Source organism: Halichoeres trimaculatus, unplaced genomic scaffold (genome assembly GCF_033239565.1).
Source record: "Halichoeres trimaculatus isolate MK-OKI-2021-1 unplaced genomic scaffold, fHalTri1.1 fHalTri1_scaffold_22, whole genome shotgun sequence".
NCBI classification, from domain to species: Eukaryota; Metazoa; Chordata; class Actinopteri; order Labriformes; family Labridae; genus Halichoeres; species Halichoeres trimaculatus.
In genome coordinates, this window is record NW_027437200.1 from 8,700,778 (window position 1) to 8,844,956 (window position 144,179).

Here is a 144,179-nt window from a genome sequence, read left to right on the forward strand (position 1 = left end):
TTCATTTGTTTGGACTTTTGACTCAGTAGATTTGTAGTATGTGTCTATCCAAATAGATTTTTTAGGCAGGGTCAAAGGTTTTGAACACCACTGCCATTTTCTGTTTGAGTATACCTATGAAAAAGTCTAAAAATGGTTTTAAGGCTTTATTTTTGTACTTCTGCTTCCAGTTCAGTGACACTGGGGGCTGTCTCTCCAAAATTAAACATTCAACCAGCAAGAGTGTCCAATGGAAATTTCTCAGTTACCTTTGACCCCACAGGAGACTGAGAGCAATGACCCTAAGGGAGAAAGGAAAGTGGACAAGTGGAAGAAGCAAGGACAGATTCAGGGACAGTTAGAGGCACGTCAAGAAAAGACATCCAGACTTTGAGGAAAAAGATGGTAAAATCTCTGTAAGGCACAGAACAGAAAGAGAAAGAGAGTGCGTGAGTGTGCATGTGTGTGATTGACAGTGACTGAAGAGGAGAAAACGAAGGGAATGAGTGAGCGGGGTTGAGGTCAGAAGAGAGAGTGAGTGCTGAAAGGAGAGCACGCCTGAGAATGAATGGTATGAGACTGAAACGTGACCAGCCCACCACCAGCTGTGTGTGTTGTCCCAACTACCCCCCCCCCCCCCCCCCCCCCCCCCCCCCCACACACACACACACACACACACACACACACACAGGCTGCCTTATCACCTTCTGACACACACACCCTGACTGGAGCCAGTTGCACATTAACACAGTGATAAAACAGGATGAAAAGGAGGCTGAAATCTCTGGTTTCACGACTCTATTCATGTCAAGAGCTGATGCCAGAAACATTGAAACCACACATATTATATTTTAAAATAACAAATGACCTTTTTGACCCCAAAACTCCAAGTTTAGACAGTGATGAGAGTCTGTCACTACTTTATAGAAAAAAGGAAAAATAGCCTTTATCATATCAGCTTTTGTTGTTTGTTTTCCCTTTTTATTGTGCTTGTAGGGATCTTCAGAGTGGACAGTAAAAGAGTTATTGCTGCTATAAAGAGTGACGCCGATTGCTGTCATTTGGGCAAACACTTACAATAATAATACAATCGTACTAGAACTCTACTACATTAAAAACTTGATCTCTGACCTCTTGGGCGTTATTTCAATACAGAGCACAAAACAACTGATATATTTACATGCATAAATCTCCAGAAGGCTCAGATTCCACAAATGCAACACAAAGGTTAAGTTCAGGGACTGAACTAGCCGAGAGGACACCTAATAAAAACACCAAGTTCTACCTAGATGTAATACTTAGTTAAATGGAAACAGTTGAGTTCAAGATATAAACACAGCCCTGACAGTTGTGATGAAAAGAGAAATATAGAGACCTAGCTAATGAGACCCAAACTATTTTTGTACATGGCTGTAAACATGGAATTTCCTCTGTAAAACCAATTCTTGGAGTAAATAAAATCACCAATTAGAGACCTGGATTTTATTTACAAGTGAAACACACTTCAATACCCGCATGACTTGATAATAAATAACTGCCTCCATCACAAGTAGCGGTAGTCTAGTCAAGCTGATGTTTGTTTTTTTTCTCTTGTCCCACAAATACAGCCAACACGGGAAATCACATGTATTTACTGCCTCCGTGTGGCCTTTTTGGACGCTACAACACAGCGCAACACTCAACTAGGGAATGAAATGTAAATAAAAAGAGACTACATTATTCTCATTAAATGGTTTCAAGTGGTAGAAGTCAAATAGTAAATTCATCTTATAATTTGAAAAAGTAAAAAAAAAAAAAAAAAAAAAAAAACCCTGCTAAATAAAACAGCTTGCCACATGCGGTAAATAAACTACCCTATGGAATCAACTATTTGCATACATTAAATTTTATTTTTTTAAAAAGAAAAAGAAAAGGAAAAAAGAAAGAAAGAAAAGAATGAAAAATCTGCGTGGGCAATTATTTTTCTGCTGGTGAGTCAGTTTGTTCCTTCTTTTCATATACCTCAAATACTCATTTATTAGATAGTTTCTTGCTGCCTTTAATTTTGAATGTTATGAGTGTTATTCATTTCAGTAATCATATTGTGTAAAAAATGACTTGAGTTGAATCTGCTGTCAATTTGATATAACTGTGAAAAAAGTTTATAGTGATGACAAAAAAAGTTATCCAAATTCCAAATCTTATGAGGTAATAGCTTCAATCTTTGGCTTTTTCATTTTCTCAAAAGGACTAGGGCTAGATCGATGAAATAATACAGTCTTGGGGTATTCTCAAACTTGTGCCTTCAAAATAAAAAGACAATGGGGAACGACTTTGCGATCTATGAACTCCATTACCCATAATTACTCTGAACGAGATTTTACCATTTTTCCCGCAAACTGAGGTTTTATTGCTTTTGATTGGCTGGGCGTCCTAGCAGGAAACACATAACAAACTATGATTGGCTGGCGTTTTCTCTGCAGCTACCCGGATGAAGGCTGATCGTATATAAAGGACAAAGCAGGCGGGGGTTGTAGTTCATACCAACAGTCGGAAGACGGCGAGAAGAAATTCTATTTTGCCCTGCAGCGTCAGAAATTAACTCATTTTAAACATGGTGGGTGCTCATTGAAGTCTCAGTTATATATGTACACGACTTTCAGACGTAGTATATGAAAATGGAGCCGGTGAATTACATTTTTACATCCAACAGTGGGAACTGCTTGACTAGCCTAGCATGTGGCTAACCTCTCGCCAGCGGATTCATTGAGCAATAGAATGATAACAGAATAAGAAAGTGGGCCTCAAAATTTACCCTTATAAGTAAGCAGTTATTCCGTTTGAATTAACTAACGTTATGTTTTTCTCACAGGCTGGCGGTAAGGCTGGAAAGGACTCCGGAAAGACCAAGACGAAAGCTATTTCGCGCTCACAGAGAGCCGGGCTTCAGGTTTGTCCATTCAGTTTCATTCATTCCCTATGCTAAGCTAATTGAAGCTAACGCCGCAGAGGTTGTCCAGCTGGCGGCCGTCGGTACCCCTACCGTCAGACCACTCAACCCTTTGTTCGCCTGCATTGATGTGTATCTCTCCCCTGTAGTTCCCCGTGGGTCGTATCCACAGACACCTTAAATCCAGAACCACGAGCCACGGCAGAGTGGGAGCCACTGCAGCGGTGTATAGCGCGGCTATTCTCGAATACCTCACCGCCGAGGTAATTATCGCCTTGTTTACCTTTTAGGTGTTCACCATAGAGGTGCTGGTGTGTGGCCTAACTATATGTCTACCGCCTGGCTCTGTTTCAGGTCCTGGAGTTGGCAGGAAACGCTTCAAAGGATCTGAAAGTGAAGCGTATCACCCCCCGCCACTTGCAGCTGGCCATCAGAGGAGATGAAGAGCTGGATTCACTCATCAAGGCTACCATTGCTGGAGGAGGTAAGACGAATGATCTTGGACTTAATGAAGGGCAAATTGGAAGCACTGAACAAAGTGTTAGTCAACCGGTATTCCCACTATGGAGTGCTTTTAACATGTTAAGGGAGTGTAGTCTGGTCTACCTTTTGCCACCAGGCTGATCCTGAGTCCACAATCGGTTGCACTAGTTGATGCTGTCCTATGGGCACTAAATGCTGTATACTTCTTGGATCTTTGTCTTATCATGTTGTATAGTAAAGTGCAGTGCACCCAAAATTTCCTTTATCATTTATATTTGAAAATGTGTGTATTGGTCTTTGCCCATCCCCTATGTCATAACTTATGGTGCCACATGGGGGTGCTACCATGCTCCTCTACCTTTGTACTTAATTTATTTGACGCAATCATACAGGGTCAAGTCAAATATCACATGCCTTATTCTGGTTTAATATTGTGCAGTGTTACTGTGAAATGTGCATACAAAAAATCGGACGGTGAATGTGTTTCGATGGTTGTTTGCAGTCTCAAAATATTGTACCTGGTTGGAAAATACCTGAGATGGAAAAAAAGCCTTATTTGTCTTCCAGAACAGTAAATTTTCAGTTAGAATAAGACTTCAGTCTATGCTGCCTGAATACCTTCACACTCTGGTCTCAGACATTGCAGTGTGTGTTATCTTTACTTCATACCTGTTCATTTCCCATGTGTTTTTCTGTTTCCCCTAGGTGTGATCCCTCACATCCACAAGTCTCTGATCGGAAAGAAGGGCCAGCAGAAGACCGTATAACCTGAAGTGCTCTGAAAGTCTGCATCAAGCGTTTCAATGTGTTAGAGTAGAACACCTTTTAGGAATTGTTTGTATGGTTGAGCTTGCATTTACTCACCTGGGGTATTTTTTAAAAGTGGCTTCAGAGAAGCTCATTTTTTGTGTTATGGGTTTTTTTTTCTGGTGCTGCAGTTTTGTGTTCAACTTGCTTATGTGGCGTTCCCATGTTTAAAGTGATGTTTTAATAAAGCTCTTATTGGGCATCTTCTGTTTGTTCAGATACTTTATTTTTCTGTTTGTTGCTCCACCTTAGTTATTTCACTGAATATTCCAGTGTTGCTGCTGGTGTCTACATTCACCTGTAATTGTCACAATCCTTCCAGTTAAAGAACTTCAGGAGCACAGTCTGCATGTGGACAGGGTGAGTGTCAGTCTCATTTAGCTGCATGAGCATGCTCTGAGCTTGACACTGGAATGAGATGAACTGAAATAAGACTGTCATTGTTGGAAGACCAAATAAAGACTGAGAATGGGCAGTCAGAATATTTTACATACTGTGATGAATGACAGCTTTACTGTTTTATATGAAAAAACATGGACGAGTGGTGAACATGTCATAGGTCTAAATTTATACTTTTAGTCTCCCCAACAACTTCCTGAAAATATTGACCAATCACAATATCTAGTTATTTTGCAGCTCCTGTTGAGAAGTCCTTTTTGGTAATATAGATGAGTGAAAAGCTATTTGGCTTTAAAAAATCACTATAATTATTCATGGTACATTACTGCTTTGATAAAACACTGTGATGGTGTGGATCATCACAGTTTTCAGGCACAAAGAGTCAAAACGGAAGGACAACGGGCCCCATTCACTAACAGTGTGTACGTACAACTAAGTGCTGAAACCATCTGACGAGTGTTAGAGCACTAATCTAGGATCATCAATATAGTTACATGCTTTAACCCTTATCTTACTAACAGTATTGTATCTTTAATTAAACCCTCAGTTTACAATTAAAACTATGATATGTATACATTTCTGATGATACACTTGCCAATTCAGAATTATTTTGATTCAACGTAAGGTGGTCAGAACATAATTTGGCTGGCATGCACCAGTCTTTTCTTCTTTTATTCTTCATTCATTAATATGCACATGACATGAATCCTCCGTTGTTTGGTGTAAGCACTTTTTTATGCACAGAGTAAGAAAATTTCTATGCATTTACTTGCAAATCAGGCCCAATAAGAGAAGAGCTTGAATTAAAACTAGAGCTTTCAAGTGTAACAATCTCCTATGAGAGAATATTTTAGTATTTGACAGCTCATTTGCAGAATCTGAAAATATTGAATTGATTTATAAATCTTGAGTATACAATCCAAATCTTGTATTAAAAGCAACTTTGAGTCTTCATAGGAATTTCAGTGTAGAACTCTGACATCATGTACTTGTCAATAAATGAGTGGCATCAAATCACCACTAGAGAGCAGCAGAACTCCACCACTGGCCCCCTTAATCTGTCTGAGATGGAAACGTTTCCCAACATCTTATTTATAAATCTACACTTTATCGAAGATTGAATTCATTAGAAAAGTCTTATTAAATGCAATCAGTGAATCTAAAATAATAAACAGATATGTATTTTTTGTGAAAAGTAATTTTGGCATTAGTTTACTGTCCACATTTCTCAAGTTCAGAGCTTCTTTATTACCTATTTAGAGAAAGTTCTTATCACAATATGTATGACATTTGCTTTTACAAATACAGGTCTGTGTGAAAACTAGGACGACACAACATCTCCCTAAACATGAAGCTTAAATGCTTTGAGCTCCCTCTACTGACTGGCTGCAGAAAAGTTTACAAAGTTGGCTCGCTCCTTGTAAACAGATGGGACATTAAAATGAGCTTCAAATACATTTTTGACATGCTTTTTTATCAATAGGTCTATAGTTTGTCTTCATAAAGCTGAGATTATCTATAAGGATGTCGAATTGTCGTTTTATTGAAACTTTCAATGACGATAAATTAACTAACTTAGCAGAATGTGGGACTGTCCCTTTAAGATTTCGGTCTGGAAGTGTTCCCTCTGTCCAGTTTTATGGGGCTGCTTGTTTTTATTAACTCACCATGGAGTGGCAGGGAAGACAGAAATCACAAATTCCTCTTTAATAAAGGACTGATGGTGCACTGGCTCAGAAACTCAGCAAAACAAACCTGTTTTCCTCTCCTCTTTGAGAACCTTAAATCAGACGTGACGTTTAAAAACCATTAAGAAAACCTCTCAGAGTGACACAGACACAACCTGCACGCAGCCCTGGAGCTGGACCTGCCGGCACGTCCAAACTAATCAAACCTGTAGTAGAGACCGAGGTCCTAAACCGGACAAATGAGTCCCAACAGAACCTGAGAGCACCGCTAACTGTGCCTCGTTTATGAGGAAATAATGAGAGCAGTAATTAGCAAACTGATCCCATATGCGTCAGCAGCGAGACTCGCAGTGGTCTGAGTCTGCTTCACTTAATCTCGAGGGGTCACATTGGTCTTCAGAGTTGATTTCTGGCCTTGATGCAGACTTTTTTTTACTTTATTTTGCATTTTAAAAGGAAGTTAGTTTTTTTTAAACATCATTCAGGGCCACAAGAGTTTATTTAGTCTGTTCAGACTCTGCAGTAAGCCGAACAGTGTGGATAGTTAAATATCAGTATTTGATTTCAGCTCTGTGGAGTAGTGACAGACGACCTGAAATTTAAGATTATCTGTAAAACAAAGGCGATGTTGGTGAGGTATCGTGATGTTAGCTATGTTAACTACTTAGTCAGCTTTCTACTAGTTGCTTGGAGACAGTGGTGGCACTCTGTGAAGCAGTAAGAGGGGGAGCAGTGTGCAAACAGAGATTTCTCCATACATTGTCTTGGTTCAGTTCAGCCTGAGAAGTCTGGACAAGACATGGCGCTAGAAGAACTGAACTGAGACTGGCTGATCAAGAGAATTCTGTCTGGAGCTCAGTACTGTAAAATCTTTAATGCAGGTCCCAGCGGTGTCTGAGGCTCTGTTTTTAAATTGTCCTCATGCTTAATGATCCTTTTTGTGCTCTGCAAAGTCCACAATGTGCATTTTATATGCAGCTGTGTAGCTCCTTGTGGTTCCATGTGGTGGCAGTACTGAGCACATTTTTCTGCATCACAGGCAGCAGCCTCCGTAGGCTGTAGCTTTCGGAGGACCCAGCCTTTGCAGCCTGCGTAGAACGCAAAGGCAGAACTGAATTGAGACAGTCTGGTCTACGAAGCATTTCCTGTTTGTCACCCTCAATGCCACACAGCGCCGCCTTCACCTGTCAGGTTTACATAACTTTTAAACACACGTAAACCAAAACCTCACATTTGAAACAGGATTATTTTTACAATTTTTTTCCTTTGTGTTATTATTATTTTTATTTTTATTATTATTATTATTATTATTATTATTATTATTATTATTATTATGAATTCATTTATTTTTCTTAATTGATAAAGTAAAGAACCACCATTTACATGAGAGTAAGGCAACAACGTACATTTTCAACATTTGATTGAGTGCTGGGGTGGGAGGTGGTGGTGGTGGTGGTGGTGGTGGTGGTGGTGGTGGTGGGGGGGGGGGGGGGGGGTGATAGATTAAAAAAGTATAATTCCCTGTAAAAAAAATATGATGAATAAAAAAACACCAAGTACGTTTTTTTTCCCCAGAGAATTTACATTTATATACTGATATATTTTTATGAAATAACGAGACGATTTATAAAGAACTGTTTTTCCTCAGTATGTTACTTGAAAAGAGCCCAAACAACACATTTTTACACAGTTAAACAAAATATTCTTCGATGTTTTAGAAACACAATCACGTAGTTGTTGCCAGATCTAGATAAAATAGGACTCTTTTCAGAGTTCGGCCGTGTCCATCATCTTCGGGGTTCATGCGCAATGAATCTTGGGATATGTGAGGCTATGAAGGATTCACCGAATCCGTCCTTTGTGGCCCCCGAAACGGAGGACAGATTCTTAGGCTGCATTTGCCTTTGTATTGGGACAGCCCCCGACACACCGCTGTGACGTAATTGGTCTTCAACTCAAGCCTCTGTAGGCTGCAGCCCCTGAATTTGGACACAGCTAATGTGTCCACGTCACTGCAATACTTCTCCAAAACACATGGGGGCAGTGTGATCTGTATGATCGTCTGTTTCCAGTAACGTTTTCTTCCTATTTTAAACGACTATGTTTTCTTGGAGCAGATACATGTTGTCATATGTCAAACAAAAAAGTGTAGCGATATCAGAGGAATTGAAATGCACGGTCAATGTGCAGCTGCTCTAAAAAGGTAGTTAGCACAGGAAGCATGACCCTGTTTGTGGCCTGTGTTGTTTTGATGTGTAGAAGAATTTGCACATCAGGCTACATGCATAGAAGTGAGGTACAAACCAGGCTTACCCAGGCTTCAGTCACCCGGAGTGCTCCAGCCACCTCCACCTCCACCTCCACCTCCACTGGTGTCTTAAGCTGAGGAGTCTTCTCAATCAAACCAGCTCTACACATGGTTTATGTTCATCACAGTGCACCTCTGTTTTCATTAAATGCATGATTATGCATAAACAGAGTTTTTGTGACATCACCTCCTTGTCTCTGAAGATGTGCTCTGTCTGAACGATAGAGACCTCCATACTGCGAATACTGACTCAACTAGACTTTCAGCCAATCCAGAAACAGGCAGAGTGGAGAAGTTTAGAAGACTTGTGGTGAGTGTTTTTAGTGTGTTCAAACTGACTTGTACTTTCTCCTTTGCTTCAAGTTACTTTCAGATGAATGAATGCTGGCAAAAGCTACAAATTTGCCCCAGATTTGTCACTTGAACTGTAGTGAACAGAGTATCAAATGCCTCACAGGGATCAAAAGCCTCTCCTAAATTCTCAATGGGTGTAATGAACTTCAAAATGTGCCGGGCTGATCCATAATTAACCTTCAGAGTCTTTAAAAGCACGTCAGCCGGCTCGTCTGCTGATGATTTGTTTCGTGGACCCGGTGAAAAGAGGAGTGCTAATGAGGCCTCGGCCCCCCTCCGCTGCAGGCTGGCAGGGCCGCACTCGACCATTAAGTCACTAAAAGCGGAGGGAGGGGGGCTCTTTTTAATTTGGTTCTAATTAAAGTGCAGGAAGTGAAACGGTGGCGCTCACCTGCAGGCTGCAGGCTGGACCGTCTCTCCGCTGGGCTCTGGAAACCATTAGCACATCTGGATTCTGGATGGATTCAGAAACATAACGGGTTTACAAAGCTTGGAGGAGGACATTCACAGGTTAGGTGAGGAATTAAGGCCTGTTTATTTTTAACGTCAAATACAGATCAGACAGATGGAGCCTTCTGGCTGCGTTCATTTCATCCATATTTCTGCATGTTTCCACAAAGCTTCTAGGGCAAAATGGAGCAGTACCACTGATAACCATGGGAGCAGTGTTGCTGTTACTACCCAATACGTAGCTTTAGTGAGGCACGAAGCAGAAACAACAATGGCGAAAATTTCACAATGTATTTAACTGCCTCATCACCCACCCCCTCCTACGACGCTGCCTCCGTTTTTTGTCTTTGATGCAAGCGGCACATTAGCAAAACTCCTCAGTCCCCATGCTTTTTTTTGAGTTTGTTGGTGTGGTAAACTTTTGACACTGGGTTGCCCCCGGTGGAAGGATTGGTTAACAGCAACGCCAACGTAAAGGATGCATGGTAGTATGTGAGCAGTGACGGTAATGTTGTTTACAAAGGATGGATGCATTCATTCATTCATTCATTTTCCAACCCGCGTATCCTGTTCAGGATCGCTGGTGGCTGGGGCCTACATGCAAACTTCACACAGAGCTGGGAATCAAACCGGTGACCTTCTCGCTGTGAAGCTGCAGCAGTAACCATTGCGCCACCATGCAGCCCAGGATGAATACATAATCATACGTACAGCGCCTAGCAAAAGTATTCACCCCCTTTTGCTTTTTATCTATTATGTTAGATTCCAACCTGTAATTTAAATGTTTTTCATCTGAATATGTCATGTGATGGATCTGCACAAAATATTAAGTTGGTGAAGTAAAATGATAAAAATGTATGTAAAAGCATAATTTTAAGAAATAAAAAAGTGAAAATTGGCATATGCATATGTATTCACCCCCTTTGCCATGAAGCCTCTTAAAAAGCGCTGGTGCAATCTATTACCTTCACAAGTCACACAATTGGTTAAATGAAGTCCACCTGTGTTCAATCTAAGAGTCACATTGTGTGTCAGTATAAACACATCTTTTCTGAGAGGCCCCAATGGGCTGCAACTCCACTTAGCAAGAAGCATCACATCATGAAGACCAAGGAGCTCTCCAAACAAGTCAGGGACAAAGTTATAGAGAGATGTAAGTCAGGACTGGATTATAAAAAAATATCTACATCTGTAATGATCCCTCAGAGCACAATCAAATCCATAATCACCAAATGGAAACAACATGGGACCACAACAAACCTGCCAAGACAGGGCTGACCACCAAAACTCACAGACTGGGCAAAGAGGGCATTGATCACAGAGGCAACAGAGAGACCAAAGGTAATCCTGAAGGAGCTGCAGAGCAGACACTGGTGTGTCTGTCCATAGAACAACAATAAGCCGTACACTCCGTAGAGCTGGGCTTTATTGAAGAGTGGCCAGAAAAAAAGCCTTTACTTAGTGTTAAAAATAAGAAAGCACGTTTTGAGTTTGCCAAAAAACATGTGGCCAACCCCCTAAATGTATGGCAGAAGGTGATCTGGTCAGACGAGACTAAAATTGAACTTTTTGGCCACAAAAGGAAATGCTATGTCTGGCGGCAACCCAACACATCCCATCACCCGAAGAGCACTGTCCCCACAGTGAAACATGGTTCACTTAACATTCACCAATGACGCCGCCCCTGACCATTTCTATTTTGTCATTTTTAGTATCGGAAACAGCTGGGGAGGGCAGTGAATAACTAAATGCTGCTGAAAAAGTGCTACTGATTATGTTCTATGTCACATATTTCAACAAGTTATACATTTGGCTGTGAAAAAAAGAGAAAATCCACTTTTGCATGAATGGGACAGTAGCTGTTTTCCAAACCACCAACCTTCTGCTACATGTAAAGGCAGTAACATGTAGATGTGAAGGAGAAGAGCTGCTGAAGTTCAAACTGAGAATCAGAATGAAGAAGAAAGGTGATTTAAGACACTTTGAATGTGGCATGGTTGATGGTCTGAGTGTTTGACAAACTGAGCTACAAGCTGATCTACCGGGATTTTCATCCACAACCATCTCGAGGGTTTAAGAACAGGAAACTGAGGCTTCAACCCACACAGGCTCACCAGAACTAGACAGTAAAAGACTGTAAAAGTTGCCTGGTCTGATGAGACAAGGTGACACAAAAAAAGCAAAAAACAAATAACAAAAACACACTTATGGTTTTCTCAAGCTGCAGCCATGTTGTGAGAAATGTCCACACACTGATCATCCAAAGCCTCCTTCATGACCTCCTGCAGCCTCCTGATGAGCAGCTGCTTTGTTTCAAACCTCAGCCAACACAAAGTTCCTTGCATGAACCGTTCTGGTGTGAAATCTCCTCCAGAGCAGAGAGAAACTCAGCGTTTGATATCACAGTTAGAGAGAAAATGAGGCGGCTGCAGGGAGGGCTGGGACTTGAAGTGTTTTTTTTCCCCTCCTCTCACTCTCTTCCTTGTTCAAGTTCAGCCCCGGGTCCATGTGGTGGCAGGTGGTTCAGAGCAGCTGAATAGGCGGCGGTCCAGACTCTCCTCCTCACCCATCACACATGGCTAACTTATCAGAACAGACACAAAGACGGCAGCGACGACACTCAGCGCGCCTGTAATCTCTGTCCGGGATGAGACTTTGATTCTCAGACGCTTTCAGAACATTTGTCCGCTTTTTTTCTCCTCTTTTCCTGTTGGGCTCTGTGGCAGCTTGGCATTGTCTCTTACACTGTGTGTGTGTGTGTGTGTGTGTGTGTGTGTGTGTGTGTGTGTGTGTGTGTGTGTGTGTGTGTGTGTGTGTGTGTGTGTGTCACAGACGGGGTGGGCTGGCAGGGGTCACGGTTCGCCGGCCCGCCTAGATCCATCAAGAGGAACAAAGCAGGGGGAGAAGGAGCAGTGCCAAGCCCCCTGAAATCAAAGACCAGGTTTGGGATTGGGATCTGCTCCAAAAGGCTGGACCCATTTTGCTGGTGCAGGGGGTCTCAGGGAGGAAGAGGAGGGGAGGAGGAGTAAAAACAATAATCAAATCCAGCCCAGCGTCTGAGGTCCAGGCCGGTTGGGACAGCATCCCTCCTCGTCCCTGCTCTTTGAAAACTGCTTGCTTTTGTCCTTTACATAACTTGATCTGATATTTGAAAGGCTAATTTGTATGCATTCTGTAAGGGGGGGTGGTCAGGGGGAGGTAGGACTCGCCACCCAGAATTCCTCACGGGGAGCTGACAGGAAGGTCAACACGATTGGCCACAGGGGGAAACGGGGGACACAGGAAAACCTAAAGCATATGATAAGTGTCTTTGAGTTATTGCAGCTCTGTGCAAATTTGACGACAAAGGCTGAGTGGTCAGGGGGCTGAAATCCATCTGCAAACACAGAGCGGGCTTTGGTGGTCTTCATTTTGCTGTCAGATTCCCCACGGACCAGACGACCATCAGCGGTGACTGTAAATTCATACTGAAGTGAGCCCTGATACTGGAGAGCTGCAGGAGCTGGACCCTCAGAATACAACACTTCAAAACTTTATCTGCATTTCCAACCCAATCCCTTGGATTAACACAGAAACTTAAACCAAAGAAACATCTATCACTCCATAAAAGTATATTTATAGCTGACTTCTTTGTCAATGAAATCTTCAGTTGTTAAAAACTACATTAACCCTCCCGAGGCAGACGTTGCAGATTTGCAACAGCTAATTTCTAGTTACCTAATAACTCTAAATAAATATTTTATGAGCTTTTTTTTCTCAGAAGTACCACTGCAGAACTTAGTTGTGCATTAGCAACAAACAGTTTCTCACTATCCCGCAAATTGGCAGAGCTGTGTCACTTCCAACATGGCTGCCTCATTGGTTTCACCGAAACAGATTTTCAAAGCATCAATTTCATGTTAGTTTCACAACCATCCTCTTTTATTTGAAACCAAAACGTGTAGCCAAACATGTATCAATGAATGCTGCATGCTTTATCTGCTAGTTTGCCTATGTTTTCAGCAACATTTCATGGTTTATAGGTTTTTTTTAACTATCACCAGTGTTGACTTATTACCTTGAGATATCATTGAGGGTATATCCTATGAAAAATGAAATAATTTGGAGTAAAGTTACAAACTATCAGAGGCAGATTTGTTCAAGAGCAAAGGCAGTCAAATAATGGTTGTTTGACTGTGCAATGAGGAAAACTGATGAAGCCCAAATTCCATGGCACATACATTAGTATAGATCAGTGGGTGGCCAACCAGTCAGAGACCAAGAGCCACGAAAATTACCGTGGTACTACAGAGAGCCACGTCACGCATGCGGTCTCACAAACACACTTCCTCTCTCACATAAATGAAATGACATAAAATGAAAATCAATACATTTCCAATTATCAAATCAAGATTTACTGTGTTTGTATGTGTGTTTAAATTCATACTAGAGAAGAGAAACTGAAACTTAAGTATCAATCCCAACTGATCCCAACGTTGGCATCCATATATATTGTTTAGATTGATCGGCACACCACTACTCATAACTATATATATATTTCTATGAATGGATCAAAGAGCCACACACTGAAAGGCAAAGAGCCACATGCGGCTCACAAGCCACAGGTTGGCCACCCCTGGTATAGATCTTTGACTGAAAGCATTTTTTGGTGAACTCTCTTACAGAGTACTCTCTTTCCAAGACTTTTGGTGCACTATGGCAGGCCGAAAAAGATTTTATTCTCCAAGGGGAAGCTGTTGAGATGGTTTGCCTTCCTGATGGGGTTTTATCTGACACAGAACCCATTCCAGACGATGAAATTCGTGATCTAGATTTTGAGGAAACTCCAGAAGCATACAAGTCTGACTCTAGCTTTGATGATGCTTTGACCATGATGATGACTTGAACATCAGGGAAAGAGGATGACCATCTTTGGAGGATACTCCAGAAGCCCATCAAGCTGCCTCACCTCCACCTCCACTTCAGAGGATCATTGCGCCATCAGTTGACACTAGACTAGACTGAGTCGGTCATTTTCCTGTCCATGCTGACAAACATGGGCGATGCAGACTGTGCAATGGCCTGCCTGAAGTGCAAAGTACTTTTGTGCTTTACAAAGGGCAAATATTGTTTCTTGGACTACCACACGAAACAGTGACATTCAGACATGGCCTTCTCAATGAGGATTTGAGACGTTGGTGTAATATTATTGGTATTATGTACCAAATAAACTGACCGACTGAGAATTTAAGGCTTTCTCCATATTGTTTCATGCAAAGGGATCAAAAGTTTTTTCTAATTTTGTTTTTACTATTGTAATTTTTTGTTTTCCATTTTTTACTCATATATACAAAGTTGTTTTTGTTATTCTGCCACTGTAAAGCGCTATATAAAATTGCTTTAAAAAGTTCTATATAAATAAAGTTAGCCTTTATATTATCTTTAGTCTTCAGTGTTAATTTACCATTCCAAGCCAATGTTGCAAATCTGCAACATCCCAGAATGCATTGCATGTGAAGGTCTCTCTCTCTCAAAAAAGTCAGAATTGTATATTGCTACCCCATGTGATAATTTTCCCCAAATATCAGATTTTTTTTCTGTCACTTAAACTTATTTTGACCCTGAGAGGATTTTCTACTTGGATTTAAAAAAATGATTCTCCATGGATGTTATTCAATTAAAGCCAAAGCCAGGCCCAAGGTCCATTTTCTGTCAAGGTCACAAACCAAGTCTGTCTGGTAATGTCTCTCTAAACTACATTTGGACTGTGCATAGGATGTACAAAGCTAAAGCTCTGTACATTCTGCAGAAACTCAACAACTCTTACAGCTGACGTCTTGAAATGAATGGACTCATCATGCTGTGAAAATGTGAGCGTTAAGAAAATACACACCTAACACTAGATTAAAGTTATGAGATGGAGCGGAAAAGACAAAAAGTGATGAAACAAAATTGTTCAGAATGCAGGATAAGAAACATTAAGGTCTAAGAATGTTGTTTGCAGGTCAAAAATAGTCTGAATATAGAAAACAATCCTGATTAAATCCCAGGCTGTGGATGTCCAGCCATTCAGGATGAAAACAGACCGTTGGTGCCAGCGGTGTGCACCAGCCTAATTGGGCTCAATTGTTATGTCTTTGCCCCTGCCCTTCAGAAAGCCTGTGCACGCCCCTTGCTTGTCCTAATGGGGGGAAACTGGAATGGTATGCATGAGCCAGGTTAACTACAGGAGACTCCACCATTACGGGCGCTAACAGCAGGATTACCACACCTGTCAGGCTGTTCGAAAGATGGAGGATGTCTTGCTTATGTGTTACCACTACAGACAAAATATGAAAAGAGAGCAGATATTTAGGTATCAGATAAATCCTTTCTAAGAATGATCATGTGGAGAAATTTAGATTTAGGAGACATGGGGTACACATGTGAAACTTGAACCTTGTTGGGTAAGGGATTTCATGGTGTATATAGTCAACTGGACATTTTTTTGCAGTTGTGCATGCAGCTGCGGCCAAATGTGTGGTTCTATACAGTAAATTATGACTAATGGTCCTGTTTGTGTGATGACTGGATGTGTATACTGGCTGTGATCCTAATCCTGCCATAAAAACATCCTGACATATTTTCCCCACATTGCCCCCTAATGGAGAACATTTTCCTTGGTCAGAAGAAGCAGAAATTGCTGATGTTTACACAAGCACGTAACTCAGCAGAAAACTTACCACTTGTCTAGTATCAAGAGTTGGGATAAGATATCAAATTGGGTACTTTTATTAGTATTGACTGAATTCCATCCAAAGTACTGTGTTCCAATGGACATAAAATCAAACGGTACCATGTTTTGGTACCTAAATGCATCCTTGTGACTGTGAGGGAGTGGAAGAGTAGGTGATTTTCAATGCTGGACATGAACACAGCATTTCAAGGTAATTTGTTCAGAAATAAATGTGTTAAACTGAAAAAAATGAGATTTTATTATCAAACAAATTAACATTTATCAGCACATAAACACACATAAGAACCAAAAATTGGTACCATTGAGTACCGGTACTGATTGCCAGGTACTCGGCATCAGCACCATATTGCTACAGATGTGAATGATACCCATCCCTAATCAAGAGCCAACTGAGAGACAAGTGATACCACAACCTGTTAGTTTCTTTGACCACACTTGGTGAGTGATTTTACAGAAATCACTCATTCTATAAGACAAGAAATCCTTTGGTGTCTCAAGAGTTCACCCTCAAAGATTAAACTTTCTCTGAGCGCTGGTACAGGTAACTGCAGACAGGACTTTATTTATGGCGGGGCTAAAAGTCAGCAGTTTATAACAGGAAGCATTGTATAAAAAGAAAAATCCTTTTCCACTGATCTCACCTCCATCACCTGGACGTTACACCTGCCTCAGTGTGAGCTGCTCTGAAGGTGTTGTTTTCAGAGAGGAAGAGAAAGGAGAGACTTTCACCAACCTTGAGCTTTAATGACTTCCTCGAGGTGCTTTTTGACTGCCATCCAGAGACTGCAAGGGGGTCGGGTGTGTGAGGGGGGGTCCAGCCTTCCTCCTCAGACTTGGCCTTGTGCCAGGGTGACAATCAATGTCTCTGTGTCTCTTCTGTGGGAGATTATTTCGAGGGTCCCCCCCACCCCCCTTTATGGTAGGAAATGGTATTTGGAGGCTCAAACAGGATGTCCTGCTGGCTGGTCCGGACTCTGCACCCCTCCTTCTTCTAACCCCCCGGGCTCTATTCTTCCTCTGCACTCCTCCTCCTCCTCCTCTCCCTCAGCTTTCATTCTCTCAGAGGAAAAAAGTTTAAATTAATCCAGGAACCTAAGCAGCCACTTTCTTTTTTTCTGTCTCCATTTGGAAATCACAAAGAAACGTCTCTGGCTTCTGTAGGTCTGCTGTCGGCAGGAGAGGAGGCCAGAGGAACAAATTAATACAGCATGCCCCCGTTTAAAGGTCCAGGGAGGGGTTTTTAAGTCTCACCAAACCATCTCCAAAACCTGTTTGTCCCCAGAGAAAAGCTGCATACATACTCTACATGTAAAATACAGATGAAGAGGTGAAGGAAAAGAGGAATGCGCTGATTCAACACCGAGGGAGCTGGGGTTTAACTTAACACAGGTGAGACAAATTAGGATGAGAACGGCTCTAGAAACAGGAGTGAAGAGCTTGTTAAAGGAAACAGACTCTTTCCTGAAAAACTATCAGGGATTCCCAAGTTGTAATTAGGCTAAAAAAAGTAAAATCCTGCCGTAGGGTGGCTGGTAGGTGTTGGACAGTTTTTAAAAAACACAACACAACGGAAGTTAAGAGGTCAGTTTCCCCAGTGGACACCCCAAATAACTGTGAAAGTAACTAAATTATTGTTTTTTCACGTTAGCTATGATGAATGAAGTTATCATGCTAACGTTATGACATGACTGGTTCATGGAACTAAATATAAGATGACACAGACACAAAAAAAAAGAAAACAATCATAAACTAAGCTACCATAAATGTTCTGTCTGTTGGGAAAAATAAACTTTTAGCTTCAGTTGAGTCTTTGCTTCTGCATTTGTTTTGTGTTTTTTGACACCTGCCTGCTACCATACACCTAATTGTCATAGACCTCTTCACCTGAAGTACAGTTCAAACACCATCGTCTCAAAAACCTCACTGGTGCTGGTTTGCAAGAACAGGAAATCATCATTGTCAGATGATTTGGGTTAAAGATGGACTGCCAGCCAATCACAGAGCTCGCACAGAGGGATTTCACCACCAGCATGGTTCTGGTTCTGGAACTGGTTCTGTACTGGATTCTCAGAACCTTGGTGCTATGTCACAAACCAGCTCACAGTCAAACCAGTTTAAGCAGAGTGGGAGAGTGTTATCTGTGTTACTCAGGCGGGAGTAAACAAAACACCGGCAAAACGTTCTGCTTTAACGTATCTGCTCAGGTCAGACTTGCTCCTGATTGGTCAAAAAAGGGAATCGCTGACGTCAGCAAATCCCAAAAAAATCCAAACAGCTTGTTTTAGGTTAGGATTTTACATTCACAAGCACTACTAAGTACAGGTTTTGTCATTAAATATCACATTTTGTGGGCTGTGAGGAAAGCCAAAGACCCACAAATTTCACTAAATGACTTATTAAAGTGATTTTTGCATAAAGAGGGACTTTTAATTTCTGGTCTGAACATGTTGTCCAGTTCAAATTAGGCTTGGGCACTGAAACTGGCAAAGAGCCGTGCTAGAGTGAAAGCCCTCACAGAGACAGAAACTATTTAAGCACAAACTCACACCTACAGGCAATTTAAAGAGATGGATCAACCTAAAGAGCTGTTTTTGAACTGTGGGAGGAAGCTGGAGAGAACCCACACAAGAAACAGGAGAAGTTGTAAATCCATGTTTTTGTCTGTATTATACAATCCACCTGTTGGAGAAGGAGAGTCATCTCAATAACTCTGCTGCAATGTTTTAAAAACACCTGTTTTTTTCAACTCTGTGCAATCACATACATCTGTGTGTGCAAACTGCAGCGGGTCTGTGCACAATTACAGCAACATTTTAAATGAACAGGCGCAGGGCAAGTGTGCAATTTACGGTTACAAGTATGTGCAACAAAACAGCACTTACACTAACTCTACAGCCTCATGGACTTTTTTGTTTTGCACGTTAATCCTGATTTTGTCTCAAGTCTCAGCTTCATCTGGTTTTATCTATTTAGCTGTGACATGGGGAATTTCTAGAAGTTTTCAGGGGTGCATGTCAGCAAAAGGGCAGAAATGTGATTCTTATGACTGCATGTCTCACTGTTTTTCCCTCAGGTTTTTTTCTCATTATTCTCATGAAGGTCTGACTTTGAATTCCTGCATTAACACCGTTATCCTGAAGACGAGGGAAAACTACTGGATGTAGGTTTGTGTGAGGCCTGCAGACACCCTATGTCAGAGGATAAAACGGAGGCTTGTCCTTGAGGTGATGATTCACAAAAAGGAAATGGATCTGCTAAGGAAATGTGCCTTTTCCATGCATTTATCTGAAATATTTGCCCATTGGTGGCGCTACTGCAGAACAACACGTGTGGATAAAATGAAAGGAAGCGGCACAGATTTGCAGGAGGTCTAAATTTAGGAGAACTCCTACAAACTCCTCCACAGAGTCTTTTTTAAGGTTCCTCCTGCAGCCAGCCGCTCGATCCTGTGCAGGCCTGCTCAGATGTGTGACACGGAGACTGATGAAAACATGCGAGTCTTTCTCGCCCACGAGAAAACCTGGAAGACTTCCAACTTTTCTTCTATCAGACCACCCACCAGGAGCGGCGGAGAGCGAGCACGCCGGGCTCAGATTCTGTCATCCACTACAGAAGAGAGATCATCCAGGAATGTGATCACACCGTCTCTGACCTCCATTTCCTTTTTTCTGTTATTATCCTGGATTAAAGTTTCAGCAGCTCTGCTGTGAGGTAGATTATCATTTATATCTTGATATAAAAACAATTCATTCAAGCTTTTCTTTATTTTTTTTTCTGTTCTGCATACCATCCGTTCCCCTCCTACAGACAGGGCTTAGCTTTCATTCAGTTCTGACAGCTGGAGCTCGGCGTTTCTGCTCAATGTGTCAGAGAAGCTACAAATTTAAAGTCTCTATTTGTCGATGACAGCGTGTTGACTGAAGTGAGTTGAAGAAGAGATGATGAGATCATGATAGATATTTCTCTTAAACACAACATCAGACACACTTTATCAAATTTTAAGATCAGTTGAAAAATTGCAAGAATTTACATTTTTCACGGATGGAGCTTCAGAAGTGGGAGTGAGGCAAAAAAAAACATGAGTAAGCAATTTCTGGCAAACAATTGAACTGAAGCATACTGTTCATCAGCAGATCAAAATGTTAAGAGCACAACCTTCAAAAGCCAAAATCTGTTAAAAAAATGCTTTACTGTCATTTTCTGCCAGGTTTATACACTATCATGACTTCCTGATGGTGAAGGCTAAAAAGCTTTTTCTCTTTGAACGTGGTCAGACTGTTGAGCTGCATAAGCAAGGCCTTTCACAACACGCCATCGCAATTGAGGTTGGATGCAGCCAGACAGACATTTTTAACTTTCTAAAAGTTCCTGAGGGTTATGGCACAAAAAAGTCAAGTAGTAGACCCCAAAAAAGTTTCACCAGGACTGAGCTGGAGGATCTGATTTCTTCAATGGAATAATGGAGCTTCAGGTTGTGCAGGGCGTCAAACCACAGCTGGTTATGTAGAGATGTTGCAGCGGGCCTCCTTCATGACTGAAGGCCCTGGTCTGTGTAGTAATGACTGGGTTTTTCAACAGGACAACACTGCAGTTCACGTTGCCAGCCTGACAGAGGACTTCTTTCAGAGGAATAAGCTCACTGTTTGGGGCCATCCTGCGTGTTCCCTGATCTAAATCACACTGAGAACATTTGGGGATGAATGGAGAGGGAAGTTTACAGAAATGGACATCAGGTCCATACAGTGTATGATCCTCCATGAAGACATCTTCACCACTTGGAGCAATGTTCCTGCTAGACTCCTGGAAACACTCACATCAAGCATGAAGAGAGTGTGGATCTCCTGGTTACTAAGTCCTTTTGAAACTTTTATTTCTATTTCAGGGTTCGTTTGTTTTTTTAAACTGTGGTCTTAAACTTTTGATCTGGTGTTGAACAGACTATTTCAGTTTATTTGTTTGCTATAAATTGTTGGCTTATTTTGGGTGGCTTTTTGCATTTTGAAACTCTACTTAAAAAATTTTTAAGATCCAACAGTGCAAAATGTAAATTCTTGCAATTTTACAACTGGTCTTTTTTTTCATATGAAACAGACATTTTTTCATCTAAAAAATGGGAGCAGAAGTATGTTAAAACAAAAGAAATCCACAAGACGTTTAATAAGCCATCTGTACATGATACAGAATATTTATTGAATGTCATCAAAATACACAAGAAACCAGAAGACAGAGCACAGGGTGAGAAACCCTTTAAGGTCATTTGGAGAGTGATAACAATCCTGCTGAAACAAATCAAACATCTCCTCTCATTGGAAAAATTAATGCTGAGCTTCAATTTAACAACTCAAACTCCCGCTGAATAAATAAAACACCCGTAACAGCACCTGTCAGCCAAAATGTACCCAATGACATGTCACACACGTGAGGAAAGCCAACGGGGCTGGGTCAGTCCTTCTTTGTAGTGATTCATCCAGACTTTGTTTGGCCTGTCTCGTTAGCCCTGTAGCAGGAAATCAGCCCAACCTAAGCGTTCTTTAAGTTGATAGCAGGACCCGCTGCGGCACATTGCTCCTGGGTTTGGTATAAAAGTATTTTTGAGAACTTTAACCAGTGTGATTTGTGCTCTGCTCAATGCAGCGGCCACTCATGTTGTCGTGTCTGTCAGAATACAGGAACAAAGAACTGCTACAGGACGCTCCACACTGTGAAGACTAAAAACTGATCAGTAGGATTCAGATTCACACATCAGTCCAATTGTTTTGACGTTTTAGAAGTTCTAGTTAAGACTTTGATTGCAGAAAAAAACAACATTTCTGGAAAATCAGTTCCCCCAGAGAAGCGCCTGTTTATTTGTTTCTGGTGAGTCTCAGTTTCACTGTAAAAGCTAAACTTCACTGAGGCGATGTCTGCAGGATTTGTATCCAGTTTTATGTCTCAAATATGCCAAAACATCACGATGCAGGAGAAGGAAACTACTGTCGTAATATTTGTTAAATGACGGACACTTCTGATGCATTCAGGAAAGCCAGGAAATCTGAATGCTTATTGTCTTTAGTGTCTAAGTATCAAGCAGATTTTTTGTCTTGGTGTATATGTTTTCAGAACTGGTTGTAAGCTGCTCTTCATGCAGGTATATGTTAGTAGAGAGAAATGAATCATCCTCAGATTGCTTCCTCCTGCTTTTGCTCTCCATACAGACATTTTCTTGATTCTTGGAATCCTTAACGTGAGCTCTACTGAACGGGAAAAACCTGAATTTATGATTATTTGTTGTTTTGATTTGTCCTCTTTAAAGCTACCAGATGATGGATTCAGTTGGTCCAACCCATGCTGTGGAGAGGAAATGAGTTGTTTGGATCAGAAACTGAATGTTTAACATCGATCGGTGAAGTCAAAAAGCATCGTTCAGGTTTGGTCTGATCTGTGGAGCTTCTCCTCGGCTGCAGAAAGATGCTCTGTTCTTACATTATGGGTTGTTAAAAGAAAGAGGGGAAATGTTGTGCACATGCATGAAGAGTTGAAACTCAGTGCTGTGGCAGTTTTTTGTTCCCATGTAGTCAGGATGACACACACACACACACATTCGGAGTATTGTAGTGATCACAACACAGGCCTGTTGTGAAGTGCTTCACCAAAGTCTCATTCTGCTGCTTTTCTTTTTTGCAAACACACACTCCCACACACACACACTCCTGCAAATTAAATTTAATAAATAAGACTTACAATGATGTAAGGCATTTTTGACCATGCATCTGTCACAAAGAACAAGAAATCCAGAACAAACTCGGTAACAATATGCACATTCATTAAGAGCAACAAGGCGGCCTCTCCTCGCTTTGTTTAAAGGCTTCCTGGGTGATCACCTGATCGACAGGGCTCATCCCCTCCTCATCTGGCTCTGATTCTGCAGCGGGACGGCCTATGGACATCCAGAGACCTCAGTCCAACCAGCAGGCCGGACACACAGCAGCCAGACCCGGCCACAGCGGGGCTTTAGCATTGCATCCAGAGTTTATTCAAGAAAAATCAAAAGTCTGCGTGCAGCCAGCTGCTCAGAGCCTCAGGACAGGCCGGATGTTTCCAGGTAGCTCTGCAGCTTTCGGACTGTACTTCTGTCCAAGGAGCAAAGGTCGAAGTCAAAAGTGGTGTTTGTGATGTGGAAGTGTCCCGTCTCTTCAATCAGGTTCACAATCTAGAGGACAGAGAGGATGTGAAGTGATGTTTAACCTGCATTTTACACTGAAGCAGCTTTAAAATCTTCAAATACAAAGCTGAGTGCAAACTGAAAACACAAACCAGAACACATCTCGTTCATAAATCAGCCTCCTGAGTTCAGATTCAGAGGGCTGCTCCTAAACTGTGTTCCTCTGTTTACAGATGACCCCTCTGTGCTGTGCTCAGCCGTGTGCAGCAGAGGCAGTGAGAGTTAATCATTTCCATCTCTTGTAACAGGATGTGGAGCCAGTCGCTGAACTCTTCTAGATTAGCCTGATTACGCTCGGCATAAAAGCTGTGATGCTGTTTTGGATGAGACTTCTTCTTTCCTCAGAGCCGATTGTCTCGTTAGGAGAGCGAGGCGGAAGTTGGCAGCCGCTGCCGGGAAGATCCACTAATACGGTCACATGAGACGCCTCGCCAATATAAGCAAGAAACACAGAATCTCTCAGGTGGACTGAGGTTAACCAAATAATTCATTGCTTCCAGATGAAGCTGCAGATTGTAGAGGATCTGTAACAGATCACAACTCCTCTTTTAGTCCCTCACAACAACACAGCTGACCGACTTCTCTGACACACAGTGATACTACACTGAGATCAGTGAGAGCTGTGGAAACTGGCCAAAACATACTTCTCTTTTATTTGGAGCTTGGACACTTCAGTGGAAAGTTTTCAGAGGAGGCAGCAGGAGATGACTTAAAGAGATAATCTCAAGGCCAAATGTCCAATCCTGCTCAATATTTTCTAATGGAATATCGAATATTTTATCTAACAGGCTCCATGTGTGACATTCACTGATGGAAAATCTTTGCTTTAACATTTTCAAATGTCAAGTTATTTCTGTACTGATCAAAAACTGGTGATCTTTCTAGATAATACAGCAGCAAACTGAGGTACATTAAAGTTTTAAAATCAAACCAGTATTTATTTTAAATGGAAAAGAATTCCCCGCAAATTGGGGCTTATTAGAGGAACTATGTGAACAATGGTCCCTCTGAGCCTGATAGTGTGACTGTGTCTCTGTAAACTCCCAGAGCCAGTTGTTTAAAGAATTTAATCTGGATTTGGAAATCCCATTTCTTGCTAACCTGGATCAGGTAATCCGTCTCAGTTTTATGCCGTTTTTAAGCAACCTTGGATTGGATCACCATGATCCGGAGAGATTTTTCAAGATTACCAAATCCGGATTACCATTGCTCTAAATGGGACAACATATTATAATGTGGGCTACCAGCTCTGTGAAAAACAACAGGTAGAAGAGCCAACATAGGGTTATTGTAGGTGTTTTTTTATTTTGTGGGAAAAAAAACACCCAAAAAATAACAAACATCCACTTCCATTTTTAATTTCTTTTATGACCCCTCATCTGAGCCACAACAAATGAATGAATATATAAAAAATAAACAAAAGTTGGTATTTTGAAAAGGCCTGAAATGTAAAAAAAAAAAAGGATAAATGTCCAATAGTTAGCAAAACTAAAAAAAAAATGTTCAGGGTTCTTCTTCATTTGTGAAGTAGAATCCAGCATTTTTAACTCTGCTTTTAAAGGTGGATCTGAAGTTTTTTTCTGGTTTGCTGCAGTTTTCTCAGCTTGATTTGTTTCTCTGTCAGGAGTATCTGAGCTTCTGCTCTTTCAGTTTCTCTTTGGTTTTAGTTTACTACACTGAAAGGCTTCATTAGTAGGCTAAGTTAACTTTATCTAGTTTATCACTGCAAAGGTTAAACAAGTCAAGTGCCAAATGCAAATAAAAGTATCAACACTAAATTCTACAAATGTTGAATTATTTGACCAATTTTAAAGTTTTACTACATTTCCTTCCTGAAATCCACCTTGAAATCCTACCCCCTGTTGGGATCAGGATAATCCTGTTTTTTGGATTAAAGTGATCCAAATCCTACTGAAGAGTTCTAAACAACACAATTTAATTCAATCTGATAAGTAAAATCCAATTGGATTACCTTTGAACAACTGGCCCCCAGTGTTTAAAGAGTGACCCTGTAAACTGGAGACCTTCGGCTGAACATGTCAGTCGGTATCCAGTTTACAACAGCTGTTAAAACACAGGAGAAGTGGTTTGGACTGCACCCTGTGCAAATCTCCACAACTGATAATGATTTAATGATCTGTTTGAAAAGAAAGCATCCTGCCAAAAGCCGGCAATCAACAGGGTTACTCTTTAAGCAACACCACAAATTGCTGCCATCTTCATGCTTTAGATAGCAGACTGGCTCATGTTTCTTTCTGCCCTCTATTGGTCAGGTGGTACAGTGCAGTTACTTTTATTTTTTCCATATGTCACTGGCCTGATTTGTATCATCTTTATGACACTGGGTGTTTCTTTGGGAATTCCACTTTAATGTCTTTTAAATGTTGGGCCTGCTGCAGTCGATCATGCAGGATCTGCACTCAGACGACAACAAAGAAGATCCAGAGGAAGATTCAGAGACGCATACGAATTGGCCACAGGAACAACATAACCCTTAATAGAAAACCATCTTAAGTGAGGTTGTATTAGAAGCTTATGACTTATATAATATGGTTTTGCCTCCCTGCCTAGTGTGGTCCCTTTCTTTCCTCCTCTATCCTGAGCTGCAGAGTTCGCCGCTGAGGGCATGCAATTTGAAGTACAGGACAAGAACCCTTGGCCTGCTTTCTTAGAGGGTTTTATACACACCTGTTGGAGTATGTGACCCTCTCTTAGTGTCATCAGTCTCTTGTGCAGCTCCACCAGTTCATCCAGGTACGCCTGGGACACAAACAATCACAGTGAAATCTTGCATGAATCAAATATTAAGTATTCTACAACTCAAAAGACAGTAAGCCAAGTATTTTCATGTTGTGTTTTAAGCCGAGCAAAGCCGACCTGGTGAGAAGGATGTACCAGAGATCAGATGTAAACACAGATTAACCTTTCTGCACGGCCTAAAACTTTCATCAGACTTCACTAAATGTGGGTGCTAAGTTAACAGCTCTTTTAACTTCATGCTGCTCCAGAGTGAAAAACAAATCATAGAAATCGTGGTTCACCTTGTCACAGTCCAGGTTTCTGTTCTTGTCCTGCTTGCTCTGCTTGGTGGGACTCTTCACCTCAAGGATCTAACCAGAGGACCCAGCAAACAGAGTCAAAGTGGATACGGATTCAGAGATTTGGATCTGTTATCACATTTGATTAGCTGCCTCAGAATTCAGTGTCATCTCACCTGGTTATTAGTAGTCTTTAAAAGAGGCGGGGCCTCGTTACGGGATGGTGGAGAAGGAGAGGAGCTGTCACTCTCACTGCCGTCACTCAAGCTGACCCTGAAGGTTAAATCAGAGCAGATTCTTAGATCATCAAAATGCAAGTCAGACTTTAAAATCCTCCATCTTCACTGCTTAAGTGTGTGACCATGCATTCACCTGCGTTGATGGTGTGTATGATGTGTGTGTGCTGGCCGCTCCCCGTCAGAGTCCATGTCGTCATCATCGTCCTCTGAATCTTCATCGTTGTCGTCTGAGTGCAGATCCTGCATTACCGACTGTAGCGGGCCCAGCACTTGAAAGACAACAGAGGGGATGAGTTTCATGTTTGGGTTGTGGTTCTGTGCTGATCTCAGTGAGTAGCTGTGAGGAGGGCGATGTATCATGCTGTAAGACGGAGAGATGCTGGCATGGTCTGATAAACTTTGAAAAAAACTCTCGCTCTCAGCCGACTCTCTTGAAGGCTCCACTCCTCCATCGACAGGAGAAAGTGACGTCAGGACATGAAGTAAAAATTTCTAAATAAAAGTTCCCTTCAAAGTTACGTTGGGTGGACACATCCAATTGTTCTGCATTTTTATTCCATTGGTTAACCTGATTCCTCGATAATGTTACATTAAGAATAGAAAATGTATAAAATGCATCTCTTCAACAACACAACATGAATTGGTGGGCACTTCTGTTTGGTGTAAGGATCTTATTTTTATTTCCTCACTAGTTTCACACCTCAGCTATCCTAGCTTAGCAGATGGATCTGTTTATTAAGGAAACTCTGATTTGATTCAGGATTTTACTGACAAAGAAATGTACATAACTCTTTCACACCAGATTCCTATTCATTACATTCAACATGTTCAACATCTCCTAATACACCAAAAGCAATTTGGAAAAAACAAAGCGCTAGCTTGATGCAAACGTGTATGGGAAATTGCATTCATATGCTAGCGGTTAGCATACATCAGTATAACTTTTTTAAATTTCAACTTTCATCACAGAAACATATCAAAGTTATTCTCTGTTACTTGAAACTCTAAATGTCAAAATACTAACAGATAAATGATTTCCAACAGGAAAACAAGACCAAACTTACATAGAGGCTATGGCTCAAATTATTGTTATTACAACTTCAAGACACTAGATGGCCTACTTAAGTCAGTAATGTTTAACGAAACAACAAATCAACGTCAGGTGATGTGCTATTTTTTAATTAACTTTAATTATGTACTTCTGTACTAAACTATTTGTTATCTCAATAAAATGCTGTTTTGGGTTTCTTTGTTTTGTTTTTTGTTCAACTTCAAATCCTTATGTCACTTCCTTCTGACAGTGAAGGGAGTCTCAGCTGGACCCCTCTCAAACCTGCAGGCTACAACACAGCTTGGCTAAAGGACAAAATACATCAGGCTGAGTAATTTGCCAAACAACACAGCTTCATGTCTCTTTACCGCTGTTACTATTACGCTATCTCTTTTTACCGTAATGCAATCCTCCATGTCGTGAATTCTGAGTTAGGCCAACTGAACCGTGAACATTTAGGAGCGTGTTATTCAAATGATGACTATTTTCATCTCCCAGATTTATCAACACCTGATCACACAGCGTACGCCTTGATTGGCCAAGGAATGCATTTTCATACTCGTGCACTACCATCAGCCAGTGTATGAGTGAGAACTTTAGAAAACTTCAGTATGCTAGCATTGTTGATCTGCATTTCATTTTTTTAGAGCATGTGTTCATTAGGATAAAGAACGTCTGTGCAGTTTGGATCATTTGTGTGTTAGTCCCCACATTCAGACGTCACCAGGTGAAGGAGGAAAACACTAACGCTCAGCATCACACCAGCGTTAACCAGTCAGGCTGCAGAGAGATGCATGAGGCTTCATGCATGTGGACAAGCTGAGGGAGAACTCCCCATGCAGGTGTGAGCAGGTGTGCACAGGTTTAGGGGCGAGGCTGACAGGTCCCAGAGGTGCTGTTACCTGTTTGGGTGGTGGCAGGAAGAGCCACCCTCTTCCTGATGATGAAGTCAACCACTGCACCCAGAGAGAATTACAGACACACAAGCAGACGTCACGCACCAGAACAACGACTAACACAGAAAGTCTCTCATTTAACACCCAGTTCTTCTACTCTCACCTGCTCTCTAAGAATATCTAAGATCCTTTTTTTTGGCGTTTCAAATATTCCAGCAGGTCTGAAACACATCTCATCACATCTGAGGCCAAGATAAGCTGTTTATTTGAGAACAAAGACCAGGCTCCAGCTGAGTTGACTTTGTTAGACCGTTGGAAAATTTGTACCAGTGCTCCCTTGTTTTCACTTTCAAATTTGTGGTTTTGATAAGAAGATGACAAACTGTTCCAGACAGTCTGACACAGAGCTTCACCAACAAATGTTGGCAACTGTCAGATTGATAAAGTAACATTTGCAGACTTTGGGAAGGTCAGGATGGAATCAGATTAAAACTAAACTCTCTTAATAAACCAACATAAGATATGTTAAATTAACACCTTGTTAAATGTCAGTTTTAGTTCACATCATTTTGATGATTCTGAAGCTTTCTTATTTTTCTCCAAGTTTTGGTTTCAGATTTGGCTGCAGAATATCAGAAATTACAAAACCCCAAACAGATCAAAAGGATTTAGTGGAGAAAGTGCAGAACAAAATGTCTCGAAATGTGAAAGCAACCCATCAATATTCTCTTGAAGTAGGCTCTGATACTGCTTTTTGTACCACTTAAACCTTGAGTTTAAAGCACACTAAACCAATACTGCAGGCATAAGTGTATTTTCTGTTAAAAATCATACACTACAAGTTTTAAAGCTGTTATTTTCTTTGGAGACTCAGATACTCTTGCAGAACAAAGGCCTGCCCTGAAGTGCCCTGAATCTGGATAAAAATAATCAAAACAGAAAGTGTAAGGTTGTGTATGCATGCTGTAGATGTTTACCTTGTCGTTTGTGGTGTGTCGGAGCAAATCCTGAACTGGAGCTAGAACTGGCCGGACTGGGCTGCTCGGACTAGAAAGGAGCAGAAAAAAAGACATTTAAAGAAAATTACACACGAAATATGCTTCAGTCATTTAAACATTTAGCCACTACTAATCCATCAGCCCGTGTCCTCTCTGCAGTGATCCCAGGTGTGCACAGGTGTGAGGATGGACAGAGCTCCCGGCGCTTTTCAGTTTCCTCAGCACACATTCCTGAGATCTGTAGTGCTCCAACTGTCAGGTAGTTAGTTAATGAGCATGAGCTGCATTTTTCTGCTTCTACAGGAAACTGTTCACTCCAGGAGGAGGGATGGGAGAGAGATGCAGAGACACAGATTCACTGTATTTACTTTGAACCCATCTTTTTAAAGCAGGCCCACACTAAAAGATTTGTTTTTCTTATGTATGAATACACATTGTTAAAAAAGGGTCAATAAACTGTACTTAGGTAAAAGCAGCAGGAGGTTAAAGGTAATAGTAGGGGTACCTGGATGTAAGACACACATGAAACTCTTATCTGTGGCATGCATACTGGCATGAATCTTACTCTTTCTGAAAATAAGATCCCGAAAGGTGGTAATCCTTCCTTCATAGTCAACAACTATCGGCCGATCTCTAAATTGTGTGTTCTTTCTAAAGTTTTAGAAAAATTGGTTGCTGAACAACTTAAGAGTTTTTTAGATGCACATGGATTCCTCTCACAATATCAGTCAGGTTTTCGTAAACAGCACAGTACAATAACCGCTGCTGTTAAAGTGGTGAATGACATCATAGAGGCACTAGATGGTCGAAAATATTGCGCAGCTCTCTTTATAGACTTGTCAAAGGCATTTGACACAGTCAACCATGTTATCCTGGCAGATAGACTTTACAAGATTGGCTTATCTAGCCAGACTGTTAATTGGTTCTCAGATTATTTATCAGATAGAACGCAGTGTGTCCATGCCGCTGGGTCATTTTCCTCTTTTCTCCCTGTTTTAAAGGGTGTTCCTCAAGGCTCTATATTAGGGCCACTGCTGTTTACAATTTATGTAAATAATCTTTGTGATGAACTCTTTAATACTGTGTCCCACTGCTATGCTGACGATACTGTAATATATTGTTCATCTCCCTCAGTTTTGAAATCCCTCGAATCCCTCCAGTCAGCCTTTGACACTGTTCGATCGCGCCTGACTCAGCTTAAATCAGTGCTGAATGCAGATAACTCAAAGACCATGCTATTTTCAAATGGAAAGCAGCTCCCTCCCCACCTTCCAGGCATTCTTCTTGATGACAATCTATCTTTTACATTGCACATTGATAAACTTGCCACTAAGCTGAAACTTAAATTGGGTTTCTTGTTTAGAAATGAGTTATGTTTTTCTCTAAAAGTCAGAAAACATTTGATCACCACAACATTTATACCCTTGTTGGACTATGGAGACCTGCTTTTTATGAATGCTTCTAATCAGTTTTTAAAGAAATTAGATACTGTATATCACTGTGCCCTGCGTTTTGTTACTGGTTGCAACTATCAAGTTCATCACTGTTCCCTATATGCTATTGCACATTGTCCCTCTCTGTACGCTCGCAGATGCTCACATTGGCTGATTTTTATTTATAAATCTATTCTTGGACTTCTTCCTACAAACCTGTATTCACACATGAGTAGAAACCTCAGCCAATATGGCCTGCGCTCTCAGGACACCATACTGCTGCATGTCCCGAGAGTAAGAACTGAACTGGGCAAAACAGCTTTTACATTTTCTGCCCCGTCTGCCTGGAATGATGTGCAGAAGGACTTAAAATTGACACATCTTGTAACTTTAGGGGAATTTAAAACAGTTATAAAAGACAGAGAAATAAGCTCAATTGGTTCTTGTGACTGCACTGTGTAATTATACATTCCTATTGTTGTTTGTATATAGTGTGTGTATCTGTGACTGCAATTTGTTTTCTTTTCTATTGTGCTGCCGTCTTGGCCAGGTCACTCTTAAAAAAAGAGGTTTTAAATCTCAATGAGTTTTTTACCTGGTTAAATAAAGGATATTATTATTATTATTTAAAACAAAAGGGTCATCTTCTTTAAGAGAGCTAAGTTTGGTAAACATTTACCAAAAGTCCTTTCTCCTGCAGCTCTAAAGGGACTTAACTTTAAATGTGTCGCTGTTCCAGACTAAAGGAAGTTCAAACACACTCAGATGTTGGTTTTCAAACTTTAACTTTAACCAGAGCTGACAGAGAAAACAGCGCTGAGAAGAAACATGAGAGAAACAGTGAGATGTGAGGACAAAAGGCAGAGCGACTTCAATGGTCGTCACCTCCTGCCAACAAACAGCACACAGCTGGTCTGTTGGTTTATGGGACAGCTTCTTCACACTGCCATAAATCTCACCACCGCTCCTTTCAGGCCTTTTGTCCCGCTTCACTCAAAGCCACCAAAGCTGCCCTCTTCAAAGACAATAAACAGCCTTTAGACGGAGTTTGTTGGCATCTATCTGGCTTCATCTCTTAACTCTTGGCACAGTTAGAGCAAGGAAAGAGAAAGAAATGCCAACAAACTGACCAAAGCCTGCTCAGTTTGCTTGTCTAATCCAGCGGGGGTTGTCCAAACAAAGTTATTTTAATGTGAAGAAGCTTTTTAGTGTGTGACACTGAAGACAAACAAAGCCAGCGCTTTTATTCTGACATGTTGTGGTTTATAACTCGAAGAAAACACTAACTTTTAAGCTCATTGTCACTTTTTCTCTTACTGACGTTAGGCCAGTGAACTTCTTCTGACAGCCTCACATTTCACTGAAATTACAGAAGACTTTTCATAAACTTGGAATTCTTAGTTTGCACTGTTTTTTTCTACACACGCAGTAAAATTTCCCCTGAAGTAGTATGGAAAGCCATGATGTCTTTTCTCAGTTTGCATCAAAAACAGATAATGGTAATGCCAATAACATCCACATTTTGTGTAGGATGTAAAACTCTATGACTGAATGTTGTTTATAGACCACAAAGGTTATGTTTTCAAACTGTTTCCAAAAGAAAACTATTTCTATATTTAGGGACTAAATGATTGTTGGGTTTCAGAATAGCTCTAAATATCTTGACCTGACAGCTGAAACAAGTTTGAACCACATACACTAGAAGCTAGCTCCTGTGTGCTGAGAGGTGGAGTCAACAAAGTCTGGTGTTAATGAAGAGTAAAAAGCAAAATCCTTCCTCTTTTGCTGTGAGACACTCCAAAAAAAATTCAAGACTCATTAACAAAATGAGACATTTTTATGGACATATTCAATTTGGTGTATTTACTTGAAATGTTCTGGACACTCAAACTGAAACTTAAATATCAAACTGATGAGCACAAAGAGGAGGAAAAAAAACTAAGATTGCAGTCAATTGAGCCTATTTTTCGAACACGACTAACACCACATCACAGACACTGCAGGTAAACGTCCTCATACCTGTGCTGGCTCATTGTGTCTGTGATGGAGTGTTTGTATGTCAGTTCAAGCAGACACAGCCCACAGACAACTATAGCTCCACTTATAGATCAATCAGGGATGGGTACCGAATTAGGTCCTTTTAAAGGTACTAACTAAATTCAGTCAAAAGTACCAAGTACTGATTCAAGTAAAATCAAACGGTACCATGTTTAGGTACCTAAAAGCATCCTTGTGACTGTGAGGGAGTGGAAGAGTAGGTGATTTTCCATGCTGGACATGAACACAGCATTAACAGGTTATATATTGAAGAATAAATATGTTCAATAAAAAAAAATTGTACTTGATTATTAAACGAATTGATATTTTTTACCACATAAACACAAAAAAGAACCGTTGAGTGACGGTACTGCCAGGTACCGAGCATCAGTACCGTATCATTTCAAATGTGAAAGGTACCCATCCCTAAGATCAACACATTGAAAAACCAGTCCGCGCTACAATATGTTGACAACTTAAATCCAGTTAGCAGAGCTTTATCATTCGATGCAACCCTCTAAAATCAAATAGTGAAAATATTTATTTTCATTTATCTTACTCCTTCTTAATGATCTTATTAGTCCTGTTCATACACCAGGTGTCATCAACTACATTTGTCCTAGGACTAATTTTTTTTGGAAGATATTGTGAGGGCCAGATTTATGTAATAAATAAAATAAATAATGTTTTCCAAGTAATTTATCATTATTTGATGTATTAATCTGCCTTCCAAATTTATGTGATCAAAGCAGAAAGCTGAATCAGAAAAGCTCAGCTTCAATGAAAAATGGACTGATAAGTATTTCATAGTGGCAGTTTTAGAAAATGCTGTAGCTGTGCAGCTCATTCAAAACCAAACTGTCGAAGCTGCTGCTACAGAAAATATTCTGAGGCGCCACCACAACACAAAGCACGCAAGCTACAAGGAGCCACGTCCTGAATAGTCGGAGGCCCTTCATCAGGAAAACATTTCTACTTTAAAACCTTAAATCTGTCATAAGAGAAATTAGGGGACAACAAGTGCGTCTCTGCAGGTGATATTCTAAATTTAAGACAGGTGACGGCACAAGCTACAATTTAGAAAATGAATAAAAGAACAGTTTGTTCTCATTGCTAAGATAGTTTTCAGTAAAATTCTGAGGTTCATCAACATACAGTATGTTTTACCTGTTTAGTTGCTGTTCTGAACATGTTTCTTTTGTTAAATTTATTATACTAATTTATATTATACACTTAGCAGCCACTTTGCTAGACACACCTGTCCAACTACTTGTTAAAGCAAATTTCTAATCAGCCAATCACATGGCAGCAACTCAAGGCATTTAGGCATGTAGAGGATCTGCTGCAGTTCAAACTGAGCATCAGAATGGGGAAGAAAGGTGATTTTAAGGGACTTTGAACGTGGCATGACTGTTGGTGCCAGACAGGCTGGTCTGAGAATTTCAGAAACTGCTGATCTACTGGGATTTTAACTCACAACCATCTCTAGGGTTTATGGAGAATGGTCCCAAAAAGAGAAAATATCCAGTGAGCAGCAGTTCTGTGGGCCAAAACGCCTTGTTGATGCCAGAGGTCAGAGGAGAATGGACAGACTGGTTGGAGCTGATAGAAAGGCAACAGTAACTCAAATAACCACTGGTTACAACCGAGGTCTGCAGAAGAGCATCTCTGAACACACAACACGTCCAACCTTGAGGCAGATGGGCAACAGCAGCAGAAGACCACACCGGGTGACCCTCCTGTCAGCTAAGAACAGGAAACTGAGGCTACAATTCACACAGCAACACCAAAACTGGACAATAGAAGATTGGAAAAACGTTGGCTGGTCTGATGAGTCTGGATTTCTGCTCCACATTCAGATGGTAGGGTCAGAATTTGGCATCAACAACATGAAAGCATGGATCCATCCTGCCTTGTATCAACAGTTCAGGCTGCTGGTGGTGGTGTGATGGTGTGGGGGATATTTTCTTGGCTCACTTTGGGCCCCTTAGTACCAACTGAGCATGGTGTAAAGTCCACAGCCTACCTGAGTATTGTTGCTGACCATGTCCAATCCCTTTATGAGCACAGTGTACCCATCTTCTGATGGCTACTTCCAGCAGGATAACACTCCATGTCATAAAGCTGGAATCATCTCAGACTGGTTTCTTCAACACGACAATGACTTCCCTGATCTCAAATGTCCTCTACAGTCCCCAGATCTCAATCCAATAGAGCACCTTTGGGTTGTGGTGGAACAGGAGATTCTCATTATGGATGTTCAGCCGACAAATCTGCAGCAACTGTGTGACGCTATCATGTCAATATGGACCAAACTCTCTGAGGAATGTTTCCAGTACTTTGTTGAAGCTATGCCACCAAGGATTAAGGCAGTTCTGAAAGCAAATGGGGGTCCAACCTGGTACTAGCAAGGTGTACCTAATAAAGTGGCCAGTGGGTGTATATTCTCACTGTAATGTTTGCACAATCCACTCTGTTGCTGTAACACTGTAAATCTTCCACTGTGGGATGGATGGATGATTATCTTATGATAGCACGGTGGCAGGAGATATCAACCTGGGCGTTCAATCATAAAAATATCAATGACAGATTTGATTGACCAGTAAAATGGTGTCAACTTGCAAGGGCAACAGCCACTAGCTGCTGCCAGCTACTGGAGCAATTTCTAAACTCCCAGTCAGAGAAAATATTCAAACACAAATTCATATGAAGAAAGAGTAAACAGATCATTAGGAGAAACAAATTTACTGATGTCTTAACTGCATACATCTTCTACTTTGATGTCTTTTTCACATTAGTCTATGAAAACAACCAAAGCAAAGAAACTGATAAATCCCTGCATTCACAGTTACTAAGACTATGAAAGCATGCTTGGCCACATGCCAGCTAGAGAAAAAACTGTCAAGTCAAACCAAGAGACGGGTTTTAAAGTCATCTCTGCTGCAGAGAGTTGTAACTCAATCACCTTCGTACAATAACACACCACCAGTCTTATAAAAACATGTCAGCAGAGCTTCGTCTCCCCCGACGTGTGCAGGTGACACATCACTCAGCCTGTGCCCACATCCAGCGTGCTAACCACCAGGTTCTCATGCTAACACGCCAGCCTGCTTTCCCTTCATGTCATCACCTACTCCACATTTCCTCCTCTGTGCTGTTTCTGGCCCGGCGCTCAGTGGAACAGACCGAGATCAAACACGCGGTCACATGAGAAAAAAAAAAAAAAAACGAGAGCTGGGCTGTGTGTCGGCCACCGGGGGAGAATCAAACACCTGGCATTTGTCACCCCACATCGCCTTTAACAACCAGCCCGACCCCCAGCCTCTGCATGGGAAAACTTAAAAGGCATTTACATAAAGCGCTGACAAAAACACAGGTCCTGCTAGTGAAGGTAATAACTCCCCCTGCTAAACAAGCTGCCCCGACAGAGACACGCACATAAAGAGCCACGCTTTATACACGACTCGGAGAAAAGAACGAAATCACATAAAAGAAAACAGCTCAGAGCTCTGGGACTCAGACCTTTCTTCACCCTTTTCTTCTTTGAAAAGCTAAAAGGATTAAAGGGGCACTCTCTGCTATTCACCACAGCAGCTCTTCTTTCTCCTCAGGTGTTGTAAAACCATAAATCTTTCTCGTCGACTATTTGGCTTCAAAACAGCTCTTCTTTATGGGGAGGTTCTGCACCAAGTGATCGTGGACCAGGCAACCCCAGCTATTCATGAAAGGAGCCACTGCAGGAATACAGTTTCTTATCAAACTCCTACTGACAAACACTTCTCACATCTGTTTTTAAATATAAAGATCGCTGCTTCATCATTTCTCTCTATTAAAGAAACAAACTTGTGTCCATCCACCTCCTGTTGGGCCACCCAAATGAACGCAGCTGAACTCCCACTCGGTTTATTGGCGCCCACCCCTTCATGCAGTTCCTCCACCCAGCCCCCCAGAGTCCAGCAGACCACCATTAAAGAGGACTCTCTCTCTGTTGGTTGTTTAATTTTATAGCCGTTTCCACGCTGAGGAAGGCCTGTCCACTAACAAACCCTCCCCCCTCCAAGCCTTGAGAGAATCGGATACCTTTCAGCAACCCCTTCCTCCTCAACCGTTGCCAGTAATGTGGTTTGAAAGCACTAGTCCACCATGCTGGACTGTGCTGGACCTAAGCAGCTGCTTCCCAAACCTTCATTGTGATGATCGTATCTGTTACATGCATCAGCCTCTCAGGGCCTGTTCCCACTGATTCAAAACAACGTAGCTCCGAGTTTTTCTGGCCTCAGCATGCAAGCAACAACTCTTTCTGAGGCTGCACTGAAAAACCTTAAATTCCCTTTTAAGACAGATTTAGGATAATTTATATCCTGGTTAAAATAACATTCATCACGTGTTTAACGTTATAAAGTTGAAATGTCGGCTCTACTTACATCTGATTTGTTGGACTGGTCCTCCATATCTGAGTCGTTGGGGTCCACAAGTTCCTGGAATGGCGGCAGGGCTGAACTCTTCCTCCGGTCAGTGTCCTCGCCCTCTGGTCTCGATTTACTGACTCGGATCTGCGATCTATCCTTTAAGAGTTTCTTATCCAAATGTTGAGCGTCTGACATCGGCTTCCCTGATGAATCCACAAATCCCTTTTTACGCTTTTTGGTCATGTGATCGTCAGCGCCTGTGGAGGACAGACGCTTGTTTAGCCCTGACCCGTGGGTCATCCCTTCAGTCCTGTGCTCCTTGGACATGGACTTGGGTTCCTTGAAGCCCATCTTAGGGTTGATATCTCTAAGCGGCTGGTTCTCTTTGGGTTTCCTGGAGGGTTCTTTGGGGGCTTTGCTGGATTCCCAGCCAGAGTCTCTGAAGGCACTTTTGGGCTCTTTCAAGTCTTTTGGAGGTTTTTCTTTGTGGTCCTTGGAGGGTTTGTGGAGTTTGGAGAAGCTGCTGCTGTTGGTGCTGGTGGTGGTTGTGGCGGTGGTGAGAAGGGCAGGGCCTCCTCCTTTGGAACCATCCTGTGGAGTCGAGACAACAGATGAGAACACAAGCCATGGAAACCTGAGACCGCAAAACAGGTTAAAGCTTTGGTAAATCTATATCATGATGAAAGAGCGCCACCAGGGCCAGATAAAGGTTATTACTCTACTTTTTAAACATGGGTTCAATGTTCTTCCCCGTTTTGACTGAAAAAATGTTTGGACCTGCATCAGCTGACTCCTGCAGTAAGCAATCCAATAACACCAGAAAAAATAGAAGCATCTGAAGACAGAAAAAGGCAATGAATTTCCCATCTTTAAACCTCAAGACTCCAGTGACAAAAAGAGCAAGTTAATCTTATTGTCCACCCCTTGATATCTCTAAATTTATTGTTACACAACAAAGAGATTATGTCAAAGTTTTATAGTCTATAGTTAAATTCAGGAAGAGCAAAGACAAAATCCAAAGTTTCCTTTAAAAACCAACAGGTTGAATTACATAACTTCTGCTCCGTAGTTGAAGAGAAATAATCATCTTCTCTGACACGCCATCAAAATCTGAAATGTAGGATGGAGGAATCAGCTGGTGGCTCCACTTACGACCAAAATCTTTGAAAAACAAAACATTTTTCTGACTGCGTGGAAGCAGGTGACCAGGCTGTGATCAGCGCTTGTGCTTCTGGTTCAGTACATAGGGAAATTTAACTGATTTGGCCTGAATAAAATCATGTAAACTTGCTTTGAACATTAGGTTTACACTGCAGTACACTTGCAGTGTGTGTTGTAGCGACTGGATGGGACACTGCTGGAAGAGTTCCCAAACTTTTTGCTCCTTTCTATCATCTAGACCCCAAAGACGGCAAAAAGACCAAGATTTTTTTTTTTTTAAAAGATTGCTATTTAAATGACTTTGCAAACTTTTAAGGCAAGGACTCCTCAGCTACAGGTAAATACTGTCGCCTGGATTTGCAAGGATGTAAAAAAAATTGGGAAACCTGATAAAACTTTTGGCGAAGAACAAGTGGCTAATTTTATATCCTATTATTTCCAAGTGTTTGTTAAAACATTTTTTTGCATCCTCCCCTGCTTGGTTTTCCAGGTTTGTTTTTCTACAACTTCTACAATGCATGGGGCCAAAAACAAAGTGAGCAAAAAGCCAGGCAGCCCGCTAAAACAGAGATTAATCCTCCACCTTCGGAGAAAACCTGTGTGCCACCCTGCAGTTTGGCATTACCACCTATAAGACAGAGGTCTCTTCTTGAAAGGGGGCCAAAAGGGTCCATGTACAGCTTAAAGAGCAAGCTCAGGACTTCTTTTGGGCAGTGCTGTTCAGTGCGGTGAAGGAGCCTTTTCCACAGACACACACCTTCAAAGTGGAGCGAAGTGCAACGTGGAGAAAAGAGGAAATGCATTCTTCCAAACAACAGGGGCCATTTGTCCCCCGGTCTCACCTTCAGCCCCCTCGTCAATATTTCATCACTGCAGTAAACCCATTAAAGCAGTCTAGACGACAGGGTGTGTTACTACTCTGCCCAAGCACCTTTAAAACCTTTCATTTCGTCTATCTGCAGGCGACCTCTGACCTCGGGATGTAAAGCTGCCAGCTCGTTCTGAACTGCAGCGCGCTCCTCCCAACATAAAACCAGCTTTAGTGCTCTGGAGGGGACAGACCGAGGCCTGCACCGCCGTCAGCGTAGAGGAGATCACTAAAGTGGCACTTTTAACAAACCTTTCAGCACCGTGACATTGGCATGGTTAGCAGGTGACCCAAGTTGGAGTAAATCACCGATGGGACAGAGAGCTAAGACTGAGCGTGTCATATCATCTGCATTCCTGGAGGAAGTACCTTGGTTGTGGTATCTGAAAGTTAAAATCCTGCATAAATACGGCAGGGCTAAGGTTTTCTTAGACAATTTAAAACAATTTTTTGACCAAGTCTATCAACATTACAAGTTTAACTCTTTAAGACCAGATGCAGCGTGTAGGTCATTTCAGACGGTTCAATTGTCTTTGTTGTCAAAAAGCTGGTCATAAAAAAAGAAAGAAAAACTTCCTCTCCCTCCATGTTTATTTCAGTGAATCATAGTGAATTTCATCAGTCATATGCAGGGCTTGACATTAACTTTTTTGCTCACCAGCCACTGTGGCTAGTGGTATCCCTGAGTTACTAGCCACTCAGTATTTTCACTGGCCACAATTTGTTGTTGGATAATCATGTTCAATATGATTAAAGCCGACGATAACATGCTAAAGTTTACTTTAAAAAGATTTACAACCTCTTTAAATGTAAATGACCCCTATTCACACTCAAAACAAGACTACATCAATGTTAAAATCCACAGGTCCTTAATCAGGTATTCAGCTCTGATAAAGTTGTGTGTAACATTGTGCTCCTTCCATATGAAAATATGCAGTCTATTAAGACATAGTAATTAAAATAGTAGTTTGTTATTGCTTGTAATAAAATGGTAAAGGGGATTAATTGAGCTGATAAAAACGTACCAAGAGACACTGCCTGCTTAAATATTTATTAATGCTTGTAATCAGAAAATCATTTCTCTTTTCATGAGAATGAAAATGAAGGAGAGGTAAATTAAATTTCCTCAGAGCTTTCATCATTAGAGTCATCTTTTAGCTTGTCTCTCTGCTCCATGTTTGAGATAAAATTCAACCCGCCAGTGGGAGCGGCGGTGTTACCAGCCACTGCCGAAATCCACCAGCATTTGGCCGGTTGGCCAGTGTTGATGTCAAGCAAGGTTATAATAGTTAAGTAAACCGAAACTAAAAAGGAAAACTAAAATTTAAAATACATTGCAGTTAACTCAAACTAGTAAAAACTATAAAAGAAAACAAAAATAAAAACTAAATAAAAACTAGAATGCCCGCTCTAAAACTAATTAAAACCAAACTGTAATGGGAAAAAAAATTCAAACTAATACTAAACTATAATGACAAATCCAAAACTATTATAACCTTGATGTCAAGCCCTCGTCATATGTCTTACAAAAAGATAACACTGCCTGAAATGACCTACATGTGGCATCTGGCCTAAATAAGTAATAGTTTTGGAAAGCCTCAGAAAAACCATTGAGAATGAGTTTAAGGATGCTCTCAAATTAATAAATATCACCATGGCATGCCAACACATTTCCATTTTACTGTTTATTTAAAAGATACTATTTAACATTAGAAGAGATTCAAAATGTCTCTCTCAAACAGCAATCTGTGTAATATATCTTTCTTTAGTCTTTGACCACTTAAAGTGCATTTTAATGTCACATTACTGCACTGAAAGCATAGCACCAGAGACGGAGGACTTTATAAATCATCTTGAAAAAGTCTTACTTCATAATCCATAACATAAAATGAGATTATCAGCACCGAAATACGTTATTGCTAAATGCTTTTCCTCAGTTTCCCTGTTCAGGTTGTTCAGGACAAATTCATTTACACCATCAGAGTTTAGCAGTTGGAGAGGAGATCTGTGTTTTTCTCTGCTGAAAATGATTTCTTGGTTTAATTTTGAAGTGATGGTGGACACTGGGGCCAAAAGGAAACGGACAGAAGAGCAGGAAAAAGCTAAACTGAGAGCAGCCCACGTGCAGCAGTTATTCTGCAGTGGTCTCTTTCAGTAAAGTGAAGAGTGAGGTTACGTTAGCTCTGCTGGGTGAGGTTAGAGTCGGTAGATGAGCACTGTTAGGTCTTTTCCCACACAGCAAGGGGAAATAAAAAATACACACCAGACAAAGGCTGGGGTCTCAGAAGGTTAAGGTTTACGTTACCTCAACACACCGCACTACCCAGGGGTCACCAGCTACGGCTCACCATTAAAACACAGTGTGCTGATTTAAATCTGCTCTGTTTGAAAACGCACAAAACCTCAGACTGTCAGTCAGAGGTTTCATAGTTTGCAGAATCAGATTATATATGTTTGCAAATTATATAAAAGAGGTTTTTTTTGCTATTATTCATACTAAAACATATCTGCAGGAGTAGACTGTAGAACCCTAACAGTTTTGGGAGTGTTCGAGTGGATTAATGTTTTTGTTTTTTAATATATGGGCTGCAAACAGTGAGGCACATCCTGAGTCGGGACCTTTACGATAGTAAAGATTTATCTCAGATACATCTGATTTGTTGTAATACAAGAGCCATAACTCAGAGCATATGAGGGAGAGAGAAAAAAGGAGGGAGGGAGAGAGGGAGGGAGGAGGAGGGACCTCCTGCTCCAGAAGTAATTCATCACACACTCTGTGTTTAGACTGGAAACTGTTTCCATGTGAAAGGGCCTCTCCTAACGCGGCTCTTAAATGACACTATTTAAAGGGACTAAAAATAACACTTAATGGAAACAACATGCCTGATTATTGACACACATGACGTACTGTGGCACTAGATAATGTTTTGAAGATTACATGTAGTACTGAGGACTTTAACTTTTTGCTTGTTTTTGAGAAAAACTTCAATCAAACAAAGTTTTAAATGAGGGTAAAATATAAACCTCTTCAAACCCACAGGTAGTCAAAGATTCACAGCACGTCGCAGAGTCTGAGGAGCACTTATGGCTGAGCTACAGCCAAGATATAGTTTGCTTAAGCCAGAGTTGGATGTCTTTGAAATCCCTGAGTTTAAATATATTGGACGTCTTTGAAGCTGCCAAATATGCGAGGGATTAAAGGCCTGGAAAGTCTGGAGGGTGAAAAGTTTCGGAGCAGGGTGGGGCTGTGAGGAGGAGTGTTTTTAGCTCCAGGCTGTACCTGGAAACATCACTAACCTTTGACCCGTGGAAGCTCTTGCTCTTCTTTGGGTCGGGGAAAGTGGATGTGAGCGAGCTGTTGGGGAGGCTGGGCAGCTTCATGTGCTGGCCGAACAGGGAGGTGGAGCCTTCCTGCATCACCATCACCTGCCAGAGAAATGACAACAAACCACAACCATCAGAGGACTCAGAGTGAGGGACTCATTCATTTCAGTGTACAACTTTTTAATCAAAGCTTCAAAAACCAGGCTGGGTAATTTACATCAGCCGGTGGAGGTGCATGCAGGAACAAGGAGCGTCACATCCAGAGCCAGAAATAACTGTTTAGATCAGCAGCCAAGGTGCTGTGAAGAGGGCCAAGTGTATTTTTACTGACAAAATGATGAAGAAGATAACATTTTACATGATGATTAAAAAAAGTCTACCTTAGGGTAAAATAAATAAATTTGCTACCAAGGTAGCTGAGAGTGGCTCCTGTGTGAGGATATGTGTGCATCATCATATGTTTGTGTGGCTGCAAAGCTTTGACAGAGCCCCAGGAGAAAGAGCTGCAGCATTGTCTTTATTATTTGCACAACAGTTTTGGACAAACATTCAACCAACATGAGGCAGATTGTCCTCTGATATTTACTATCAAACTGAGAATCTGCCGGCATTTGCTGGACGTTAACTCTGAAAATGTTTTATCATATCATGTAGTATTATAAGTTTCAGAATTTTGGTACGCAAATGAGAAAAATACAGACAGCTGGATGATATTAAACAGATATTTTGTTGTTGTTTGTTTTTGATTGGAAAGTTCTTGATTTACATTTTCCTTTAATGGAAAACTACCAAAAGTTTTTTTTTTTATTTCAAGACTCCAAACAGGGAATCTTAAAGGGACAGTTCAGTTTTTTTGAAGTGGGGTTGTATGAGCTCTATGTGACCACTAAAGACATTAGATACAGTAGAAAGTTGTCTCCTCTCCCTCTGTAAGACACAAACTTTAATCGATAGTGACGAGGAAATAGGCGCTAACAGGGAGAGACGGTACCAAATTCAAAGGCTATTTTCTCTGCCTACAAGAACTAAAATCAAAAAGGAATACCACAGTTTAAGAGTACGCTACATAAAATATTTTTTAAGTGCATTAAGTCTTCGGAAATATAAACATTTATCCGGACCTAACTAACTGGTCATGTATCCTTCCGCACAGTGCTAGTGCGCTCCGTCCCCCCTCCTCCTTTCAGTTGTAGGGAATGTAAACAAGCTATGCTTCGGGCGCCGGTTGTAGCCTCGTGAAATTTTGATCAAGTATCGTATTTCTTTTGTTTGTACTCTAAGGATTGTGAGGCAGCGTAGGAAATTCAAAATGAGTGACTATGACAGTGACGATGAAGTTTCATTCACTTTGGAACCAAAAGGATACCTGTATGAACCGGAGCACACAGAAGAAGAGCTGCAACAGATGGAGACTGAGAGGAATACAGAGGAAACATCCACGGATGTTAATAAATGTTTATATTTCCGAAGACTTAATGCACTTAAAAAATATTTTATGTATCGTACTCTTAAACTGTGGTATTACTTTTTGATTTTAGTTCTTGTAGACAGAGGAAATAGCCTTAGAATCTGGTAAGGTATTTCCCTGTTAGCGCCTATTTCCTCGTCACCATCGATTACAGTTTGTGTCTTACTGAGGGAGAGGAGACAACTTTCTACTGTATCTAGTGTCCTTAGTGGTCACATAGAGCTCATACAACCCCACTTCAAAAAAACTGAACTATCCCTTTAAGGCTCTTACTGGGAGTCTATGGTAGTGCTGGGACAAGGCTCTACACACCACACACCCTGAAGGTGTTATATTTGCCGTCTTAATGTGTGATCACACATTGCATTATGGGGCTGAAGAAGCGTGAGAGGCATGGCTTGATGATGGGAGTGCATGTATACGCAGCATTGATCTGCCCGGTCAGCTCAGACACCACACAACACAGATTTCTTCCACCTCTGTCACTGAATCTAGACGTGGATCAGAGGTGACACAACTTTGCTCCACCAGTACAGCTCCATGCATTCCAAGCTGCAGATGTGGAGAAACAGGAGAACATATATGTCTTGATATGGTGGTATGTAAGAGCTTTTTGCTCATAGTGAAGACTAAATCTGTATTGTATTGTTGTTTAATGAATAACAAAGAGTGCAGAGCAGAGGGCATGCTAACACAGTGATGTGGATTCAGGGAGCTGAATGTTCCAACTTGTGCAGAAATTTCTGAATGATCGGTCTTCCTGACTTTCAGATGTGAGGGGTAAATTGCATATCCAAGCTCCAATTTTGAAAATGTGGGCTAAAAAAATGAAAATGTGAAAAACTGCTTCTCATCTTGCTGACAGACCTGACAAAGCATCATCTCCGATAGTTGTTCCAACTCCTTTCAACACTTTTATTAAAAAAGAGCTCTTTATTTTGGATTCTTCAAGCTGAAGACCGCCAGACTTCAACTGAAATAAGGACGTCTTCCGTAAATTAGACGGTTTCTGATGGAGGTGACATTAATGAAGCAGTTAGAGCCTGCATAATGTCATGATGCCAGACAGAGTTTTTAGTCTTCAGCCTTTATGAAAGGATTAATAAATCCTGTGATCACACGAACAGCAGTAATGCAAAGTGAAGATCTTCTCCTCTTATAGTCTGAGGCAGCCAGTTTGAGACCAACACAGATTAAATATAGTTTTAAATCGCGTGCAAAAACTACATGAGAACAGACAGAAAGAGGCCTGTTATTAGACTCAAGAAAAACTGAAGATTAATGTGTTAGTGCAAACGTCCATCACACACTCCAACCCTCGGCCTCAGCCTGTTTTTGCTGGAAAACTCTGCAGTCATTGCGGGGCGAGAGTGACGGCCAGAATATACAAGAAAAGACAACACAGCTGCTTCAGAGAGTCCCCGCTGGAGTGCTAAGACACTCGACTCAGAGTCTTCAGCCAGGACAAAGTGCTGGTGACATTACAGGAAAAGTAGTTTACAGGGAGGTGTCTGAATGTTTGGTTATCTTTAGAAAAACTCATTTCATCCATGACCTTTAGAGCAGGAAGGAAATCTTACTTTTGAGTCTTCTGAGCTTCGTCTGTGAGGATCACGTTGCTGTAAAAGAGAAGGAAGAGAAGAGAGGGAGAAAGTTTTCATAAACAGATTCAGTCTGGAGGTTCAGAAGCTTGACAAATGAAAGCTAATTTATTTACAACAAAACAGGCAAAGCTCTGTGCATAGAAACACAAAAAGACACCAAAATAAGGACTAAAGCTGCTCCAGTATTCACTCGAAAGCGTTAAATACTTATTTAACTTATGTCCTTTTTTGTGAAAGGAGGCATGATAAAGTACCTTTGAACTGAGTAAAAAAAATACAGAATGATGTTTTATTAAAGCGACTCTCTGCAACAATAGAAAACACGAGTTTAGACGAGGTCTGTGTAAACAGTGAAGCCCGTCCCTCTGAGCTGGAGAAAGGGGTGCAGGGTAAAGTAAATAGAGAGCTCTTAGCCGGAGTCATAAAACCTGCAGACTGCAGGGGTCTGCTGGACGCCGGCCAACGTGCTGACTGCACTGATGACAAACAAGAAACTAAGGATGTCCTGAGCTGATGTGAAGAAGTGATATCAGGGTTAATATTTTAATCAGAGCATTAGATAAAATAATCCATGAGACAAACATCACCGTTCTGAACCATGAAGGTTAGTGATTCATGGAGTATTCAGTCAGGGATTGTTAGGATCATGCTGAACGACACATCTTTGCAATAACTCTTATTCAGGGGAAGGAACAAACAGAGGCTCCCTCTACCAAAGACACAGAGGTTGAAAAGTGGGGGATAGTTAATGCAGAGACTTTTTCTAGACTGGCATCCCAATATCTCTGCAGACCAGCCACTTAGTTCCCACTGAGCAGATATTTTCTGCAGCCCTGACCTGATAGCACTCCTGACTGACACCCCGCCACGTGGACATGCTGTTTTTTCTCAGTGAGAAGAAGTTTTCTGAAAACCGGGCACTGGGAGTCTCATATATATTTTTTCTGTCCAGTTCACTTGTTGCAGAAAATTCACATTTATCAGTCAGAGCCTCATTCTACATGTTTTTGTGTTTTCTGAGTGCACCCCCAGCTCCTCAACACAAAATCAAGCTTTTCCTTATTTTTTGTCAAATGAATAAAATAAATAGTTTAAGGCTAAAAAATAATCAAAAGTAAGGCTTGAACCAAGTTGCAGTTAGAGATGTGCATGTTTATTATTAGGGATGGAACCATTCACAAAATCCACAGTTTGGCTCCTATCATAGTTTTGTGTTAACATTTTTTGGTTTGATTTGGTGTACATTTTTGTTTTTAACACCTTTATTTATACCATATAATACAATAATTCACTATAAACAGATTATTTTTAATCAATTCTGTCATGTATAGTTATGAAAAACCTGAAAGAATGAGGCTGTTTCCCATTTCAAACATCATTAAAGCTGAATGAGACATTGCTAGTTTCAACTTCAAGTAACTATTATCTGTTCCAGAAGTCACTAAAAGTCACTAAATGACGCTGCTGTCTAATTTGCTTTTCAATAAAGTTGCATGTCATTGTCATGGACTCTCTAGGAGAGAGAAATAAGGTGGGAGAGACAGAAAGCAGGTAAAACACAACATCATAAATATGGCTGGGTACTGCTAAAAACCTCAAGATTCGATCTGATTTCGATTTTGATTCTCTAGGTTGCGATTTGATTTGATTCGATATTGATTTAACTGATTCGATTATCAATTTCCATGCCCTGTGTGAACATATGTAGTATGTCACCTCACGTTTTGGAGCAATAAAACAACCCAAACGTCAGACTTTAAAGCCACAGGATCTGGCTTTATGCTGTTGCTGCTGCTTTGGCTGCCATTTTTTTATTGTTTGGTCTCTGGTGGCCTTTGTCCATACAATGTGAATAACACGTACAGTCCCCCTCACTTGCCAGGAGATTAATCAATTCAGACGATTAGCAGAATTGATATTGAATTGGGCGAGGAAATATTTCAATGCATCAAGCATCAATATTTTTACCCATCATCATAAACATGTTTAAAACTACATATTAATTTTCTTCTGTCCATTCTTGTTTTTATGTCTAAATATCAACCTTCCTCCTTTATTTGGGCTGGGGACTGCAGAAGTGACCATAATGAGACAAACACTTGGTGATTTCATTTGCTGTGTGTGAGAAGGACTGTCTGTGTTTTGGATAGGGGAGGGGCTCACGATAGCACATGCAGCTTATTCAGGCGATCGATCAAAACACGCTTCAAGATCAGACTCCAAACTCCAGAAAAGTCGCAAAAATTGTCGTCTTTAAAAAAAACTCGCCAGAGGGGTCTGAAATCTAATCTGTGCTCGCAGACGACAGAATAACTCAACGCCACAGGTACACCCTCTGACTCTCTGCCTTCTCCGCTCGTCATGTAATCAGCACATATGCTTCCACACAACTGTTCCGTTGTATCCTTTGCCTCATGTTGCTCATCTTACTTTAAACTGAGCTGTAAAATGAAGAAATAAGAAAAACACAAACCAAGTTAGGGAAATTGAGCTCATCAGGTTTTTTCCGTAAACCGTTCCATCCCTAGTCAACTCACACTGGATCTACACCGTCCAGCTGAGTCCCTATTCCAGCAGGTTGCAGCAGATACGCAACTGGTATTTTTGCTGGATGCCAGCGCTGTGTCACGTCAGTTTACAAAAAGCAGATAGAGCAGGACAGGAAGTTGTGCATGAAAACCACCTCAAAAAGGGCCAGTGACTTCCAAAATAAAACAAACCGTGTCAAAACCAGATCATACAACAACAAACCAACATAATGAGCGGAGCCAGGCCAGGAGTCAGCGGTTTGAGGTTTTACAGTCCAACAGGAACGACCCCATCATTGTGGTGGGAATCATGGGACTTCCTCCATCCCTGACTCTGGCTGTCTGGATGCCCTGCCCTGTGCTGGACTGAACACACAGCAAGTGTGGGTTGATAGATGAGAGGGCACACGGTCAGAGACAATCCGGTAAATTCCTGGCATAAAATTAGTCCTTTTTTTTTTTACATCTTTAAATTTGTCTAAATTTGCACTAAATATTTCAGTTATGTTGTTATTTGTTGCTGTCCTTGAAATTTGAAACAGTACTTTTTTATCTGATCGAAAACGAAAATTGATCATTTACGTCAACTGTCCTACCTTAGACACATTTAGCTGCTCAAACGTCAGTAACGTAGCATTTACAACCCCAATGCTAGCTTTGGGATCTTCTGCGCTCTAGTGGTAGGCCCCAGATCCAAAGACAGACAAGTCCAGGAAATAACACACCTCTTGAATGCTATGATGAGTCTGTAATGACTGTTACACTTTGTCAATAATCAAATATATGAATCTATAATGCAAACAAACAATACAAATTATGTGCAGCCCTTTTTTAGCCAAATCTTGGATCAGGGGCCCCGTATTGGATATTTCTCAATATGAAATAATTGGAGCTGGATTGGAACCAGACAGCAGTTTGGGACCGCAAAAACAGTTAAGATCAGGTTTCAGTTTGAACAGATCTCTAAGTGAGTGTTTACTTGAGTGATTCTGCAGCACTTAACTCCGTCTGTGTGCAAAGAAAAGATTTTCAGCTGCGTCACATTGAGAAATGTCACTCACACAGCCCCTCCCCCCACAAACTCTCACCCCTCCGGCTTTCAGCAGCTTCCTACGAAACTCCTCTGTGGGGTTGTTAAAGGTGAGCTTCTCACAGCGCAGGTGATTGACAGGCGGGTGGCCCTCCAGGTGAAGGAACAGGTCGTAATCAAAGCGAACTTTCTTAGGTTCTTCCTGATGAGAAAGTGGAGATGCACCCAGAGGAGAAAAGGGAGAACAGTCAGTGTGTTACAACAACACTGGGTTGGGTTTGCTGTGGAGTGGCGGTGTTTAATGTACCTTGTTTTTGAAGTAAACTTCAATAGGCAGGATGAAGCCTGCGTATCCAGACTCCTCCACTTTGTACGGCGGGTCCTTGCACACTGCAGTGAAAGAGAAATGAGTGGTTAAAGAGAGGCTGTCAACCTTCAACACAAGGTGACTAACACAACACAAAGATGGTTTAAAACATTCAATTTCACAGAAAACCAAAGCAGCCGGTCTGATCCAGGCACAGCAGAGCAAACAGAGGAATCTTTGCTGTGAGGACATTTCTACAAACCATTAATAAATCCCTCACATTCTGCAAACTCTGAAATACATTTCTCATTTCTGCCTGAACCTCTAAAACCTGCAGCTCCATCTTCATCAGATCTCACAAAGATTTATTTCCGCCTTGGAAGCTTTATGGCTTCACAATGAGTGATGTAAAGGTTGTTTCTGTTTTTAAACTCTTTATCTTTAGAGGTGACGAGTCCTCCCTGACTCAATCATCCTCATGGGCCTTTAAAGACAAACAATCTCCATGAGAGCTCAGGTGTTCCACCCCTGGAGGTGTGTGTGTGTGTGTGTGTGTTTGTCAGACGCTCTCCCAGAGGAGGCTGCAGAAAGCACCAATTAAAGTCCTGAATGAGGAGATCTGAGAGGAGGATGGATGAAAGAGGGCCGAGACTCAAGATCATTTCAACTTGACGCTGGTCATGATGAATGTGAAACTGAAATGGTGAGCTCTTTGAACTAAAAGTTAAATTTGTAAATTAATCAAGAAAAAAGTTGATTCACTTTGATGGTTTTAGCTGCTTTATCGCACATATTTTCAGCATGTTGTTCTCATTTTTGTTATTAAAGCTAGCACAACTCGAACAGACTGTGAAAAAAACCACATCCTTACATCCGAGTTTTCAGGTACATGAGGCCCCAAAACTTTGCAGAATAATCAATTACACAGAGAATCGTCTCCTCCTTGATATGTTTCAGGATAAAATCCTTCTCCACCATGCTTCAGTCTAAATCTGAACATGTTTTGGTCATCCCCAAAGTTTTGCACTTTCATGACACCCTTTTTGGGACTTTCTCCAAGACATTTGGTAAATTTTCTGGAGCATTCTCCGTTTATTTCTTGGTGTGGCTCCAGCGAAACCGGCATGTTGGCCTTCTGTTCTCTAGGTTAGGATTCTGAGGATGGATTTATGAGCCTACAAAATACATAAAAATTCAGCTAGTTCATGCAATTATTTTTCTACTTTCAAAAACATTTGTTTTTCAATATTTTCCTCTAAGGCCTGAGTTAAATGCTGCTTACAAATGGTGACTGAAATCTGTTTGCTGAGTGCCAATTAAAAACAAAAGAAGAAGAAATCATAAATGCCAAGTAACAGAAAAACTGACGCAATACTGTGTGATTCAGAAACAGGGGAAATTAACTGACGCCCTTTTCAGAGATAATAATAATAATAAAACAATAATTAAAAAAAACAAAAAAAAAAAACAGGGAAAAACAATTTTTATATAACCACAGAGAACCTGCACAAAGAGCGTGGCCCCTAGCAGGAGGGGAAGTGACAATTTATTTAAATTGTTTTTAGAGGCTACTGCCCATCTTTACTAAATACATAGGTGGTGAGGTTTCACACCATTTGGCAGCTCTTCTTAGATTTAGCTCCTGATAGGATCTCTCAACCACCTCAAATTTATGTTCACCTTTTATGAATGTCAGACCGTATGACCCTATATTATACATTTAAGGTTAAAAAACAAACAAAACGGTCTTCAGCTCTAAAAACAGATATATCAGAAGATTAAGTGTAAGGTATAATATTCATTTCTTAGAGCTGCTTTTGAGTTGAAAATCTCTGATCTGCAGGTTTTGCTTTCTGTTTTTGTAGCCCTTTGATTTTAAAGAAGTTCCATGTTGAAGTTTTTTTAGTTTTTTTTTATAACTTTCTGGCCCATCACCGATCTTCAAAAAGCCTGACTTGCCAATACCAATTAGGGCCAATACTAATTTTTATTTTTTATAACTGACAGTATATATCTTTAATGTTCCAATCTTATTTTATTGAAAATCATTGAACAATAAAATCTTTATGTTTTTACTTAAACAACCAATAAAGTGTCCTGAGTTTTAGGTCTCAGAGCAAAAGCAACCAAGGCTGGCTGTCAGACCTTCTCGGAGATATATAAGATCAGTTTAATATGTAAGGATGGGCCAATCTCTGATCCCCCATATAAGGAAATGGGCACCCATCAATTGGTGCATGTCTATTTTCATTATATCATATCACAAGTTACATTAAAGAAATTAATTAAACAGTTTAAAAGCAGAAAAAATGACACAGCAGTCTGAAAACAATGAAGTGATTATTTAAAAAGCTCCTAAGTATAGTTGATTATGATATAATGACTAAAAAACAAGACTAAAAAATGAGTCAACCTCCAGTTCTTGACAGGTTTTCAGGACGTATCTGATGGTATAAGTGGACCCAGTGGACTCCTGGAGAACCACACTGGGAACACAGAGGAAACCTCAGAGGAAAGAAAAGCTTTCTGGCTTTCTAACCAGAGAACTGACAACCCAGCCTCCAGCGAGATCTTTGAAACCCTGTGAGACGCTGCTGCTCTGACCAGTTTTTGGCACAGATCTAACCATCCCCTCTCACTCTTATTTCCTGTTGGGGCCCCGCCCCCTCCAGGGAGCTGCGGTGATTGATGGCTCGGCTGACTACGCCGAGGTCGACCTCACCGCTGGGGCCAGGCCATCGAAAACCCAAGACCAGTGAGCAAATATTGTGGGTTAGAGTTAATTGTGCAGGAGGGTCAGGTTCAATTACAGCGGGCTAAAAGAGCCCATTCAGCAGCTCACCTTTAAATAAAGCTTTAAATAAACCGAGGAGGAGCGGGAGATAGGCCAAACAGCTGACACGGAAAGACAAATTCACACTCAAAACACATAAGCTCTGTACACGTGTTGGAGTATTTTCTTATTTTCATGGAGGAGTGAGCAGACGTGAAGTCATGATGAGACATTTTCACTGCAGACAAACATTTATCTGAAAACTCCAGACTCAGAAAACTGAGAGCAGAAATGAATGGGGGATACGCTGAGTCTCAAACCACTGGGGACTCATTGCAGATGAATGTTGGTGTATGATCTGATCACCCAGGAGAAATGTTGATGCCAGGTGTGAACGTCCCCTGAGACTCATCATCATCATCATCATCATCATCACAGCATGAGAGCTGGAATCATTAACAACTCAGAGGACGGTGCGTTTGCACAACACTTTTGAAGAGTTAATGTTCAATTAACTAAATAATTTTCGATACCAAGAATAAACCACTTGATGCCTGTGATGCACCGACCTTTAAGGAAAATCTACTACAAAATCCTTATAAACTATTGACTTTCTCCTTTTACAAGAAAATGAATATAACCAATCTACTGAAGCAAAAAGAAGCAGTGTTTCAGATTTCTGAAGAAAAACTTGGGGATGATCAAAATGTGATACTTCCCTCTCTATTAATTGAAAATAGCAGCTGTTGGGGTTAGAATGCAGGATAAAGACACGAGACAAACCCAGCTACCATGAAGGTTAAGTCTGAGGAGCATCTGGGCCAGGGGTTCACCAGTTCAGGTTGAAAAGGTTAATATTATCTGAAGGAGCGTCTGTGAGCCACAGACGCACAAAGCGACCACTGACCTGTGACGGAAAACTTGCCAGTGGTCTGTGAGGCGTTCAAAGAGGGCCAGAGCTGCGTGGTTTATTAACACGGCCATGGTTCAAACCCTCATGCCAATCACAGAACAATGCCAGTCACTCTGTATTTGCCCTTTCTACACAGACTGGTTTGTAATGAGGCCAACCGGGCCGCAGACCTGAGCGTAAAACAAAAGACAAGACTGGAAATAAGAATTTCCTCAGTCAGGCTTGTCGCGGTGTTTCCGCTGATTTACTGTTAATCTGTCGTCTTCCTAATGGAGCCATTCAGCTCAGCATCAGATGTTTGGTTCATGCCAGCCGTTAAGGCGGCGACTGTCTGTGCGAGCTGGGTAAAGGGAGGGAAAAGCGTGGGCGTTAACCAGCTGAGGATACAGGCAAGTTCATCCTTTGTTCTAAATATCTAACACTTTGGAGCTCCTTAAAAAATTCTTATCTTAAGTTATGAAATAATTCATCACTGATTCCTAATTGTTATATTTACTATGAAGAACAAGCATTTTATGATATTCATATAACACAGCAGTTACTATGAGTTTACACAGTTCTGTAGGCAGTATTCAGTAAAGTCGCTGGTCATTGTCAGGCTCTGGTGCTCTAAAGCTCTATGACCTGGATATAAACAGTCACAGACATCATATAGTAGAGTATCAAGGTTTGTCAGTATGTTGATAAATTAATGGAGATAAAGTTGTATGTCAACTGTGACAACCCACCAGAAAAATGAGGAACCAGTACAGATACAAGGATATTAACCTGTGAGGAGGACTGAATACTGCTGGAGCTAGCTCTGCTTACCTTAGGCACACTCAGCAAACCAGGCCAGAAGACTCTGGGTTTATGTCAGACTTGACTAAATATCAATCACTTCCTGGCACCAAACTCATGACATGCTCTTTAATATATATATATATTTTTTGCATTTTTTGCGCACTCATCATCCCTGTATTCACGTGCTACAAAACCATTGTCTTAAAGGTTAACCTAGGTACTAGGGGTGGGTGTATCGATCTAAATATCGGTAGTATCAATACTGAGATGAGTATTGGTATTGGATCGATACTAGCGCAATGAGATCAATACTGCAGTTTCTCTTGTGTCGTCCAGCAATTTACTTTACTTGCCGCTTTTCTGAGCAAATGGGAGGGAACTTTTTGTTATTTTGCACTTGTGATTTCCTTTTCCTGAACAATTGTGGTGGTAGAATAATTATTTTATTACTTTTATAGAGTTAAAATGTTGTTCCATTGTTGTGGTTAGTAAAAAAAGAAGCATCTGTATTGCCTAAAATCTTTGTACTGTGTTTTACACTAATCATAATCATGATCAACCAACTCAAGGCAAAATCACAAAATTATTTAATGATCATTACAGTTCAAGTAAAAAGTATCGGTATTGGTATCGGCGATACTAGCCCTGTATTTACTTGGTATTGGGTCGATAACAAAATTCCCAGTCAGTATTGCCCACCCCCACTAGGTACAAAAATAATGTCCTAAAATACAAAAAACTAACAAATTATGTACAGTTAGGGAGTAGTCTTCTGTTAACATCAAAACCAATATGCAGTAAACATAAAAACAGGCTTATAAGAAGTTTTGAACAAACACAACTTTTCCAGGGTGCAGTGAATTGTTTCAACTATCGATTGACAAACACTGTAGTCTTTTCCATACAGTAAATATTCAATGAAATGTCCATCCATCCATTTCTTAGATGGTCTTTTTCAGAAAAATATTTGTCTCTCTCTGACAAACTTTGACAAACATCTGAATCTCAGGAGGAATGACATGTTCAAAAAGGTCACACTGTGGGCAGGGCAGTCCCAAAAACCTCCTACATTTTAGGATATTTGCATCATAGTAAGCTCCCTGTGAGGTTGTTACAAAAATACCTTACCAAGCTTTTCCAACAACATTCCCTCCATATAAAATAGTACATTTCCAATTGTTTTCCCCATTTTTGTCAGTTCTTATAGATAAATTTATCCTCTCTTCCTTCTTGCATTTTCTGTCACTGTGTGTGGTAGAGTGTACTCAGATAGTCTCAAACAAACTCAAAAGTTAATGATCAGTCCCACCCTTGAATTGTTGAGGACTTTGGTTTTCAGACACTGTGATTTAAGTTGCAACTGATTTGGTTTGTTGAAATGCAGAGCACAGCATTTCATCATAGATATCCTGTGACTTCATTTTTTTTGTGTTTATTGATTGTTTTTTGTTTTGCCATTATCTCGCTAGAATTGAAAAGGAGGGAAACCTCAATGACCTTTTAAAAACAAAGGAAACCTGTGTAGATTATTTGGAAACCAACGAAAACCTTGTCAACCATAAACATCATGGGAATCCTGATTAAAAAAAAACAAAAAAAAACAAACTAAGCTACTTCGAAGTGTTGACTTACTGTGAAGTGAAGCCAGGTAGCTTTTTTTTAACTCTCTTATTCTTGAGTTTGAGCTTGTTTTACACAGCCTCAAGACTGACCACTGAAGCAACCACTCCAAACACCTTTTGAAGTACACTAAGTTCACTAAAGGAGTCCACAAAGTAATCCACGATCATATGACGATGCAGCAGTCTTCAAAAACACTGAGCGTTCTTGATCTGAGCTTCTCTAACAATGGCGGGTGGTGATTAGCAGCTCAGTAGGGATGGCGTCTCTGGATGACTGAGCACAGTCCCTTAAAAACAACCTCACACTACAGTTTTCCCCTGCGTCCAGCAGGAACTCTGCTGACCCAAACGACCTTGCGCTAATCAGCTAACAACAAGACCCCAGAACTCAAACGGGGTCAAGATTAAAGACCAGAATGAAGAAACATCCAAGTTTAAGCTCACTGCACCAGACAGCCAACAGGTGGTTACTGCGGGGTGGTGAAAGCTCTGAAACATGTTGACCACACATTTAAGACCTCTCTTTTAAACCACCTGTGGCAAATAAAACAAACAAAAAAAATCACCCATGCACAGTGTGTGCAGATAAACATTCTACTGTATTGGCCTGAATATAAGACAAGGGCCTTTTTGTTGAAAATAACCTGAAAAGCGGGACTAACCATTGACACATGCTAACAGCCCCTTCATGATTGCAGTGGCAGCTTTTTGTGACAAGAACTATGGACAGGAGATGGGAGAAGGAGCGGTGATTGTCCAGAGCAAAGTGGACCAAAAGTTGGGAAAGACAACTGAGGCAGAGCTATGATGCTGATGTTAAGATAATAATGGTCAATGCAGGAGTGACATTAAACAGCTGTCAGGAAGCCAAAAAAATTGGGGTTGCAGAGTGTAAGGTCCGAAGATGGTGCGTCCAAAGAGACTGTCGAAAAATGCAAACTGTAGAGAAAAGTTTATCGAGGTCCTCAAAGCCTCTGTTTTCGAAAGGTTGATATGAGGGGGTGTGAGTTTATTGAGAAATTTAATTAAGGCCTCTTCATTACCAGAGCTGTAAACAGAGTTAAATTTAAAAAACAGATCTGAATGACTATATTTAAAGCCAACAAACTATAGTTATTATTTTCTCAGAATTTTAGTAAAAAAAATATTCTTTAAGCAAAGTTAATTTTGGTTATTGGAGTCTTTTTCTGAAGATTGGTCTCTAAAAGAAAGGGGTCGTCTTTTAATGGAGGTTGTCCTATATTTGGCTCAATATGGTATGTTTATGAATTAAGCAGTAAACATGTTTATTTTTGCTGCAAAGATCGCCGTTTTTTAGAATAGGTGTGTCGGTTTCTGGTGCTTTTGTATCCAGCCCCAAGTGGACGCTTGAGGAACTGCAGTTCTTAACGGCTTCATTTCTCAGAGGCTGCCACTTGATGTAAAGTCAAGATCAAACAGGATCAGTCACTGTCAGTCATGCTTTGATTTTAACTGCGACACATGTAAACAGTTGTAGAGCAGTGGTTTCCAAAATAGGGGCTCACAAAACATTTGAAAAAGTTTTTTTGTTTATTTCATTGATTAATGTAAAAATGAACTAAACAGGGGTTGAATTAAATCAGCCAAATCAAGTATGTTAAGAATTATTTTGTTCCTTTTAGTCTGGTAATGGATTGGTCTTTCCTAAGGTGGGGGGTCACCAGACTCTAGCACCTTTCTTATGGGGTCACAGGCTGAAAAGTTTGTGAATCCCTGAGTTAGAATATCCCAGGCTCAGGAGTTGACCTGACCTTTACAGAAGCTCAATAATAAATCCCTTAAGTACAGCTGATCCAAACTTTGCACAGAGCACAAAGCAGAAGGAGGTCTGATTCTTAGCAGTCGCAACAAAAAGATTATTTTTACCAAGATGATCCAGACGTAATTCCCAAAGAACCAAGATGACACTGCTCATAATCACTGATGGATGCTGCAAAGATTTAATGGAAGTGATATAAAATAAAAGAGGAGGAAAAAATCCTCTCCTTCAGGAGCCAAAGACAGAGAACATTTGGTGCCTGATTAATCTCGTCAGCGATGATTTATTTGCTCCTGATGCATTAAAAGATTAAATTCAGCAGCTTTTACAGCATGCAACAGTAACAGCCAATATTAGCTGTGGTAAATAATTTCATTGATAAAAAGCGAGACTCTGGCTCCGTTAGTGAGTGAAATGTTGCAGCTCTGGTGAGTGGAGGTGCTGTAAATAAAAGACAAATGTTTTACAGCCGGGCTGAGTGAGAAAAGAGTGAAAGCGCTGCCAACAGACAGCCCGTATAAACCATGCTTCAATAAACCACTTCCTGCTACCTCCTTTCATTGACTGAAGCCAGGGAGAGCCGGCATTTACAGCTCAGTTCCTGTTATTTGGTGGCGGCTGCCCCGTCTATCTGCACCTCCTCCTCCTCCTCCTCCTCCTTCTTCTTTCATGCAGCAGCAGCAGTCTGCAGCTTTCAGAGCTCTTGCTTTCTTTGTGTTCAGCGATACAAGTAGGTATGATTTCTGAGGATCGTAAAACAATTACTGGTGAATTTCCTGCAGCTCTTTGATTCCTGCCAGACACAGACAGAGGGAGGGCGAGGGAGAGGAGGAGGAGGAGGAGGAGGAAAGAGTCCTTACACACAGAGCTGAAATTTTATCCATAAACTTGGCTACACACGTTTCCCATTTACAAGTCCCACTTAGTCCACTTCAGCTCCCAAACTCTCCTGAACTCCATCACAGGTCCCGTTAGTCAAATCCTCTTCGCCTCACTGTATAAATCTAGACCCCTTCAGTGGATGGTCATAATTTCCTGCTGAATCAGCACGCTGAGCGGCGAGGCAGGCACCTCTGCTAAAGGGGTTGCAATTCATGTTGCCTTTTAATTCTGACAAGCATAAGAAAACAATAAAACCACATCAGTCTTTCGTCAACATAACCGCCTCCCACTAGTTTCCAGTTTTCCTTACATGACTTCCTAATCTTTGTGGCTTCTATCAGCCCCCACAGCTATCAAAAAAACAAAACTTTGATTTGCAAAACACTAAATCTGTTACCAGGACTCTTCAGTGTGCCTGCACAGAATGAGAAACATGTGTAATGTGCAATTAAACTGTTCAAAACTGAGGTTGTAAGGTTATTCTGTTGATTCTTTAAGAGATTTTTTGGAGGATGTTCCAAACTGTAGTAGTTCCTGAAGCATTTCTGTAGATCCTAAATCAGCCTAGTCCTGATGGACTGAGCTGGACTGAGACAAACTCCTTTTTCCTTTTATGACCCTCATCCCCCTCCTTGAACTATGGTTGGTTGAACTGGAATGCTCTTTTAATCATGTCGGGCAGTGAATTCTGACGTTTGTGTGGTTTCATATTATTTTGTAACTCGATGCAATCATCCTGCTGCAAAACAAAAATCTACATTTGGGTTTGAATAAAGTAACCCAACTGACCTAAATCACACTTGGGCTTGTGTTGCATATCTTGACCTTTACATGTCATATATCAGCCTACATATACATAAAATGCTCTAAAGGAGACTCTAAATGACTAAAAGGAAAGACACAGTAGCTCAACGTTTTAGCGTTTTTGGATGAAACGTTGTGTAAACAGGGACCTAGATTTTTGACCTGATGACATGAGTCGAGAGTCAGTACTCTCTCTTTGAGCTCATTCAGTCATCCGGTTTTGGGAGATCAGGAGACATGTTGACATATAATTGTGTATCATCAACATAGCTATGAAAGTTGATACGGTGGCTCCTGACGACTTTTCCAAACATCCCTTCTTGTTCTGCACTGCCCCTACTGTTCATGTTCATACTGCAGCCTGTGACTGTGTCACATGCATAGCCAGCACCCAGGCAAGCAATACCAACAAGTGTATTTCCAAGATAATATTCAATGGAGGGTTTAGTAATTGACAGATGTTGGAAAACGTGCAACAGAAGCAACACTGGATGCATAAATGAAATCACAACCAGGGATGTCCCGATACAACCTTTTCACTTCTGATACGATAATGATGTTATAGCTTTAAGTATTGGCTGAAACTGATATCGACTGAATATGATGTCAGCATGAATCATACACACTTTCAGAGTTTCCCCACGGTGTACAGCCTTGGGGGGGGGTAGGGGGGAGCGCAAGTAGGGATGGGTACCTTTCACATATGAAATAATACGGTACCGATGCCTGGTACCGGTACTTAACAGTACCAATTTTTTGGTACTTTTCTGTGCTAATGTGGTAAAAAATATCAATTTGTTTAAAAATATTTTTTTGTTTTTCAATTTGACTTATTTATTCTTTTATATACTACCTTGTAATGTTTTCTTGTCCAGCATGGAAAATTGCCTTCTCTTCTACTTCCTTACAGTCACAAGGATGCATTTAGGTACCTAAACATGGTGCCTTTTGGTTTTTCGTAAATCGGTACCAGGTACTTTTGACACAGTTCCATCTGTACCTATAAAAGTACATAATTTGGTACCCATCCCGAAGTGCAGGAAAGAAAGTGTTGGATCTTCATAGAGAAGGCGCTCTCTGTTCGCTATACAGAGTGTGCTTGCACGGGTTAGTGTGTCAGTGTACGAGTTAGAGTGTAACTTTGCGGTGTGCGAGACAGCGCAAGGAGAAATGTAAATGTGACAATGTACAAATGACATCACGTCATGTAAATCAGATGAATATCATAAGGCTATTTCGTCTGTTAGATTAAAAAACACAAGGTAAAGACCTGATTTATGAGAGAGGGAACTCTAAATCACTTCTGCTGTGATCTGGCGCTATATGGAAAATAAAATTAACTCGACCTCAGGGGAAACACTGCACTTTTATTACTTATTCTGTAGTATGGGTTGTTAGAAAAGGTTTGATCAAGTGTTGTCACTCAAACTCAATGATGAGGTTGGTCGTATTTGAACTTCTCTTGTTCTGTGCCAACACAGGAAACTTGTGCATGACACGTTTTGCACTCAGTTGCAATATCTTTTTCCAACTTTAATGAAAAATACTACCACACAGTTGACATTACTCTTACTCCTGCTACTTCGTGAGCACCTTGGCATATGCTGTTGCTGTGATTACGTGGGCTCTGCATGCTGGATCTGGGCACTGCTGGATAGAAGTGCTGGAGCAGAGACTGTAAAAGACTGCTCGATCGAGATTTGAGATGCAGGCACCTGCAAACATTCCTGCAAACTCCAGTTCCAAGTGCAAAAAAAGTTAAACACACTTCTTTCTTTTTGCACATGCTTTTAAGTGACTTCCTTATTAATTGATAAATATTCTAGGATTGTCATAGCATGCAGGAATGAGGAGGAGGAGGTTGAAGTTTTTAACCCCTGGAAGATCTTGGCAATATTTCACCAAAGGGAGAACGATGAGATGATGTCAGCTCCTCCTGAGACAAAAGAAGCCCCACATGCAGAGAAGCCTCCTTCATCTCCTGCAGGATATCAATACATGTATCATCAGAGCTCACTTAGCAAAGCCACAGCAAAGAGAGGAGGAATGCAGCACAGATTTCAGCCCCGGGATCTGGATCTGATGTGTAGGTCACTGCGCTGACTTGACTTATGTGGTATGTGCACACAAGCCGCAAATTAAGCCTGAGCGGAGGACGAGGGGAGTTAAAAGGTTTCATGTGAGTGTTCCTCTGAGCGCAGGGGATGGCCAGAGGCTAACATGTTGGCCCAATCATTAAAGCATCAATCTTGGTGTGTGTGTATATGTGTGTATGCGTGTGAGTGTGTGTGTGCGCACTGTAAGGGGCTTATACTGTCGCCAATCTGGCTAACAGAACAGAACGCTCTTTCTTTAAGGAAAGGAGATACTCTCCCACCCTCAGCTATTGTTCCAGTTTGACTTCAGTGAGAGATTTTCTGTCCCACACTCAACACGAGGTGTAAACTTAGTGCTTTAAGTTGTTTCTGGAGTGGAAATGTGGTTTGAGCAGAAAGTCCCAGAAGCAAAAATGAATTTATCATAACTCTGTGAAACACACTTAAAGAGAAGACAGACGGACAGCATGAAGAAAAACTTTGAAGTACTGAAGATGCATGCTTCAGAGAATCAATCACTCTTTTTTAGAGATGGGACCTCCAGAATTACGTTCCTCCTGAAGATAAACCAACAAACACCCTGCAGGAAAAACAGAAGTCTGACTCCTTCAAATGTTGATGTTTGCATGAACGATGTGTGAAAATGTAACCACCGAGTTCTTTTATATCATCCATGAGTCACAGGTTGAGCTTCTGAACCAGAGCTTAAATCTAGCTGTGACCAAGGCTGAGAGCTGTCTTGCAGCTCGTGTATGCAACTTGCACCTGAGCACAGATACTTGTTGCTGTAACACAGGGATGTTAAACTGCCAGTGATTGGCAAACACAGACGATACTTTGCACAAGTACATTTTTAGCAGACAAAGTGTACTAGGGATGGGTACCGAATAAGATACTTTTACAGGTTCACACAAAATAAAACCGTACCATGTTGATACCTAAACACATTGTTGTGCCTGTGAGGGGATGGAAGAGTTGGCAATTTTCCATACTGGACATGAACAAAGCATTGCAGTTTTGTATCTCGGAATAAACATGTTAAATTGAAAAACTTTGAGATTTCATTATTAAACAAATTAATATTCATTATCACATAAACACACACAAAAGTACTGATAATTGGCACCGTTGAGTACTGATACCGACTACCAGGTACTAGGGATGGGAATTGAAATCCAGTTTCTGTTGAGAATCGATAAGAAAGGTTTCAATCCATCGATATCGTTAGCCTTTGTGCTTTACCAAAATAACAAAATAGTGCAAGCTTGATGCTAATGTATATGGGAAACTGCGTTGATATGCTAGCAGTTAGCATACATCAGTATAACTTCAGCTTCAGAATAGAATTTAAACTTTCATCACAGAAACATATCACATCAACTCTTGGTAAAAAATACTGAGAATTTCAAATGTCAAAAGCTAACAGGCTAATGAAAGGCTCATGGCTGACTTCATAACTACGGAAAACTTCCAAACAACTTAAACCATTGCTATAACCACTTTGAGACACAAGATGGCCTACTTGAATTATTAATACATTACAACACAGTACATCAACGTCGCATTGTGTACAATTTTTACCTGTTTCTGTGTAATTACGACCAGAAATATCCAGATTTAGGGACCAATTACATTTTATTCACTTACAGTATAAACTGTTGTTGTTGTTGACACAGAAAACCTGTAAAGCTACTTTTTGTACCAAGAAAATTCACAACAGGAATTGATAAGGAAATCGATAAAGAATCAGATCGATAAGCAGAATCGATAAGGGCATCGGTATTGACAAAATCTTATCAATTCCCATCCCTACCAGGTACCAGGCATCTGTACAGTCTTGTTTCAAATGTGCAAGGTACCCATCCCAAAAGTTTACTTACCAATTACTTTCAGGTTTCTTTTTTTCCTTATCTGTAGTTGATCATCATCCACAATAGTCCCCCCAAATAAAAAAAAGGTGTCAAGAATGTTTCAATAGTATGAAGCCTCACCGCTCTTACAGGACCACTTAAAAAGACAGTCTCTATTTTTGTTTCATGCTACTTTTTCTTCTTTTTTTTTTGCATTTTAAAGGTTTACTTACAACGTGCCAATAATCCACCAGTTTAAAATATAAATTCTTGTCATTTTTCCCCTGTGTAAAGATTTTGTTCAGGAGTATTCAAGAAATCAAAGATTACAGAATGAGATGATGGTTGAAGACCAATTGTATTGATCTCCAAAGAGAAAATGTGTAAAAAAATTCATTTTTTTGTCAGGCATGCCTAGAACTTGATCATTTATTTTTAATAAGTAATGTTACATTGAAAGTTATTCATAAAAACTGTTGTTATTTATTTGAAGTTCAGTAATATCTTGTCTTCACTAAATTAATAAAGACTTTTGGGTTGTCCCACTGTCAAACTGTAAAGTGTGTTGGGGCTCTTGTGCTGACTTTTTGAGCCCTCTCAGTTACTTAGTGTGAGGGACCCACAGTTAAGAGCAATGTGATGTGAACAAGGGGTTCCCAGGTGAAGCCAACAAACACAGCAGGGCACAGGAAAACGTAACGTGGTAAAAAAAAAAAAAAAAGACAGAAACAAAAAAACGTAGGATTTGAAACAAGCGGCAACCGCCAGTGTAAAAATGTGAGACAATGTGGAAGGGCTAAAATCTGCTATTTCTCGGGTGTCCACTTGAGGCTGGTTCCAAAAGTACTAAAGTCATACACACCAAGACAAAAAAAAAAAAAAAACTTTTTCAAAGCAGAAATTAACTTTTTTACAGCCTGGTTCAAAAAACAACTCCTTTCTGAATTGCTAATTGCTTCAAAAATCTGTTTCCAAACAGGCGGGTGACGTTTAGGAGACCAAGTCCAAACTTTACAGTCTTTGATTTGAAATCTATGTTTAAACTTTAAAAACATTGGTTTACCTGTTTAAGAACAAATGTATGAAATTGCCTCAATCTGTCTTAATCTATAGAACTCACTCTTATCATGAATGTACAGTTCAATTTATTTTTATTTTTATTTTTTCCATATTGTTAAAGCCTATTTCTTTCAGTTTTGTGGTTAAGCTGTTTTGGTTTTGCTGACTGAGTGCATTTTCAACTAACTTTTTTTTTAATAGTAATTCATAACGCTGCTCAGGTGAGCTACCTGCAGGTGAGGTGGCAAAGTGTAGTCCCTTTTTCTGAGGCCATGCAGACTCGTGCACTATGTGACTTTCCAGGTGATGTGAAGTAAGTCAGAAAGGGCTCAGGGACATCCCTACTATACTCGGACAGTATGTGTGGAGTTTGACATGTTCTAGCTAATGTAATGCAGCACACTGAACTGGGACATCACTTTGTTCTTTCTGTTCAGCGCCTTTTTGAGAGTAACATCCAAAACACTGTGTTGAGGAGTCTCCAGGAATAAATTAGTGTGACATTTTAAAACAGCGAAAAGTGAAACCGGTTCATCTCTACTTCCTCTCTGACTAGTGAGACGTAATTTATGATCTGGGTGTAACAGTGTGTGTGTTTGTCCTCATCTCTTCAGTGTGTTACAACCTTTAAACAAATATGTACAGTAAGAGCAGCTTCATGAAGTTTAAATGAGACACCTGAAGCTTCCGCAGGTTAGATCAGGACATGCCAAAAACTGAAACCATGTCTCTGCAGAAAGGTGGAGTTTGAACAGGGTGGAGGTGTGCAGTGACATGAAAGCAAACATCCTGATGATCTGAAACAGCTGACTTTAAGGAGTCTGTTGTGTCATCTGAGCCTGAGCTGGTGTTATTTCACATGTGCAGTCAGTCAGTGAGTCACATCGATCCTGGAGCTGTACAGGAATTATTTACCTCCCTGTAGAGATCAACAGGAGTAATATGTTTCCAGAAATCATCAGCTTTCCCATGTGACAAAGCAGAACGCCCAGTCATCAACAAAAGATATACAGACACATGGAGCATTCAACTCAGGATGTAGCCTAACAAATACATGGCAGGAGGAAGACATCACCAGCGCTTGAACACCTCTGAACTTAAAGCTACGGTCTACAATCTGAAACCCAGTTTGGCTGATGAGACACATTTGAAAAATGCAGCCTCACTCACCCCTCCCCTCTGTGTTCCAAGATCCCGCCCCCCAGCTCGTATGCCCCTTCTTCGCTGCCTAACAACACGCCCCCTCCGACAGAGCAAGAAGCCGGCCGGCAGAAAATGTAACAAACAAGACAGTCACCCTCCTTGTAACTCACGGTGGTAGCTTTTTCAATTGGACCAGCGAGCTCAAAACCATGAATTTGCCGGCGAAGCAGGTCTGGCCTTGCCACCGCCAGTAGCCAGAGCAGAGCCGACTGTGGGCGGGGCTTTACCTTTCTCTGTGTGTCTTCACCAGCTCAGTTTACAATGCTAAAGATGTGTGGCTAACTTATACTAAAATCTATTGACAGAGCCGACCTGTTCCGACCAGCAGCGTTCAGTCATTAGCCAGTTTAGGCACAGACTAACCAGAGTTATTCAGCTGACATCTCCCACTGTGGTAAACAAAGTCATTACCTGTTCAACAGAAACTCAGCTGTCTCGGCAGTTCCAAATCCCTCTGCAGCTTTTTCCACTGGTCGTACATTTCTCCAATATTCAGTCTCTGTTGGCACCTGTATCGCTCATAATTCTTCCTTGCTTCAGCCTTTTCCTTGAACTTTTTCGTTTTCTTCCCTTCCCTGTGGAGGGTAACAGTAACAGCTTCCTGGTTTCAGTCTTCTCTGGCTCCATGACGCTTCGGTAGCTGAGCAGCTAGCTGACGTGAGAGGGGTAGTGGGGAAGGACGAGGTGGGACCATGGCCATGACGGTGAGAAGCGAGGGAGACAGGGGATTGGATGGACTCACGGACCAATCAGAACCACGCATGCCATGCGCAGTTCGGATTGGTCAACTAGTATGCAGCTTTGCAACGGATATACTGAATGGATTTTTTTTCCGTTCTTTTTGGTCTTTATATTGTGTAGATTGGACCATGGGACCATAACAGCCCTATAAATGGTGTTATTAAGATGTACAAAGCTTTCAAATCGTACACCATAGCTTTAACTAAATTTATTTATGACTTATGGATTGAAAATAGGTAAAGTCATCCAGGAATAATAATGAGATTATAATTAAATGCAGATAACCAGGAATTATCCACAGCCTCTGCAAGTTGACACAATCTCCAGCTGTGCAGTTACTTTTTTAACATGAGCACAAGCTACAGCTCTGATATTTTCCTTTGTGCAGTAAATAAATGTAAACCACAGTTTCTCATGGCTCTGTAACAAGAGACTTTAATCACCCAGGAAGTACCCATTATCAAATAAAATGTGTTAAAGCTGCAGCTCCAGGAATCGAATAGTGTCAGGCATCAATAAAACAGAGCAACAGCTGTACAGAGTCTTATAAACTGATAGATGCAGCAGGTCTCTGGGAATTCTTTATGAATATGTTCAGTAAAAAGCCACACTGCAGCCCAGGAATTACCCACAGCCCAGTTTAAGCTTAGAGACTCTGTCATTTACCCTGTTTTTAATTGTGTGAAGTTGTATCACAAAGTCTCTATGTGCCTTTTTGTGACTCCTGTCGCAGTAGCACCAGATCTAAAAGCAGGAGAAGAAACCAAGACGAGAATTTCACGGAGCCTGTTTACTAACGACATCCAAAAACTCAGAGGTTTGGTTTTGGTCACTCTGTCCTTGATCAGAGAGCCAGACGAGCTGAAACACCACCACAGCCTCTCTCCTTCCAGGACAAATCTCAGTTTGAAATGTTTTTTTTTCCTCCTGTGACAAAAAGCACTTTGGTGTTAAAACCCACAAAAAGCCCCTCAGCTCTCTTGGTTTCTTTCCTCCGCTGCACAGCTCACAAATCTCCAACTCTTTCACCTAGCTCGCCTATTTCTTCCCCATTACATCGTCTTACATCTTTCCATAAAAGTGACAATCCTGTGAAATATCACAAACACCTCTGAAGAGATGCCATCTTCGGAGTAGATTAAATGGCAGCCGAGGCTCCAAATGAGGTGCTTAAGCAGCATGAGCCGCTGCCGCCTATTGCCAAAATGACACCCCCTTCACTGGTTCCAAAGAGCTTCTTTTACCTCCGTTTGTTCAGACGCGCTGCCATTAGGCCGTCTCCATGGCGACGCCTCAACGCTGGCCCGTTAACCGCGTGGCAATAATGAAGCACAGTGGCAGCTTTACTGACTGATTCGTCATTAATCTAAATGTGTGTCTGGCAGCTTCTCTGAGCGGCTCCACAAATCACAGAGTGTGTGGGAGGACGGCTTTCTGTGTTGTGACTGCAGCACTGTGTGTGTGTGTGAGTGTGCGTGTGTGTGTGTGTGTGTGTGTGAAATTCATAAAAATGATGACATGTTGATCAGAGAACAGTGTTTGGTACAATAAGCAAACAACCGATGTGGAGAGCAGTATCAGCGTGCCATACGAGCCTTCCTGTCGTCAGCGTCTTTACAGGAGATTTTTATCAGCTGTGTTTTATTTGATCAACAATAGACGCCTCTTAAATTTAACCTGCAAGCCAGCCAAGTGGCAGAGATTGATTTCACCATGCTTTGTTATCCTGGTATTTTTAACCCTGAGCTCTGCTCTAACTACGGTGTATGAAGAGGATCAAGAAATGTCTTAATATCCTTCCATAGCTCTGGAAAGGAGCTGCTTTTGTCAGCTGAGTTTAGCTGCTCAGAAAAGACACAGTTTGGGTTGAGAAACGAAAATCTTGTTCCTTATGATATTCTTGATTCCCACAGGGAGACTTCTTGATAGGGATGTTGCAAAGTGCCAAATATACTCCTCAATTCAAGCAAAGTTCAAATTCTTTTAGCTGAAAAATATGAGAAAAATTTATGTCACAGGTCTAGCTGCAGGTTAGTAACTTCAACAGGTTTGTTTAAAGAGGGGTTTCATGCTTCCCTGTATTTCAAACATGAATTCAAGGCAACAATGCTAAAGTAACAAGACTAAAGGTGTGCAGATTTTCAAACCCCTATATAATCATATAATACAGAAATCTGAAAGTCTGTAGTCCGAAAGTTGTCCGAAATCCAGAGCATGTGGGTGAAGCAGGTGTGCTGACCATCGCTTATCAAAGTCACTGGTTGTTGACCGGTTTAAACTCAAATCAACGCCTTCTTGCTTTTGCACGTTATTCTAATAATAAATCAAAACAAAGACGTTCAACACAGTCAAAGAACTTCATGCTCATCCAGTCACAAAAACACACACCCTCACCTGGTGTGCACACCTTTATCCCTTTCCCAGACTCCAGCCATGTGTTAAAATACAAACAAATATAATGTTTGCATAAAAAATGGCTGCAACAGCAGACAAACTTAAAAAAGTGCAGTGTTTTTTTTTTCAGGGATGGGAAGGTGAAGCGGGGCTCTGTTAGAATAAGCTGATTTTTTTTTGGAGTGTCTCATCTCTCCACTCTGCTCACATGCTCTGATGAGATCTGCACAAGATCTTTAAAACACTTGCTGAAATAATGAGGTCACTGCATAAGGATCTACTACCTGGCTCATGACATGAGAGAGGGGCGGGCCTCAAACACCAAGGTCTGCCCATAGCTTTGCCTCCACAGGCCGAGGGAACACAAAACCCCTTCCCCTGGCCAATGAGAGGAGAAGGGGATTTGTTGATCGAGGAGCCTTAAAGGGATAGTTCAGTTTTTTTGAAGTGGGGTTGTATGAGCTCTATGTGACCACTAAGGACATCAGATACAGTAGAGAGTTGTCTCCTCTCCCTCAGTAAGACACAAACTGTAATCGATGGTGACGAGGAAATAGGCGCTAACAGGGAGAGACGGTACCAAATTCAAAGGCTATTTTCTCTGCCTACAAGAACTAAAATCAAAAAGTAATACCACAGTTTAAGAGTACGCTACATAAAATATTTTTTAAGTGCATTAAGTCTTCGGAAATATAAACATTTATCTGGACCTAACTAACTGGTCATGTATCCTTCCGTGCAGCGCTAGTGCGCTCCGTCCCCCCTCCTCCTTTCAGCTGTAGGGAATGTAAACAAGCTATGCTTCGGGCGCCGGTTGTAGCCTCGTGTAAGTTTGATCAAGTATTGTAATTCTTTTGTTTGTACTCTAAGGATTGTGAGGCAGTGTAGGAAATTCAAAATGAGTGACTATGACAGCAACGATGAAGTTTCATTCACTTTGGAACCAAAAGGATACCTGTATGAACCGGAGCACACAGAAGAAGAGCTGCTACAGATGGCGACTGAAAGGAATACAGAGGAAACATCCACGGATGTTAATAAATGTTTATATTTCCGAAGACTTAATGCACTTAAAAAATATTTTATGTAGCGTACTCTTAAACTGTGGTATTACTTTTTGATTTTAGTTCTTGTAGGCGGAGAAAATAGCCTTTGAATCCGGTATGGTATTTCTCTGATAGCGTCTATTTCCTTGTCACCAGCGATTACAGTTTGTGTCTTACTGAGGGAGAGGAGACAACTTTCTACTGTATCTAATGTCCTTAGTGGTAACATAGAGCTCATACAACCCCACTTTAAAAAAACTGAACTGTCCCTTTAAGAGTTTCAGACAAAGGCTGAAATACTGCTTTTCTAAAACACCAGTGACAGAAAATGTAGTTTTATTTGAGCTGCAAATCATATGAAGATACTACACGGCACTAAACACCTGGTCAGGTTAACAAGCCTTCAAACAATTTTATCTCCAATTCTTGATCAAAATACTGCGAAACCATGCTGTGCTATGAGATGTTTGTATACGTTAACAAGCAGACAGCTGTCATCCACCAGAGATACAGATCTGGCTCAAGTTGGCTGGCTGGGCTGCAGCTCAGATACTACAAATGACCTGCATTTCAGGCACACAAGAATAAAAATATGACTGACTGGTAATTTTGGCATCAACTTGTCGTGGTGACGTCTCTTAACCCTGCAGAGTGAAGGAGTTGCTCATCATTTTGCTTCCTTGATCAGCTGATACAACACAACACTTGCATCACACCACAACATAAATAATGGAGCAGTTTGCGGCAGCTGTAGACCACCAACACCCTTTACTGACAGGGACCATTACAGTTTTTTGTCAATGGAGTCTCTGGTTTCAAAAAAAGCATCTTCCTCTTTGAACAGTCTCTCTCTGCAGGGATCCTCTCTGTGATGTTTTCAGACACTTGGAAAAACAATCTGAGCCTGTCAGGGACAAAAACAACTTGTAGAAGATGCAGTTGCTTCTCTGGATTATATTGTAGTTGTTTTACTTCAGATGGAAGAAGAAACCGAAGGAGGAATTCAAACTTTTGGTTCCAGTTATTCAAAATCCAAAATATGTAACAAACTTAAGCCAAAACTTAAGAGTTACAGGAGATAGACGAGGTGAGTTTCCAATTTTTCCGTTGAAAAGACAACTTGTTAGCGGTTCTAGTTAAATGTGACAAAACACTTTTTAACTCATGAAACTCTGGAGTCCTCCTCTCTGATGAATTACACGCGGCTGTGTTTGAACTAGAAACACTCTGGAGTCCCAACAGATCAGGAAGCACTTTGGCTCACAATTTGTCACCGTGCAAAAACACGCCGGCCCCAAAGACTTCACAGACTCTGCAAAGATCCCATGGCATGTGTCAAACCAGGAGACTTATTGAAGGTTAAGTATTCTCCTGCTGGGCTTCAGGCCGAACTCTTTGAGCCTTGTGTCACATTTATCAAGACACCGCTGCAGTACAGAAAGTACAGGGAGAGAGATGCAGTGTACAGGAGCCAGATCTTATTATATTCTGTGTAATCAAAAGCCTTTCAGGAGAAATTTAAGCTCTGAGGCTTCAGTATCAGCAGATAGGAATCTGATTTATGGACAGCTTGCAGGCAGCTGGGGAAATAAATATAGAGTAAGATTTCAAACCTGCTGTATGCTTTCTCAAAAGTTTGAGAGCTTGAAATGCTTAAATATCTTCACTTGTTATTCATCAACGTGATTCAAAGAGCTGGTGTGGACAAACTGGACTTTCAGGCCTTAAAGCTGCAGTGAAGAACTGTCACCCTCTCAAGCTAAAATAAAAGACTGATCAGCAAAAAAAGGACACAAAACAGCACAGATGCACACGGTAAAGGCTGTTTTCACCCAAAAGAGAGTTTAAATGATGTCCAGGAACTACCACTGGGGGCTGAACAGTTCCCTCAAGACCTCTCTCTCTACTAACCCGGAGCGGACCATGATGGAATATTGGTGAAAAACACGAGTCTTTGGACGATTAATGCAGTTTTAGGAGCGGCGCTGTCTATGCCCCGATGGATCCCATTATACGGACGTCTGCTGGATCTAAATATCTCCCGAAGCACTGCTTGGATCAGGAAAGCCTTCTGGGTTAGTATTTTGTTCTACTTCATTCTATAAACACTGTAAAAGCTGTATAAACCCAACTTATCCTTTAAAAGTCATAGTACCTCAGAAACCAGCTCCTTAAAAAGGTTCATAAAAAGCCCCTTGATGAAAAAGGACTTGTGAGTTCACTTTCAAAGTTCCTAGACTTGTTCCTTTATTTTTCAAAGTGTTTCAGGGGCTTCAAAACGTAAAGGAGCCTCTCACAAGTCCTGTTACTGATCACGGAGATCCTCGAAAATAAGTTTAAGAGCTTTTCAAAAGGTTCCCAGACCCCCTTCAGACCACTGGACTCCCAGAGGGGTTTCTAAACCTTGACCTCCTGAAACACCCTGTGGTATCCTCCAAATGGTTCCTGTATCCCTTAAAAAGTTCTTGTATTGTTCTCTCCCTCTGATTGCCAAGTTCTGAAAAAATACTATGGCTGAATGTCATCACGTGCTCCTTACCAATACATGTTTCACATGTTGCATTAACACTCAACTCGTCTAATACCAAAAGGTCCTGAGTCTAAAATCAAAGGAAATGGGCAAAACCAAAAATATACAAAGATACCAGAGCATTTCAGGAAGTTCAGAGTTGAGCAAACTTTGGAAAATCAAAGCAAAATTCTGCAGCAACGCAACCAACGTCCACCGAACAAGACAGGACACAGTCCAGATCAGTCGCTAGAGACAACCAGTATCAACTCAAACTTCCTTCAACTTTCTCAGCAGTCACACACCGTCTTCATTGTTTCTTTAATCTCTGAGCTTCTTTTGTTATTCCTGACAATAAAAAAAAAGATGTTGCAAACTTTCTGAAGGAAACAGTCATCATCCAAAACTAACATTGATCTCGACTAATATTTTATCTTAGCTTTTCTATCTTGATATAAATCTTGCTGTGGCAGCCTGAAGCTGGCAGCAGCAAACACTGAAAGTCAGTTTGAGTCATTTATGGTGAAGACTTGATCTGGCACCAGGTAACCAACAAGTCCTGAAGCACTGACCCACATGTTTACATCAACACATCAACAAAAACAATGAACAGGTGTGAGGGTAATAATGGCTGCACAGGAGAGTGGAGGCTGTATAGTTAAGTGTACATGAGCAACACACACACACACACACACACACACACACACACACACACACACACACACACACACACACTTGGACTGATGCCAAACGTTTGTCGCATAAAACAACCTCTGAACTCCCTGAGAGCTGAAGTGGGGTCAAAAACCTGAACCAGAAGGGATTTTAATTGATCTCTTCCTCTCCAGATGTTCCATTAGGACTCCAGATCCTCAAACACCGAACACACACACACACACACACACACACACACACACACACAAACAAAAAACCTACCAAGACTGAAGACCTCGGTGCACTCAACAGAAGGGGAGACGATGGTAATAAAACTCAGTCATCAATCATGAAAGTATGATCACACGGTGAGATACGACCGCTGCAACAAGAAGCTCTGCATGTTCACTGCTTCACCCTTAAACTGACAGAGCACTTCTCCAACAACAGGCAACATTTAACAGTGAATAAACCTGAAACTGTCTGTTTGGTGCTTTCTGAAGCTTAACTTTCTTTTTTTAAAATGTCTGGATGTTTATTTCTTGCTGAAAACAGCTTTGACAGCTTGGCTTTGACTGCTTCACTCACTGGAGGTGAGACCAGGCGTTGGTTTGGCTTAACACCACTGTCCCAATGATTTTGGAATATTTGAATAATCATTTTAGAAAAAAAAAATTAGTTCATATCACCACATCAACATTTTTACTAGTCTCTGATTGTAATGTGATGTAACTGCTAATGGTGGTGGAAGGGAAACTAAAACAGTTTCTTTTGAATTAAATAAAAACTTGCAACTAACAACATTCAAAATGACATGCAACAGCAGAGGTAAGAGTTGTCCAATTCAGAACTGGCAAATAAAGAGACTTCTGCAGCAAAAACAAGTTTTAGACAAGGTGAAAACTTTGCTAAACTAGAACAACTTTTCACAGTCATTAAATGGATCTCTCCCTCTTTGTGTCTACAGGGAGACTTTTCAAATAATCAGTGAATAGTTAGTAGTGACTGTTGAATAGCGTTTAGCTTAAAATGCCAAGCCTCTGTTTAAATTTCTATTTTACCTTAAAATCTGACTGACTGTGAAACCAATGACATTTATCCAACCAAACTTTTCAATCATATGAGTTTTCTGTAATTTATCAATCATCTGTGAAGGCTCTGTAAAGAGTCATACATCACATCTTTTTGTCTGCACTGTGCTGTTGTTTGCATTTATAACTATTTAATAACCTGGGTACTTAAACAGTTAGGGGTGGGAGAAAAAATTTAAGATAAATAAATCTAGATTTTTTTTGCCGATATCTGAATCGGGATTCTTTGTCAAAAAAATCCCCCTTTTTTTTTTTTTTTTTTTTTTTTTTACAAATTCTTCATTTCGATCTTTGTTTATAAACTAGATTGGAAAAAGATTACCACTTTTCTCCAGCAGAGGTGTATGTTTCTTTCTGACTCACGTGATGTGCATTTTATCTGAAAATATGGCTTCTTATATAGTCTGTAAAATTATCATCATCATTTAACTTTTTCACATGGCCTAGTGTTAAAAAAAGCAAACTAAAAATCACCAAAATCTTAAATATCAATGTATTGCAATTTAAATCAAATCGACACTCCAAAAATCATAACAGAATCGAATCACAAGAATAGCATATCGTGCCAGCCCTTAAAGTGATACTCCGGGATGGTACAAGTTGGGTTCTATCACAAGGTTTAGGGCAGAAATTACCCCTACAGCAGTGTTTTTGTGCAGCAGAAGCCCAGGGCGCACGCACCAAACACCCCCTCCCTGCTCCTCTGCCGGTTTCCTCTGCACTCAGACGGGGCCATTTTTTACTTGACCAAAAACACAAACGGACTCCCACCAAAAAAATCAGATATCGGTCTGCATTCACGCTTTATTCAGAGAATTTTCAGCGCGTTACTTTCACACAAAAACACCGTTAAATAAAGCTATTGTATTTATTTATCAACATCTAAGGATAGCTGATAGGTAGCATGTCTTTTGCTATAGTCTTTTGATTGCTCTGCACGTCGATCATCAAACTTAAGTCTTTGGGTGACGAAACTTACCACTGACCGTTGATCTGCAGACAGCGCCCTACTTTCTGATGCATGCTTTGTTCTCACATGGCTGTGCATAGTTACTGTCCATTTGTGCACAGCCATCTTAACCTTGCAGAGTTTGCTCTGCACATCATTTCATTCATTCTCTCAAAGGAGCTCCATGCAGAGCTTTTGGATGCCTGGAGAAGACGTCCTTGCATGCCTCTGCTGTTTGTATCATCAGCAGCATAATGGCACAACATAGAGTCATTGTGTTATTTCCAGGTACCAGTAAAACACAGGAAAACATTATTTTTTTTATCTAAGACAAACCTGTCGCATAAAGTGGTCATTTCAATGAGTGTAGGGCTGCAGCTATTGAATATTTTAGTATTTGAGTATTCTACTGAAAACCCCATCGATTAATCGAGTAATCACTAAAATACATTTTTGTTTAGTGAAAGAGCAGTTATTTTTCAAATGAAAAATTTTTCTCTTTAAGAAATAGAATTTTCTGATACAGCATGTCAATAAGAGCACTTGCTTTGGTAGCTCCAAAATTTGTAAACACACTTTGACACATTTTTTTGTGCCTTTCACATCTCATCAAATGCTGTGGACCCAAATGGCACCCGTTTTGTAGAATGACCCATTAGTCTCCAAACTCCAGAAAAGAAGCTAGATTTGTTGCTAGTTGCTATTTTGTATAAGAGTTAGCTTGAGGGGTCTGAAAACTCTCTTAATATGGCCTCAGCTCTATTTGAAATACCACTCTTTGATCTTTTTAAAATTAAACGATTCCTCGAGGCAGAGAAAATTACTCGAGTTTTTTTTTGTAATGGAGAACCTCGAATCATTCGAGGAATCGTTTCAGCTCCAAATGAGTGTTCAAATATTTGAAAATCATTGACCATCCCTAACAACAAGTCTCTTTATTTTGGCCCAGTAGGTGGCAGTATACAAGCTACCATTACACACCCAATAAACAAACAGATTATAAGCAAATAAAAGTTGTGTCCCTGTGTGCATTGCGAAATGAGTGCTGCAAGTTTTAAGACGAGGTGATGAATCCTTAGGTTACATGTTTAAAAAATCTTCATCACAGCCGATGCATTGTAAAAGAAATGAAGGAGTAATAGCTGCAGCTAGCATCAGCAACAAGTACGGTCGTGTGATTAGACACACATTTAAGAGTTGCAGAAAGTTTGCATTAAATAATCAAACTGAAGCACTGAATCAGGTAGCAGACTGAGCAGCAGCTGATGGTGTATTTGAAGAGTATCATGAGTCTTTTCCATTCTGCACACATTCACAGTCTGCTCCACACATATTATATGCGAGTGTTCATAAACTGGACTCTACAGACTCCCTTTTTTAGCACACATTCAATTCACAGGTTTGAATGAGCCGAGCGTCTCCAAGTAACCACAACAATCATGCTTCCTACCACTCACACCTTGAGAATTAAAAGCACCATCAGGTGTGATTGTGTTCAGCAGGGTGTCAGAGCAAAGCATCTGCAGAGAGCGACATTTAAAAGGAGCCGTTAAATACACTGTGCTCCATTAAACATTATTTCCAATTTTTCCCTTCTGTCCAAGGGGAATCTCAGAGAAACGACATGCATGACTTGTTTTATTTGCCTCCATATAGTGCTTACTGTGCAGCAAGACACAAAAACTACTGATTTTTCTCAGCAGTTTGCTTCAAGGTGAGCTGTTTTAACTGCACATGGGTGACACAATACACATTTTTCAGCCAACATGGTCAGATTCAGCTGCAGGATGCATGCTGTTAACACAACAGGACCAAAGATGCAGACAAAGAAAGCAGCTTTAAAAAAATAGTTAGTGGCTCTTACCTCTTTTTGGTTTAGGGAAGCTTTCGTGCAGGTGAAAAACTACTTTTTCCACAAAGTGCTGGATGTTGCTGTGCTCTGGTCCTCTCACAAACACCATCCAGTCGTGGGTGAAGCCTTCCACAGTGGGTTTCTTTCTGAACTGGGCTCGATGACCAAGTTCTAGTTTCACCTGAACAGCACCCTTTGAGAGAAAAATAAGATGGGTAAAGATGGTTAGAGATGCTGCTTTCACTCATTTTTTTAAAAAGGACACGAAACTTCATTTAAAAATCCTCTCAATAACCCCTCATTGCTCAATTTACACACATTCGAGGTCCACATTAGCTACTTTTAATGTTAGTAAAGCCTTAAAATATATATCAAAGTACTCGGCATGCATGGAGCTGCATCCATGAATTAAAAATTAACATCTTTCTTTTAACATTCCCAAAGAGTAACACAATGTGGCTGCAGAAAAAACGCACTGAACAACAAGAATCCCCTCATGTGAGTTGACATTTTTTCGATTTCGCAGCTACTTTTGCCTGAACATTGTGTAAAAATAACGCCGAAATTACTACTGGACTCCCGTCATTGTGAAATAATTTAAAATACAGCGTTCAAAAAGCGAGTTTTCAGGTGTTGAGACAGAGACAATAAAAACGCCACGTTTCCAGGTTTAATTCTGAATTGTTCACTCAGGGGATAGCGGCACACATCGGCTCGTGCTAGCTCGGTTCGAAAATCCTCATTACAGAGTAAAACCCTCAGAGTCCTCCGGTGGAAATGTCCAAACAGATACTCCATCAGCCCGGACAGGCAGGAAAACCCTCCCCGTGGATACTCACCGAGTTGGCCATCCTTTGGGCCCAGCGTTACTGTTATTTCATGGAGAATTAGTTTTAAATGAGAGCAGAGGTGAGTACAGTTTCCTTATGACGGCGGACATGGTCTCTACTGGTCTGCAGTCACACTCAAGACTTTCAAAGGCTCGCCGGCGGTCAATTACAGGTGTTCACATGCAGCGTTTCCGCTACAGATTTACAAAATAAAACAACGGTTTAACGCTATGATGTTGTAAATTTAAGCAAGAGGGATAAAAACAGTTGTGTGTCAAGATTTGCACATTTTTATCTTTTACAAAAAAAAAAAAAAAAACACATACAGTGCTTAACAAATTCATTTGACCACGTGTCACACAAATGAGAAAATCATCCAGCATCATGCACTAGGTTGGAAAAGTACAGGCTAAGGCACACTGCTAAAGGCAAACTAAGAGAGTTTGTTAAACTCTGGAAACCATACACGAACATTACAGAAGCCAGGAAAAGAGGCTTCACCTGGGCAGAAATTTTAAACTGTATTTTATTTTACTGAATATTTTTATTAAATCTAAAAATGTGTGTAAGTTAAGTGGGTGTGTGAATTTGTGTAATTTGTCAATCAAAACAAATCACATTCTTTACTTTTAACAACAAATGTTATATTGTAGCATTACATAAATTGTTTTGATTGAAAAACTTGCACATCCTGGTGGATTAACCATTACAGAAACATAAATTGTGTATTTTGATAGTCAGCTATATACTGTTAAATATGAGCAGTGTTGGCTAACACTATAAACTAGGTGGGGTCTAATACATATTTAAGCGCGGTATTTTTTTCTCACAAGTTAAGGAGACCTTTGAGGATTATGTTTTTCTTTGAATAAGGCTCTGTCTTACGTAAAGAATGTGTTTTTATGGTTGTATTACATATACATTATTAAGCTCCTACACGGCATTTAGGTTAGTGCTTATTTATATGGTCCCCAGGGAAAAGTGGTGCCTCCAATTATATCTTAAAGTATAACCTGTACATACAATATTCTATACTAATATTTTGTTCTTTAACAATAGTCAGTCAAATAAGTAAATCAAACTTTATTTGCAAAGCATTTTTCATACATTAAAAATGGAAAAATTCAACAGATTTTAAAGTGTAATGTCTTTTCTCAAGGTATCATTGTTTGCCTGTAGTTCAACTAACCAGTAACTGTCACTTTGCTTTTAGTATAAACCATCAAGCATGAATACATAAACCTACATTTTATGTGTTCATGACATTAAGAACATAAGACAGACCGAATACACTGGAATAATGCTTATGAATTTTACTATTCTGGGATGGAATATTCCCCGTTCTCAAAGTGTTTTATTTTATTTTGTAAGACCTTTTGTTCAGTTTCCTCTACTCTTGTTCCCGAATATTGCTGTCTTCACGAAGCTGAGGGATAGAGCGCACGCGCAGCTTGGTGTACCCACTGGGGCCGCAGACGAAGCACGAGACGCTAAGAGCCAATTAGAGAGCAGCAAATCCAGGATCTTCCAATCGGATCTTTGCAGCGCTCCTGTTATTATGTTGCCTTCAAATCCCAGGGGAAAACCGGCGAATGAAGCATGTTTCAACAGTTATGAGATGTTCAGGTCGGGTCAGGGCGTTCAGACACCAGCAAACAATGCACATCTTAGTTCTTCAGCGAATTAAACGAAACAGATGAAGCAATATGTTCTGAGAAAAAGTTTTAATGATCTTGTGGTTTTATTTATCCTCCAGTATTTTGACAGGATTTTCCCTGTTCGAACTAAGCTGAAAAATCACGTTGATTTATTTATTGAACATCTTAAGAAGAGGTCTTTGTGTTTACCAAAGCAGTGATCTTTTCAAGTCTTTGAGCGTTTATGTCTCAAAAAAAATCTGAAATATATTTATTTGTGGCTTCTTGTATTTATTTTGCAGGCAATCTAATTGTATTGCTGTTTTCTGTTTGACAGTTTTAGTTTTTACTAGACTGTAATTTGTCAAATAAAACAAAACTATTTAATTTGTATTTCTAATACTTGAAACTACCATATACAAATCTGAAATGAATAAATCACACTTAGAAATAACTTGATTTAAAATTAATGGGAAAATTCATGATATTTCCAGAGAAAACTCATCTACCTTGGCATGATGTTTACAACCTTACAGCTTTGGATTTTTTTCAGCTGTATACAAAAATCACATTTGTTTCTGTTAATTGGTGCAACACTAAATTAATTCTCAGTTTGAAACATATTTTTTTAACTGTCTTTTGTGTTTGATTAGATTTTTGTTGAAATGCTGAATCTTAAAAGTAATGGCTTCAAAGCTTCTGTAATTTTTTTTTTGTCAATGTAGCACCCCCTGTGGATGAGGGATATGTTTTATCCCTAAGCTGATTTTTTTTAACCTATGTACAGGCGATGTTTAAAAGTTAAAAAAAAATGCATCCAGATTCCTTTACCAGTCAAATGTGCATGCTAATGTCAACACTTGACTTAAAAGTTAATCTTGCAATGGATAATTCTATCTGACTCCTTCCCCCATCACAGCATTAGACATAAAAACAACCATGTACAGTATAAATAGTAAATCTTGTTAGTGATGGTCTTTGTTGCTATTGTAAATCATGCAAAGGCATTAGGGTTAATTCTGGTCTGTTTCATAGCCAGCTAAAAACTCCCCACAGGAGCTTTAACTTTAACGTGAGAGCCTCCACAGCCCATCCATGTATCACACTTTTCAGTGTGGGACATAGGAGGGAAAATAATCATTAACCAACCATAAGCAGTCAGTTGAAAAGGTCTGGTGTAAACATTTTGAAGGCGACACAGTTAAACTGACTCTTGACTGTGATACACAAACTGTAACGCTACAACCGTAAGGTTGTTCGCAGTGACAGGGCGGTTTCTATAGTTTTGGTCCTCTGTACTCGCCGTAGGTCCATGCTGGTTTGCAGGAGGCTGATGAATGAGGTAAAGTTTAGCAGACAACACCTTAAACTTGCAATTTATTTAACTTTTACCCAACAGAACAGTGCCTTTGTCAGTCTACGGTGGGAAATTACAAATAAAACGCGGTTTATTTCGACTCGTGCACGTTTTGTCGATCAGTTTTAGCTTTTGGTGCAGATAACACCTGTGTTTCTCTGCTAGTGTTAGCCGGTGCTCAGCTAACTTAGTTTCCCAGCTTGTTTAAACTCACAGTATTTAAAATATTGACTTGAATGATCAAGTATGGGATATAAAATCGTCCAGCTACGTGACTGAACTGTGGTTAGGACACGTAGGCATCATCAGGACCGCGACTGTTCTCAGAAACGATACAGAGTAAAGGAACCTCATATGAAAACAGGGTACTTTTATCTTGATTCAATTATTATAGAAACATTTCAACTTAAAAAAAACGTCATAGAGTGAATAATTTCAATAAAGATAAAGTCAACTTAAATTCGGCATTCAGGTAAGCCAAAAAAAGATATCATTTTAGTAACAAAAACATGTCAACGTCACCATCAACAGCTTAACAAGCTTGTTGATGTTACACCCCTATCAGTAAATGCTAAGTGCATTTCAGTGTTTGTATTCATACCTAGATATTTTAAAGCATGATTGGTATCGTTGTCACAGCTTTGAGATGTTTTAAGCGTTTGTTTGGAAAAGATATCATTTAATTTAGGTTTTGTGATGAGTTTTAGTAGATAAGCACCGTGTATCTCCAAAAGATGTCTTCCTTAAACTTTTTTATTTTTATTTGTTGTGCACAATCACTGTGTATGAATGACTTGATATGGTATCTGGCCTTAAAGCAAATATGAGGCACTAATTTTGTGTTTATGTGTTGCTTCTTTTTATCCTTTTTTTTCTTATGCAGAAATTAATATTTGTTCCAGGTTGTATGGGATGAAGAAATTAATCCCTTGATGACTATGTCGGATTAATTACTGTACCATGAAGATAGTAAAACTTTGTAAACATTGTATTTGTGGTGTTCAACCATCGTATTGAACCCATGGCTCACAAAATCTGTTGCCCTGTGAAGGTTCAGTTAGATCCTTCATTTATTAATTGCTATTACCAATAGATTTTTCTATGTTTTTATCTATTTATTTGTTTTAATGAAATCAGTTTCTGTCTGAGCAGATAAGAATATTGAACTTGATGCAGGCGCACAACTTGGTCTTGGACCGTGCACAGATTTTTAGTAGCACTCAGTGTGGAAAGGACCTTTTTGGAAAGGCTCCTACTTTGTGACTGCAGTCGTTATATTGTGTATCACAGGGAACAACCACCCTCCTCCGACTCTGCCCTGCCATGCCCCTTCTCCGTCTAAGCTCCGGCAGTCTGAAGCCCTCTGCAGCAGATAAGCTGGTCTTCTACTTGTACTGAATGCCAAAGCACAGAACATCACTTAGTACAAGGCAGTGTGAGTGTGACAGGAAGTCATTGCAGACGTTGTTAAAACATCTGACGAGTATGAAGATGTAGTGAACAAACTGTACAAAAAAACATGTCTCCTGAAGGCTTCTGTGGTGCAAATTTATATAAAAGAAGCAGGTTTAAAATAAATAAGTAGATAAATAAAAATCAGCATTCAGTCCAACGGATCACAAGGAAAGAGTCCTTGTGATCCGCTATGCTTTTATCTCATAAATCTTTGCAGTAAGTCTGAATATAGAGGTGTTTTAGAAGATCTTTTTAATGATGTTTGACCTTTTCCAGGATGTTCCTTTAAGAATTCCAAATTTATGAATGAAACTGGCATCAGAGCACCATTTTTTATTCTAGCCTGTGAACGAGAAATGAGAAGACGTGAACAAGCCACAGTCAGTCAGTCAGACATTCAGGTCCTTCAACACAGCCATGAAGTGGTGTGTGCTGTGCTGCTGGAAAGGCCCTCAAAAATTCCCACGTATGTGTGTTTGGCGTGTGCAGCCTGCAGCAGCAGTGAGTGTCACACAGTAAAGCCTCAGCAGAGTCATTTCTAAAGCACTGTGAGCCCAACACTGTTCATGCATTGTCCTCTCTTCTATTGCTAATGCAGAGCTAGCAGTACAGGCAGGCGCATATTGTGTTGCTGTAAGGTAAATATGCTGCAGAAAAAACTGGAACAGTTTGTTCTACTCACTGATTTTAAAGTTAAAATCAGAGAAGAAGCTGGATGATTCCAAATGAAAGATATCAGCTCAGATATGAAGAGTTATTTTGAAACTTTGGTTCAAACACAAACTTCAGCCGCTGTCCTGTTTGTCAAACCTCTGGAATGAACTTCACAGACCTTTAAAGGGAGTGTGTTTAGAAATGAGTTATGCTGTTAAATGGTAATAAGAGGACTGGAGTAAGTTTGTAGTGTGGTGGTGTAGCAGGTGCTGCTGTCTTACCTGTCCATGTGGAGCTGAAGGTGCTGGGAGCCGGTGCAGAGCGAGCAGCAGCAGAGGGTGGAGAACAGTACAGAAAAACAGGCAGCTTATCAGAGAGATAACAGCAGGGAGGGGGAGGGTGTTTGGGGACGGGGTGACAGGAGGATCCTGTTCCCTGTTTAAAATAATGAAAGAACAACAGATCAGATCGCAGACAGGAGAGCTGATGTGAAACGACGAGAAACTCTCTGAAAGTTGTTCTAACCACAGATCCTGACTTTGTTTTATGATAATGAGGCTTTTATTCTTTACCCTCTCCTTTTTCCTTTCTTCTGCAACTTATTTTGACCATTTCCTCTTCTCCTCTGTTTCCTCCCTACATTTTTTTAACCTTTGCCTTTTTTTAATATCTTTCACCACATCCGTTTTTACCCTATTCCTCTCATATACTTCTTTCTTGTTCACCCTCGATTCTCTTCTTCTCCCTGATCTTTTTCTAAACTTCCCCTCCTTTGTATTTCCATTCTCTGACACACTCCTGTTCTCTACTCTATCTTTACTCCTTTCTACATCAGCCTCTTCTTCCTGCCCACATGTTTAACCTTAGCCATTTCTCCTCAGTTTTTTTCCTCTTCTTTTCTTCTTATCAGTCTTGTCCTCTTCCTCCCTTCTTTTTCTTGTTTGTGTTCTTGTTTTTCTTCTGTTTTAATGTGTGACTGTTCTTTCTTCAGCATCTTCTTCCCTTTCTTCCCCCTTTCACCTTTTCACCTCTTCTTCTCCTCTTCTTTTTTAAAAGAAATTATTTTACTTCTTGTGTCTCTCCTCTTCTTTTCCTCCCCCTCCTCTTTCACTTTCTGCTCTCCCTTTTCCTTCTTTTCCTCCCTCTTCCTCTTCTACTTTTTTATTCCTTCACTTTTTTTCTCCCTCATCATTTTCTTTATTTTCTCTACTTTTAAAGGTCACCTGCTGTGGATCTCATCATTTTTCTCAAGGTTTTTCTATCTGATCGATTTTTGATTTTGTGGAGTAACTCATTTGTGGGATCGATCCCTCCTCCTGCATATTTTTTCTTTCTTTGTGTTTCTGGTGTAACGTTTTGACTCCAGCTCTCAGAGCCTGCAGCAGTGAAATCCTCTCTGAGGAAGCAGCAGCTGTCGAGCTCAGACCTCTGACAGCTGGCACCTGTACGACATGCTCTCAGGTGTGGAGCCTACCTGAGCCGGTCCACTCATCTGCTCAGCGGTGTGCGACGCTGATGTTTCATGAATGATTAAAACCAAAATAATGTCATGGCTGCGAGCCAATAATCTGATAACATGGATCGGTTTTCAAAGGATTGAAGTCAGAAAACCTCAAAGCAGAGCTGCTGCTGCAGGAATGTTTGCTCTAGTAAAGGTGAGGAGCAACAGGTGGCTGCAGCGCTCTGCGTTGTTCAGAGAAAAGGCTGATATGTGATATTTAAAAAAGAATTTCACTAAGTTTCTTCATGAAAAAAGTAAGTTTTGTTATACCACAGAAAATATTAAAGTCTTATTCCTCCTCTCAGGTGTGACCTGCAGACATGGCGGAGACTTTGAAGATTCGATTTGACTTCCACAGCCCCGTCATACAAGCCCAGGTAAGCTCCTCATTTGCTGCTATCACTGAGCTCTAGCTTTTTATCAACAAGCCACAATAGGTAGTCATCTTGGGAAATGGGACAGCACTACTTCACAGGGATGGGTACCGAATCAGGTACTTTTTTAGGTACCTACCAAGTTATGTCAAGTACTGGGTATCGATTCACGTAAAATCAAAAGGTACCATGTTTAGGTACCTAAATGCATTCTTGTGACTGTGAGGGACTGGAAGGGTAGGTGATTTTCCATGCTGGGTATGAACACAGCATTTCAAGGTTATATATTGAAGAATAAATTTGTTGAATTGTAAAAAAAAACCCCAAAACTTATTTTTTATTATTAAACAAATTGATATTTTTTACTACATAAACACAAAAAGTACCGAAAATTAGTACCGTTGAGTACTGGTACCAATTGCCAGGTACCGTGCATTGGTACTGTATCGTTTCAAATGTGAAACCCATCCCTACTACTGCATGAAAATAGGTGAGCAGCTACCTTGAAGAAATGAGGATTCAGAGATGCATCACTCTGACTGAAAAGTGCTGTCTCATCCTGAACTAATGTTGTCTGAAAAGAAGGTAGTTAAATGCACATCATGTCGGAGCAGGGTGATTAAGAATCAGCAGCAAGTAAAGGAGAAAAAGGGAAAAAGAAACTCTGACCTGACACAGACCTTTGTGTGAAGATGTTTGGATTATCTCCCCGTGTTGTGGCATTGATTGAGTGTTTAAATAAATTCTTTGTGGATCTAAATTTGTCCTGCGCTGAATCATAAACAGCTGAAGCCCATGCCTCCTCCAAAATCCACAACCTCTCACTCTACCCTTTTTGTCTGTAAACTGCGGAAGAAATGAGGCTCAGGAGATCGCTCAGGGACATTCTGTGGTTTCTGAATGGTTAAAGAAACTAAGGAAACCAAAAGACAGACACATCTAAAAGTGATTTTTCCTGGTTTTCTTTCCCAGACGGTGAGAAGCCTTGTTGCTGCTGTGCTCAAAGAGAAAGGACCAAATGGGCAGATCGCACAGTCCTCCACACAGGTGGGTTATGCATGAAAATACTCTTATTTAGTGTCATCACTGCTCCTGGTAAAGGGCAAACTGCCCCCTGAACTGCTGAAGTTTGTTTGTGTGTTTCAGAGTCCGGCGTTGGAGGCTCTGTGGCAGCAGTGCTGCTCAGACTCGGCTCTGGTGCGTTCATCCTGCTGCGATGCTGTGGTGCTGCTGGTGGATCAGGGACACGCTGACCTGCAGTACATCCTCAACAGTGTCCTCAACCTGCTGCCTTCAGCCAGGTACACACACTCTCACACATCTGGGAGGTTAGAGAGGTTATTTCAGGGTAAACTACAGAATCTTCATCATTACATCAGGGCAGAACTGGAGCCTTTTCCTTATCCTTCAAACTTTTTTTTGATGCAGACACGTGACAAACCAAATGTTTTTAAATTCCTCCAGGTGATGGAGGTAGATTAAAAATCATGCTGAGCTTGATCTGTTAAGAATGACCTGTGAGATGCTGTAGTCCTCAGACACAACATTAGCCATGGTTACATGAGGAGTTTTTTGTCTTTCCGAATGGAATCTTTCTAAATGACTTTTCCGAAAACAAAAGTATACATGGAATGGAATATTCCAATCTCTGGTCTACATGTGCCACTATAATCAAACAGTATAGTCAATGGGGCATGCGCAGAAAAGTGAAAACATCACGTGATTTTTCAAAGATGGAGGATGACAGTTTTTTTTTGCGAGCTTTTCGTCCACCCAGTCTTGAAATTGTTCAGTTCTTTCAAAGTGGATCAAAAGCAAACTTTCCTCCAGTGCTGACTGCTCGCCGCCATTTTTAAAATTGAGGAACGTCTCTAGTTGCGTCTTACGTCATATATGAGTATGTGCTGAAAGAACGCACCCTGACAACTTTCCATTTGAGTGGATACATGATACATGATACATGATACTATTAGGGAAAGGAATATTCCACCCCTGTGAGATCAATTAAATTTCCATTCAGATTGGCACTTTTCTTTCAGAATGAGGTGTATAGAAAGGTTAAATTCTGTCTGTTTGAGCAAATAAACCGAATGCAAGCAGAATATTTGGGTCCATGTATACGTGGCTGGTGAGAAACTTTTATTCACAGATAGAAAAATGGATCAAAACCTCAAATGTTCTTTCCGACTGCTTAGAAGTAAGAGCTCAAGCCCCACAGTTTGATCATCGAACTCAAAAAAACTTCATTAGAACTGAGTACAGCTCACTTGAGATGTGTCCAACAACAGACTGACTGCACCTGACACAGAATACATGATGCGATGGAGTTGGAGCGTGCTCTGTAGGTCACCGTAATGCACAGACATAATTCAGCTTTCAGTAATAGGACACTGCCACCCTGTCCTTGTCCTCTCTGCTGACTTGGATCCATTAATTCTCCTCAGAGCTAAAGCAGAGCTGGTCTAACAAGATAGTGACCTTTTCTGCTCTCCATCCTGTGACTCATGTGGAAAATGGAAAATGCTGAGTCAGCTTTTTCAACGACCTTTCTGCCAGCGATCGGTGGGACGAAAATAACTGGCCGATAATTTGACATGAACAGTAGATTAGATGACAAAGATGTGAAAGGAGTCGGCAGAGATTAATCAGACTCTGAAAACAACTTCAGCTCTGGGGAAGTTTTTGAGCCTCTCTGTGCTTGTTTTTTTTTTGGATTTACAGAATGAAATCAAAAGTTTTTGGGTTGATTTTATATTGAACCTTGTGTATCGCTCATAAAATCAGCCTTTTTACTCCAGCCTATGTCACACAGTTTGACCTGGTCTGTAGGTAAATTGTGTTGAGGTAGTGTCAGAGTGAAGCTAACATTAGCTGAGCTAGCACCAACCTAAACCATATCAGGTAATCCAGTTGATAATTTAGTCACCTGATCATGTTGATGCAGATGAACAGTGAAAGATTACCAAACTGAGATGAGCAGTGAAGTTAGTTAAATATTTACTTCACATCATGTCCACAGGGGGCGCCAAATCCAACACACTGAAAGATGTTTGATGAACTATTATATTGAACAAAATCCTGATTTTTCTTGACAATTAAGCTGATGACTGATTGTCAGGATATCTCTGACCATTAACTGGATGTTTGATCTGCGTAAAACAAGTGTTTGGGTCTCCAGCCCTTATTTGATTTTCCAATTTTTTTATTTTCTTCTGACAAGCCTGAGTTTAAGATTCAATCCAGTAGACCAGATTAAATCCACTCAGGTTGCTTTTGATTAACCAGGACTGCAAGAGATTTCAAGTAAACCAAATGCGAAACATCTTTACAGATTTCAATTTTAAACCTCACAGCTATAAATTAACCCACTTTGGTTATTTTTACCTTGTGACCCTCAGTTAAAGTAGAAAATTTTCCAAAAGCTGAGAGTTGGTTAACCTCAAGTAGAGCCAGGCTCGCAGCCTTCCCCTCCTCCCTTTCGTGTGCTAAGCTAGGCTAACTGAATGCTAACTTGATCTCTGTACTGAACAGATTCTTTGATCACAGTTCTCTCGTCTACCTGACACACACCTCTCATTCAGGTCCCAACAAGTCCAGTTTACCACTTCAGTGAATTTCAGCAGCTTTGTTTGTTTTGTCTTTACAGAAACTTCCAGGGGCTGGTCAAAGTGATTGGACGGCTGCTCCAGATGCAGGCGGAGCAGAGAGACAAAGGGACACAGTTCACCTGTCCGTACTCTATCAGGTCAGACACAGATCTTTCTGTTGATATTCTTCTGTTGATAGAAACTCTACTATTCTCTCATTGGGGTAAGATCAACAAGCTGTTGACTAAAGGTGAAGGCATGGAAGCTAATCTCAAATTATTTCTGCCCAAACCTGATGATGTAGAGCGCCTGAGCAGGCAGAAGAAAACCACTGCTTTTATCCCCAAATTTTATGTCTTTTAGTGATTAAGACCATACAATATGTAAACATGGGGGTTGGGTGTACAGTAGAATACTGTAAAAGTGAAGAGGAGAGATACTTTTGACTTTGTAGATTCCCTCTTAGTGAGCAGAAACAGAATGACAGAAAGTTTAAATACAGATTTAACTGCAACACTGTCCCAATAAGGAACAATGCTGGGCAAATTACTTTATACAAGTGATTAGTTATAGTAACTCAGTACTTTCCCAAAAAAGTAACTGAATTAGTAACAGAGTTACTCCCCCATAAATGTAAATAGTCACCAGGGAAATTAAAAAAAAAAGTAAATTTGCGTTTCTTTTTTGAAAAACCTTCAAATATGTAAAAGAATCTAGATTTTTGTGTTTTGCTGGGGGGCATAATTTAGTTAACCTTCAGCTTCCAGCCTGTGGTTGGGAAGTACAGAGGAGACCTAGTGGAGTGCTCCAGGGCTGAAGTTAATGCAAACTTTAGAGCTAACCCCGTACCCTTAACCACTCTTCACCTGGCAATAAGTAGCACACGAGAATCCGGCTTGGCTCTTGAAGAGTTGTGGTTTTATTTACATTATGCACTCAATCACACACCTCCCGCTCTCACTTGCATACTCTACACACCACTCTTAAGCACACAGCTGTTCATAACCACTTATACTACAGTTCATTTCACATATATGTGTTTGTATGTAACGATGGCGCTGAAGTAGAGCCTGTACTTCCATCCTAAAAAGGCCAGTTTTGACTCACCGCTTAGGACTTGCCATTGTTGCATCTTTGTAACGACACCACCCACTCTACCTTCAGGCAATCATCAGTACTAAAGCGTCCGTCACCCCTCCTCACCAAAAAAGGACAAAAAGAAAAAAACACATTTTATTTGCAACTCCTGTCCTGTATCTGGCCGAGTGGGCCAGGCAGGACAGCAGCTGTTAGATATCAGTCCAATCCAATCCAACTTTATTTGTTAAGCACTTTAAAAACAGACCCTGTTGACCAAAGTGCTGTACAGAAAAAAATAAAAATAAAAAATCTTATCAAACACATAGCAGCTAATACAAAAAACGCTGCATTTAAAATACCAAAATAATAGTAATAAAAAGAAATTAAAACATTATTAAAACATTTTTAAAAAGCATGACAAAGAACAATAAAATAAATAAATAAAATTGACGATTACTTTGTGTTAAAAGCAGGAGCAAAAAAGTAGGTTTTAAGAAGGGATTTGAAAACAGACAGAGAAGAGGCTGGTTTGACATGCTGTGGTAACTCATTCCAGAGTTTTGAAGTCGAAAATGCTCCATCCCCCCTGAGCTCCCGCTTGGTTTTTGGCAACCTCAGGAACAGCTGATCAGCTGACCCCAGCAGGTGGGTGTGTTTAGGTGCTGAAGCTCAGAGAGATAGGGCGGTGCAAGAAAATAGAGAGATTTAAAAGCGAACAAAAGAATTTTAAAATTAACCGTACATTGTATGGGCCACCAGTGGAGGGAGACTAAAATCAGTGCATATTAATGCTTGAAATAGTTACCTGTTGCTTTTATTCCCAACGCTAACACTAAAAGTATAAAAGCACAGACACAATGACCCCTGGGAATGACCACAGTCACGTGAGAGGGGAGCTGGTGTTGCAGTCTGAACCTGGTCCTGCTGGGGCCTGAAGTGGCTCTGAGTCTCGGCAGCAGATTGCACCGGTCCGCCGTGAGCAGACGGTCAACAATGGGCACCAGTGTGCATCCTCCATTAATCCCGCAGCATTTACAGTTACCCAGCAGTGCCAGGGCTCGACGACCAATGACAGGCCGGTCCTGCCAGGCCAATGGCGCCACCCTGCTGCCCTCAACACATTCATCTTCACACCGGGGAGGTTTAGACTGCCAGACAGACGCAGACAGCAGAGACAGGGATGAAGATGGAGAAGGAGAAAAGGACAATAGAAGAAAAGAAGAGAGGGTTAAGGGAGACAGAGGAAGGGATGGAAAGAGTGAGCAATGAAACGACAAAAAGAAAGGGTATCAGGAGCAGAGAATCAAAAGAATGTAGGGAGAAAGAAAAGGGGAAAGACAAAGCAGCTCAGTGTTTTTATCACCTGCTGTAAGTGATTAAGGAGGCTGCGGGATGTTGGCAGAGGTGCAGGAGGACGATGAGGAGGACAAACAGGAGGACAGTGGTACATTATATCTGCCCGAGGACATTCAAACACTAACTGTGTCAACTGCAACGTTTAATCCAGACAGAAAGTGTCTACTGAGCCTTTTTTAGTTTGTAAGATAAGAGGTATTTGATGATACCAAATGACATCCTCAGACTCTTGTCTTGCTTGTTTTATTGTTAGAGCTCTTATCATATCAAAGTGATGGCATCTCGTTGTGTTGTGCTGTATCATATAGTATAATTTCATACCAATCATACTGTGTACAATAGGTCCCAGGTTTTTTCAACACAGAAGCTTTCCTTCAAAGATTAAAGAGGACCAGCAGAGATTTGTGGGTTTTCTCCTGGTGTTTGCTCGCCGGCCTGTTCTCAGATAGTAAATCAGGTATGATCCTCCTCACCATACTTCCTCTCAGGTCTTGGTGTTACCTTCAGACCTCTCAGGAAGCTGCTGGTACCTGAGCCCATCTGTCTGCCAGCACTCTGATTCAGCTGTGAACTTGCAGTTGAACTGAGAAGAGGACGATCCCGCTCTTCTTCCTGCCTCTTTCTTTGTGTGAGCGCTGAAGAGTCGGGCAGGGTGTGAGAGGCTGATGGATGGGGCCTGAATTGAAGTGGGGACGGCTGTGTGCAATCCGAGGAGGGGGGCAGAGATGGTCAGACAGATTAGAGTCTGAGGAAGAATGAGGAGGAGGAGGAGGGAGGGATCGTCCAGGTCTGGGTCTCATTGTGGGCTGTCACAGGATCAGACTTGCTCAGTCAGTTCTTCCTCCCCACACTTTAAGACCTGTTGATTGATTGAGGCTTTGGTCAAGTGGGCCTAATGGTAGACCTGTTGTGCTAACCTCTGACCTGTCTGTGTGCTGAGTCCTAACAATACCCAGGACTTCACCTTGGATTTGACCTCAGTGTTTTGTCTGGACTCAAGTGGTTTCAGATTCAGGAGTAATGAAGTCTGTCTGGTGTTGACGCTCTGAGGAGAGGACAGGTAGAGGACAGGAAGCCTCAGACGTGGTGCGATTAGAAACACCTGGGTCCTCACTGACTGACAGGAAGGAAGTGTGTGTTTAAAAATATGTGTCAGCTTTGTTTGAGTCTGATCTTGTCACTTATAGGGGTAGTTTAAAGTTTTTAAAGAGTGGTACTTGTTGATAGTACAAACTACGGTGGATCCGTCTCAGTTCAGCCCCTTTGTTTCGAAACCTGAAAACTGGAACAGAAACTGTCAACCTCAGATAGGGTCAGTGCTGTTAAGTCATTTAGCTGTTATTAGCTTTATGACCAGAAGTTTCATGTAGCGAAGTCTGAGCCGCTGCAGCGTCCAATCAGAGAGTGATATTCCGTATGGGGGCGTGTCTGTGAGTGAAAAGACTTCCACAAAGCCAGCTCCCGTGTTTCCTCGATCATAGCTCGTCCGATCAGTCTCTTCCATCCTCTCTCCTCTTTCCTCTGAGCACAATTATCGCTTCGGGACAGTCTTCAAAATGGCGACTAATAAAGTACTTCCGGTGCCGCGGAGGAGAGAGGAAAGAGGAGGCACGAAATTAATGCATTGAGATGCACCCATAGTCAGTTAACACATTCTTTAGATGATTGTATAACATCATCCACTAGTTCCAGGCGATGGAGGGAATTTGGGTGGAAAAATGTAAAACGCTTTTTATGACGCCTCAACTTAAACATGAACAATTCAGTATTCAGCAGCAATGTTGGAGACAATGTGGGCAGATTAATGTCAATCAATCACATGTTTTTTGTATGTGTAAAACTGAAAACATTCTAGGATAGTGTTATTCAATCTTTGGAATATGTCCTAGGTCATAAGAGCCCCAGGAATTGTGTATCGAGGTATGATCCCTAATAGTGCTGCATGATTTGGGGAAAAGGTGCGATTTGCGATTAGGTGGACAATATTGCGATTGCGATTGCGATTGTGCTTGCGATTTAATAAAAAAAGTTGTGTCATGATGAGTCTACAGACTTGCTTGGTTATCATGGAGAAAAATCTGAATTGCATGTGCTGACATTGCGATTGCGATTGCGATAATCGATAAGGACTTGATTCATAAAGAGGAAATTTACCTTTTTAAAATTGTGATTCTTGCCTGTACAGGGTTCCTGTGGGTCCTTAAAAGGTCTTAAAATTTCTTAAATTCAAATCGGGGTAATTAAGCTCCTAAATTGTCAATTTACGGTAAATTTGCTGTAGGCATTAAATTTAGGGACAGTGCGTTCAATGCCAATGACAAAGCACTATGACCTGCTGTAAAACTCCTAATGGTGTATTTGTTGCGATTTGATTCACAATCCAAAAAAAAATGGTGGAAAAAAGAGAAAACGCCAACTTTGAGTTCTGATTGTGTTTACAGCAAATAAATTGACTTTTTTCATCGGCAGAATGAAATTTAGGGGTCTTAAATTATATTTGTTTTGGTATTAAATTTTTTTAAAAAAAGCTTTAAATTTGACTTTTTAAATGGTGCAAGAACCCTGCTGTAACAAGGCTTTCACAAGAAACTGGTTAAAAAAAGGATCTTCCAAGCCCAACACAGTGGTTGGGCTTTAAGATATAAGATATCTCTATACATGCATGTTGATATGTATAGAGATACATAGATATAAAATCACTGAGTAGCCCTTCTTTAATTCTGTTTGTATATGTTTTGTTGTGCTTTTGTTTGATAAAATTACACAAAAGCAAATAAAAAGTGTGCAAAAAAGATAATTTTGTCTCCTTGGAAAATGTTCATTGAGATGATTCTTTGTGGAGGTGGAGCAGAAATTCATGTCCCGTGCAGGTTGATTACTTTGATGCAGCCTGGGTCACAGCTGCGTCACCTGTATGAGATTAAAATTTGAACAGGTAGTCAGATCCGTGATTTAAACATGGTCTATGTTTTAAACAGGAACAGCCCTCACCCGTTCATCACAGCTCTGGAGAACCGAGCAGACTGCTGGCCGGCTCTGCTGCTGGAGATTGATGATTTCATTCAGCAGGCTGCTGACAGGTTAGCAGAGGCCCTGAACCCTCCATCCAATCAGCTCCTCCCACCTTCCCTGCATGCATTTCATAGCCATCTGTGAAGAGCACCACATGCCAAATAACTCATCACTTCACTGTCAGATGTTATTATGCAGCACTGATAAATCCCAGCATGTACAGTATGGATCAGGGCCTTTACAAGGCTCTGGTCTGCGGAGCTTGTTTACCGTCTGTTTATTTATCCAGCAGAAATGAACCTGCCTACATCACCATGTTGGGCCCTTTTCTGCGATACCTGTACTGTGAGCCTCAGAGACAATCTCAGCACGCTCTGCTCAGACAAAGTCTCCTCAGGGTGCTGCTGCCAAAACACCCTGGAGCTGGGTCAACCCTCCAGGATCTGGACCAGAGACAGGACTCCTCAGTGTCTGACAACCTGCTGCTGTGCCTCTGTGAGCTGGTGCCTTATATGCAGGTGAAAAAACTGCTGAAGTGTATTTAATCCACTGAAACTACAAATGACCTTCATTGAGGCCCTTATTATAAAAAAAGCATGGAGGAGAAATTGTTGTCTCAGCATCTTCACATCAAATCGTGTGGTCCGACTTAAAAGTTGAGTAATATCCACAAAAGCAAAAATGTATGAATATTCAGCAGTAGTTCCTAAAAGGAATAAAAACTTGGATTTTCTGTAAGGATAGCTCGTATATTAAAGTCTAGTAAGTGGTAAGACAAACTGTATCCGAAGGATTATTTCAAGACAAATTAACTCCATCGAGGATTGTTGACATTTTTAAGTGGAAGTTAATTCTAGAGCATCTGCTTTGCTTTATGTGCTGCAGGCAGTGCTGAGAGTAGAGGTGCAGCGATCACAATTTTCTGGCCGATAACTGATCACCAATCATTAAATAGCCTGAGCTGCCGATACCGCTTCGGGCTGATACAAATATTTACTTTTTATTTTTTATAACTGGCAGCATATACCTTCAATGTTCCAATCTTATTTTATTGAAAATCATTGAAAAATACCTTTGAAACAATAAAATCTTTATGTTTTAACTCAAACAACCAATAAAGTGTCCTGAGTTTTAGGTCTCAGAGCAAAAAGCAACAAAGGCTGGCTGTCAGACCCTCCTGGGAGTGTATAAGATCAGTTTCATATGTAAGAATAGACCGGTCACCAATCACCTAAAATTCTGGTAGGGGTCAGGGGTCAGGGGTCAGCCAGCCGTGAGGATCATTAACTATGAAGTTAGACAAAACATGCAATGATACTTTTGATAAATCAAACCTTGAATCTAAGGTTTAAGATTTGTTTATTTTTTATTTTTTTGCTTTTTACTGGAACAGGCTTAAAATTCATGCTTTTAACTGATGTTACCATAACATCCTCTTAAGTCGTCTTTGTCCATCGTCTTTGTGCCGACAGGTGGACGGCGTTGAGGCTGTGTTGGAGCTGAGTGGATTTGTTGATGCTCTGCTTCAGGGTCTCCTCTCCTCCTCTGAGGAGCGCTGCAGGTCTGAGAGGGCCAGACTTCTTTTGCAGCTGCTCTGCGCCAGCCAGCTGTGCCTCAAGCTGAACGGAGACTGTCGGCCTCTCCTCAGCTCATTACACCGACTCCTGCTCGTCTGTAAAGAGGTAACACACCAACAGTTATCATGAAGACCTGGTTTTCAGTTTCATTAACTCAAGATCAGTAGAGTCTGTGCACCAGCTTCATTCATTCCCAGCCTGTTGTTCCAGGAGCTGCCATTGGACGAGCTGCTGATGGGCGTGGCCCTGCTCCTGTTGGAGGCTCCTCCGGCTCAGCAGAGCAGCCTGCTCAGTCTTGGTAAGAACTACCAGAAACAAATGTTTTAAGATGGACCTGTTATACTCATAATCAACTCTTAGATCATTAAATGAAGACTGTTACTTTTATTTCTATTGGCTCTACTTTACTCCTTCTGTTAGAGGTTTATAAATGCTATGTAAACTGAAGTAGTTTACCTTGAAATCTGGCATCAATTACAGATTTATAGTCCATGCAAAACACATTTTCTGGGTTTGCAGAAGGAAATGTGTGTATGCATGCAGGCAGGTGTGCTGAAATAAATAAAAAAATGTATTTAAGTCAAACTGTGTGACTTAAAAACTGTTTGCAACAGAAAAATGTGAATGAATAGTGACTGAACCCAAAGGTATTTTAACTTTTAACTTGTTTTTACGGTTAGGATTTCATAAAGCCTAAAAATCTCTCTCACACAGCTCTGAGTTTAGTCCCTGAGGACTCCGAGCTGTCCCCCTGGTTGAGTCCAGTCCTGGTCCTTCCTGTCCTGCAGCTCCTTTCCTGCTCTGGACTCACTGAGGCGCTGTCTGACCGGCGGACTCACACGCTGAACCAGGACCTGGCCCACAAGCTGCTCCAGAGAATCAGCAGAGAGACGGATACGAGGAGACAGGTAAACTGGTTCGATAGTGGCAGACTGAAATAAACAGATTAAAAACCTTTAACCTTCCTTTTCTCCTCAGTCTGCTCCACAGTTACCGTTCCCTCTCAGCTCCTGGTACAGTGAGCTCAGTGTGGCCGTCTCCGTGCTGCGGAAGCTTGCAGACGATCCTGCGGCTGCATCTGATTGGCTGCTGTCCGTAAGCTCCGCCCTCTCTTTGTCGTCCGGCCAGCTGCGGCTCTGCCTGCTCAGCCTCATTGTGACTCATGTCATCATCACGGGTCAGGAGGACATCTGCCAGCTGGCCCTGAAAGCCGGCCAGGCCATTGCTGCAGCCGACCCCTGCCAGGTAGATAATCCACACAGATCAGTTCAGCACATCCAGACCTTCAGATGAAGCTTTGTCTCTGAAGGTCCAAAAGAAAAAGATGTAATACACTAATTAGGTATGTAGTTTAATTCTAAATATGCCTCATTTCCTCAAGGTAATACACTTAACGGCAGGTTGGAATTGTTGAAACTTCTGAAGGGAACCCTCATCACAGAAGAGTTCATGTATAGATTTTTATAACTTGTTATTTCCATCTCTTTGTCTTCTCCTAACTCAAAAACAAAGCTAGGCTAAGTTCAGTATTTTCAACGTGGTCCCGACTCTGATGGGCTTCAAAACTCTATCAGTAACAAATGAGCAACGACAAAAAGCCTACATCCATTTACAGTTCAGTCTATGGATGTTTCATACTTCACAGAAAGCATTTTTGTGCGAAACGCAAAATCAGTAATCACTTGCAAAACAATTTTAACATGATGCAAAAATATTCAATGCAACACAAATCCATTTCTCCAAATGCAAAAACGGTTTGTGAAACTGTCAATCTTGAAAACTTCTAATAACACCAAAAAAATCATTACAGGCCATCTTTTAGATATAGATAACAGTTCATAAAATGCAAAACATTTTCACAATTTTTTTGTTTAAGGATAAATAATATCTCAAAATGCTAAAACAGTTTGTAAAACTCGAAAGTTTCATCTATCGTACAAAATTTAAGGTTGACTTTTAAAGATAATTAATTAGAGAAAATCTTACAGAAATAGAAAACCGTTCACAAAATACAAAAAAATGTTTTACAAAATCTATGAATATCTCATGGTGCACAGAAATGTTTCTGCAACGCTTTTTGAAATAACTACAAAAACATTTGAGTTTGTGAAACTGAAACCATTTCATCAATCATAAAAACCTTTACCAAAAAGAAAGTGTGAAGCATGCAAAGCAAAAATATTAATGAAGAATTTTGATTGAACAAACACGTCTCAAAATATTCAATAAATTGAAAAAACATTTTCAAACCATAGTTTTTATTAAATATAAAACTCTTTTACAAAACAAATGTCTGATAAAATATAACTACTGGTTTTGTTTCTTGATCTGAGGAAATACTTTACAGCATGTGAAATATTTTGGGTTTTATTTCATGGTTGTTATTTTTTAGCCTTTGAGTAAATATTTTTGAATTCACACAAACATTTCTGTCATGAAATCTTTAAAGGAGTTGACCCTCAAGGCCACCATAGAAGAGATTCATACAATCATCATGCTCGTATTTAAAGAGCGTATTGTATCAGAAATGATGGATCCCTTCAATGAACAAACATTGTATAAGTTTTTTCTTCTCTTCTTGAGGACAGACCTGACAAAACCTGACCTTTGACTTTTTCAGTGAACTGAGGAGATGTTAATCACAAGAAAATCAGTTTCTGTTTCAGCTTTATACTGCTGAAGTAAGACAGACTTTAGCTTTTGTGAAATGATGAAAAGCAAAAGTAGGATTTAAGGTTGTATTTTAAGTTCTTGTTCTTTGTAAAGATCTCTTTCCGTGTTTTACATCTACTATAGAGAATCTCCATTTCCTTCAGCTGCATAAAAAAGAGCGGTTTAACCTCACAGATTTCCCTCTGACCCTCTGGGACTGTAAATGGAGTCACTGGCTGCTGCAGATGATGTGAAATATCACACAGTGTTATAAGCTGCTCATTACTGGGCCTCGTTAGACGTCTCTGAGTATTCCCCTGCTGCTCTAATTGCTCCCACAGTGCCACTTGTGCTTCTGGTTTGATGCGTCTGTAGGAGGTTATTGGCATATTTGAGCTCGATGGATTTCCCTCCTCACTGTGCCACATCTGCCTGCTTATAGAACAAACACTGTGTAGGTTTGCGTCTTAGTTTTGGAGATTAGGAGTAAGTTATTAATAATTATTCACGATCACTCATTAGGAATGTTGTAATGACGTTTTCTTGATTAAAGTTGACAGTTTGAGGTCACAATCAGACATTTTTGGGATTCATTTTCAGGAAAAACCTCCAAGTCTTTCTCCCTTCCTCTCAAGCAGGTGAAGTTGTTGCTAGGCAACGGCCAAGGTGCCGGGCAGCAGTAAGTGCTTTATGTTAATGAGAGGCTTCAGAGCTGTTGACTGCATGCATCCAGAGATCCTGACTGGCTCCTGTTTCTGACCCGAGTGCTGAAGGAAACCATTGAGTATGAAACCTGCTGTGTCCTTCAGTGCAATCACGAGGCTTTAAGTGAGCAGAGAGCATCATGGGAGGTATAGGACAGGTCAAACACTAAGGAGATGAAGTTGATACTTTTTAGATGTTTTTCAGTGATTTGGTTCTTTTATCAGATTTCACCAAAAAGCAAAATATCAAGCTTAAATGTTTCATGTAAAGCAGCTCTCAGGATCTTTTTAGTTTTATGTGGAGTTTGGCACCCCCTGTGGTCAGAGTTTGTATTTTAAAGTCCCACCCAGAGCTTTGGTTATCTTTTAAAGTTTGTTTCAGCTTACATTTGATTCAGTGTTTTTCCCCTCTAAGATGTGAAGTTAACTAACATGTTGAGCTACCACAAATGTAGAAAGCACACTGCACTTCAAAAACTAAAACCGAATTATAAGTGTTCACCTTGTTTTTGGTGAAATTGCCATATCCGACTTCATATGAGCCACACTCACCTGCCAAATTCAGAAAAATGTTTTACTTCATGATCTAAAAAGACAAAAATGACGCCTACATTTTTTAAAAGACTCAAAGATTCTGCCATTGGTGTAAGAAAAATGGAAATGTTACTTTTTTTTCTTAAGACTTTATTCCTATTTCATGAAACTTGACAGGTATATTTTTCTTTCCTTTGTGGCAGATTTTTCACTTTTTACAAGCAATTTAGGCGTCATTTTTGTCCTTTAATATCTCGAAACAAGACTCCCAATGTTTTAGGATTGTCTGTTAAGTTTCATATTTCAAAGACTTCAGAGATTTGCGTGATCTTTCTGGATGCTTGGCTTGGATTGGGCCAGCTAGAAAGACAAGACGAACTAACATTTGAGGTTTAGACCTTCACAGACTGTGATACCTAAAAAGCAGCAGAATGTGTAAATGAGAATGTGTGTGTTTTGAAATTGTTGTGTTTAATGAAAGAGGCTCACCTGTGTGTCTGCAGGTCCCCTCACTTCTTCCTGTTCTGTTGTTCAAACTGGGCAAAGAGAAGAATCCAAACGTTGCTCACGCTGTACTGAACTGTCTGCCAAACCTCGGGACTCATAAGGTACAGCTCGCTAACTTCATGTAAGGATTTACAAAATGACTGAAACACCTGTGTTGTGTTTTCCTCCGTTTTTTTTAAATCAGAGTCTTAACGTATTCAGTGCTAACATTCTGAAATGAAGAAATGCTGTGGAGATGAAGCCCAAACTCATGTTTCCTGGTCTTATTTTTAATGCTGGTGTTTTATTGTTTCAGCTCTGTGTCCCCATGGTGCTGCAAACCCTCCACATGCTGGCCAGCACCCCCAAGCTGCGAGCTGTGGCAATGCGCCTCATGGCTGCTCTTTGGAAGAAGCAGGTCAGTAGAAGTGATCGCTCATTAGAATCATAAAGTTTATGTATTTATTTCCACATTTTAGATGTTCTTTCCTGCAGCGTGCCGGCTTTTATTCACCTCTGTGTTTTCAGGATCGAGTTTACTCAGAGCTGCAGCGTCTGCTGGGCCAGCAGGACAGCAGGGTGGTGGTGGGGAGGGACGCTCAGTGGGAGCAGATCCTGGCCAGAGCCGCCTGCGTCAGAGACATCTGCACGGAGAGGTCAGACAGACACACACACACACACACACACACACACACACAAACTGTTGAAAACCTCCAGAGTCACGCAGAACTCGTGATGATGAAACACAGACCATTTTATGTTCTCTGATCAGGAAAATTAGACTTTACAGCCTGATCTGGGGGGCTTCAGTCATTTTTTGTGGCAGGGAGTCAGACCAGTGACTAATGCTAACAAAAGCTTTCTTTATCAAGCTTTAGTTACCAGACAAACTGGCGCCAACTACTGGAGCATTTCTAAAACCTTGTAGAAATTCAGGAAGTTAATTCACAAAACTGCTAACACAAAATACAGTGTTTCCATCACTATCTTTGAATCATTGAGTTCACTATCATAGTGTGTATGTTTGTGTTTGTGTGTTTCAGGCCTTATCAGCACGGAGGAGACATGCTGGCAGCCATTAAACTCACTCTGACCCAGTGCACCAGACCAGACATGGCGACCCCGGCTGCTCTCGCCCTGCAGGGACTACAGGAGCTGTGCAGGGCTGAGGTCACTCTCTGTTTCACACATCCTACCAACATTCCCTCTGCACGGTGAACACAGACAGCGCTTAATGAGGCTTATTCTTCAGGTAGTGGACATCATCTCTACATGGAGGAGTCTCAGTCCTGAGCTGAGCTGTGACTCTCGTCCTCTGATGGTCAAAGCCACAGCGGAGCTTCTGGCTCTGGTTCCACAGCTGGCTGTCAGATCAGAGCAATACGAGGTAACCGGAAGCTTCTGTTTGACATCTGTAAATATTAGTGTATACTGACAGTTGGGCAAAGATTTTAAGGGGCCTGAAACTTTAAGAAAACATAAACAACCACGAGTTTGCTAATGCTTATTTTACCTAATTGTGCAAATTCATTTTGTTCATTTCATGTGGAGCACAAATTTTTTGGAATGCTGTGTGTGAAAACTAGCAAGCCTAAAGATTTTCTGACAACCAAAGATTTCATTTCTAGGTTTTACTAGTTTGATAGAAGAAAGTAGTTCCTGCACAGGAAGAAGAATTTTAATGCTGGGACGTTTCGGTCATAGAGTTTTTCAAATTTAGCTCGAAAAAGGTCTACAACCCAAACGTTGCAGCATTAAAGTTGGAAGTTGGCCAGTGTGTGGGAACTATTTTCTTCTATTAATTTGGAACATAGACTGTATATAGAGTGGACAGCATGGCTCCGCCATTTATCATTGTACGGTTTTGAAGCCAAAATACCTCCGTCACAGGCGCAGCCATTGGTAGCAGTTTGCAGCCAGAGTCTGCGCAGTAGAGACGATGAGGGATTCTGGGAGAATCTGAGTGGAGCTGGGTGACAAAAATAATAATATTTTTTCTTTCAAGAGTCTAATCACTTCCTGACTCTACCTCCTGACATATTTTACAATCCCCGAAAAAAATACACAAGAACAGCAGCTGTCAATCATCGTTATACGTTACATAAACCCTAGTTTTTAACCTCGTATAACTAATAAAAATGAAACTTTTCAGAAAAAGAGGACTTGAATACAAGACAGCCAAATGATATCTTCAAATCACCACAACAATCGGATGTGAGAAACATTTCTACGAGGTGTAATAATTTTTTAAAGTTTGACCACAGCCCATCTGGAATGGCTGGAAACCTATACTGCAGCCAGCCACCAGGGGGAGACCTCACTTGGAGCCAAGCAAGCGGACGTCCATTTTTTTTACAGTCTATGATTTGGGCTTGAGTGTCTCTGTCTGTCTGACACACCTGCCTAAGAAGTTAGGCAAAGATTTTTGCTCCCAAGTTTTGATAGTTTGTCATGTCATTATTTTGTAGACACACCTGATTAAGCTCATATTCAAACTGTAAACACAGTTTCTGAATGAAACTATTCCTGCAGTTATATAGATATGCAGTTGTTAACCAAAAAAGTATTTTTTTATCCATTTTACTCTTAAAGAGGAACAAGAGTCAATTCCCAACTTCTGTTGGACTGATGGAATAATGTTTACCCAGTATAATATCACCAGAGAGAGATGGTTTCACTGTTTGCTGTTGGACTTATTCTGCTGTTTTACCAAGTGTGAGTCCAGGACAGCTGAAAGGAAATAAAACATTTGTAAAAATTGGATAAATACTCCCTCACTCCTAATCCTGAAGATTAACAGGATGTGAAAACAATGTTAACCTTCGCTTCAGGTATCACAGGCTCAAAGGTAAACCAGCTCATCCATGAAGATCCTTGGTTTTAATCTTTAATCAGCGTGATATTGATCATTTTTCCCTGTAGCTGATTTTTACTTGTAATTTTTAAACATTTACTGTGGCTTAAAAATTCTTTTTATTTTATTTTTACCCAGAAACTGAAAGAGGAGGTGGTGAGCTTTCTGTGGAACTACGCTTTGAGCAAGGTCTGTGTCCTCTTTGTGTGTGTGTGTGTGTGTGTGTGTGTGTGTGTGTGTGTGTGTGTGTGTGTGTGTGTGTGTGTGTGTGTGTGTGTGTGTGTGTGTGTGTGTGTGTGTGTGTGTGTGTGTGTGTGTGTGTGTGTGTGTGTGTGTGTGTGTGTGTGTTGAAGCACACAGCCCCTCTTGGTCCAGAGTAGCCTTGCATTTGAATTACAGATACAGATAAATAATTGAAAGAATTTCTTTTTATGATGATGGATAAAACATTGCTGTTGCTGTAAAATCACATGTAGATTTACAAACAGAGGCAGAGAGAAACCAGGCGGCTGCTAATTGGATGATCAAATACACTGTACAGGCTCAGGGACGACAGCTTATGGATTATAGTTTTAACATTTCTTTTATGAAATTTAAAAAGCAGAACTTGTTCTACTGGACAAAAAACAGAAATAGCATGGGAAAGCTGTGACGCATCTTTATTTTACTAAGTGTGCCAGTGAGCTGGATCAGGCCCCTTAACAAACCAGGTATCTCTGAACTCACGCCATCCTCAGCTCTCCTATCAACCAAAGTAAAAAGCCTGTGATGTCTCGCTGCAATCCACACAGAATGCACAAGTCTGTTCATCTATTTTCATCTGAGACCAGGTCCAAGCACCCACTTCTGGTTTAAAATATAAAGCATACGCAGAAGTGCTTAAAACTGCAGTTCCTGTAGTGTCCACTCCTGCTGAAGCACCAGACATCACATACACACCAAGCAACTAAGGAGACTTTTACAGCAAAAACGAACGTGTTCAGAAACAGTTATGTCCAACTGGCTCATTGTTCTAATATTAATATTTTTCATAACTTTCAAACGTAATACATGTACGAGGAAGAAAAAAGAAAAGTTTACAACAGTTTGATGAGTTTTATTGTTAGATTTGACCTGGACCTCCCTTTGGTTCGAGCTGACTGTCAGATTAATTTTCTGTATTTTGCCTTTTACTTTGACAAATCTGTGTGTTCGCCTTTGCACAGCATACATTGTTTCTAACCCCAAACCAGGAGTGTAAAGCTTTGACTTTCACAAATCTAACTTTGTTATGACATAGCAGAAGGAAACTGAAAGGGAAAAACAGGCAACGTCCCCCATCTATGACGGTTTTCAAAACTCTGTCTCAGAAACAAAATTTCTAGACTATGCCCATTTTATACAATCAATGATTAGGTCGTGAGCGACAGATAGTGACCAAAGAATAAAATCCTAGAGACAATCTAAAGGATGATCATGCTCAATGTCAGGGAGAGGGTCAGGAAGTTACTGGAGCTACATGTAAAATAACTTTCTAAATCTGCTGGGGCTGTCCTGAACATTCAGCACAGCCTGCCAGACTCAAATACCTCTAATAGTCAAAAGTTGTTATTGAGGTCACGTTTGTTTCTGAAAAAGAAGAGCTACACAAATATGCTTTAAGCCCTGTTAGTGAAAAGTGAAAATAGAGAAAGTAGCAGGTGGTTTCATCTAGAAGTGCGTACATCAGAGGATTAATCAAATGTTAATCTTTAAAGAAAAAATACAACCAAGCCAGCAAAAGTGGTCTTCTCTTGACAGGAAAAATGTAAACTTAAGCACCTAAGCTCTAATCTGTATGTATATGTAAGGCCTTAAATAATTGGCAGCATGTGTATAGAAAATATTGCTTCAAAAGTAAACAGCTAAGGTGGAAATACACTTTGGGATGTTTGATGTTTGAATGTGGACACAGGGAATGGCCGGTTTGACTGTAACAGGCTGTGTAAGAAGGTGAGGTAGGACATTGATGGTCGTTATTTTTTGTGACTGCTCTTTTAATTAAGAAAATATTTTCTGTTGGTTTGCTGTACCAGGATCCAGAGGTGGCCGGCTGTGGTTTCAGAGCTTTGGCTGAGTTTCCTGAAGAGGTCCACACGATAAACCTCCTCCCTGAGGCGGTGAGAGTCCTGCCCCTCCCACAGTTTTACATTTCCTCAGTCCTTTACCTCTGTCTGATATCGCCCCATCGTTTCTGTCTGATCTAAAGGCCAGACCGGTTGATAAAGCACCTGAAGATGAAGAGGAAGAACAGGACAAAGATGAAGAAGAAGAGAAGGATCTCTCTGTTCCAGGTTCATCGTATGTAAAGCTGATGGCTCTAACTCCTGTGTCTGTTCTCTCAGGTAAGTTTAACACTCACATCTCTCGTTGCAACACTGATCTGATGCTTCCAGCTGAGCCAACTCTTCACCTTTATCCTCTTCATCTTCTCAGCATTTGAGCGCTTCCTGACATCTCTGGTGAAGCAGGAGATGACTAAGATGCCTCGGGGGGTCTACTTCTCTGCTCTGAGGGGGGGAAACCTGCGCTCAGATCAGGGGAAGACAGTGGCGGGAATCCCGGCGTTCATGTTGAAAACCTATGAGAAGAACAAGCAGCCGGGGCTGAAGCCTGGACTCGCAGGTGATTAAAGAAAGTCAGATTCTGTTGTTGGGACATTGTTATACAGATCTTTATTGTGTTCTACCTCTCTGCAGTTACTTTGATCTGAATCATGAGAGACGTTTTTACTTTTATCCATTTTTTTGGGCTAAGCTCGACAGCGGTGACTCATTTTTTAAGAGCCTCTAGTGGACATTTGAAGAACTGCAGCTCACTGAACCCAAATGTTGAATTGTCCGGTTTCCTGTGCAGCTTCAGACCCTGTGTTTCCCTCCCCAAAGCCTCAGAATAAGTCCTGTTTGTGTGTTTTGTAGCTGGTCTGCTGATCTGTTACGAGCTCCCTGTGCAGACGGATCGCGAAGGTCGTCCAATCCAACGGTTTCTCGTCAGCCGCAGTCGCAGCTACCAGCAGACGTTATCAGCGCTGATTCACGAGGCACGTCTCATCCTCATCTTCCTCACCTGTTTTCATCCTAACTCAGATAAAATCAGAAACTAAAAATTCTTATTGTCTCTGTTGTGTAGGTGAACATTCAGCCGTCTGAGTGGCACCGAGCGCTCCTCCTGCCTCAGGCATGGAGAGGCTTCATGAGCCGAACTTTCCACGCAGTTCTACAGGTCTGTTCCTCTGGAAACTCATAGATTGATGACCAATGGTTCAGAAATGATGAAATTCAGTTTTTTGGTTCCTGAAAGTTAGGGTATTTAAAGCAAAGTGATGCAGCACCATAAGAAAAAGTGTTAACAAAAATCACAACAGACTATTTAAAAAGTATTTTCTGAAGAGCAGAGGTAGTGATTACAAAACAGCAGGAATTACAGATATTCATGAAAATCTGAGGCTACAAATAATATCAGATCCTTGACAGTCTCATAGCTGTCCTGCATGATGGAGTGAGCTTTGATCATCTGAACTCTTTGTGTTGTCTTCAGGGTCGACGAGCAGATTTGGAGATGCAGCAGAAACAAGGCAAAGAGGACCCACAGGAGCTGCAGTATAAGCAGCACTGTGCCTGGCTGTGGTGAGAACTAATGACAGAAATTTACTGAAACAGCTTCATTCTGTCCCTAAAAGTTGATATTCATAACTTATCTTTTCAGTGAGCAGTGGGTTATCAAACCAGAGGAGTTATTATATATATCTTTTTACTTTTTATTTAATTATTATTTTTTTTATTTTTTAAAACACACTTGTGTACATAGATACATTCACATATCTAGGTATGGGCAGCGAATTAGGTACTTTTATAGGTACCAACAAAATTCTGTCTAAAGTACTGGGTACCAATTTACATACAATCAAAAGGTATCATGTGTTAGGTATCTAAATGCATCCTTGTGACTGAGGTAATGGAAGAGTAGGCAATTTTCCGCGTTGGACATAAGTACAGCATTGCAAGGTTATATATTGAAAGTTTAACATGTTAAATTTAAATTTATTATACGTTATTATTTAACAAATTTGTATTTTTTACCACATAAAAACAAAAAAAGTACTGAAAATTAGTACCATTAAGTACCGATACCGATTACCAGGTACCAGGCATCAGTACCATATCATTTTAAATGTGAAAGGTACCCATCCCTACACACATGCACCCAAAAGAAAGAAAAAAAAAAGAAAAAGAGGTCATGGGTTAATCTGTACAAGGTCCTGTCTGAGTTTTGTTTTATGTGGAGGAACTCTACAACCAGAGCTTTGTTAGTTTAAAGAGTCAAATGTCTTTGAATAGGATTTAATCTTTATTTCAGCATGTGAACGCTTTTCAACTCTATAAAGACTTAAAAGTTTAACCTTGTGCACATTTACGTTATTCAGACATTAATTTGGACACTGGGGCTCAAGTGTGACGAGCGTGTTTGATCTCATGGTTTACACAGTTAAGCTGTTGTTACGTTACAGTGAACAACTTAATGTGAAAATGAGTCAATGAATCATCTTATTATTACCGTGCATCTTGCTAAAAGACGTACCAACAAGCTAACATGATTTCATGAGAAAGTCTGACTCCATATACTTCATTAACATTAGATGTGTTGTTACATCATGGACGATGCAGTCATTATCCCACCAGAATCAATAGGAAAACTCCTTACACTGACTTTGACACGGGTTAAACAAGATGATAAATAAGTTTGTGACTCCAAGTAACCGAATGTTTTTAAGACATTGCAGATCATTGCAGAATGTTCTGGTCCCATCATGATGTAAATGCTGCATCATCTATGAAAGTATCACAAAACAGAAAGTTGCATGTTTACTGTTTATCCTTTCAAAGCTTTGTGTTGCTCCCAGATCAAGTTTTATCAAAAGAAGATTCTTCCTTTCATACAGCAAGGACATCAAATCATTTTTTCCCTTTTTTTTTCATTCTTTCTTCTTTGTTTTATTCTCTGTCCACCACGTTTCCTCTCGTCCTGCAGGGCCAGAGATCAGCTCACAGACGTCATCAAAGCTGCTACAAAGTGAGTCTCCTGCGTCTGATCTCCACACAAACAAAACATTCAGACACAGCTGAAAAGGTTGAGATCATTGTGTCGGTACTAACAGCAGTGTGTTGTTTGTGTGGAACAGAGACAGTCCGGTGGTTCAGGGAAACTCCATCCTGGCTCTGAGCGGCCTGGCTGCTGTCCTTGCTAAATATGAGAGTAACATGCCTGCTGATGGTGACGGCGGCCTCGGGGTGAGATAATCAACTTTTAGAGGACGGTGTTGGTCAAAGAAGTTATATGTAATGTTGAATCACGAGTTCAGAAATGTAATTTGGAGTTTTGTCCCTGTAGGCTGGTCCAGAGTTTGTGCCTACGTCCAGCTGGTTGTCCATCGTCCTGAACACGCTGCTCAGCATCAGCAGCAGCAGCTACAGGGCCACAGGACAGGTGTTCCCATGGTTCCCACATGTAAGCTCCTTCAAGTGTTTCTCAGTGTTTGCCTTGACAGATAATTAAGCCAGCTATAACTGGGTAATAGATGTTAGGTACATTTCAGCAAGTGATCAGTGTGTCTTTTCATCTGTCTTTTCTTTAGTTTCAGCCAAAGAGGGTCAGTTTTTTACTTTTTGATGGATGTTCATCAAATAAAGAAAGTAATAATGTTATCAATAAATGTTGTGATCAGTTATATTTGCATGAAAATGGGGCAAAAGTTTCTTAAAAAGTGTTTAGGGGTGTTCACAGCTGAATTTTTTTTTCCGCAGCTTATCAACCTGGAAAATGTTCCTTACATAATTTAAACAAAATAAGTCCACAAAAGAAAAATAAATAACACTCAAGGCTAGCTGTGTAAACTCACCTGTTGTCACCTGCTATTGTGTTACAAAAATATTGTGAAGGATCTTAAACTACCGTTTAAAATAATGAGGTCTTCTAATAATGCAAACAAACCCCATCATCAACCAATCAGGGTCTAAGAGGGGCGGGACTTATCGGCCTTACCGGCAACAGTGGCACAGGCCTGTTTGGAGGGGAAAGCAGCAAAACCCAGTCTTCAGAGATGTAATTCCCCAGGTGTAAAGGATCTACCTTTTTTCTCTTTTTGAAACTAAAGCAAAAAAAAGCAAAAAAAGAAAAAGAAGGCTGGAAATGCCAGTAAACAAAACAAAACAAAACTGCAGTTACTGGACACAGGCCCCAACTCTACAGCTTTTCAGCCTGTGACCCAAAACACAAGTCCAACACAAATTTTTAATGATTTGGATCTTTAGATATGTTATAATTGGACTCAGATTTAGAGAAACTTGGGTTCATCTTCTCTCACAGGCCTTTTGAAATAAATACATGTAATAAGCCCTGAATTCCTGCAGGTGTCACTGTTTCCCTGCTGGTGAAATGTCATCACCATCTGTAAACACCACGGAGATATATTCTCCTACCATTTTCTGGCGCTCTCAGTAACTCCCTCCGTCCCCCTCAGCGCTCGTACTCAGGTGAAAACACAGCCAGCGCCATCGCTCGCTCCTGTGCCAGCCTGTCGCTGTCCCTGCTGGTCCCGGTCCTGGTGGTGTGGCAGAGAGATGGTGTGGCCCAGGTTCTGTCAGCGCTGAGGGCCGGTCTGCCTGACTCACCCAACGCTGATGACTCCCAGGCCGTCCAGTTCCACTCTGGCCTGGCGCTCGGCATGGTGCTGTCCAGTCTGCACCACCAGCGGCTCAGGTAGAGCGTGTACCTGTTTAATGACTCATCCTGAAAGCTGTGTGCTGTTTTCTCAACCTTTTTCTTCTTCCCTCTGTTATTCAGTGATGTCTCCATTCAGAAGGATGCTGATCTCCTCCTCAGCTCTCTGGAGGCTTTGGAAAGCTGCTCCTTCAACCCAAACCTTGAGTACAAGTGCGTCCTTACGTGTAATATGTGGGATTTATGTGTACTAATGTAACACATTTATCATTGAACTGGTATTTTGTGAACCAAGGTGAAGAATAATCTCCTCTTCTTCTGTACTGTCCCTCAGTACGGGCTGTGTATTGGGTCTGGCTCTGGTGCTCTCAGCTCTCTGCAGCAGTGGACAAAAAGATCAACATGTCCACGTCACAAAAACACTGGACAAACTCCTGACCAGCCTGCAGGACAGCAGCGGACAGGGACGCATGCTGCAGGAGGTATAGATCCTGTACTTCTTATTTTGATGGATAATTTTTTTTCTTATCTTCTTCCAAAACTAAAATGAGCAACTTGATGATAGAGCTTGAAAAGACCTAAACCTAAAGCAGCCGCTGATCATCTGCACCCCCAGAGAAAGTCATCATTAATACAAGAGGGAGATGAACCTTTAGAGGATAATTTCTCTTCCTGTACAGGTCTTGGCGTACTCTGTGGCCTGTGTTGGGGTCTCAGCCTTCACTGGAGGTCTGATAGATGCAGTGAAGGCCGAGGAGGTCATGAACACCCTGCGCAGTCTGACCGAGGAGAGCCAGCAGGTCAGCGAGTAACAGCTTTCTGTTAATGATGATGAGAAAATGATTGCAAAAAGAAAACTTTAGGTCTTTCTGTGGTTCAGTTTGAGAAATCCTCTGCTGTCTAACCTCTGTCTGTCCACTTGCTTCTGCTCAGACTCCAGGTTTCTCTCTAGCTCTGGGTTTAGTCGTCCATGGCCTCTCTGTGTCTGGTCACGGTAAAGCTGATGACATCCACCCTCGCCTGCTGGCTGCATGGACAAAGATCTTACTAGCTGAAGTACCCCAGTTACATATTTTATCTTTAAGTAATGAGTTTGAAGCAGTTGTAACTCAGAGTTCAGCTTCCTGCCAGTGAAAGGGTCGTGTCTGTGTTTCAGGGCTGTCCCACCATGCAGCGTCTGGCTGCTGTCAACGGTCTGGTGGCTTTAGTGGGGTCAGAGAGTTACCTCATTCAGGTGAGGGGTTTGCTTATCTGCCGAGTTTCGGTTTTCACAACCTCATGTTTCTTTTCTTGTTTGTTTTTTTGCTAAATGAAGCCACACTTTAAAGTATTAACAGAAGTTGTCTCCTGGTTTTAAGTCCTAATCAGCCTCAAAAAGTTTCCATTCATTCAAGTTGTGATTTTTATGATATTCAGTAGTTTTGCGCTGACCTAAAATGATGCTGTGATGAATGAAGCCAAAGGTGGTTTTCTCCTCAGTAATTAAAAGTTAAATAAGACAATTAATAAACATAGATGGATCTTTCTAGTATTTTGTTGTTTTTTTTCTGGAGAGCTGTTGCCTAGAGTTTGGACTTTTTTTCTAATTGGTTAGCTATTAAAAGTCTGTTTGGACACTTAACATCCAGAAATAAAATTGTGGATGATCTGTGCATTATTTTCTACATTCATTGAAATCAGTTTAGTTGTTATCTACTCAAACTGTCACTTTTTTTGGTTTGTTTTATTGTTTCTGTTTTGTGTCACAGCTGTCGAGGGAGTTGGAGCTTTCCTCTCAGCAGCAGAGCAGACTCAACGAGGTGATTCGAGCCATCACGCAGGTACAAACGGTCACAGAGTTCTGTCTGTTTCTTACACTGGTGGAATGTCAAACATTAGTTTTTTAAGCTGTATTAACAGCTTTTTTTGCCTTCATTCAGAGAGGACAGGGCAGAAGCTTATACAGACCTGATCAAAATCTTAAGACCAGTTGACAAATTGCTAGAATATGAGCTACAATATGCAAAAGCAAGAAGGGGTAGTGAGACAAATACATTCAGAACTTGTAATTTAAAAGAAAACAGAAATAGGTTGTTTATCAGCTGATCAAAAGTTTAAGACAACAGGCTATTAAAACCAAAATCTGCTCAAAATGTTCATTTTCTGCCAGGCATTCACACGGTCATGCCCTCCTGATGGCTAAAGAAGCTGTCTCTTCTTGAACGAGGTTGGATCGTCGAGCTGCATAAGCAAGACCTCTCGCAGCGTGCCATTGCGTGCCAAACAGTCATTATACATTTTTTTGAGAGGTCCTGAGCATCATGAAACAAAAAAGTCAAGTGGTAGACCCAAAAACTTACACCTGGCTGAGCCGGAGGATCCGATTGGCCGTCCATCAAGACACATGGTGGTCCTCGACCCAAATTAAGGCCCTTACTGGTGCCGACTGCAGCACAAAAACCATCAGACAGCATCTGTGGGGAAAGGGTTTCAAAAACAAAAAAAAACAAATTCAAAGACCACGTCTCCTTCAACGCTACAAAACTGCCTGTTTGGGCTTTTCCAGGGAGCATCAAACATGAGACATTGACAGTTGGAAAAAAGTTTTATTCTCTGATGAGAAAAAATGAACCTTGAAGGTCCAGATGGCTTTAACGCTACTGGCATGACAAGGAGATCCCACCATGTTTTCTACCCGGCACAGTGGAGGGGGGTCCATCATGATCTGGGGCTTTTTCATGCAGTGAACACTGGAGCTTCAGGTGGAGCAGGGTGGTCAAACGGCGGCTGGTTACGTGCAGATGTTGCAGCGGGCATGGTTCATGACTGAGGGCCCTGGTCTGTGTGGGAACAGCTGGGTTTTTCAACAGGACAACGCTGCAGGTCACAATGCTGGCTTGATGAAGGACTTCAGTGAGAATATCATCACTCTTTGGGACCATCCCTCATGTTCCCCTGTTTTAAATCCAATAGAGACATTTGGGGATGGATGGCAAGGGAAGTTTATAAAAATGACCATCAGTTCCAGACAGTTGATGCCCTTCATGAAGCCATCTTCACCACTTGGAGCAATGTTCCTAAAAGCTTCCTGGAAACACTCACATCACGCATGCCCAAACCAAATTTTAAATTGATTGACAAAAACAGAGCTACTCATTACTGAGTCCTACTGAGAAAAAACTTTTGTTCTGGTTTGGAGTTTTTTGTAATTTTTTGAGCAATGATCTTAAACTTCTGATCAGCTGATAAACACCTATTACTTTTTCAAAGGGCTTTTTGTCACACTCCCCCTTTTTGCTTTTGCATATTGTAGCTCCACTTAAAACCTCATTAAGATCTGTTTTAGTGGTCTGTTGTTTGTTCATCATGTTTTCTGTGTGGTGCTCTCCTCTGCAGATCATCACGTTCTCAGGAGCCATCGGTCTGCAGTCCAACAGCGCCTGTTTGGTGGCTCATTTGCATTTGGCTCACATGTCGACCAGCCACACTCACACAGCAGGTTGGTGCCAACATCACAGAAATCTGTCACACGGTGCAGAGGAAAGTCTGCAGACTTACAGACTTTGAAAATGTAACATATCAGTGTTGATGTTGTCTCTACCTTCATGTTCCCTGAGTTTGCAAAATCCTCATCTGTTTTTAATTTCTGTGAAATAAAACAGTGTTTCCTGTCCTCTTTCAGTCCCTCAGGATTTCAGTTACCTCTCAGAGAAAAGTGCCATCAGGCCCATTGTTGACTTCCTCTCAGAGGCTGGAAAGAAAGGTTTGTAGACTCAACAGTCTCTGAAACAATCCCTCTAATCCACCAACTCATTAACAAGAACATGTCATGAGATTATGCAGATTAATATGTCAGAAGTGTCTCATTTCCTCCCTCTGTGTGAATCCAGGTCCAGATTTTTCTCACCCAGCTCTGGTCAAAGCTGCTCTGACTCCTCTGGCGTCAGTCGGATCCAGTTTCCAGTACCCTCCCATCAACTGGAGTGCCATCCTCTCCCCTCTGATGAGGCTCAGCTTTGGTTAGATAAAGATAAAGTTTTTGATAGCTCAGGTGTAATAAAGTCACAGAGTTGAACTTGGTGTGTTTTATTTCAGGGGAGGATGTTCAGCATCAGTGTTTGGTTCTGGCAGCGAGTCAGGCTCAGTCGTCTCAGAGTGCGTCTCTGTTTCTGGGCTCCTGGCTGTCCCCACCTCTGGTACACAGTCTCAGCGTGAGTTTTTACTCATCTCCACAGACTTTCACTGACTTTTATGAAGCCCAAGTAAAAGTGAATATGTAAGCTCCACAGGTCCTGTTATACAGTCAGAAAACAACTTTTCTTCTTCCTCCTTCAGCTCCAGACTCGAGCTCACCTGTACGAGTCTCTGGGTCTGTGGATGAAACACGTCCCTGAGGACAAGCTGCAGGTCTACCTGGAGAGTCTGGGTCTTCAGCAGTTCCAGGATGACCTTCGACCCCAGCGTGTGTCCCTGTGTCGCTCAGTGCTGCAGGGCCTCACTCAGGCCTTGGCCCTCCCAAACCCTCCCAACAGCTGCTGGAGCATCCTGACCTCCACCACCGAGAAGATCTTCAGCCTCCTGCCGAACCACATCCAGGTACGACTAAAGACTGAGAGGAGTGTGAAGACTCCAAGAAATAGTCTTCAATCTAAAGAAGTCTTTATTTCCCGTCATAAATGAAAATAAAACTAAAGAAGTGACTTATATAATAAGCTGGAATCAGTAAATGTTTGAGATTGCATGCAGTGTCTCAGGTTTAAACATTTTCAGAGTTTTCTGCTGGTTCTCTTTTTTGCAGGACGATGAGGTGGATCTGTACGTGGGAATCACTAAATGTCTGTGTGAGTTGTCTGACACAGAGATCGACAGAATCACCAGAGTCACAGAGGTAAAGAACAAAGAGATGAAACATTTTGTCATGCACGAGCATTTCCTAAAGTAGATATTCAGTGCTGGATTGAGAAAGCCTTACCATCTCAAAGCTACAAAACAAGGGGCACAAATAGCCAAGTGGTGGAGGTTATGCCTCATGAGGTTCGCCCTTGAGCAGGTGGCCAGGGTTTGAATGCAGCCTGTGGCCTGTTTTCTAATGTCACTCCACACTTTTGCCCCCTTTCCTACTCTATCCACTTACCTTCCCCTATACTCCCCTATAACTTAAACAAAAAAAGCTTCAAACTAATCAGTTTCAAAATTGTATCTAGTTGTAGATTGTCTTCTATCCACAAATAAAGTGCTGCATAGGTTTTAACAAGGCAATGCTGTTCTTGAGAGATAATTTTGGCTGCTACAGTGGCTTAAGTCCATTAAAAACAGCTGACCTCTACAGCTATCTATCTCCAGACTAAATTTGGTTCTGGGCTGAATAGTTGATTTCCATAGCAGCACTGTCTTTAGTTTTTGAGATATCAAAAACTACGGTGTTGGTGATAACAAGAGGCTAAAGACCAGCCTAAACTCCACCTCCTTGCCTCTTATTAGGTCAACAGAAAGTTAAAGTCAGTGTTTCCAACAGGGCTACGCCTGTTAAAACAAATGGAAACATCTGGTCTTAAGAAGCCTATGTGGAAATGTTAAAACTGCAGTGCCTGAAGTGTCCACTTGAGGCTTGCTGCAGAGAGCGCAGACACCACATTCACACCAATTAAAAAAGCCAGAAACATGTTTACAGTCTGGTTCAAACATGATTTTAGTCTGAATAGCTCACTTCTTAATCTACATGCACTGCACAGGGGGAATTGTTTCACAACTGGTTATTTCAGAAGTTATTAAACTTTTGAGTTTTGCCCATATAAGGGCATGGCTAACTTGACTGACAGGTGCACACCCTGTCCATGAAGAAGCTGAAAGCCCACCTTTTTACCCCATCCCAACTTGAAAGAAGCTGGACTGAGTTCAAAGTTTCAGAAGCTCTGTATCAGAAACAAATAGGAGATGTCACAAGATCTAAGATCTATCACAGCTATTCAGTCTGTTTGAACCTTAAGACAAAGACACTTGAGTTTAAGTCATATTTTGATAACTTTGTCTTTTTCCCTTTTTTACTTTGAGTCTATTTCAGCTCAAAAGAATGTATGAAAAGTCATTACATTTCAGTCATTACTCTTTAAGTGTTTTCTCTTAAACTCAATCAACGAGCTGATGTAACAGATGTAAAGAAATAGTCTCAACTCCAAGTTGGGAAACAAAAGGCTAATTCTCCATTCTCCAGATCAGATTCTTTTCTGAGAGTTTAGATGGTAGCTCAACAAATGAAAGATCTGTATGTAATGTATGTATGCCCTCTGTATTTATGGGGTTGGAGGTGGGCTGTGAAAATGTTTGAGATTTGAAGGTGGGCCCTGTGTTGGAAAAGGTTGGAAATCACTGATCTGAGATGTGCTTTTATACTGTAAGTTTTAAGAGATTTTGTGAATAACAGGTGAAAAATATTTTTTATCCTTTTTTTATTTAATCCAGTTGTTCTCCTGTTCCAGACTCAGATGGAGAAGAACTGCTTCGTCCTGGCCTATCTGACCTCCCAGGGCAGAGTCCCCCTCCTCAGCCTCAATGACGTCATCGCTGGCGTGCTCCGCGGCTGGCCGAGCTGCAGAGTCGGCTGGCTTCTCCTGCAGACGTTCTACCAGTGTCGCCTCGCCGCCAACGCCAACACAGGTCAGAGACAGAGATGAGTAGAAATCTGGATCAAGAAGGGCTTCTGTGTTTAGTTTAAGGTGCAGGTGGGTGCTCGGGGAGGAGGATGGATGGATCCTTTTGTCGACTTTTTGAGCTTATGAATGTTGCCTGTATTATGCTCGGACATCCCTAATGCAACCACTAGATGGAACCAGAGTGGAACTAAAACAAAAGGGATGATTGGCGCTGAGCTGGTTTGTTGTTGGTTTCAGGAGTCCTGAAACGGATGGAGTGGCTTCTGGAGCTCATGGGACACATCCGAAATGTTGCCTATGGCGCAACCACAGTCACATGTGGAGACACCAAAATGGTATGATTCTGTCCCTCTGACACTTCTATTAAAATATAAAACAATATAAAACAAATGCAGCAACAAAAGACACGCACTGAGTACACAAAGGGATGCACTAAGGCCAAACAGCTGGTTTGTTTCTGAGCCATGTTGCAGCTGAGAGAGTGTTTTTGGATGAGTGAACGAATCTACATGTTACCACGTCCATGAGAGTTCAGGGCTTCTCAGAAGTGACTCATTTCTGAGCCCCGGCCTGCTGGGTGTGTTCACTAAAATAAGCTGATAGTGCCAACAAGTTTCAGACAGGCTTTTAAAAACTTCTCACATTTAAAGAGACACAAGACCCACAAAAGATAAAGTCTTCAAAAATCATTTTTATGCCTATCCCTGACAGCAAGTGTTGATGTTTATCTCATAGGTAGCTCCTGATGTGTCTCAGTCTTTGAAAATAGTGTTTGTCCATCGTGTTAAAGAATCAGCAGCTCTATAAGAGGCCTTGGAAACTGGGTGCACAATGATTAGGCAAGTTGTATTTTTAACAATCAGTTTGATTTTTTCTTTAACAAGTACAGTGCTCTCTCTCTCAGTACAAAATGTTAATAGCCTGTATATTTAAAAAAGGAAAATTTAGTTCTGTATTTCTTTGCTATACTAGAAATTCCTGGTTGGGCCTTGGCCAAATCTTTGATCAAACGGGGAGAAAAAGGAGACAGCAAACGAGTGCTTGGTTCAGTCCTCTGACTCTCTCAACTTTATACGGAGTATAAAGGGTATATACAGTGTGAAAAATAAGATTGAACAATTGTGACCTTAAAGAAATCCTCTGAAACCGTCAGCTGAAAGCAGACCAGACTCCTTCCTACATTGGGTCTGGTCTAAGCACTAAACATACTACATGATGAGTACATATAAAAATCACAACATCTCTACCAGCTCTAACTGAAATCAGTAATCTCTCTTAAGTTCCTGCTCTGCATATGCTGATGTTCTTGTTATGACCCAGCTCATCAGGGACAGAGAAAGGGGCCATGAAGACCAGATGTAGTAGTTGTTGTGTGTTTATTACAAAAGAAGCAGAACCAACGGTGATTGCAAAAAGCAAGACAGCTGAAAAGAACCTAAGTGAACAAAGAAATACAACAAAAGAATGATCAGAAGAACTGAAATCTGTTGCCCTAAATCAAAAGAGTACAGTGGGTAAATACAAACAGGCAATTCTTGTAGAGACCATCAGGAATACTGGCTACAGGAGGCTGAGGACTTAAACCAGAGACATGAAGATAAGCTGGTAACATCCAAGAGATAATTGAGAAAGAGATAGTTTAGAGCAGGTGGTTTCCTCTGATTGGTTCATTTTTTTCTCGTTAGTCAACCAATCAGGCTCTGAGGCAGCAGCACAGGTTTAGTTTCCTCAAACAGTGACTCAAAGCTTCAGCGAAGAGGTTAACAAACTGATCAGTGAAGTCAGTGTGGACATGTTTGTTCTCCTTACAAATGTGGTTTGTAAGGAGTTATGTTCAATCTGATCTCCAGTATGCTTCACCAGATTACTCTCAGCACCATCATAATCACCGACATGTGTTGGATGCCATATTCAGACAGAGTCCTTTCGTCCTCACGTAACTCTTGGTCCACAAAGACTAGCCGTATGTTGTCTAATCCTGAAAATACACACAGCACAGAGAGACAGGGAAATAGGGAGCGTTTCGTGGCTGCACAAAAGAGAAGGAAAAATATGACATGTACAAACTTGACGCGTTGCTTGTTTTCGGATTGAAAAGACAAACTTCGAGGTCAGAGTGTTATAGTAAAGTTTAATCTACCTGAATATCTTGGCAGTCGTCTCCATATCTCTTCTCTCAGCTGCCGCACCGTGACACTCCTGAACTGCTCCTCGGTGTTACACAGGTCTAATTGAAGCGTCTCCCCACAGGGACCATGTACAACGACTGTATAAATCTTGGACATAGTTTGTCTTGTTTGAGGTTTATAATATTCGGATTATAATTTGCTAACATCGATCAAGCGTGCAGCTGGAAATTAGTTTCGTTTTCGTTCTTAGATTTAAAGAAACACGCACCCCTGTCCTGAACAGAAAACAACACTATCACTAGACTGTTTACTGTTATTTTTACTAGATCAATAAAAAAAAAAAAGTTTTAGCCATAAAAAATAAAAAATGTGAAGTCATTGTGATAAAATAAGTCGAAATTGTGAATATTAAATTTATTATTATTATTTTAATTATGACGCTCGAAAAAGTCACAACAATTTTATCTATTTTTGACTTAAAGGAACAGTAAGGACTTTAAAAGTGAAACTGGTAACGACTAGCATCTAGATATGCCTGATTGTAATCCACTACTTAAAATTAGATTTAAGGTTATTTCTCAATGCTATATAGCTCATCTTCCTGGTGGAGTTGGGCAGGAATGATTTACAGCGCTCATATCTAATGGTGTAATGGATAACACTGGAGCTGGACTGTCAAAACAAAAAAAGGACAGAAGAGCAGAAGAAAGCTAAACACAGGCTAAACTGTTTGGGCTAATGTTGATTCCAACCCACAGTCAGCAGTTATTCTGCAGTAGTCTGTTCAAACCTGAGAGTCTATCAATAAAATGAAGGGTGAGGTTGGAGTTGATAAATGAGCACTGGTTCGACATAACCAGGATTCACTAACATTACGTCTCAGAGAGCTGTGAGAAGCAGTTAATGTAGCCGGCCACTCTACTACGGTACAAACAGAGTTTACAAAGTTTGCTTGTTTTCATATTTCAATGAATAGCACTATCTCAGTACCTTTGCGTCTTGGGAAAAATTTGTCTTGAACACAGACAAGTAGTGTTAAGAAGGTCAGCTCTCCATTTATTTGCTTCAAAACAAATGCACGCCTTGATAAGAGTCTTCATGGCAGTTGTTTCTAGTTGTCAACTAAAAATCACTACCTTTCCAGAGAGTCCTAATTGCACCTCAACTGAAGATATTTGTGAGAATCTTATCATTTATCTTACACAGTGTGGATAAATATCAGTTTTACCTTTAGCTTTCTGTTTTTAATGTTTAAAGGTAAACAACTGAACAACAGTAGCACGTTTCATTAGGTTTTACTTTTTCTGGTATTTTAATCTGCATTTGTACTGGTCTCATCTCATTTAGAGAGGAAACTGATAGAGAATACTTATGGCATTCAGTATCACAACAAATATGACACAGATAACAAGCTTTTACATTCTACAAGCAGTACATTCAAATCTAGAATTAAAAAGAGAAAAGGTCTTAGATTTAAAAGATAAAATAATAATCTTTCAGTTTATCTGTTTCAATAAAGTTTCAGCATGATGGCAAAAATAGTTTTTGTCTTTACTTTTTTTGTTGTTGATAAAACCCAAACTTAGAGGGCCCTAAATTTGTTTAAAATTAGCTGGGTTGTGGGTTTTTCTCTAAAAGTAGTTTGAGTTAAGAAATACAACTGCCTGTCTTTCTCCTCACCGGTCACATCAGACACTGTGTGGATAGATTGGGTGTTATTTTCAGGCTTGTGGTCTTTGTTTTGCTAGAAGTTCATCAGCAGTTTTTTCTTTTTTTTACTTATGGAGGATTTTCACTAACAATAAATTGGGCTCTTATATAAAACTTCAGTTAAAAAGTCTCTTATTAAACTTTCAGACTGTTATTGCGAGAAGAAACATTTTGAGTCATGATAAATAAACTTTTTGAGCAGTTTGAACATGCTGTGTCCTTTTTTTTGCGTTGTGTGCATGTTGAAGTATTTTTTTTGACCTCCTGACATCTCCTCCTCTCTGCAGGCCACAGACTTTCTGTTCCAGGTCTTTGCTGCAGCCGTGGTTTCCTGGGCTGATCACTACATGCCGCTCCTGCTCGGCATCAGGGACAGGTGGTTTACATGGCAACAAGGAACCAAGCCCCTGACTCTGCGGCACAGTCTATATGGTGGGGAGTCATTCACTGAGAGCGCCTTGCCCCAGTGCATGCTGGGAGTGTCCCACAGCCTGCCTGCTCTGCTGGACAAAGAGCCCTGGAGCAGCCAGACCCATAAGGTCAGTGTGACGGATGTGTTTAAACCTGAATGTTGGAGCAGAACGTGGTGCTAACAGGAAGGAGTGTGTGTTTCAGTTTATCGACTGGCTCCTCAGCATCACTGAAGGTCCTGAGCAGAGTCTGTCTGCCTCAACCATCAACACCGCCAGAGGTAAGAGCACAACACAGCTCACCAAGTGAAATCACATGTTCACATGGGATAAAGTCTCGTCGTCTCATCAAAACTATTCTTCCTGTCGTTATTCCAGCTGCTCTGTTGGCCCTGAAGTCCTCCCCTGAGTTCAAGAAGAAAACTGTGTGGACCAGAGCGTATGGATGGTAGCCTGGAGGAGCCACAACACGCTCTAAACTAAGACATGACACAGAGACTCAGTGCAGGATCATAGACTTTGCTTTAATCACACAGCAGTGACAAAAACAAGACAACACATTAAACGTTCATCCAATATAACAACTTCAAGCTTTTTATTTAGTTTGAAATCGTCTCTGAAATATTTACAACCACCTGTGGAGCTCAGAGAAAGTTTTCCATAGACTCAAACGATCCAAAGTCTTCAGGCATCATTTCTTCTTCATCTTCTTGTTCCATTTGTGCAGGTGGTGCCGTCTCTCCTTCAGCAGCTGCCAGACTGTTACAGAAGCTCCTGTGAACAAAAAACCAGTGTTAAAAAAAAAATTAAACTGTTATCTGTCAGAAGCTTTAGATTTATCCAAACAGCTGCCAGAAAAGTAAGTTTCTGTTAAAGTATTTTGCCTTTTACTGGAGAGATAAGCATCCTTTATTTCAGAAATCGGTACCTGCAAGAAACAAAGGCACCAGATTTTACTGTCTGACCGATAAAGATGGTACTAATATTAGTTTGTTAAACTTTGATTTTGGGATAATTTTTTTGTCTATTTACAAAAATAGACAGAAATAAAAAAACAAGGTATTTTTTATAGACTTGGTGCACTGTGTCAGAGCGTCTGTGTAGATGTTTCAATATAAAACTAGAGTTCACATTTCAAGAATAATGCCTTATTGTATTACAGATGACTTTAGTGAGATGAGGACCTCTGCTGGTCACAGTGAGTATCACAGGAAAAACAGGAGATAAAGCAGAGTGATTGACAAGTTTCATGCATGAGACCAAGGTCAGAGTCTTATGAGAATCAAGAACTAAAAGTGAAATCAGATCACCTGAATAATGTGAGGGATAAAACTGATTTAACTTTTTTTTTGTAATTTAAAACCAAACCAGTTCCTCTTTGTGCCTAAACATGGGCAGGGCTTTGAGCTTTGACCACACATCAACACAAACCTTTGCTAAACCACTTGAATAATAATGCTCTTCAGTGCAAACAACACAGATGATCAAGCATGAAGTGTTTACCACGGCATTGGCAACCATGCTAAAAATATAATCCAGCTTTGTGCACATTTTTCAGATACTGCTGGTATTTCTTTTCTTTAAACCACAGTTTATATCCTTATTTGCTCTTGCATTTATTCTTAATACATTTGTTTTTTTTTTAAATAAAATATTTGTTGAACTTTTTCTCCAAATGTCTGATTTTAACCCTTTAAATATTTCCTCTTGGATTCCCAACCAGTTCAAAATACCTCTTTTATTTATTCTGTTCTATTTTGTCTCTCCTCTTTTCTAAAGTTGTATTCTTTTCTTGGGCACTTCTTGCCTAAATGTGAAGACAAGATGAATCTAAAATGTTTTTTAAGGGTTGGCACCTTATTTGTTTTGTTGCTAGAAAAGCTCAACATGCAAAAACATGCATCAAGTTTCAAAACCAGTTTTTGCTCTGCAGCACAGACTAAAACCGACACCTTTTATGAGCGCTGAAGATGGTGATGCCTCGTCTGTGCCATGAAGAATTGAGGCAGCTCTGATGGTAAAAGGGGGTCCAACATGGTACTAGCAAGGTGCACCAATATAACGTGTATGTGAAAGAAATGTAAGGGGTGTATCAGTACAAAAAAAAAAAACAGTCTTTTACCCTGAGTAGATCAAACTGAATCAAACTGAGGCTGCTTTGCAACATTTATCATATGATGTCCTATATGAAGATGTTGGTGGGAGCTTTGACTCAGGAGAAAATGTGGGTTGTCTCAGCTTTCAAGAAGAACTCATCTTTGTCTTTGGACTGGGACAAGAAGAAATACTCCAACATTTTCTGGATGCTTTCAAAGCTGTTCTTCACCTTCTAAATGTAAAATTTTCTTGTCCTTCCAGAGGCAGCACTGACAGATTTTACAACCCTTGTGTTTATATTCTACTCTCATCTTACCCAGAGCAAGAACAGGCAGGTAAAACTTCAGGGCGCAGGGCGGGTGAGGCCGTGACGACACTGTTGAGTTTAAAGAGGAAGACTCGGGTGCTTTTGTATCAACATACGGCAGAGCCTGGTATACGGTGACACCTGAGGACGAAGAGGAACAGATTTAGCATGCAGATCTTCAAAACTCCTATCGTACTCCATTAGAGATTATTTCTCTGTAAGGTCACGCTAGATCTGGCGATTTAAAAACACCCTTTCTGCATGCTTTTAGAAGTTACCTGGCTGCTTTACCTGTGTGTAACTGATGTGCTGTGGTAGTGAAGCTTTTTCTGGGGCAGAGATTTGCAGGCAGAAAAAGAGTTTCAGCAAAGCTTTGGAAAAAGAGAGGGATCTAGGTCTGGTTAAAAAATATGAATTTTTAAGAAGCTATGAAATTGAAGTGTCTTTCTTACTAAAAACAGGAATCAAGGACAATCCATTTGACTCCTGTGGCCACAATCTGTTATGTTTTTCAAGTTATTAAGTCTTTTTTTTTCCAGGATGTGCAAAGAGCCCGTCAGAATCCAGGAGCAGGGATTTCCCCAGAGAGGAGGATCTTGTCAGGTAATTTCTAAAAGAATGTTGAAACCATCTGTGCCTACCACCATGGAGTCAGCATACAGGAAAAAGCTGCTGATAAGCTGTAACTTCATGTATGAACATTTGCTCTGTTCAAACCCTCATAATTAGCAAAGGCAGAATAAACTTTCCTCACACACTTCCTGATGTTTTATCAGCTCTTCTGCTTTGCCAACCCATTTCCTGTCTGCTCTCACTGCTTCCTTTATGCAACAGAAACCAACACAAGAAGCAGCTCATGTTGAGGAGCTCACACCAGGTCAGCTCCAGAGGCACGCTGAGGCAGCCTGGTCCTGTAAGTTCACAAAATGAAATAAGAAATGAAGATATTAGAGCCTTCACTCACCCTCTGTGGCTGCTGACAGGATGTAGACAGGGATCCAGAGCGTGTATCGAGTCCACAGCATGGTGATGGAGGGTTTCTGCATCAGACACATCAGCTCATGGGGATATCTGTGGTTAGAAATACACCAAAGATTATGAAGCAAGATTCACTCAACACATAATAAGCAAAGGGTACAGTCCTGCTAATGTCCAGCAGGGGGTGACTTCTGGCTGCAGAAGAAGACTGGATCAATATTAGTCTAGGAGCAGAGAGGCCTGTTTGCCATAGAAAAATGAAAAAGAAAAAGTTTTACCAATAAGTTTATGGACTCAATATCTAGCTTTAGGTCTATTTCATTACAACATGATTTTCATTTAGTGAATTACTCATTTAGAGTTCAGGAGATCTGGAAGCAGTGGTGTGATAAAGTAATAATCTGTAAGTCTGAAATGTTGGATCAGCATCAGAGCGTTTGCTTTACTTTCCTTCAAACCTGAACTTTGACTCTTTTGAATACATCTTTGAGCTGACATCTTACACAGAATGTTTCACATATGATGACTTGTTTTAATCTACAGCTGATAAAAGTGGTTAGAAAAAGACAGAAATTTAAACTGTCTCCAAGAGGCTGTAACCTCCAGAGGTAAAGCAGTCCATTAAAAGCAGAAGGTCTGAGAGCTTTTAGTTTCTAGTGAAACATTCCCAGGAACTAAAAGGTTCCTGTGAGCCACTGTCTGACTGCATTTCAAGGGCCAGTAGGACAGGAAGACTGGATGACTTTCAGCGAGACGCATCCTTCTCAAATGTCCTTAGGTCACTATTGAATGCTTATCTGATGAAGACATTTTGACACGTGTATAAGACTAAACCAAGATGTAATCCTGAGGACTTCTTCTGTGGTTTATGGGGTCACTCTTTGAACTGTAACACCAGGAGCTGACAAGAGACATGATCACACTATCAGGCTGAAAGAAGACCATTGTTTAGGAGTTATTAAACCGAGTCAACCACAGCAAGGTGTCATCATGGCTGCTCCACCAATCAGAAATCTTCATCTTGTAGGCCCTGCCTCCTACAGTTCCTGAACCTTTAGGAAAACTACCTCCCAAGCAGGAACTACATTTATTTTTACTAATTTATTCATTTATGTATAATAGACACAAAGAAAGTGTGGTTTCTTTTTCTTCTTTCTCCTTCCCTGACAGCTCCCTATCTGTTTCAGCGATATTAAGACATGAGTGATGCGTAATCAGGGACCTGGCTGATGTGAATGCTTGGTGAGTGGATCACAGCAGTCTGCAGCGTGAGGATACAGTATTATATCTCTTGGTTTGCAGATGAATCAGAAGTCAGATGAGTCAACATTTCTAATGAGGAGATATTTAAAGGTAAATGTGGATTAATGTTCTTTGAAAATGTGGAAAACAATGTTTGGCTACTTGTCTCTGCCTTAAGGGTGCTAGAAAAAGTGCCCATAAAGCAGAAATGAATAGCCTAAAAGGGGCTGATCCTGGGGGCAAGGTATGGGCCTAACTTATTAAAGTGAGTTTGGCCAATCAAAATGATCCCAGAAGGATGATTCTAGATTTGTCCTTTGAGGATTATCTACTATAATGCTAAAAATTCCATTTGGTCTTAATAGTTTGTCTGCTGGCACTGGCGACAATAGTCACTGACACTGTAGTAAACAACTTAGTACAATCTTCTCCAAAATGTATTCAAGAGAACTTAAAGCAAAAATTACAGAAACTGGACCAGTGCACTACTTTTAACTTAACTTGTATAAAAATATATATATATTCTACTCTTGACAAATTTCATGATTTGATATTGTTATTATTATTATTTTCCCTACTTAAGATCTATTTTTTTTTCTACGTTTGTAATAATTAGTGTGTTTGTGTTTTCTGTTGACAATCATTGTACTGACAGAGTGCAGTGTAAACCAGAGTCCAATTCCTTCCTGTATTCTTGAAGATACTTGGTGAATATAGGCGATTCTGATTCTGAATTCTGATTCTGATCAACCAGACCTAAATTCAGCCAACAAGCCAGTGAAAACTATGGCACAGCTCCGCCTAGAATAGTTTTCACCAGCTGCCTCGGGTCTTCAGAAATTTCTGCTTTAAGCCCAACATTCAAATTTCTAGATCCTGATTCTGACCCACATGTGATCATCTAACTTAAACTCATCCCACCGAGTCTCTGTGGAGACTGAATAAAGTGAGTCCATAATATTTACTCCATACTCTATTTCCTCTTTAGGTTGTTTATCCTTTTGGCTATACTGAACATGTAAGCAGTTGATACACTTCCTAATTTATTGTGTGGGGTTTGTCCAGCCACAGGCACAGTGTGAGAGGAGTCACCCAAAGGGATTGACGCGAAATGTGCACTCACAGTACAAAGCTAGCATCTCATGATAATGTAATTTGCTTAAATGATGATGACATCCACTGGAGGTCGAGCTTCCTCAGCCAACAGCTGCAGTTGCTTTAGTAGGAGCATCTGTCTCACTTTCTCACAGTGTAGGTGAAATATTTCACCAAAAAACCATAAAACATCACAACTTACACAGCAATCACAAAAACTGCAGAGTTCCAGGTCCGTCTTTAGGTCATCGCTCGTTTTGATGTATCCTCCAAACAGCAGGAGAGAAGGAGGAAAGGAAGGAGGCTGTCTAGAGAGCAATGATCACAAACAAGCCGGCTCTGACACATGTGAAGGTGGGCTGCTCTCCTGTGGGCCCACCTGCCTAACAGGGCGGGTTAATTTTACAGTAAAGGTGGTGACGCTCACATGCTGACCATGCCATAAGACAATCTGGTTTATTCTGAACCACTCAAACTTTTCCTGAACAACCATAAAAAGAGAAAATTGCTTAAAACTGATAAGTTCAAAAAACCCTGGCGCTTGGCTTTTGTTTGCTGTGTGGGCTTTGGGGGTATTAGAAAATAGCCCAGAGCTGATGAGGTCAAAAGGGCACCAACAAGAAAAAAAAGAGGAGCTTCTTTGTGCAAAACCTTGATATCGTTTTTTGTTCATGACATGCAAACAAGGTGGGAAAAGGACCATGGTGTAAGAGATGTTGTTACCTGAGCAGGTCCATGATGTTCCACAAGAAGAGCTGAAGACAGACGACAGGTTTACTCTGGATCTCTTCCCACATGATGACCATGAGCAGCAGGAGGTTCTTCTCCACCACCTGAATTCCAAAGGGCACAAACAATCCTCAGGCTGATTCAAACACATGAAGACGTGTTGATGTATGTGTGGGTGTAGTTTAAATTTGATCCAGAAGCCGACTTTTGATACACACTTGGATGAAGCGAGGAAAGAGCCGGGCTTTCTCAATGCCATCTGCGATGTGGAAGAGCTCGAGAATGGAGAGGAGCTGGCACAGACTCATGACGAGGCCCACGGAGTAAAACGTGTCCACTAAGGCATCTTCAGAGTCAAAAATATATTAATCAACCCGAAGTGAAAAGGTCACTATCTTGTTTGTGTCCACTCACCTTTCCCAAACATGAGGAACCTGGCGATGGTGTTGGAGAGGATCCAGGTGTGTCCACAGAACTGGAGCAGGTTATACAAGAAAAAATAGGCCCGCCTGAAGCTCACCCTGTGGGACGAAGAGGAAGAACCAGATGAAAATCTGATGGCATTTGGTTTGACCGGCCTTTCACTGGACGTCTTTGACAGGTGTCACTTCTCACCTGTCCCCTGAGTTGGCTAACATCACTACTTCACCAATCTGGAGCTGCTTCTGATGATGCACTTCTCAAAATAAAGACAAACGTCTGAGTGAAGTGAGGTTTTTGAGAGTTTTTTTCAAGTTGAAACTTTATTTTGATACATTATGTACATTTAATATGTGGCCTTGAAGCTCATAACGCCAGTTCAGCCTTTGTTGCTTTAAACTGGTGTTTCGATCTTCACTTCTCAGCATAAAAAAAAAACAATCTAATCCCTTTCCATCTTTAAAATTAAGTTAACTTTTTATCATCTTTAATCGTGGAACTCTGGACACTTTTCTGGTAATGTCTGATTCATTACCAACTTTGATACTTATTACAGGTGTCTGTAGAAAACCTGCTCAGGCAGAAATATTCAATATTATATTTAACCGCTGAGCAAAAACTAGTTTAGTAGCTTTACCATGCATGTTATTGCACGTTAAGCTTCTCTTGGAACAAAACAAATGGAGTACCAACCCTTCAAAAACATGTTTGATTCCTGTTGTCTTCACATGTAGGCAAAGGGGCACCACAGAAATACCAGGACCTATTGAAAATTAAAGTTGTGAAGGTGCTACAGTGAGCACAGCATGCGCATGCATTTTATGTGCATTGCTCTGCAATACTCCACCTAAACACTAATTGGCAGTGTGATATGTGATTGGCAATTTCTGTTCATCTACCTTTTTAATCATGAGAAAAAATTGCTACTGAATCCAAGAGTCTTAGGTTGGAGTTTAGAGAGTTACATTGTATAAGGAGCTTTGTGCATTTGTTACTTTTTGCGAATGCGCACATCAGGTTTAATACCTGAGCTTCTACATAGGTGGGGATGTTCAAACTGTTTCTACAACACGCAGTCAGTTAAGACAAAAGTACAAATCTGACTCTAGTTTCTTAGCAGTAAGTTGAAGGTTCCATATTATGCAAAAATCACTTTATAAAGTCTTTTAGTGAAATTTGTGGGTCTTTGGCTTTCCTCCCAGCCCACAAAATGTGATATTTAATGACAAAACCTGTACTTAGTAGTGCTTGTAAATGTAAAATCCTGATCTAAAATGAGCTGTTTGGATTTTGGGTATTTGCCGACGTCAGCGATTCCCTTTTTTTTGAACAATCAGGAGCAAGTCTGACCTGATTGGTCCACCCAAGCAGATACCCTCTAACCCCCTCTCTGCCCACTCCTCACTGCTTTGTTTTTGGCTGTAAACAGCCACACAGTTCCATCTTGCACAAGCTTCCCATCTCGGAGGAAGACAAGACTAAGTGGCTAGAGTTCAGTTATCAAGGAAATGTTCCAGCTACACTCAGTAAAACTGTGCATGTGTGTGCTAGTCACTTCACAGCCAACTGCTTTTCCAACTTTGGACAGTACAACAGAGGATAGCGAATAGACTGGTCCTGAATCCAGGGGCATTACCAACCATCCACCAACAAATCTGGGACCCTGGAAATGTGAGTATTTTAAATGCTGTGTGCTGTGGAGCAGATGTAAGAGCTTTCCCTCGGTGTCCCCTGTCTCTGTGTTAGCTTCAGGATGCTAAATTTAGCTGCGGTTAGCCTGTTGTTGTAGCCTGTAATGTTATGGTAAATGAGCTTCGCTGTTTTCTAAACATTGTGCACTCAGAGCTTGTGTCGCCACTCTCAGTGACGCAGAAGAGTGTGGCGGTATCAGTGGTGGCTCCTCCCAGGGTGTACAAAATCTTAAAAATGATAATGAAACTGTTTTTTCAATTTGTTAAGTTCTTTTTGTATTGTGTGGCTCATAAGGAAGCGTGACTGGTTATTTTAGTCTGTTTCATGGCCAGTTAAAGCTTTGAACTTTAAATGATAAATTAAAAGACATGAATATGTATGTGAAGAGAGAAATTCAATGACTGAAATTGAAAAAAAAGGAACAATATGATTTTTTTTAAAAGGTAGATTGATGTGTAGTTGATTTTATAAATCAAATGACAAAATATGTCAATGGGGTTTATTTTTGCATTGCTTACTTTACACATTTTAGAAAGTACACTTTAATTTTGTTCACACTGTTTTATTCTCTTGTATTATTTTATTTTTTTCCCCACATTATCTTTTGTTATCTTTAGTTAATTCCCATTCATATTTTCTGTTTTTCTGTCCCTCCTCCGACTCCTTAGTTTCCTCTGTAGTTTTTTGCATATATATGACAGAAACTGGAGCTCTGAGTGAGGTCAGTCTGACAGACCTCAACACGCCCTGAAAAACACAACATTCCTTCCTCAGCGAGAGCTCAGACTGCTGCTAAACTCACTAAACTCTTCCATACTCACATCCTCCTCCTAGGGTCTTCTCTTTGTCCGTCAGTGTTGGGGAAGAGGAGCTGATGATAATCCCAGTAATCTGAGTTTTAGGAGACTCATTTTTCCAGCTGCAGTTTTCTCTCCGTAAACATTGCCACGCCTCTTTTCTTCTCACACCGTCACAACTGGAGTAGAAGGAACAACTCAGCATGTGTGTTTGACAGACTTCCTCACGCTGAACGTTACAGTTATTACTTCACACAGAGGAAGAGAGGAAGAGGACGGCCTGTGTGTGTGTGTGTGTGTGTGTGTGTGTGTGTGTGTGTGTGTGTGTGTGTGTGTGTGTGTGTGTGTGTGTGTGTGTGTGTGTGTGTGTGTGTCTGTGTGTGTGTGTGTGTGACGTCAGGAAGTTCCTCCTCTCTCCAATAAAACCATGAGCAGACTGAGCGCCAGAAACAAACACACACACACACACACACACACACACACACACACACACACACACACACACACACACACACACACACACACACACACAGCCTCAGGAGAGAGACTGAGAGACAACAATGAGCTGAGCAGACTGAACACGTCTCAGATAGCAGGAGAAAAAGGGAGGGGAGAAAGTGAATTCTTCTCATTCTGCTGCTGTGGATAGAGGAGTGAAGCAACATCCTGTCCTGCAGTCCAGGCACCATCAGAATGTGATGCCTCTTACCTCTGTATCATTAAATCAATACTTTGTATTAACACGTCTAATGGTGATAACTGAATGAAAAGCAAACCTAGTTGGCTTTGACATCAGGTCCTGCTCACCTTGTCACGATTCAAGTCTGTATACATTGTCACTTCTAAACCAGTTTAAAAGTGAAGTTATGCAGCCCACAGCAGAGAATCAGAGAGAGGGAAAAAAAAAAATTTGAAGAATGAAAGACCAGATGTCCATGCAAGGTTCTGATTGGGCTCAGATTGGGTTAAACATCATTGTTTATACTGGGTTAGGACTGGACGCCCTGACAAGGTTTGGATTGGATTTGGATCAGATGTCTGGATAAGTCCTGAATTGGGTATGATAATAAGGTTCAGATAGGGTTTGGTTTGATTTGGATTGGTTTCTGACCCGATGTCCTAATGAGGTTTGGGTTGGGTTCAGACTGGATGTCCAGATTATGTTTGGATTGGGTTTGGACCAGACATCCAGATTAGGTTCAGATTAGGTTTGGACCTAACATCTAGATTGGGTTTGGGTTGGGTATGGACTGGGCATCCAGGTAATGTTCTACTTGGGCTGGACCCGTATGTCTGAATAAAGTCTGGATTCGGTTCAGACCAAACTTTTGGATAAGGTTCAGATTAGGTTTCGACCAGACACTGGATTGAATATGGACGGATGTCCAAAGTCAGTTTCGAACAGGACATCTGGAAAAGGTTTGGTCTATGGTTCAACCCAACGTCCAGCAAAGTCAGCACCAGACTCATACGACTCACCCAACACATTTGACAAACCCAAAGGACATGACCCACCTGACTCATACAACCCACGCCACACACAGTGCATCCGACTTATACAAAACTGACACACTCGACTCATACGACACACCGACGTACACAAACGTAACCCAGGTTTGCTTGCTATCTCTCTCCAACCCCAAATGTGCGGGATTCCAGTTCTAAACTCTTTTGATATTCTTGCGGTCTCATACACTCCAGTCACGCAGGGCAGTTGGCCAATCACTGCTAACTTTCATGGGTCACGTGACTCGTGCTGACAACCCGGTTAACTTTAGATCAGTGCAGGTTTCTGTGAATGAGAAGCCGTGGGAAACCATTGAGGGAAGAAGCTACAGGTCAGTTTTTAGTTTATTCATGGTACTTTTTCTCTTGAACAATCAACATTAATAAACATCGCCAGCACTAAATTGCGTTAATTGCTTTTCATATGCCAAATTACAGGAGCCCTCTGCCGTGATTGAATCTGTGAAGACCGAGTTGAATTGTGCAACCCGCAGACAGGTGAGCTCTTTGTCTGTAGATTGCTAATGTTAGCCTAGCTGACTTCATTAATTTTAGTGGACGTGGTTAGCCTGTTTGTTGATACGCAGTGCGCGGTGTCTCCAACATGTATCTAAGATGAGACAACGCGTGAATTTTACCAACAAATTTAACCTGTTGAAGCACACTTCTGCAAAGTAATTTTGTCATTTGACTTGACCTGACTGTATGCCTTTATTTTGGACAATGGTTTCTTTTAATATGGCAGGAGTTATTATTGATGTATGTTCAGTATACGTGGCATTTACTCTTTTGTTGTAAAAAAGGATTATTCAGAAGCTAAATATGGCACAGGGCTGCACGGTGGTGCAACGGTTAGCGCTGCAGCCTCACGGCAAGAAGGTCAACAATACAAAATGCCTTGGGGAGCTGAAAAACTTTAGACATTTGAAGGGTCACTGTAAAGAAACTGAATGCTAAGAAAAATTTTAAACCCACCGAAGAAAGTTAAAAAGATAGCTGAATTTTTTTTAAGTTTAATGACGTTTTTGGGTGAAGATATGACAGAAGGTATGACTCGATGAAAAGGGTTTGAATAAGGCTCTAAAATGTCCTGAAGGGTGAACTATTTCTAAAATAGAAGTGAAACGGACGCGAAAAGTCATAGTAAGTTTTGAAGTTTCAATAGTTTGAATCTGAAATTTGTTGAAGAAGAAGCAATTGAAAAAAGTGTTAGAAAGAAAGAAGAAAAATAAGATTTCCAAACACAAAGAAACAGAAGCAGTGAATGCCTCGCTGCATTCACAGTAATAAGGGGTTTAGTAAATCTTCACTGCCCTCTTGTGGTGGAAAACCTGAAGATGTCAGATTATATCTAAACCAGTTAAACTCATCTGAACATCTTTCTGTTTTCACTACAGCAGAAAAACAACAAAACATCACAGACATGTTAAAAATAGGTGTGTGTGTGTGTGTGTGTGTGTGTGTGTGTGTGTGTGTGTGTGTGTGTGTGTGTGTGTGTGTGTGTGTGTGTGTGTGTGTGTGTGTGTGTGTGCTCTGTTGTCCTTCCCAAATACACAAAGGTGAAGGTTGGAGCTGGGATGTAACACGTTTAAGTTGCTGACAGTTCGGATGATAACTTACCTCCTTGTGACTCTGCTGTTAGATCACTTCAAAACACAGTAAACATGTTTTTGTTTTCGTGGAAAAGATTTTTAAGCTTCTTATGATGACTTTACTTCACTATTCTTTTGAAATTTTCATTTTGAGAAATTTTGGAAAATAGATCAGGGTTTCAAAGTTTGACTTTTTCAACCAGTCTGTCACCAAGTTTTTCTTTTCTTTTTTTAATTTAATTTAATTGTTTTTTATCAGTCTTTGATTTACCTTTTCTGTTTGTGGACTTATCTTGTGTTTCTCAACTTGTTTATTTGTGTTATTTGAGTTATCCTTTATGTTTTGTTTATTAGTGATCTATGTTTTGTGCTGAATTCCTTGCTTTTCATTTTGAAGTGTCCGCTTTAGCATTACTTCCTTTCTTTGTGTGTTGGCCTACTCTTTGATTAAACCTCTCAATTTTTACCAGTTTTACTCTTTACCACCTGTGATCCCTTTGATTCCTGCCATTTGTGTCAGTTCATCAAGTTTATTTCCCTCTGAGTCTGGTTTAGATCTACGCTGTTGACTCCCCTGTTCCAGTGGTTCTTTAAATTTCGGTGGAGTAATATTTGAGTGTTTTTTTAAACGTTGTTAATCTATTTACTTAGCTAATCCTAGAGCAATGCTGTATCAATGGTTTTATTGTATTTTAATGAGCTGGAGAGAGAAACGGCAAACCTACCTTTTTTTCTAAAACATTAACGAACTGATGAAAGCTGCAACTTTGTGTGAGCTAACTGTCAAGCTAAGAATGTAATGAAGCTTGAATACCAGGAGATTTTCAGCTGGTGTCAGGTCATTTATTACATAAAGGTGCTGAATGTTGGTTGCAGGGCCCCCTGTGGATTTTTGTCTGAACACTTTCTAGTATCGCTGCTGCTTCCAGTAAAAACCACAAACTGTGCATAGATTTCCTTGAATTGCCTGATGAGGGAGACGGTTCAGGTTGTCATAGGCCTGTACGAAGGAGTAAAAAGTGACACTGAGTAATGGAGGAATGGACAGGGCTGGTGTCTGGGTTTGCACAGGTCGTATAATAACACCTTTTGGACATTTGCAGTCAGGAACACATGACATGACGGATATGAATCCAGATCTAACTTTAAATGATCTCTGCTTCCCCGCGGTGCTGCTGAAAGGACAGTGACAGATGGAGAACAGATCAGGCAGCTTTGGTTCTGGCTCGTTGTTAGCTCTATCATTTCCTCTCTGGAATTACAGATCCTTTTTCTGTATCAGATGCTGTGCTGCCCTCAGGAACCTCACTGAGATATGCTGGGTAAAATGACCTTTCTGCCACTTCAATGCAGAGTTCAATTTGTGTTGGTGAGGAGCTCTCAACACATCTCAACAACATTAGAGGAATAATGGACAAAACAAGCAACTTCAGAAATTGTGCAGAAGCCAAACCGTATAATGAACAGCAAACATGCTCCACTCACTGAAATAATCCAAAATCAAAAACACCCAAACCTCAAAACAAAGATGTATGAACCCTGCTTGTTCAGTTTTCAGTGTGGAAGTTTCTAAGTTTCTTCAGCCACTAGGAGGAGCACTAGCTGGACCATTTTGTCCAATTAAATTTTTGTCTTTTGCAGACTGGAGAAAAGCAGAGCAGATTTAATTCACACAAAATGACAGTTGCATTTGATCACAGCTTTAGCATTTGTATAAATAAGACAAAATTTATGGATCTCTGCAAAAACAATCAGCCCTTGCCTGATGTAGTTTCTGTCGTCTTGCAGCAGACTCCTAAACACTTTAGGTTGTTGTATCATACTACATCTTTTTGTTTCAGGTTGTTCATCATCTCATCTCTGCTTGTCTCTTCATCTCACCTTATTTGCTATGTCTTCTCATCTCATGTCATATAATGGTAGACTATTGTATACTGCCATGTCTTGTGTAGACATTTGGACTTGAAGTCACGATGCCTGGAAAGCAAAAGGGACACACATCACATCTCACCCTGTAAAGTCTAATATTGTCTCATCTCTCCCTATCTTTTATCATATCATCTCATGTCATGAAGTCTTATCTAATCTCATCTTTTATTTATTTTTTTACGTATTTTTTAATTTATTTATTTATTACTTACGAACTAATTATTTACCTTAATTTTATCCAGAATATTCCCATTGGGATACAAAATCTGTTTTACAATAGTGTCCTGGCCGAGACGGCAGCATTTAGGTTGCTAGGCGCTGCCCTGTTGGCTATGGCTGCCCTTTGCAGCAGCTCTCTCTTCTTTGTCCGTTTCTTTTCATTTTTTCCATCACTTTTTCGTACGACTTTTTCCCTTCAAGTCATGGACGAGCTCCTGTTTGTTGTTCTCGAGCTATATAACCATGATCGGTTGGAGTCATTGTACGATCTGCATGATTTGTTGTCTATTATCAACTGTTTCAAATAATCTCATCAGTCTTGTATTGTATAGCATTCCTCATCATCATTTGATATTGTCTGAACCAGTCTCGTTTGGTTTCCTGTTGTTTTGTCTTATCTCATATCGCACCAATGGCTTATGATTGACTTATCTTGGATTGTGTTATCCTCTTTCATTTTGTTTTGTAATGTATCATCTCCTGTCTTAGCTTGGAACCTGTGGTGTGAAAAGTTAATTGCTGACAGTCTGATTTTTAGGAGCAAGGAGCATGATGACTGGTCTCATAGTGGCTGTTTTCTTCTTTTTTTTTTTTTCATTACTTTCGTTCTTCTTTGGACTTTGCATTGTTCAGGCTGTATATATTTGCAGCCCACTGCTGGAGATGTATCTGTTTAGGTTTTCTGTTTTTCTGTTAGGATTTTACAAACCTCCTGTTGGAAATAATTTGCATTTTCTTTTACAGGCCCTGTCAGCTTTTGGTTACTTCATCCATCATAACAAAAGCCCAAGCGTCTGTAATATTAAAACGTTTATCAAGTCTAACCTTACTGTGTACACCACCATTAAACCAAACGATGTCTGCAGCTAGTCGTTGACATTTTTTTGTGCAACTTGCTAGCAGATCCCTCTACTTCCTGCATGAGGCGTTCAGGGAGTTCCTCTCACATTACATAACTGTTTTCACAGACTCAGCAGTATTCCTGTTTATGACTAAACTTACATGACGATAGGTTTACTCATGAACAGGAATACTGCCAAGTCAGTGAAATCAGCGGAGTGGCCCTTTAATTGTGGCAATTAAGCAGTGTCTGGCGTCTCTACTCGCTGCTGAAAAAGACATCTCCCTGTTTTGAGACACAGATAGCTTTTACAAGTCAGCTGACCTGAAAACTGTATGTGCCACATATGACCTCAGTGTTGACATGCATGTCTTCTGTTTGTTGCTATGGAAACGCACAACAGATTGATGCAGCAAAGATAGGAAGGCTTCACTCTCCTCGTTAACAACTTAAGTCTCCTTCTTAATCCCTTCTGAGTGTGGGTCCGAGATGATTGACCGCCTGCTGTTTTAATGTAGACTCCAGGGGTAACTGAATCTCCTCAGGACCTGCAGCCACCAGGCCGTCACTCTAAAATAGTCCTCTATAAATACCTTGTTGTGCAGCTGGGTTTACAGTATTTCAGCTCGGGTCACCGTTTGGAGCAAGTGAGGTTCCTCACACTGTTTGAGAAAAACAGAAGTTTCCACCTTGGATCTGGTCCAAACAGATAATCTGGGGATGTAAAAACTCTCAAACAAAACTAATTTGAGCAACTCTGATATGTAAAAATCAGACTGAGGCTTTGGTGGCACAGCGGCTGAGTAATTTCTGTTTTTATGGCTCTCACGTAAGAGGTTTGGTAATCAAGTGCAACATGAGGACGACACTTAAATGTCTTATTTTATTATGACATGTTTACAGCATGGATGCAGAGTGCCAAACAGGATTCATGCAGCAGACATGTGAGCTGCTCTGCACATAAGGAGGTAGATTATTTTAAATCTGTACATGCATTCATATTTGTTATATACAGTGCTGAATTTGTTTCATATTAGTCCAGATTTTTGTGTAGTCTGGAGCTTTTGAAGAATGCATCCGAGATATTCAGTCTTATCATTTTACTCCCTAGATCTTGATTTTCAGTCATCATGAGCGCAAGAATTGAACGTAAAAGAACGAATCTCACAATTTTATGTATAAAATATTTTATAATTCATTGCTGAAGTGCTGTTTCAACCTGCAGAAAGGCTGATGACCACCCCCTGTTTGCTGCCTCATTGTGCATCATTTGCATTACTCCTGGTGTGAGGTAAGCACTCCATTATTCCTCCATTTACCCTGTTAAAGGAAAAAAAAATCAATATAAAAATGGATTAAATTAAAATACAAGCCCCAAACATAATCACTCCTCTGATTGGAGTACAAATGTTTAAGTCTATATTTTAAAAAAGCACCTCTGAAATCATGTGAGATGACAACAATTATCTTCTAAGAACAAGTTATCGATATTATGTTATTGATATGTTTTGACATTGTAATTGTCTGTTTTGAGTTCTTGAATACTGTGCCTAATGCATTTTTGTGCTGGTAGAGTTTGCAGCCCATGCACATGAGCTGTTTGTGCTTGTCATTACCTTGACTCCTGTCCTGAAATTATTTGATCCTGATTCCCTGATCGACCCCTGAATCCCCGCTGTCATTCTAGCTATACAAAGAATAAAGGGGGCAAAAACTCCTTAACTGCCATTTAAAAAAATCACACATCATAACAGATGGCACACGATGACCTGTGTTAACAAAATAATTTATCCAAAAAGATTTGGAGTTTGTTTGTCTGTCTGTGAACAACACAATTCAAAAAGTGACAAACGGATCTTGATGAAATATTCAGGAAATGTTCAAAATGGGATAAGGAAGATGTGATTAAATTTTGGAGGTGATCTGGATTTTTTAAAAGAATTCTTTATCATTGTGAGATAGGGCCGTTTTCACCACGTGTGTATATGACTCTACCATAAATGGTCGAATTGCTTTGCAAAACAATACAAGACAAGGTCACCACAATTTCTGACAGATGTTAAAGTATGATCCAGATCCTGGCAATATTCTAGATACTAAGATCTGGAATATGAAAAATGTACTGGGTCATCATAATTTTCAACACTGTCAGGTAACAAATTATCGTTACAACCTGCAACTAACAACAAATTGTAGCAGACAGTCTGCTGAAAGGGAGTATAACATTAAAGTAGGACTCAAGTTTTTGTGACAATCATAATATGCTTGGCTGAGGTCTGTGCTCTCTGAGTGCTTTTCTAGTTCCTTAAGTGATTTAGATAGCCACAGTTTTCAACAACAATACAATAACTTTTTCTTGTATCACGAGATAACTTGTTACCACAGAATAATATGTTCCAGTGAGATACTGCTTGGAGCTCTAAAGATTACTTTTTATCCTGCAGAAATCTTGAAATATCTTGTACTGACAGGATAATATCTTGAGAAATCCTCCCTTTACTTAATGGGCATCTCATGTAATAATCTCATATGAGGATATGACTGTGTTTTCAGGTGTGTCAGAAACACAGTGGTGGCAGAGACCTCAACAGAGATCCTGAGACAGCCAGACGTCTTAATCTTTATTTACTACCGTCAACCATCTGGTTGAAAATCATTTTGGTTTTGATCACTTACAAGAGGATGAAATCTATGCCCAAAGGCTAAATGTAGGTTTTTAAAAGAAGATCGTTAACAGCTCAGTTTGTTTTTCAAAGTTACATCTCTTCATTTTACATCATAAATTTAACATCCTTGGCAGCAGATCCCTTTATTACGTAATTAGTTACAGAGGAGTCTGAGTGCACAGCAAAGTCTGAGGGTGTAATCATGACGGGTGATGGAGGGAGTCACTTTTCAAAATCCTATTTCTGCCTGTCTCACTCATTTAGTCTCGGGTTGATTTACTCCTCTAAACCTCTCTACAGGCTGTGAAGCTGTCAAAGAGCCAGAAAGCAGAGAGGAGAGAACAGAGATGTTGATATGTTCACGTTGGTCTGCCTTTCTGTGTGACAGCGTTATTTCACTTCAGTTTCAACATCTGTAACTATTACAGGTCTGCCTAGGAATCTTAATATGTAGAAACAAGTCTGTAGGTGTGCTTTAAGTCTCAAGATCAAAATTACTGCTCAGAAAATCTACCAAAATACCAGTTAAAAGCTAAAAATGTACAATACAGTTTTTCTTTTTAAAGCTCTTATTGCAGCTTTTTCTTGGAAGTTTACCTGATTATTTATCATGATTTTGTAAGCTAACAACTTGGTATTTCTATACTTTTCAAACTGAATCATACTTCTGGGAAATCCTTCAGTAATTTGGAAATAAAAAGCCCGTCAGATAAAGCATTAGAGCTAATTTTAACTTCACATCCAGGGGAGGGTGGGACTGAGAGCGGGAATAGGTCTTGGATAGGCAGCAATTGGCAACAACTTGCATCTAACTTTCAAAAGTCAGGAGACATAATATGCTTCAAACATGAGAATCCTGGTGGATGGAGCTGCTCTGAATCTTGCATTTGAGTCTTGGACACACATGGAGCAGGGTGTCAGTGTTAAGCTCAAAGTCATCTCTGGTTTCCGGCTCTGACTCGTCTGCGTTACTCTGCTGGCAGGAGGTGGCGGGGAGAATTTGTTGCCTACCAACAGCAGAGCTTGGTGCTGAGTTCAGGGTCCCTGCCAGCCAACCATCAGCCCAGCATGTCCAGTCATTCTTTCCAATTAGACTGGACTCCCTGACTGCTGCTGCTCTGGACGCTCCCGCGGTCGTTTCTGTCACATAAATATCTGTCTGATCCATGTGATCCTGGTGCTTCTTCTTCTCCTTAAGCCTTTTTTAGCGTCTTGTTTTGGTTTAGTCTCAAACAATGACTATGCAAAAAAGACAGCCAGCAGCTCCCACCTGTCACTCAAAGAGGCCACGCCCCTATCAAGCACAACTCAACAGGTGAGTTGGATATTCACTATGTAATGTCTTGAATAGGAAAATGAACTAAGAGACCAAAAGTATTTTTGCACCAGTCTGTAAGCGTGGTTATTTCTGCTGTAAAGTTAGAAATTTTTACATGGGGCTCTAAAAGTCTATTTACAACCTATGTCATTACAAAGATTTCCACATATTTGAGCATCAGAGGCTGCGTCAAGCTCCATTCACTGAGACAAGTCAGGGTTCTTTGAGCCACATTAAAGTCTCCAGTTGACAGAAGCAAAACTTCACCATGCACCCAACTTCTACTGAATTCTGACAGGATCACGATTATTACAGGCCACCGGTGTTCTGGACTTAATAGTGATCGTGCTAGCTCGAGACCCCTCATCTGAACTTGTCAGTGGCTGATGTTTTTCAGTTAAAGATTCAATGAGGAGGATCTCTTTTAACTGCACTCCCTCGCCACCTTGTAGTCTGGAGTCTTTGCATGCTGTCATAAATTAATTTTAGTGAAGTGTGCGTTTGTTTTTGAGTTAAATGGAGATCTTTTTACTGGATACAACGCGCTGAGGTAAGGTATCTATCAGTGCAGTTACGTAGTGATACGGTTTGAAACGTGACGTCAAGCAAACGTTGTAGCAGCCGGCTATATGTTAGCCAGGAGCGCCAACGTATCTGTAGGCTAACATGACAACAAGTAAACACTGTAAGTTTGTAAGCAGTTTAGTGGCTGTTTATATAGCCCAGCTGACAGTCTGGTGCTCTAAGACATGTCTGTAATGTGTAACGTTGGTGAATCCTGGTTAGCTATGTCCTGGCAGTCATCTACCAAGCAGAGCTAACGTAACCTTCTCTTCATTTTATTGATAGACTCTCAAGATTGAACAGACCACTGCAGAATAACTGCTGACTGTGGGTTGGAATGAACATTAGCACTAACAGCTTAGTCCCTGTGTTATAGAGTGATACAGCCCGAGCTAAAGGCTAATTAGCCCTTAGCTCGGGCTGTATCACTCTCCCGTTTAGATTTCTTCTGCTCTTCTGTCCTTTTTTTGTCGGACAGTTAGGCTCCTGTGTCCACCATCACTACAGAATTAGTCTTAGAAAACATTTTTAACAGAGAAAAACACATAAATCTGTGTTTCATCTCTTCTCACTATCAGGCGGTGTTGTGCTGTCATAGAGACCTAGAAGTGCTGTAAATCCACCTGGTCCTGGACGACTGGAAGCTAAGAAGTATCAATTTAAAATAACCTGTACCCAGCAATACTGGCACTGATAATCTCATTTTAAAGTGTGGATTACAATCAGGCATTTAGCTAGAAGGGAGACTTTTTCAAGATCCCTTTCAAACTCCTCAAGCCCCTTATACTGAAACACTGGAGATGTTTGTGGCTATGAACCCCTGATCGAGCAAAAATAAGTCATTTCAACTGAATCAACTTTTTACTTTGCGCAGTTGATGAAAAAGTTGGTTTTGAACCAAGGTTAAGACCAAATGTGACACTTTGGACTTGATACAGAGAGTAAATAATAAGAGGGAAACAGATTTCCTGTTAACAGTAAAACTCCATCAACTATAAGAATTTTCTATCCTTAAATGGTATCTGGAGCAGCTCTCTGCATCATCTTTAGTTAATAATTGTTTTTTTTTTTTTTTTTTTTTTAACTCCACTTTTTGTCCTGAAAATGTCCACAAATCACATGATCATAAGGATTGAGTGACTGTGGTGCACAAACAGCCAGGTGTTTCTCCACTGGAAGTTGATGTTTCCCATCCTCTGGCTCACAAGGAGCTGGGAGTTTATCAAAGTGAGTTTAGGAGGTAAATATTGTGGTACTTGGTGGTTGAAAAGTTATTCTTCTGTTGCCAAAATGCAAAAGCAGCGGTGCCAGTCCAAAGGGATCTATAGGGACTAACTGCCTTTGGGTGAACTTCGGTGATATTGTTTCAGTTTTGGAGGATAGCTTAGAACCTGACTGGATTAACATGATGTTTTACTCATTTTACCCCTAGGCCTGCCTTTTCCTCCGTCTAACTTGTCCAGCTGAAACTGAAGCTGGGATGCATCTGCTGCCTGGGTAACCCTAGCTCTCCTGGAAGGTTCCCTGATGTGTTTAGGGAGTGTCAAAGAGTCATAAACTGCTGGAGTCATGTCAACAGAGAGTTAGCAATTCTGAAGAACACTGTCTGTTATACTGTAAATGATCCTGATCCTGATCTGTCTCTGTAATCATGATTCTGAAAAAGAGTTTAGGGTCAGTTTTTGTTTTGAAATGGTTCATCATATGCTCACATGAACCGTGAAACAGGTTTTTCCTGCTGTAGATTGTAGATTTTTATCTTGTAGTGATATAAAAACAAAAACATGAGCTGTCCGTGGTGCTGAAGATTCACCACAGTATGCTATGGTGTTCTACATTTTTTACTTTCACAGCAGACTCCTCAGAGAAAACACTAATCAACATTTTTTAATGTACTTTATCATAATGATTTCAAGACAGTCACACCGGACTGATAAAACCAGCGGTTTTCTAGTCAGAACAAAAGTTTCTATTCGTCTGCTGCCAGGATCAAGCTGTTTTATTTGGAGATTATGATCAAAGTCACGATGAGGGGTCGTGTGGTGGCATCAAAGAAGGTGTTAACCTTAAACAAGAGTTTTTTTCTTTGAATGCATCATTTCTGTAACATTGACAAATATCTAGACTAACAGTTGCAGAAAGAAGAACAAACAGTTGGAAAATACCAAAATTGTCATAAAAACAAGACATACACTGTGCTACCTGAATTCCTACATTTCTATATTTGATTTAAAAATTTAAGATAACTACTAAGGCGCATTAAGTCTTATAAATGTAACATTTAATCTTAAAGCAGTTTCGAACAACAAAATTGAATTTTTCAGGGTATTTTGTGGCTTCAGCTCTGTAAGAATGACCTCAATCACAATGCAAAAGCTCTTGCATTTAGGGGATTTTCATTGGGATCTGACCCAAAGTGCTCTTGTTTTTTCCAACTGTAGGAATATCACAGCCAAATAAAATGTGACCTACTTATGCCAGGGGCCCCCCTGGCATCCTCTCGGGGCCCCTGGTTGTCCCTGGTCTCCCTGACACAGACTAACCCCCCTGAGCTCCTGCAGTGAGCAGCATGCACAGCGGCTGCCTCCTAAGAGGGGTGTGTTGTTGATGGGTTGTTGTCACTTGGGTGTTTATCTGCCAGACTGCCTTCATGTGACGTGTCACAAAAACCCTGCACGCATTCCTCCTCGTCTGACATGGATGAAGTTTTCACATTTTGACGCTGTGCCTAAATTTGACTTTGACTTTGGATTTTTAAAAACAGCCGTCTGTCTGCAGGGAAAAGCAGGGCAGTCAGACGGCTTCCTTTACACTCTAAACCTCTATTCATTTAAATAATCCAATGAGGAAAAGCAAAACTACTTAACCACATACTTGCAAAACAAAACAATACAATACAAAAAAATCCTGAGAAGGGGATTTAATGAACAGTAGTTTCAAAGTGAGGGCAGGAGGAGAAGTGTCATAAATCGGCTTCATAATTCACCAGCAGGAGGTGACTCTAATGTGTGCAGTAAACCTTTTCGTTAAGTTTTCCTGGTCATTAGCTCTCGTTTCAGAATTCAAGAGACCTGAACGCAGATAAGGATAGAGGGCAGGACTACCTATTGATATATCTCCAGTTTAGAGACCTGAGAAATGTCGTGATTGGTGCTCAAGGGCAGTGATGTGCAAAATGTACATTTTTTTCCATCCAAGAGGGCAGTATATCATATTCTAACCTGCCAAGGAGACAGTTTAGTGTGTTTTTTTCCTTTCAGTAAATAACCCACCTCCTATCTCAGTTATCTAGTATCTCAGGTGCCTCTGGCTAACCTTACCAGTTCTAACATTAGTTAGCTTAGCATTTAGTTGAGATCACGTCTTGATCTTAAATCAAAGTTGGAGCCAGTTAATCTGTGGCTGTTTACATCCTGGTTGTAGAGCTTCAGAGCATTAGAAGTGGAGCTACGACTGCCAGTGCCAGTGGTTACAGTGATTAAAAATTGTTTCTTTAGTTGACAAGATATTCTAGTGTAGGCAGTTCATCATTTAGTCGGCTAAACATCACATCATGTATTTATTTATTTGTTAATCTTATTTCAATTGTCCTTACAGTGGAAATTTCTCCGATATATCTTGGTGTAGAAAATAAGCTGCCAGTTCAAATATAAAAATATAGAAAGGCGTTATCTGTTAAGTATCTAAATAATGTAAGGAAGTAAAAACTGTCCCACTTTCCACAAAATGAGATGGACTTACAGAAAATTCACTGCTTTTGTCATCATTTAATTTTTTACCATGAATGACCAACAACAGAATTAAAAATCACACTGTTAGCAAACAGAAAATGTGAATTGTGATTTGTTGCAGAATAACAAAAATAAAAACAAATCTTTCACAATGGGTTTAAATGACTGCAGGGCTCTGAAGAAGGCCTCTCAGCTCTCCCCATTGGTCCGCGAGCCGCAGCTTGAGAACCATGTGGCCCAGACAGAAGTCAGTAATGTCTGTGGTCCTTTTTAGACTCGCGGCTTTGGGCTGCATGTCGCGGAGAGCTGGAATGTTTGGAGCGCCTCCGTCTCATCAGAGTGTCTGTCAAACCGGGAGCGAGGCACCATCTCTGCCTGTGGCCCGGGGGGGCTCCATCTCTGCCGTCTCTCTTGAGTCACACACCGCACGTCCACTCTAACCCACGGGCTGCGCCATGAAGGCCGAGCAAAGCTGCGTGGAGGCACCA

General features: G+C 40.7%; 5 protein-coding genes and 1 long non-coding RNA gene across 7 annotated transcripts in view; 3 read left to right on the top strand and 3 right to left on the bottom strand.

Moving 5' to 3' along the window:
• Nucleotides 1–2,450: 2,450 nt before the first annotated feature.
• On the top strand, nucleotides 2,451–4,417 carry LOC141784117 (histone H2A.Z). Its single transcript, XM_074661840.1, has 5 exons — nucleotides 2,451–2,575; nucleotides 2,831–2,908; nucleotides 3,058–3,171; nucleotides 3,263–3,392; nucleotides 4,097–4,417. Exons 1-5 carry the CDS (start codon nucleotides 2,573–2,575, stop codon nucleotides 4,156–4,158), a joined length of 387 nt encoding a protein of 128 aa, XP_074517941.1. The 5' UTR covers nucleotides 2,451–2,572; the 3' UTR covers nucleotides 4,159–4,417.
• Nucleotides 4,418–21,265: 16,848 nt separating this feature from the next.
• On the bottom strand, nucleotides 21,266–77,685 carry mllt3 (MLLT3 super elongation complex subunit). 2 transcript variants are annotated; one of them, XM_074661925.1, is made up of 14 exons: nucleotides 77,545–77,685; nucleotides 76,718–76,898; nucleotides 49,705–49,787; nucleotides 49,456–49,599; nucleotides 45,816–45,854; nucleotides 42,741–42,869; nucleotides 37,430–38,005; nucleotides 29,515–29,584; nucleotides 28,544–28,597; nucleotides 26,724–26,859; nucleotides 26,528–26,624; nucleotides 26,355–26,423; nucleotides 26,002–26,073; nucleotides 21,266–23,301 (listed from the first exon to the last, which is right to left on the bottom strand). In XM_074661925.1, the coding sequence occupies exons 1-14, from the start codon at nucleotides 77,554–77,556 to the stop codon at nucleotides 23,170–23,172; spliced, it is 1,794 nt and encodes a 597-aa protein (XP_074518026.1). In that variant the 5' UTR covers nucleotides 77,557–77,685; the 3' UTR covers nucleotides 21,266–23,169. The 2 variants fall into 2 exon arrangements, with proteins under 2 accessions (XP_074518026.1, XP_074518027.1); XM_074661926.1 differs by lacking the exon at nucleotides 28,544–28,597.
• A 2,726-nt stretch (nucleotides 77,686–80,411) lies between these two features.
• Nucleotides 80,412–120,492, top strand: focad (focadhesin). The gene is made up of 44 exons (XM_074699324.1): nucleotides 80,412–80,514; nucleotides 84,445–84,516; nucleotides 85,486–85,560; nucleotides 85,660–85,814; nucleotides 88,160–88,258; nucleotides 93,515–93,616; nucleotides 93,841–94,066; nucleotides 95,021–95,230; nucleotides 95,336–95,423; nucleotides 95,840–96,033; nucleotides 96,104–96,370; nucleotides 99,519–99,623; nucleotides 99,818–99,919; nucleotides 100,030–100,157; nucleotides 100,545–100,671; nucleotides 100,754–100,888; nucleotides 102,494–102,544; nucleotides 104,410–104,493; nucleotides 104,583–104,718; nucleotides 104,810–104,998; nucleotides 105,292–105,413; nucleotides 105,503–105,595; nucleotides 105,911–105,999; nucleotides 107,402–107,443; nucleotides 107,553–107,661; nucleotides 107,762–107,878; nucleotides 108,891–109,129; nucleotides 109,214–109,303; nucleotides 109,425–109,572; nucleotides 109,771–109,890; nucleotides 110,024–110,146; nucleotides 110,247–110,324; nucleotides 110,839–110,910; nucleotides 112,466–112,568; nucleotides 112,752–112,832; nucleotides 112,960–113,088; nucleotides 113,165–113,280; nucleotides 113,405–113,665; nucleotides 113,868–113,957; nucleotides 115,546–115,723; nucleotides 115,957–116,054; nucleotides 119,846–120,097; nucleotides 120,174–120,249; nucleotides 120,347–120,492. Exons 2-44 carry the CDS (start codon nucleotides 84,460–84,462, stop codon nucleotides 120,418–120,420), a joined length of 5,430 nt encoding a protein of 1,809 aa, XP_074555425.1. The 5' UTR covers nucleotides 80,412–80,514; nucleotides 84,445–84,459; the 3' UTR covers nucleotides 120,421–120,492.
• LOC141811312 (uncharacterized) lies at nucleotides 92,659–95,098 on the bottom strand. Its single transcript, XR_012600161.1, has 3 exons — nucleotides 94,973–95,098; nucleotides 93,528–93,686; nucleotides 92,659–93,446 (listed from the first exon to the last, which is right to left on the bottom strand). It is a non-coding gene; the product is annotated as an uncharacterized LOC141811312 (long non-coding RNA).
• Nucleotides 120,493–120,626: 134 nt separating the features above from the next.
• hacd4 (3-hydroxyacyl-CoA dehydratase 4) lies at nucleotides 120,627–129,600 on the bottom strand. The gene is made up of 7 exons (XM_074699325.1): nucleotides 129,350–129,600; nucleotides 126,831–126,937; nucleotides 126,635–126,762; nucleotides 126,411–126,520; nucleotides 123,337–123,443; nucleotides 122,382–122,513; nucleotides 120,627–120,742 (listed from the first exon to the last, which is right to left on the bottom strand). Coding segments are annotated over exons 1-7 (669 nt in total). The 5' UTR covers nucleotides 129,352–129,600; the 3' UTR covers nucleotides 120,627–120,659.
• A 14,546-nt stretch (nucleotides 129,601–144,146) lies between these two features.
• Nucleotides 144,147–144,179, top strand: part of cunh4orf54 (chromosome unknown C4orf54 homolog) — a 14,215-nt gene continuing 14,182 nt past the window's right edge. Inside the window, exon 1 of the mRNA XM_074662078.1 lies at nucleotides 144,147–144,179. This exon is cut by the window's right edge and continues 4,572 nt beyond it. Coding sequence (XP_074518179.1) covers nucleotides 144,147–144,179 — 33 coding nt within the window.

What these genes read in the sequence shown, in the direction of transcription:
- hacd4 (XM_074699325.1), bottom strand. An exon ending in TCTTTCCTCGCTTCATCCAA is followed by an intron (nt 126,521 to 126,634) that starts GTGTGTATCAAA and finishes TTTGGAATTCAG; the next exon opens with GTGGTGGAGAAGAACCTCCT. An exon ending in CCTGTCAGCAGCCACAGAGG is followed by an intron (nt 122,514 to 123,336) that starts GTGAGTGAAGGC and finishes CTTCGTCCTCAG; the next exon opens with GTGTCACCGTATACCAGGCT.
- LOC141784117 (XM_074661840.1), top strand. An exon ending in CACAGAGAGCCGGGCTTCAG is followed by an intron (nt 2,909 to 3,057) that starts GTTTGTCCATTC and finishes TCTCCCCTGTAG; the next exon opens with TTCCCCGTGGGTCGTATCCA. An exon ending in GGCTACCATTGCTGGAGGAG is followed by an intron (nt 3,393 to 4,096) that starts GTAAGACGAATG and finishes TGTTTCCCCTAG; the next exon opens with GTGTGATCCCTCACATCCAC.
- mllt3 (XM_074661925.1), bottom strand. An exon ending in AAGTTTACTTCAAAAACAAG is followed by an intron (nt 49,600 to 49,704) that starts GTACATTAAACA and finishes CTTTCTCATCAG; the next exon opens with GAAGAACCTAAGAAAGTTCG. An exon ending in TAAAGACTACTAATAACCAG is followed by an intron (nt 26,424 to 26,527) that starts GTGAGATGACAC and finishes TCCTCTGGTTAG; the next exon opens with ATCCTTGAGGTGAAGAGTCC.
- focad (XM_074699324.1), top strand. Translation starts at nt 84,460, where the DNA reads ATGGCGGAGACTTTGAAGATTCGATTTGACTTCCACAGCCCCGTCATA. An exon ending in ATTCAGCAGGCTGCTGACAG is followed by an intron (nt 93,617 to 93,840) that starts GTTAGCAGAGGC and finishes TTTATCCAGCAG; the next exon opens with AAATGAACCTGCCTACATCA. An exon ending in GCTGAAGCCTGGACTCGCAG is followed by an intron (nt 104,999 to 105,291) that starts GTGATTAAAGAA and finishes TGTGTTTTGTAG; the next exon opens with CTGGTCTGCTGATCTGTTAC.